This window comes from Chanodichthys erythropterus, chromosome 21 (genome assembly GCF_024489055.1).
Source record: "Chanodichthys erythropterus isolate Z2021 chromosome 21, ASM2448905v1, whole genome shotgun sequence".
In the NCBI taxonomy this organism is placed as follows: Eukaryota; Metazoa; Chordata; class Actinopteri; order Cypriniformes; family Xenocyprididae; genus Chanodichthys; species Chanodichthys erythropterus.
Genome location: NC_090241.1, coordinates 26,515,930 through 26,655,498, shown reverse-complemented (window position 1 = coordinate 26,655,498; position 139,569 = coordinate 26,515,930). Strand labels below are relative to the sequence as shown.

Sequence of the window (139,569 nt, the reverse complement as noted above, 5' to 3'; positions counted from 1 at the left end):
ACCAGTAGGTGGCGACAAGTGACTTATAAAATGTTTGTCATTGAATCATTCAAGAGATTCATTCAAAAATGCTGATTCATCCAGTAATGAAACAAGTGAAGTCTGTGTGATTGAGTCATTGAATCATGCATTCAAACTGATTTTTTACAAAAAAAATGTGTTCAAATTGATTAAATATTTTTAAATAGACTTCAAGGGTTAATTCACCAAAAAATTAAAATTCTGTCATTTATTACTCACCCTCATGTCGTTCCACACCCGTAAGACCTTTGTTCATCTTCAGAACACAAATTAAGATATTTTTGATGAAATCGGATGGCTCTGTGAGGCCTGCATCGCCAGCAATAACACTCCCTTTTTCAATGCTCAGAAAGCTACTAAAAACATATTTAAAACAGTTCATGTGACTACAGGGGTTCAACTTTAATATTATAAAGCCAAAACACTGCTTCATGAAGCTTCAAAGCTTAATAAATCATTTGTTTCAAATCAGTGGTTCAGAGCGTGTATCAAACTGCCAAAGTCACATAAATTATTGAAGTTTCAAAACACTTATGAGGTAACAAAGTGATTTTGGCGCTCTGAACCACTGAATCGAAACAAATGATTCGTAAAGCTTCAAAGCTTCATGAAGCAGTGTTTTGAAATCACCCATCACTAGATATTGTGGAATAAAGTAGCTATTTTGTCATTTTTGGTGCACAAAAAGTATTCTCGTCCCTTTATAATATTACAGTTGAACCACTGTAGTCACATGAGCTGTTTTAAATATGTTTTTAGTAGAGAGTAAAATTGATTTCATCAAAAATATCTTAATTTGTGTTCTGAAGATGAACGAAGGTCTTACGGGTGTGGAATGACATGAGGGTGAGGGTAATTAATGACAGAATTTTCTTTTTTGGGTGAACTAACCCTTTCAGCAAATAAAATTTTGTCAGAACCTCTAGTAAATTACATGTTATTTAGTTCAGTTGTCTATTTAGAATTGTGGGAGAATCGTGATCTCTATTTATCCAGAATCGTGCAGCTCTAATATGAAGTCAATTTTGCTTGCTCATTTCAGTAGTCTGAGGTTCCGCAACATATTTAAAACCATTTACACTTGTCATTTGTCTGGGCTATAGGTGTGCATGAGAGATTACCAGAGCAGGAAGAGGAGAATGAGGAAGATGAAGCAGTGGATGTGGAGAAAACTGAAAATCTTACCAAAGAACTACTAGATATAAGACTGGAAATGCAACGATACCAGCAAGATAGAAAACAGCTACAGTATGTAAATCTGGATTTCAACAGGATGAATATACAGTGTTTAGAAATATTATTCTAATTATAACAGTTACTGTAATTCATTTCTTGTTAGATTTATAAACAAATTCATATATTACTTCTGTCAAATCGATTAATTACGAAGGGATCCTGCCGTAAAAGTCACCAGTCTCCTGAAATTGAAACCACTACTTTGGACATGCATTTTAAGACTGGAGCTGTTTTTAGTGTTTGGAAAAAAAAATTAATAGACTCTGCAGCTGTAGTTTTACTGAATCAACATATTAAAGTGGGTTATTTATTCTAGCACACACAAGGAAACTTGGCTTTTGGAATGAATAGTTTCTGCTACATTTAAGAGACTAATAAGGTGAAAATATTTGGGTACTTTACATGTTAAATTGGAAAGAAAGGAATGTTTTGTATTTCCATTTTGTGATCGAACAAAAGGGGTACAACAAATATCATCACCTTCATAAAAAAAAAAAAACCTTGTGCCTAATGAGATGTCTTCACTAATATAGTGAAATCAGCATGCGTTTGTGTGTTTAGGACATGGCGTAAGCTCCAAAAAGTCTTGAGTAGCTGGCTTTCAACAACAGGCATTGAGGGAGAAACTGAGGAAAGAGAAAGCATCTTAAAGGAGTTAAATGAGGTATCCGTATAACTTTCTTTCTTTCTTGTGCACACTCATACACAAATTCACATCTTTAAATACATACAGTAAAGGATTAACAAATAACAAGATGAGGCAGCATTCTTGGTATCTCAGACTGCACTATCGCACAGAGGACGCTGGTGGTTTACATTTAACACGCATATTTTTGGAGAATTTACGTAAACATAAATCTAAAATGCTCAAAACCAGCTGTGAGAACTGTCACTAGATAAATGTTACAGATTGCATAAACCCTTGCTTTTTTGTATGATGTGCAATACTGGAAAGTTATAATATGGAATATATTAGACATTATTAAGATCTAACATTATTGATTATTAATAAATATAACTTTTATTATTTTTATGCTTGTTATTACATCCCTATAGCTCTAACGGATTTTGTGCATGGTGGTCTATATAAATCTCTTTGTAAATATTCTAGTTTTTGCTCTGACGAGACAGTAGATATTTGTTAATCTCTGGTTTTATTTATTTTAATTTTCAAAGTAATTTTAGTAATGTTTTATATGATGTTCCTTTGCAGCTTGAGAATCGCATTTCTTCTCTGTCTTTGAGATTAAACAAGCAGAAACCCACCATGATTTGCCATGCTGCCAGAGTTAACACCATCCAGAGCCAACTACTACCGCCCATGGTTAATACAAAAACCTTTGGAGTATAGACTAAGACTATTGTGAAACCCGTTATTCCAGAAATAATTCTAAACAATATTGTATTTTTGAACTCCTTAACCTGTTTTTTATTTCAGTTGTTATTTATTTATTCAAATACACTGTTGTAAATACTTTTAATAAAGCATTAAATCTCATATTTTGATGTTTTGGAATTGCTTATTTAACTTTAGATACTATGGACTATCTGAATTAAAATTTCGTTGGCTGTGTGTGACAGTGGAATACTTCCAGCTAACGGGGAACATTCTCAGAACTTTCTGGCAAGATTCTCTCAAAGTTAAAAACAAACATTCCTCCAGTAACACTAATTGAACATTCATTCAAAGTTATCTGGTCTGGTAATGTTCTCAACTTAGCACTAAAACATTATTGTTCTTTGAACTTTTTTCTGAAACGTTTTAGTTTGATGTTTGTCTGTTTTTTAAACGTTACTACATATTTCAGAACGTTCAGAGAACATTCAAGTAATGTTACCATAATGTTTGCAAAAAAAAGAATATAACCCCCCAAAAATATTTTTAAAACGTTTTTAAAAAGACATTTTGAACGTTTAGAGAACATTCAGAAATAATGTTTTGATCTTAAGAACGTTAGCAAAACGTTCTTGGAACATATTTTTGTTAGTTAGGTTGGATCCTAATCTTGGAATCTTCGTTTGGACGAAGGCTACACCTTTGCTGCTTCAATGGAGTAAGTCCAATAGCATTTAATACACAATTCCAAACAAAAGGCGCTTTCTGGAAATTCCATTAAACGCCAAGCAAGAAAATATGCCTGGACGAGAATAGTCCACGTGACATAAGAGTTCCAGTAATATTTTCCATATGCGCACATTTATTATAAGAACTATTCGCTTTGAAAACACCCGCTTGCACAATACATTTTTTTTCAGACTCGCACAAACCTACAATGAGATCTTCACTAAGCGACATGCCCGTTCCACTGAAGCTTCTGTACAGGACTCGATGTAGGCAGTTCCTGTGATTCATTTTTCCCAGAAGAGATTTCTGATACTATGATGACGCGAGTGAGAGTTATTGTTGTCATTCTACTGCTGTGCACCATCACCAGCTGGGGTAAGTGCGTGCTAGCTATTAAAATTAAGAAAAGCAGAGTTCAGAATGTATTTTAGGATTAGGGAGAAATGTCTGCTGCCCTGCCCTTTCAGTAGCAATGGTTGAAAAAATGTTGCACCCAAAAATTTTATATTTTTTAATACTGAACATTGCATAAAAAATTCTTGATTAATGCACACGCACTTAATCTACTCCGGGTGATATTACTACAAACTTATTAAAATGTGTTAGGCCTATGCATTTATTTATTTTTTTCTAGATATATTTTATAGATATTCTATTATTTTGTGAATGTTTAATTTCTTTGAATCTCTACATTCTATTTATTTGGAAATATAAAACATTTCCGAATGGAAAGTTGCTATGGTAATCTTCTCAATGAAAGCAACTTTGTGGTTACTGAACCTTTGACTAGAAATTGAAAACACTGTGAAAACTACTTTTTTCATAGCAGTATGCAAAAAAACAAAAAACTGGTGTCTCCAGCCACCAGAATATTGAATAATGCTGTTTTATGTTAGCGCTTATTTGGCTGCATTCCTTGGTCTTTGAAATCTTGATGATTCCCCACCATAAAAACATTGTGTGTGTGTGTGTGTGTGTGTAATAAACATATCACTTGAAATGTTCTGTAAGTATGCCTGTATACCTACATTCAGGTAAGAAGATGCGCTGGTGTACAGTATCAGAGCCGGAGCAGAGAAAGTGTGCAGAGCTGGCCAAAGCACTGGTCGCTGTCCTTCCACCTGCAGCTGTCACAGCCTTCGCCCGTCTCTCATGTGTGAAAGCGTATGGCACTGCCGACTGCATAAATAAGATACGCGTGGGTGACATGCAATACTGCATAAGTTCAAATCTATTTTAATTTATAAAAATCACCCCCCCAATACATAAAAGTAGGTTTACATTCTCCCATCTCTCTTGTCAGGATAATAAAGCTGACCTAGTGACTCTGGATGCTGGAGAGGTGTACTCTGCAGTAAAACAGTTCGGTCTCACAGTAGTCGCAAAGGAAATCTACAGAGATGGTATCATACAAAATCCTAATGTGGTTTCTAATGTAGCACACTTTGCAAGCACTAACATGTAAACATCTTCCTTTTCTATTTTGTCGTCTCCTCCATCTCTCAGGTGGCTGTATTCTTGCAGTCGCTGTGGTGAGGAACAATAGTTCTTTAGATATGCGCTCTTTGAAGGGCAGTAGGAGCTGTCATAGTGGAGCTCGCTGGACTGCAGGTTGGAGTCTCCCTTTGGGACATCTCCTTTCTCGAAACCTCCTTCCCTGGGCAGAGGATGAGCCCCTCAGTCAGGGTAAGACAACAAGCACAAATTATATATAGGCAGTGTTATTGTTGCCTAAAATTAAAACTATTAAAAATTTATATTTTTCGCTATTGTTAATTGAAATAAAGCTGAAATAAAATACACACTCACTGGCCTATTTATTAGGTACTCCTTGCTAGTACTGCTGGAAGGCAAAAGGTTGCCTTCAGAACTGTCTTAATTCTTCATGGCATAAAATCAACAAGGTGCTGGAAACATTCCTCAGAGATTTTGGTCCATATTGACATGACATCCCAAAAGTGCTCTGTTGGATTGAGATCTGGTGACTGTGGAGGTCATTTGAGTATAGTAAACTCAATGTCATGTTCAAGAAACCAATGAAATAATTTGAGCATTATGACATGGTGCATTGTCCTGGAAGTAGCCATCAGAAGATGGTTCACTGTGGTCATAAAGGAATGGACATAGTCTGCAACAATACTCAGGTTGGCTGTGGCATATAAACAACGCTCAGTTGGTACTAAGGGGCCCAAAGTTTGCCAAGAAAATATCCCCCACACCATTACAACACCACCAGCTGCCTGAACTGTTAATACAAGGCAGGATGCATCCATGATTTCATGTTGTTTATGCCAAATTCTGACCCTACCATCTGAATGTCGCAGCAGAAATCGAGACTCTCGGACCAGGCAAATTGTATCCTCAGTTTCCTGTTCTTAGCTGACAGGAGTGGCACCCGTTCTTGTCTTCTGCTGCTGTAGCCCATCTGCTTCAAGGTTCGATGGGTTTTGTGTTCAGAGATGCTCTTCTGCATACCTCGGTCATGATGAGTGGTTATTTGAGTTACTTTCTATCAGCTCAATCCAGTCTGGCCATTCTCCTCTGACCTCTGGCATCAACAAGACATTTTCGCCCGCAGAACTGCTGCTCACTGCATGTGTTTTTTTCGGACCATTCTCTGTAAACCCTAGTGATGGTTATGTGTGAAAATCCCAGTAGATCAGCAGTTTCTGAAATACTTAAACCAGCCTGTCTGGCATCAACAACCATGCCACATTCAAAGTCACTTAAATCGCTTTTCTTCCCCATTCTGATGCTCAGTTTCAACTTCAGTTGTCTTGACCATGTCTGTGTACGAAACCACCCTCTATACCCTAAAATAGGGCACTATTTAAGTGGACAGTTGAGCCATTTGTAGTGGTGTCCTAACCATAGTGGATGTTATCGAGTGCACAATGCACCACATGCATACACACCAGTGTATGACCGATGTACACTCAACTGCTAATACCCATAATGCATTTGCGTGTCTGACCAGAAGATGGCGTCTGCAGCTGAATCATTCATCCATTTTATTTTTTTTTAATTCTTATGTATTTCTTTCCTCTTTATGTAAAGCACTTTGAATTATCATATTGTATGAAATGTGCTATACAAATAAAATTGCCTTGCCTTGCAATCCATTTTCCGAACCGCTGTTACAATGTGGCTACAGTGTAATATCATACAGGTATAAATTCCTTTTTAATTTATTGTTTAAGTAAGGTTTATACATAGTTTCCATGACAGAGTTCAAGATAAAACTTTTTATCTTACTACTGGAGCTGCCAGTTTGGTACGTTTTAAATAATTGTTAAACAGCAAGCACAAACTTTGCAAAAGCGGCAGCCCTTCCAGCACACTTGGTGTCCGAATTCACTCACTTGTTTTCATGCACTCCCTCAAGTTAACGTAGGGAATGTTGAATGAGGGTATAGGGGGGCGATTTCAGACACAGCCCATGTCTACATGCCTAAATGCATTGAGTTGCTGCCATATGATTGATTGATCAGATATATGCGTTAACGAGGTGTACCTAATAAAGTGGCTAGTGAGTGTAAATATTGCATGAAAATCTTAAACATCAAAATTGAAAACTGAAAATAAAAGAATATATGCTAATTCCAAATATTAATAAATGCTATATTAGTATATGAATAACACTAAAACAACACTGTATATAACAATCTCTAAAGGATCAATCCAGATCATGATGATGAAATAGATTTCCCATATCATTGTTGTTGTTTATATATTTCTAGTTACTTGGTAATTTGGTTCATAACCTAGGGAGTATTCCATCATGTTCTCCCAAACCAAACAAACAAAGTTTTCAAAACTATGTATGATTGTGTTGAGTTCCCAGTGCTCATGTTTTGACTGTTTTGTCAGCGGTTAGTGCTTTCTTCAAAGCCAGCTGTGTGCCTGGAGCAACTACAATGGCAGCCAACCTTTGTTCCTTGTGCCAAGGTCAAAGGTCATACATTCGTCAGAAAAATTTCCATTGTGAGACATCTCACAGTGAACCATTCTACCACAACCAAGGAGCACTCAGGTTAAAATAATCCTATTTACGTCTGTATCAGGGAGTCCACTGCCAAGTTACCTTTAGGATCTTTGAGTATCTTTCTTTTTTTCTTTTAGATGTTTGCAGTCACGGGCAGGAGATGTTGCCTTTGTGGATCACACAGCTCTGGACAGCATAGATGGTTGATACAATGAACACTCACACAAATTTTTTTTTAACAAATTGTACATTCATTGTGTAACATTTATGCTTCTATCTTGATTAAATCCTATATCCTCTCTTTCTCATTTCTATTTGATCCCTTTACTCAACAGAAAGTGAGAAAGATGAGTTCAGACTGCTGTGTACAGATGGCACTCTTGCTCCCCTCAGCGGTTTTAGAAAGTGTAATCTTGGACGAGGCCCTGGAGGGGGTGTGGTCACACGAATGAACATCCGTAAAATTGCTCGAAAGTTCTTGGTCGCTGCCCAGGTATGTTTTGTGTTGAAGCCTAAAACTGGCATGTAAGAGTGTCTGATCCGAACAACCGGTAGTGTAAAGTTTTAATAACAGAAATGTCTCCATCTCTTTATTTATTTGCTGAGCAAAGAGTAGGGGTGTCCAAACTCAGACCTGGAGGGCCAATCTTCTGCAGAGTTTAGCTTCAACTTGCCTCTACACACCTCCCTGGAAGTTTCTAGTATGCCTAGTAAGACCTTGATTAGCTGGTTCAGGTGTGTTTAATTGGGGTTGGAGCTAAACTTTGGAGTAGGATTGGACACCACTGGCAAAGAGATGCAAAGTGTCATATATGCAGGACACATATCGGTAAAATTAAAACATAAATATTACTAATATATTTTTCATTAATTGCAAACTCAAACCTGACACAAACCCAGAATCTTATAATACATGGTAAAACTTATCTTAAAGGGGTATAAAATGAAAATTCTGTCATTTACTCATCCTCATTTGGTTCCAAATCTGTATGACCTTTTTTCTTCTATGCAACATAAAAGATCATTTGATTAAAGGGTTATTTCACCCAAAAATTATCCTATAATTTACTCACCCTCAAGCAGTCCTAGATGTATATGACTTTTTCCACAATTGGAGATATATTAAAAAATATCCCACACTTTAATGGGAGTGAATGGTACCCTAGATTTTGAAGCCCAAAAGAGCGCATCCATCCATCCATCATAAAAGTAATCCACACGGCTTCAAAGTGTTAATAAAGGCCTTCTGAAGTGAAGCGACACATTTTTGTAAGAAAAATATCCATATTTATAACTTTATAAACTATAATCACTGGCTTCCGGTAATGGCTGTACGCCAGTCTAGTTCGGGCGGAAGAGTGACCTCTGACCTGACGCATAACGTATTGACGAATGCGGAAGCACACAGGATAGAGCAAAACAAAACACCGGTCATGAATTAGAAGTCTAAAAGGATAATTTTTAAAGAGAAATTTCAGATTTGATAGAAGAGGAGCTTGAGTTTGTTGCCCAGCTCTATTTGTTTGAACTGCGAGAGGCGTCTACTCTAACATAAACTTGCGCAACTCCTGCATCCTACGTCATACGTGGGGTCAGAGGTCACTCTTCCGGCAGAACTCGACTTTCTTACGGCTGTTACCAGAAGCCAGTGATTATAGTTTTTAAAGTTATAAAAAAAAAATCTTACAAAAATGCATCACTTTGCTTCAGAATGCATTTAATAACCCACTGGAGCTGTATGGATTACTTTTGTGATGGATGGATGTGCTTTTTTTGGGCCTCAAAATCTTGGGTACCATTTACTCCCATTATAAAGCTTGGAAGAGGTATATTTTTTAATATAGCTCCGACTGGGTTTGGCTGAAAGAAGTCCTATACACCTAGGATATAATTATGGGATAATTTAAATTTTTGGGTGAACTAACCCTTTAATGTCCCAGTGAGTTCATTTTTGGGTGGTCTAAAGGATAGGGTGATTGGGTGAACTAACACTTTAACAGACAGATGGTGATGAGGTTCCTAACGATGTTCCTTAATAATGTTATTGGTATCTTGACAGGAAATACTGATATCAGTATCTTATGAGAAAAAGAAAAAAATCACACTTCTGCTTTTTTTCTGTGTTTTCTTTTTAAGATGTCATTTGGTTGGAGGGGAAGGGAGCGTCAGCGTTTCCAGCTGTTTGAATCAGCAACCTATGGTGGGACTGACCTTCTCTTCAAAGATGTGACAGAGAAATTATTAGTTCTGCTGGAAGACATGGATATGAGCCAAGTTCTTGGACTGGACTATGTGGCCTTGCTCAAGGGCCTTGGACATGAAGGTGAACGATTGCTTCCCCTCTGTACCTTTTAATCTTGGAAATGATAAGCTCAGACATTAATTTGTGTGTGTGTGTGTGTGTGTGTGTGTGTGTGTGTGTGTGTGTGTGTGTGTGTGTGTGTGTGTGTGTGTGTGTGTGTGTGTGTGTGTGTGTGTGTGTGTGTGGGGTTAGGTAGCTCGCTGGAGGACAGTGTGGTGAGGTGGTGCTGTATAAGTCATGCTGAACAGAAGAAATGTGAGGAGTGGGCTCTTAGCATAAAGTCAGATCCTCTGGTGTGTGTAAAAGCCTCATCTATGAGTGACTGCATTGAGAAGATCAAGGTCCAGTAAGACAAATTTTCAGCAGTTGTGATTTATGATTAAACAAACATCTATAACAAACATCATTTTATTTATTTATCATTTATGACTTGTACATTTTCTGAGTTTACCCCTGATTTGCAGATTTTCAGTGTTATTTTAGTATTATTATTATTATTATTATTATAGTATTTATTAATATTTTGAATTAGCATTTATTTTTATATTTTCAACATGCATTTTTTTATTTAATTTGTTTTATTAGTTGTTTTTTTAATATTCTATTTATTTTTTATTAATTTGTTTATTTCAGTTTTAGTTATTTTAGTACTTCTACTTAAACCTTTTTATTTCAGTTATTTGCCAAGGCAACATTTAAGTGTTTTGAAAAGAAAAAGTTTTCTTTCAATTATTTCAATTAACGAAAAAATATATATATATATCTTTTTAATAATTTTTGTTTTTGATATCTTTAACATTGGTGATTGTCTTGGTATCAGTGCCTAAAACAGAATCAATTGTTAATTTTCACAGAGGGATGAGGTGGATGCTGTTTCTCTGGATGCCACTCATGCTTTCATAGCTGGGAAATGTGGCCTTGTCCCTGTTGTGACTGAATATTATGGTATGTAAAACATCCAGACTCATACTTACTCATGTCTTCAAGTTCATCTCACCTGGATTTATTTTTCTCTTTGCTGGTTGATTTGAAATTTAGGAGAGAAATGTGAGATTCCTGAAGGAGCTGGTGGCCATTTTGAGAGTGATGGTAATAAGAAATAAAACAAGTTTAACATAAATGATGCATCCCTATTATTATGTCTTTACAAAATATAATTGTCTCTGCAGAATTACCATCAGTATACGGTGTGGCAGTTGTACGTCGGACAAGCCGGAGTTTATATTTTGGAAGCCTGGGCGGTAGACGCTCTTGCCATGGTCACATGTACAGCCCTGCTGGCTGGGTTTTACCTCTAAGACACATGCTTAGCACAGAGCACAACAGCAGCGCCCCATGTGAACCGAATAATGGTACTACATGTTCCTCTCTTTTTTGCATTGTATTTTTAACAGATAGTTGAAAATATTATATTTTAGTTACTTGCATTTAAAGAGGACCTATTATGCCTTTTACAAAGTCTTTAATTTTTGGGTCTTGTTCTTGAATGTACAAAAAAAAACCATTATTTTCCACACATTTTACATTGCATCTCTCTTTCCAGTCTGTCAGTAAAGCTCTGTTTAGTTCCGGTCTCAATGAAGCCCCTCTTTGTTGTGATTGGTCAACCTTTACGAGAATGTTTCTGAAATGTCACGCCCCTTACCATAACCATTTTGGACATGGCGACAAAACACTACTAACACTAACTCAACCAGGCCTCACCCCCTTTATTTTGTGTATGCCTTGAGCAGGAATTATTTAAATGGGGAATATTTTGATGTGTACTTTCTCATAAGAAAACTCAAGACTACAATCAAGGCTTTTCAGGGAGTTTAGACCTTTTTCATGCTCAAACATTACACACTAAAGAAAGTAAAAAAAAAGCATTATAGGTCCTCTTTAAAGTAACACTCCACTTTTTTTGAAAATAGGCTAATTTTCCAACTCCCCTAGGGTTAAACAATTGAGTTTTCGAATCCATTCAGCCGTTCTCCAGGTCTGGCGGTACCACTTTTAGCATAGCTTAGCATAGTTCACTGAATCTGATTAGACCGTTAGCATCTTGCTCAAAAATGACCAAAGAATTTCAATATTTTTCCTATTTAAAACTTGACTCTTCTGTAGTTACATTGTGTACTAAGACCAAAGGAAAATGAAAAGTTGCGATTTTCTAGGCCAATTTGGCTAGGAACTATACTCTCATTCTGGCGTAATAATCAAGGAACTTTGCTGCAGTACCATGGGTGCAGCAGGCGCAGTGATATTCACCGCCTGTGACCCCCTGCTTGCACAGGGAGGATGACTTGTAACCATGGAGACATTTGTGTGAGATGCTGCGGATGGTACGGCAGCAAAGTTTCTTGATTATTACGCCGGAATGAGAACATAGTTCCTAGCCATATCAGCCTAGAAAATCGCAACTTTTCATTTTCTGTCGGTCTTATTACCCGATGTAACTACAGAAGAGTCAAGTTTTATATAGGAAAAATATTGAAACTCTTTAGTCATTTTTGAGCGAGATGCTAACGGTCTAATCAGATTCAATGAACTATGCTAAGCTATGCTAAAAGTGGTACCGCCAGACCCGGAGATCGGCTGAATGGATTAGAAAACGGTAAAACTCAACTGTTTAACTCTAGGGGAGTTAGAAAATGAGCCTATTTTTTTTTTTAAAAATGGAGTGTTCCTTTAAAGTAACTCACTCTGTTTTCAGTATATGCTGAGGTGTTTTGGAAAGGTTGTTTACCTGGAGGTCAAGGCAATCTATGTAAGGTGTGTATGGGTGGGACTGAGGAAGCTGCCACCAAACGGTGTGCTGACAACCATAATGAGCGTTACTATGGCAATATGGGTGCATTAAGGTGAGGAATTGGTGTTTGGCCCTGTTCAAATAAAATGGTATACAGGAAATATGTCTGATCACCCATTGCTAATGTACTATAGTGCAATCATACAGCTTTGCATGCTTTAAAATGTCTTTTACTCCAGATGTTTAGTTGGAGACCCCAGTGGGAAGAGTTTTGGAGATGTGGCCTTTATGGAACACCACAATCTGGAGAGCAACATTGAACGTAAGATGTACGCACTGAGAAATGTCTTCGGTGTGAATCTCATTGGTAATATTTGTGATATATTTGATGTACAGGTCTACACAGCAGTGGCTGGGCAGAGGGTTGGCTCACTTGGGACTTTGAGTTGCTTTGCAGCAATGGCAGTCGGGCTCCTCTGACAGAATGGAAGACCTGTAACTTAGGGGCAGTCCCTCCGAACATTGTTATGACGCGTCCTGTTCTTACAGCTCGCATTTATGACCTCTTAATGAAGTCACAGGTCAGTACACTGAAATTATTGTCCTCTGACTGATTTGAGAGTCTTTTAGAATACGAATCCTGATGTGTTTTGCGTTATAGGAAACCATAGCTGCTCGTCCAGATACTGGGTTCCACCTGTTTGAGTCTCAGAAGTATGGAGAGAGTGACCTGCTCTTTAAAGATGCTACAAAGTGCCTCGTTCACACCAGTCACATGGACTATCGCACTATACTGGGAGACGAGTTCTATTCACAGGCTGAAAGCATCTTTAACTGCACTAACTCAAGTAAAAAAAAAAAAAAAACTAATTATATGCATTGCATTCCAATTGTTTGCATTTATAATATTAAAATCAATTAATTTTTAAAATAATTTGATTTTATAAAAATGCACATAGATGAGTAAAATGTCTCTTATTTCAATTATTATTCATGCATATTTTAATTGGGGCTTTATTATTCTTTCTCTTTTTTTGACAGAAATCTTACAGTTCTGCAATCAAGATGTGTGCAGCATATTCTGAACAACCTAGATGAAATGGCAGTTATGACAATGTTAAAAAGAATCATATGTATATGATTTCTAACATTCCTACAATAAAATACTCTTTGAATATATATTTTATATCTGTGAGTGCAATAGAGAGTTTATCATTTTCATCTAAGAACACATATGGAGGTGTTTCAGCGTGCCAAAAAAGCGACATTCACTAAACTACATTTACCATCATGCACTTGTGTAACAACACGGAAGTTCTTGTTTTGACCGCTACAGCTGTACTAATGTTTACGAAAAAGACAAGAGTTTTGGTGCTGAGGATTTGATTAATTCAGGTACGTTATTAAAGTAATTAGTTGTACATCTGAAATATGTGTTAAAATATACATTCGCGCGTGGCATAATGTCCATGGCATGTTTATTATTATCCTAGCTTGACATTTAAATCAAGTAAGCTTAATACAATGAGTCTCACATACATTTCACCTACTTTTTTTCAAGTTTTACTCAAAACAAACGTAACGAAACTGAATTAGCTGATATGACTATTTTATAATTACGTTTATAACGTAGTAATTGACTTAATGGGCGAACACCATTGAATGTATTGGACAAGATTTATGTTCAGTAATGTTACACTGATGCCATACACTTCTGAAGCCTTGCACTTTGTTTCATATGATGTCATACACTATTACTGTTCATTTAAAGACCAATCTTTGTGCTCCAGTAATGGAAGCATGTATATTATTTTGAAATTATTTTTCATTTGATTTTTAAAAAAATTACAATTAAACGTCTCAGGAAAATGTCAGTATATTTTAAAGAGAGTATATATATATATATATATATATATATATATATATATATATATATATATATAATATGTATATATGTGTGTGTGTGTGTGTGTGTGTGTATATGTGTGTGTGTGTGTGTGTGTGTGTGTGTCATTGAAGTGTTTGATGCAAAAACAAAATATATAGAATATGTACTAATTAAGTTGTATATAATAAATAAAACTGAAATATATATATATATATATATATATATATATATATATATATATATATATATATATAATTAGTTTTATTTATTATATACAACTTAATTAGTACATATTCTATATTTCAGACCATAACATGTAAAATGTATTGAATAGTTGACAAACCATTATGCAAAACACATTGTTGTTGATGAACAAGAGTTGTTGTTTGTTGTTATCTGCTGTTGTATGAACAGGTCTATAGATGCTGTTGCCATGGAGATCCCTGCCTCCACGTGTGGCAGTGGGAAGATGTGCTTCTACAATACAAGCTAGTGTGCAACGATTTGTTCCTGCAAGTAGCTCAATTGACTCCAGTGCTTTGGAACAACTCCAGGCCTTTGTGTCACAGGCTTCACGGCTGTTTGTGATAAGCGGTGCTGGACTCTCCACTGAATCTGGAATTCCAGACTATAGATCAGAGGGTGTGGGACTGTATGCACGGACTAACAGGCGGCCTATGCAACACTCAGAGTTTGTGTGCAGTGCGAAATCAAGGCAGCGATACTGGGCACGGAACTACGTGGGGTGGCCGCAGTTCTCTTCACACCAGCCTAATTCAGCACATTTAGCATTAAGGGACTGGGAGGAAAAGGGAAAATTGCACTGGCTTGTCACTCAGAATGTAGATGCCTTACACTTAAAAGCTGGACAACAGAGACTTACTGAACTTCATGGATCTACACACAGGTAACTACTACATCTACGCACAGGTCTGCACACAAACAGTCAAGTCACCTCTATACAATGCAGATTGTTTCAAAGCAGCTTCACAATAATAAAAAAAGAAAATAACAGAATCAATGATGCAAACTTCATCAAATATGAGACAAATTCACATCCTGCTGTAAAGCAGCTATAAAAAGACAATATTGTCATTATTTAGTTCAGTAGTAATAATGTTAATATTTTATTAATAAATCATCTTTCCCAGGCTCAAGGTTGTACAGGCATAATGTGACCGAGGGGTAGCTATATGTTGTATATGTTGAATAGTAGTGGACTAAGAACACCTAGACTGAGAGGGGACATGGAAGATTTAAAGTTGTGAATAGAAATGAATAATTGTCAATTAGTGAGATATGATGTGAACCATGAAAGAGCTCAAGTCAGTTCAGTGTTGGTTCAGTTCAGTTCAATAAAATTCATCAATTATGAAACAAATTAAATTTTAGCTGTAAAGCAGCTCTACAGAAAACAAAAGTGCCATAATCTAGCTCAGTGTGTTGTTTGCTATTGCTGCAATCTCATGTGAGTGACAGTTTGATCCCCTTTGATGATCATTTATTATAGAGTAAAAAGGGATGTAGATTCTAAGAGGAAAAAAAGCTATGTGTGCTTATCCTTTCATGCAAATTTATGTTTTGTCTGCTCTTAGGGTTGTGTGTTTAGACTGCGGCCAACTGACTCCACGTGCCGAGCTTCAGAAGCGTTTTGCAGCTTTGAACCCTGGCTGGGAAGCGAGTGCATGTGCTGTGGCCCCAGATGGAGATGTGTTTCTGGAGGATGAGCAGGTGTTGAACTTCAGAGTACCTGCATGTGATGCCTGTGGCGGTGTACTCAAACCTGAGGTGACCTTCTTTGGTGATGTAGTGAACCGAACTACAGTACACTTTGTTCATAACAAGCTGGCTGAGTCTGATGCAGTGCTTGTGGCTGGATCTTCTCTTCAGGTGAGTAATGTTTCATCAATATCACTTACTATTTACTAAAACATTTACTATGCGCCTAGAACAGGGTTACTCGTTCCTGCTCGCTGGCTGCCATCTAATGATGTAACATACATATAGGTGTCAGAACATAATTATTGCTCACTCAGAATTTTTTAGGTGTATGGATTTAAAAGATGAAACTCCCAGGATTATAATAGTTAAAATGTATGTTACTTGAAATAAAATAAATGTCAACTCAAATAAAATAAAATATTAAAAAACTTTTTTTTTTTTTTCAGATTGTTGCAAAGGTATCTCATAATTTTGTTTAACTTGATTTGCTAAAATAAAAATAAAACTGAAATAAAAATTAATAAACCGGCATAATAATATATAGACATTTATTACAAATATGGGGTCACTGAACCACCCCACACTCTTAAAGGTGCCCTAGAATTAAAAATTGAATTTATCTTGGCACAGTTGAATAACAAGAGTTCAGTACATGGAAATGATATACAGTGAGTCTCAAACACCATTGTTTCCTCCTTCTTATATAAATCTCATTTGTTTAAAAGACCTCCTGAAGAACAGGCAAATCTCAACATAACACCGACTGTTACACAACAGTCGGGATCATTAATATGTACGCCCCCAATATTTGCATATGCCAGCCCATGTTCAAGGCATTAGACAAGGGCAGCCAGTATTAAAGTCTGGATCTGTGCACAGCTGAATCATCAGACTAGGTAAGCAAGCAAGAACAATAGCAAAAAATGGCAGATGGAGCAATAATAACTGACATGATCCATGATAACATTATATTTTTAGTGATATTTGTAAATTGCCTTTCTAAATGTTTTGTTATTATGTTGCTAATGTACTGTTAAATGTGGTTAAAGTTGCCTTGTTTATTACTATATTCATGGAAACAAGACTGTTGTTATTTTCATTTTTTAAACACTTGCAGTCTGTATAATTCATAAACACAACTTCATTCTTTATAAATCTCTCCAACAGTGTGTACTGTTAGCTTTAGCCACGGAGCACTATCAAACTCATTCAGAATCAAATATAAACATCCAAATAAATACCATACTTACGCGATTAGACATGCTGCATGACGAACACTTTGTAAAGATCCATTTTGAGGGTTATATTAGCTGTGTGAACTTTGTTTATGCTGGTTAAGGCAAGCGCAAGCTCCGTGGGAGGGGAACATAAGATTTAAAGGGGCAGCAGCCTGAATCGGTGCATATTTAATGATGTCCCAAAATAGGCAATTAAAAAAATTTAAATGGGGTATTTTGAGCTGAAACTTCACAGACACATTCAGGGGACACCTTAGACTTATATTACATCTTTTAAAAAGATGTTCTACAGAACCTTTAAATAAATGCAATTAGTCAAACTAAAAAAGTTTTTTTCTTTTTCTTTTTTTTTTGCATTTCACCTTTTCTCTAGTTTGCTTCCTAATCTAGTTGTCTAGCAAACTTGGCATTGTATATTATAAATATTGTTGGCTAAATTGCTTGAGAAGTTGATTTTGTTCCTCTTTTGTGAATCCCTTTGGATCTGCTAAATGCATAAATGACAAAAACGCACAACAAAATTACTAAAACTTTAAAATAAAAATAAAATTAAAATGGAAACTATATAAATAAAAACATATTTATTTAAAATATTAAATAAAAAATATAATAGTATCTCAATGATACTTCAATAACAATGATCCCCGCTACAAGATCCAACCCTACTCCAATGAACCAATTAAAAAGTACTTGAGTAGTTGGTTCAGGTGTGTTTGACTAGAATTTGAAGATAAGGCAAATCATTTTCTCTTCTTTGACTTCTGGAAAAGTGAAGGCATCTGGTTTCCTTTCTCAGGTTTTTTCTGGGTACCGCTTTCTACTCGCTGCTAGTGAAAGAAAACTTCCAATAGCCATCTTGAATATAGGACCTACAAGAGCTGATCATCTCACTGACATCAGGGTGAGTGCTCGTTGTGGAGAAGTGCTGCCTGCCATTCAACTCAGCTGAGAAACGGACTCTTTTCCTTGAAGCTATTCTGAACCTCAACACTCGATCCACAGCTCATCACAAGATTACTGGAACATAGTTTTGGTTTGGTCCTAGGCTGCTTGCATAATACAACAGATCTCTACCTCAAGTGACAAAATTTAACATTCACACATTCTTGGTTTGTAAGCTAGAGTTTAAAGTGCAATACAGAATAAAGCATCGGCACAAATGAGTTGTTTAAAAAAATATATTTAAAATTATAAAGTGGGTTCATAGGGACATCTGGGACAGCTTCTCAAGAGTCAATATGGGAAACATTCATGGTAATGATGACATTCTAAATGAGCTGTATAGATTATAACTTCTTGTTTTTATTTAATAATGGTAGTTTTGTTAAATATTAATCACTATTATTTATATATTTTGATTATGAATATAAGTGAATGTATCAGGATGTTTTTAAAATGTTACTCATTTGTTCTGCCTGACAATAAAAGTCAAGTCAAACCAATTGTATTTGTATAGCATTTTTCACAATACACATTTCAAATAATGGTAAGGTTTATAATATCTTCATGCCTATAGTCACATTTTGCAGATTAGAGCTGTGCGATAATATAGTTTATATTTTGTGATATGAACAATCAAGCAGTTGAGATTTGGTATAGTAATGTATACTGTGTGTATGCAGATAAAGTTAGAATTTGAAAAGAACATTTTTTACTTTAATATATATTACTGTTTATTAGCACTGATTTTTTTTTTTTTTTTGTACCAGTATCCTAGGTAATCTTAAGTCATTTGTACTCAACCAAAGGGTCTGGAAACAGAAATACACAGCAGCTTCATAGAAATAAATATATATTGCTTTAAACAAAGGGGGATTTGGAGTCAAAAAGGTTGAGATCCACTGCCTTGTTTTATTGTTTTCAACACTATGCACACATTATTATATGTTGTTTGGTACAAAATCAATGAAACACATAAATGATACTGAAAATATGTGGTGCGTGGAAAAAGAAATTAAACAAATAAACCATTGATGTAATGTGTTTCTGAGAAAATACATATTTACAAATGTAACACTGACAAAATAACAATATTAAAAAGAAACGTAAATCAGGTTTATTCAAAGGGCCACAGAGGGCAAAGTGACCACATCCCTAGAAAAGCAGAGATCAGTCAGAACTGTCTGTTTGTTAAATCTCTTTCTCAAATGCTCCTTCCACCGTTGCATATGACTTTGTACTTCTGACCACAGCTCCTCAGGAACACTAAATGAATAAAGACAACAGCGATGATTTATGTCATGAATTTGCCATGTGACCCAAACAGTGCACACCACCAGTGGTGTCATACACAAACAGTTCCCAAATCCCTTCGTTTGGTCAAACCAGTAGGAGGCTGGATAACCTAACAAGATTCCAAAGAGAGTACACAAGTTCCAGTCATTATGCAACTCCTCTCCCAACACAATCACTGAGGAGCCTTCATCCAGCTCATTCATGAATCCTGAAAGACTTCTGATCATATCCTCAGTTCTCTTTTCCAAGCCAACCAAAACAGGTTGTTTTCTTGAGGGACATACATCAATCAGAAGGAGACTTTTGCTTTGGAGCAGTTCATCCAGGTGGGACTGAACAGTGGCAGGGTTAAAAATGAATGTGTTGTCATCAATGGACAGTATCCGTAGTGGACTGGTTACAACTCCAGACTCCTGTAGTGAACTGAGGTACAGGTGAAGCTGTTCTGGAGATGCTGCATTGCTGTCGTACAACAGCGCTGGTTTGACGCCCAGATCCACAGCTATTATTTGAACAGTCACATCAAGACATGTAGACGGAGATAAACGTTTTTTTCGAGGGCACAATAACTTCTGTGCGGCCGAAATGAGCATTTCTAAGGCAACCATGGTGCCCCTTTCCATGGACACATATAATTCAAAATAAGACTTTGTTAACAGCAGGACACACAATATAAATTGTTCACCAGTTATTTAAAGAAGGCTCACATTTTAGCACTTGTCGGGTCCACAGTAGTGGTGTTGTTGAAAGACATTTTTATCTACTCGGTGTTTTAATGAATCGAGTAAATGATTCATTGAATTGTTCATAACACAAAATGAGCATTGAAAGAATCTTTTTGTTGAATATGATTCAAAAGATTCGAGTCACTGGGGTGAATCAAAATCCCTTCCTTTAACATCCTGTTAAAAGTTCAAACAAGTTAAAAGTGTTTCAAAAAACAATTATGAAACAAATTTAACTTGAACATATATTTAGCCTCAGTGCAAAGTTTTATGAACATTTTGTATATAAAATAACGCGAGTCGCCCATTTCCAAACAAAGCCTTAGTTAGAAACGTCACTCAGATACTTTTATTTTGAAATTTCCGTGAAACGGAAGTATATTCTATTTGACAACTTGTACAGTTGTTAAATACTAAATGGCAAATACAATAGGAAACTACTGTAGTGCAGTATCATAATAATATATCTGTACAATGAATCGAATGTAGCGCTTATTTTTCACCGGTGAATTTCGGTGATTTTGTTGTTAGTTATTTTAAATAGTTGAGTTAAAAAAGTAAAAAGTAAAGTTCACCATGGGCTCAGAGGATGTGCTCAAGAGTGCTTCAAAACTGGCTTCTTATAATGTCCTGCTTCAGGTACTATTAACTGTACACACATACAGACTTTAAATACACCTTTATTACAGACATATAAAAAAGAAGTAACGTATTCCTCTTGATATGCTTTATATTTCAGGTGATGTTTCGAGTGTTGACATTTCTCTTGAACGCATTTACTTTGCGTTTTGTGTCCAAGGAGCTGATGGGTGTTGTAAATGTCAGGTGGGTTTACAGTTACACAACATAAACTCGAACATTAGTTTGAATGGGCCACAAACTGCAACGTTTGCTTTTGTTACAGGTTGATGCTGCTCTATTCTACACTGGTGTTTCTGTCTAGGGAGGCGTTCCGGAGGGCGTGTCTAAGCGGTGAAGGGGCGGGGCGTAACTGGAGACAGGTCATCAACTTGTTATGGCTCACGTAAGTACTAGAAATGTCTGTAAGTTTATTAACCAAAAATTGTTTTAGCATTTCTCAGTGTTATTTAAGAATGTGTTGATTGCTTTTTATAACATAAACAAAACAAAAAAATAATTTAATACTTTATTATTAATATTTTATTGCACCCTGCCAAATCTCACATCCATCATGGTTTATTAAGGCCCCATTCTCTTTATTTTCATGCTTTTGTTGAAACCATCTGCTTGCATTATTTTAAGTCACAGACAGCGAATTGTGTGTGTGTGTGTGTGTGTATATATATATATATATAATATGTATATATATATATATATATATATATATATATAATATGGAGTATTTTAGGAATATTTCACCTAAAAATTAAAATGTTGTTTTTATTCTCTTTCTTTTTCTTTTTTCTCAAACTGGCAGATTTCCTCTGGGGTGTGTGTGGGGTGTGTTATTGGTGTGTGTGTGGTGGTGGGTGCTCCAGGCACCTGATCCAGAATCCATCCCGCATTATGTTCCTGCTGTTGGATTGTTCTGCCTGTCTGCACTCACAGAGCTGCTGGCTGAACCTCTCTGGGTTCTTGCACACGCGCACATGTTCGTCCGTTTGAAGGTGTCTGAATCTGCCTTTCATTCTTTAAATTGCACTTAATAGAATCATTGTAGACTGAACAATATGAAACCATCTGATCAAATTATGCATATTCACAGGTGATTGCCGAAAGCTTAGCCATGATTGCTAAATGTCTTGTTACTGTAGTGTTGGTGGTCTCAGCGCCTCAATGGGGGCTCTATATCTTCTCTGCAGCCCAGGTACATATATAGTATGTTTGCATACTGAACGTATACAACATCTATAGTTTTCGGTTGCAATGCCTTTCTGTTTGTAAATCTTAAATGTGTTTTTCATTTGACAGTGTGTATATGCAGGGTTTTTGCTCCTTTGTTATGTGTTATACTTCATGCATTTCCTCGGCTCAGAGGAAGCAGAGAAGAAATCGTTCCCTGTTCATCACATAACAGACCTTCTGCCATCTAGAGTGGATCACGAGGTGTGACTTATTTTACAACACAACGCCACATCGGTCTCTTGTAGACTTTTTCTTTCAGTGTTACAACTAAGCTGTATGTTTGTTTTTGTTTATAGCCACTGCTGAACTGGAAGTTGACCACACTAACTTGGAGCTTTTTCAAACAGTCGTTTCTCAAACAGATACTTACAGAAGGCAAGTGCCTATCATGCTCAATTACTTTGTACTTTTTGTCTAAATGTTTAAATGCTGTTAATAAATATTTCATTTTGATTTAAAAGGCGAGCGTTACGTGATGACTTTTTTGAATGTGCTCAACTTTGGAGACCAGGGTGAGTTTGTACATTCATACACACAAGCTATTATATTTTATTACATATTATACACATCATATTACCCTTTACTTATTTTTTTTTTTTACAGGGGTTTATGATATAATAAACAATCTGGGCTCAATGGTGGCAAGATTTCTTTTCTTGCCCATTGAGGAGAGTTTTTATGTGTTCTTTGCAAAAGTCCTAGAGCGTGGACGAGATGTACGACATCAAAAACAAGTCAGTATCTGTTTATGGTCATAACTTTATTTAGTGCAGCCAGCCAGATGTGGCTTGGATAATTGTAAAATGCTGATTGGTCCACAGGAGGAAGTTTCCATGGCAGCTGAGGTACTGGAATGTCTTTTGAAGCTGGTGCTTTTGATTGGTCTGATCATCACAGTTTTTGGTTATGCATATTCTCATCTAGCACTTGACATCTATGGTGGGGAGCTTCTGAGCAGCGGAGCCGGTAAATCACAAATATGCAATACTGAATGTACTGTAGTACCTGATTTGATTATCTTTTCAGTTCAAATAAATAAATTTTCATTTGTGTGTGTGTGCCATAAAAGTTTAAATGGTTTGTTTGTGTATTTTGCAGGGCCAGATCTCCTTCGGTGTTATAGTTGTTATGTTCTGCTGTTAGCTATTAATGGAGTAACAGAGTGTTTTGTTTTTGCTGCCATGAGCAAAGAGGAGGTTGACAGGTGAACAGCACATCATTACCATACACTACTGTTCAAAAGTTTGGGGTTGGTAAGTTTTTGTTTTACTGTTGTAAGAAGTCTCTTATGCTCACCAAGGCTGCATTTATTTGACTAAAAATACTGTAAAAGCAGTAATATTGTGAAATATTATTACAATTTAAAATATCTTTTTTCTATTTTTAATATATTTTAAGATTTTATTCCTGTGATGGCAAAATTGGATTATCAGCCATCATTACTTATTTTTTCAGGATTCTTTGATGAATACATTTATTTGAAGAACAGATTTTATTTTTTATTTTCTAAGAACAGCATTTATATTTATTTAAAAAAATTGTTGTAACATCTTCATGTTCATTTTTGATCAATTTAATGCATCCTTCCATAATAAAAGGCGTCACCTTTATTTTTTATAGCGCTTTATACAAGATACAGATATACAGATCATTTCCAAGCAGCTTCACCGTGATAGAAAAAATAATGATTAATGATACAAAAAGAATTCAGTTTAAAAAAAATACTTTTTTGGTTTGTTTTTGAACGCACTGACCCCAAACTTTTGAACTTGAGTGTAAAATATTTTATTGTTTGAAACATATTAATATATTTAAAAATGTAATTTTATAAGAAATTATTTAAACAACATTTTTTCTCTCTCTCTAGATATAATCTAGTGATGCTGGGCCTGTCGGCCTCTTTTCTGCTGCTTTCTTATTGGCTAACCTGGATGTTAGGGGGCATTGGCTTCATTTTGGCAAATTGCTGTAACATGGCTTTACGAATCACTCACAGTATTGTTTACATACATCGTTATTTCCTGCAAAGTGAATATGCACCGCTGTGGGGGCTCCGCCCACATTCTGCTGTCATAATTGCTCTTGGAGTGAGCTCCATCCTTACAACCTTCTCAGAGGTATTGTAGCCTCATTGTTTACATTTTAATGTAGATAAAGTTGTGATAAACAAATTCAAATCTGATTTGAAACCATTTTGTCTTTCAGAGCATGTTCTGCTGTGATGGTGGTTGGTTGCTAAGGCTGGTTCATGTTGCCGTGGGGGCAGTTTGTCTCCTGGGTGTGGTCATCACAGTATTTCTAACAGAAACAAGACTTGTGGAGTTTGTCAAAACTCAGCTTCTACCCAAATACAGCAAGAAACTTACATGAGCGTTTACTTAGAAAACACCTTAACCTCCCCGAGGTGAGGTTGACACTAACATATCATGGACCAGATTTTGCCTTGTCAAACATTAGGCAGATTTGAAAAAAACATATTTTGTTTTCTTAAAAAAAATGGGAATGTTTACTCCAGAAGATGCAGTACTTCTATGTTCAGTTTTTGCTTATGACATCAAAAGAAGTTCACTTAGATGCTGACAGTTTGAAGGTTCTTGTCTATACCTTGTAGAATATTTTATTGAATGATAACAGAACAAATGCAAAGATATCAAGGGGTCCTTCAGTATTTAACTACGGTCATTCCTGCTTCATCACCATGAAGAAATGCATTACGATTCTTCGTCTTTTGAACATTAATTCTTGTTTAATGCTTGAGCATACCAAAGGTGTACATTGACAAAATATTTTGTTACATTGTACATTTTACATAACATTACTACTAGATATACTATAGCTGTGTAAACCAGTGGTGAACTTTGTATAAATGGTGTGTATGTATAAAATGGTTATATAATAAAATTAAACGGTGCTGGTTACCATTGTCTTTGAAAATGTTTTAAAAGAAACTGGAAAATATTGTCTACTCTTTTAATATCTGGGTACAAATTAAACCCTTTCCTGAATGTACTGTTTTGCCACTTTGATTTATATACAATATCTATAAAATGTTTGGATCACTAAAGTGAGGTAAGCTTTTTCTTCTTATTATTCTTTTTTTTTAAAGATATGAATAATTGTATTCAGCAAGGATGCATATAATAACACTTTATTATCCCATTTGTTAACATTAAATGAGGAATAAGGCTCTTATTTAGCAAAATGATCTTTTTTTTTTTAAATTATATACTTTTTAACCAAAAATGCTCGTCTTACAATAGCTCTGCGATGCGCCATGTATAGCACTTTGAAGCTGCATTGAAACTGCAATTTGGACCTTCAACCCTTTGGTCCCCATTGAAGTCCACTATAAGGAGAAAAATCCTGGAATGTTTTCTTCAAAAACCTTAATGAAGAAAGAAAGACATAAACATCTTGGATGACATGGGGGTGAGTAAATTATAAGGAAATTTTCATTCTGAAGTAAACTAATCCTTTATTCTACTTTTATTCACAGTGTATTAATTGTTAATAAATACAACTTGATTTTAAAAATGTATTAATAAATGTTGAAATTACCATCTACTAATGTTAATAAATGCTGTAAATGTATTGCTCATTGTTAGTTTATGTTAACTAATGTAGATAACTGTTAATGTTAATAAATGAAACCTTATTGCAGTGTTTAATTAAATTAGATGTGACAGTAAAGACTTTTGCATTATAAGAAACACTGAAGACTGGAGGAATGATGCTGAAAATTCAGCTTTGCCATTACTGGTATAAATAAAATTTTAAAAATAGAAAACAGATATTTTAAATTGTAAAAATATTTCACAATATTACTGTTTTTAATGGATGATCATATAAATACAGCATTGGTGAGCACAAGAGACTTTTGCCTACCACAAACTTTTAAAGAGTAGTGTACATGTAGAGAAACAAGATATTGACAAGCTGTTTAAAATGTTTCTTGAGTTTACAAACCAGTAAAACATTAGGACAGCTGTAGGTAAAGACTTAACAATGGCAGGGCATTCAGCAATTCCCAATTACCTCTTCTTAAAAAGTATGTAATTCCAATGAAATACACAAGAGAGACAAATTAACATTCACAAACAAGCACTTAGCAACCCCCCAAAACAACAAACACAACAGAGTACAAATAAACTCTTGCACTCATTTAGAAGCGCATGAGCAATAAAGCAGATTCAAGACACAAACCATAAACTGTTTTCATTTCTGAGCTGCTGGAACTAATTGAAGTACTGAAGATGTCATCCTTAAATAACCATGTGTTTATCCTACAAGAACAGTGACTGAGATTAAATGGGAGGAGGAACAGTGTGACTCATGCTTTGGCCAAAGGAATTACGGTCCATTTGGGATTGGACTCGGCAAGGGAAGGGTGTGTGGGTATAAATGCACATGCAACAAGTATAAAACAGAGAAACTTAAACAAGACTTTAGGACTTCACAACTCATTTTGAGAGTTCACCATGTCTCAAGTAAGAGAAAGAAGAAACACTGAGAGAAGAAATAAAGATTGTTTTGCTTGTCATTCATTTTCTGTTTCTCTTCAGCAGCGTGAGGAAGAGGAAGTTAAGAGGCCTGAGGTGAAAGCGGAGGATTTGATTGGAGCCAGGGATAAACTAGCATTTGGAACAGAGGTGAAGAGCAAGACGTTTGAGGTGATGCAGGAATGCGGTGAGTCGAGCAGCAACTGTTAGATCTGCAGAAACTGCAATAATTCAGATGGAAGGTTGTGTGAAATGCCACTGAATCCTAGTGTCTCTGTTTTTTGATTCTGAGCCAAGAGGAAAAAGAAGAAATGTGTTTGTGTGTGTGTTTGGGTTTTATAGTGTTTCCACTCCATATATAGCAGGAAATCAGAGCACACACACAAACACAAAGAAAGGACTCTCCCCTAGTCACTCTTGTTATGAAATGTTTATTGCATTTTTATTAGCCTTTTATAACTTTTTCCAGTTGTATATCATTTTACAATGTACTAATTAATCTCTATTATAGAAACAATTTCTCAATATGTTGCCAGTAAGTTATGACATTAAAGACTTGATTGAGTAACACTTTACAATGCATTAGTTAATGCATTAACAATAAGCAATACATTTGTTACAATTTTTTGTTAACATTAGTTTTAACATTAGTCATGCTAGCTCAGGTTTATTAAATAGTATTATCAACTTTGATTTTAAAGGGTTAGTTTACCCAAAAATGAAATTTCTGTAATTAATTACTCACCCATGTCATTCCACACCCCTAAGACCTTCGCTGATCTTTGGAACACAAATTAAAGGATTAGTTCACTTTTAAATAAAATTTTCCTGATAATTTACTCTCCCCCATGTCATCCAAGATGTTCATGTCTTTCTTTCTTCGGTTGAAAATAAATTAAGTTTTTTGATGAAAACATTCCAGGATTATTCTCTTTATAGTGGACTTCAATGGACTCCAGATGGTTGAAGGTCAAAATTGCAGTTTCAATGCAGCTTCAAAGTGCTATATACGATCGCAGACAAGGAATAAGGGTCTTATTTAGCAAAACCCTTATTCCTCGTCTGGTATCATTTAAAGCCCTTTGAAGCTGCACTGAAACTGCAATTTTGACCTTCAACCATCTGGAGTCCATTGAAGTCCACTATAAAGAGAATAATCCTGGAATGTTTTCATCAAAAAACTTAATTTATTTTCGACTGAAGAAAGAAAGACATGAACATCTTGGATGACATGGGGGTGAGTAAATTATCAGGAAAATTTTATTTGAAAGTGAACTAATCCTTTAGGATATTTTTTGATAAAATCCTATTGCTCAGTAAGGCCTGCATCGGCAACAATAACATTCCCTTTTTCAATGTCCATAAAGCTACTAAAAACATATTTAAATGTGTGAGTACAGTGGTTCAACCTTAATATTATAAAGCAACTAGAATACTTTTTGTGCGCCAAAAATATCAAAATAGCGATTTTATTCAACAATATATAGTGATGGGCATTGGGCAATTTCAAAACACTGATTCATGAAGCTTCGAAGCTTTATGAATCATTTGTTTCGATTCAGTGGTTCAGAGTGCAAATCAAACTGCCAAAGTTACATGAACTATTGAAGTTTCAAAACTCTCATGACGTAGCAAAGCCTCGTTTACTGAAATCATGGGATTTTGGCGCTCTGAACCACTGATTTGAAACAAATGATTCGTAAAGCTTCGAAGCTTCATGAAGCAGTGTTTTGAAATCACCCATCACTACATATTGTTGAATAAAGTCGCTATTTTGTTATTTTTGGCACACAAATAGTATTCTCGTCACTCCATAATATTAAAGTTGAACCACTGTAGTCACATGAACGGTTTTAAATACGTTTTTAGTAGCTTTATTGAAAAAGGGAGCGTTATTGCTGGCGATTCAGACTTCACTGAGCCATCGGATTTCATCAAAATATTAATTTCTGTTCCGAAGATGGACGAAGGTCTTGTGGTAGTGGAACAACATGAGGGTGAGTAATTAATGACAGAATTTTCATTTTTGGGTGAACTAACCCTTTAATAATGTATTATTAAATGTTGAAATGAACATGAACTATAATAAATGCTTTAAAAGTATTGTTTATTCATATTAACTTGTGTTAATGAACATTATTATAAAGAATTACCAAAGATTGTGTATACTATTAAACACTTTGATTCTTTACATGTAAAATGTGTATTTTACAGTTGGCTATACATTTAGCTGTTTTATTAACTTCTTAGCTATTAGTTCAAATTTGGTTTGTGCTTTCTCAGTTCGAATGTGTATATTTTTAATAAATTGAGCGCTTTGTATTGAGGTAACGGAAATTAAAATGTGTATGATGTTGTATTATTGTGTATTCTGAATATCTTTGTTTCTGCCGTTAGAACGAGCCGGGAAGGTCGCGCCATCTGTCTTCAGCAAAGTTCGCTCCGGATCTGAGACCGCCTTTAACAAACCCAGCAGGGGAAAATAACACTGTGGAACCATACACTCAACTTTGTTTCACTGAATCTTACAGCCAAAAACATGTTAGGTGCATTTCTAAATGTATCTAAAGCATTAACATTGAAAATAACGCAGTAGTTTTTATTTGAACACAGTACAAGAATCACCGAGTAACACGTGGTTAGTTGCGTCACAACTGCTAAACAATATTAATAGTTTTTGAGGCTGAATGCAAAGCCTTATCTTAAGAACACTATAAAATGTATTTTTCACTGTTTTTCTCCAATCATTTCCCCCCCCAAATAATAAAAAAAGGCTTTAAACAAATAAAACAGAATAGTACTTTTTGACAAATATCCTTGAATGCTACATTTATCCATATGGATTCAGACACCAGAATACTCCCCTTTTTTTTGGTTAAAAATTGTTTAGTTTTGTATTGAAAAGAAGTGAAATGAAATATTTCTCAAAATAAAAGAGTTCAATCCCATTTATATTTCACATTACTATCAAAAAAAGATTTATTTTCAAAACAAAAAAACAAAGGACAGCAGACAAGGACAATGGAGAACTTATCCTACAGGAGTGGGGGATAAAACCAAAGAAATCAGGTTGAAAGCATGTTATTAACAAAGAGACTTGTTTTCTTTCCTGTTCTTATTTAACATTTGTGAGTAACAGCAACTGACTCAATAAGATAAAACAATGCAGTAGCCATGAATTGCTGTTGGGTTGGCTCGGTACTGCTGTCATACTGTTATAATGTCATGACAAATGTGAACTAATCAACCAGTAAACCAAACTATATCAGGGCATACAGAGAAAGCAAAAGAGAGTTATTTCATAAACTTTGTGTGCTGATCTTGTAGGATCTTTGCAGAGGACTTAGCATCATAGAAGAGTTCATTAATTTCTTCCACATGTTCTTTATCGACTACTTCTCTTCCATGAACTCGAGCCAACAGATTGGCAGGTGTCAGCAGCTGAATAGCATATCTGCATTTACACAAAGACACACGTTAGCCAACATTACATAAGCAAATTGCATTAATTATATGAGTGAGAATGCAGGTAGCAAGACAGAAATACATATGACAGTTCAGTCTAATCATCTAAATCAGTAGCATATGTTGGGATGTTATAAGTAGTAACAAGTATTACCTGAGTGTAGTCTTGGTACCGATCTCTCCGAGGTGAGATAAAGCCTCCTCGCTGATGTTGAGGCCCTCTGTCTGAGCTCGGATCTTTATGATCTTTAGAAACATGCAAGTTAAAGTTTAGTTAGAGTGAATTTTTAAGGAGCTTGTTTTGACAAAAAATAATTATGCACACCTGTTTCATTTCTTGAGGAGTGTACAGCATAGTTCTGATAATCATGACTCGATCCAGCAGATCCAGCGGAATTCCGTGAGGAGAGCTGATGTCCTCTGTCCCCCTAAAACATAATTATGCATCTCTGTAAATTAACTCCTCGACCAATCAAATGGATCATTCATACAGTTGGTCACAGCAAACTGCAAATCAAATTCATTCCAATACTATTAGGTTTATTCAAATATATTTTAGATATGCACAAGATCGTTAACATTAGTTAATGCATTCGATATGAATATGATAAACTAACAATGAACAATATTCATTAATCTCTATTTATATCTACATAAAGTAATATATTTTTAATGAGTTGTATAAGTTAACATTGATTTTTCGTGAATGAAGATTAACAATGAACAATAATTTAACAATAAGTTTCCATTTGTTGACAAAGTAAAAAAATACTACTAAAGCATTTTAGTTTGTTAATTTCAACACTGACTAATATTTTATTCAAATCTGTTCTGTATTTAACAGACCTGAGCTAACATGAACAGTATTTTTTTTATTAACTAGCATTTATAAAGATGAATACATATACTGTATGTAACCAATGTATTGTTTATTGATAGTTAACATTAGTTTATGCATTAACTAAAGTTAACTAAAGCGTTAGAAAATATACATTAACCTAAAACTAAATAATTCATAATTGCTGTGTTTATTAAATTAAAGTATTTTATGTTAAAATGCCCATATTATGCTATTTTACATTGTACATCACCTCATTTCTCAAAGAGTCTGAAAAAAAGTTATTTGGAAGATTCAGTCTCTCTAAACACCTCCATTCTGCAAGCCTACTCTGCCCTAATTGGTCAGATGGCTCAGTATGTTGTGATTGGTCTACCGTTACAGAATGTCAGAAACGAAGCGCCTATTACCATATTTGAATTTTAGCTCTTCCTAAGCATTTTATACAAACAGTGGCATCATTTTTGTATTTGAAAAAGCATAATTGGGTACTTTAACTAAAGCCGGGGACACACCTAATGATTAGCTGAAACATTCTAAGACTGAACTGAACACACATACCGATTGTTTACTTCGACTGGAGCCGATTTATATACTCACACATGGAATTTGAACACAGACTGTAATTGCATACTGAACGCAACTGGCTCTGACTGGACGTGTTTGAGCGTGATCAGTCATAAGTATCAATTTACATTCATAATCGGCCTTACAATCGTTAAGTGTGTGCGCGGCTTAAGTGAGCTTTGTAAACAAGTTACATAAGAATCCTACAATTGTACAAAATTGTGACGAAGCTAATTTACTTTAAATATAACCCATGTTTCCCATCAAAAACACACCTGATAAGGCAGTTTCCTCGATTGGATGCAAACACTACGATGGGAGCGATGGAGCTCTCCAATGCTCGGTGCAGGTAGGTAAAACACTCGATGTCCAGCATGTGAACTTCATCAATAAACAAAACACCAGGAACCAGCTCTGCCACACCCTGTTCAATGTATTTGTTCACAACCTTATTGATCTCCGCTCGCAGTTTATCTGTATACAGAATACACAAACACCAAGAAACGGTTAAACATGGCCTTAATAAAAATTCTGGTTAATATATAAAATATTAACCATGTTACCTGTGATTTCCGTCTTTTTGGGTTTCATCAGTTGACCCATCATAGAGAGTATGTCCTGGCCACCCTAGAAAACACAGTACACTCATATAATTAGTGTCATGGAGATCCACTTGAAAAGCATGATGTTTGTGTACACATACCTGAGGTCTTGCATTAGCAACATCAAGGTCATGAAGTGTAACATCCTGAATAATTTCCTTCTTCTTGTGAACGTCGCCTTTCGGTAGCGGTACATACTCTTCCGCCTCCAAATCGAACTCTGTTGCAAATGTATCACATCGTCCCTGCCTCTGCAAACAAAAAACAGAAAGACTGATTATGGATGAACTCGATAAGAGTCTTGAGAGATGTTTGGACCATTAAAATAGGTCAATGTATTTACAAGGGAAGTTTATTGCACTTCATGTGATGTGGGATTTCATTTAAAAACTATAAATGTGTACAATACCATTTAAGTAGTGTTTGAGGTCAGTAAGATTCTGATGTTTTTGAAAGAAATCTCTTATGCTCACCAGGTCACACTTTAGTTTAACATCGAATTCTCACTATTAACTACAATTTTGCCTCAAACTCCTAATTACTCTTTATTAATCATTAGTAAGGTAGTTGTTTAGGTATGAGTTAGAATTAAGGAATATAGAATAAAGCATTAATATGTGCTTTATAAGTACTAATAAACAGACAATAGCCTAGTAATATGCATGCTAATAAGCAACTAGTTAATAGTGAGAATTTGTGCCTAACCTAAAGTATTATTGCTCACCAATGCTGCAATTATTTGATCAAAATACTGAAAATTTGCGAAATATTATTATAAAATAAAATAGCTTTTCTATTTTAATACATTTTATAATGTATTTATTCTTGTGATGGCAAAGCTGAATTTTCAGCATCATTACTCCAGTCTTCATTGTCACATGATCCTTCAGAAATCATTGTACTATGCTGATTTGGTGCTCAAGAAACATTTCTGATTATTATTTGCAAATGGTTGTGCTGTTATTTATTTATTTTTTTTAGGAATCTTTGGTTAATAGATAGTTTACCAGAACAGCATTTATATGTAAAGGATTTTTTGTATCATTATAAATATCCTTTCTGTCACTTTTTTTTGATCAATTTAATGCATCCTTCCTTGCTGAATAAAAGTATTAGTTTCTTTCAAAAATATGAAAGACAATCTTGTCCTTTATACCGCTGCCAGACTACCTGCCCACCTGCACTGACAAAAGATTACTTCAACATGCCAACCTCAAATATAGGCAGGAGAGAGAATGGTTAAGCAAATCCGTCCATACCTTGACTGCCCCGCTGTTAGCCTCGATGTAGATAACATCACCGACCTCCACTCTCTCCTTCTGCAGACTTTCATAGATACTGGGATCCAGCTGCATGAGCATATCAAATGCTATGAGATATGACTTATAACTTTAAACAGACATAAAATCGGTTTCCAAATATGCTAAAAAGCAGCACGCTTTCACTTCCTTACCTTCAACTGTTTGGTGCCCTTTGCCGTCTTCAAACCGATAATGACATGACTGATAGTTTTGCCATAGCCCCCCATTGGGTTCTCCGTCTCACAGGGAGTCAGTTCAGTGACCTCTCCCTCATACACCTCTTTAGTCTCCTTGATACGCAGACCTGCATGCACAAACAAAACAAGAATTTTAGAAATAAAAACTACAGAAATATTATATATATATATATATATATATATATATATATATATATATATATATATATATATATATATATATATATATATATATATATACAGCTATGGAAAAAATTGAGACCACTTAACATTGATTTCTGAACTTGGAGTGGTCTCTTAATTTTTTCCATAGCTGTATATATATATATAAAAAAAATACCTGTGAGTCTATTCACTTGTGTGTCTTCAACTCCCCATGCCAGTATATTTCTGTCAACATTGTAATAATGTGTGCATGCATGCATGCATATCTCGCTTGATTACACAGACCACATTGTTCCAGATATTGGCAGTCTAATATCAGACTACAGTAATCATTGTTTCAATCCATCTATTTTTATGCGAATTTTGGGATATCGCATTAAAAAGACAAAAAAGACAAACAAACACTGGATGGAAATGCCAAGACGCGCATAATACATTATAAAAATGTGCATAAAAACGTATAAGAGCAATTGAGTTGGATAATTTTATTTGATAAGAAGACATGCGCGTAAACTACGATAGAAACACATTTACCGAATAAATCCCTCGATAAGCAACAACAACAAAAAAACTCATGTGACTTTGCCTCAGCAGAGGATGTGATCGGATAACTGGACTAACCTGCGGATCAGTCTGAGACGCAAGTCATTTATGATGTAGGATAAAAAAGCCACAGGGGCTTCAACTTCCATTTTTTTTTTACAGATATTTTGTGCCAATTTCCCAGAAAGGGAACACATGGGATGTACAAGTTAAATTTGCAACTTTGCATGGAAACGTAGCTAGCGTTTGTGAGGAGTTACTAACTAGTACAAGAACACGTTAAAAAGTATTTGAATGTGTTTTCATGTTTTTATTTAAATCACATTTTACCTTTATTACTAAAAGTGCCTCTTAAAATAAATGTATTATATTCATAATAAAATATTACATAAATAATAAATAAATTAATAAACATATTATGTGTTTTTAGAGGTTACACAAACATATTGTCCACAACTGAAGCAGACAAATATGAGTTCTTCACATGAGAGCTCACCTATGGCTCTTCTGAAGTTCTCCATCAGCACTTCAGTCTTCTTGATTTCGGATGAATACACTTCACTGCCCACCATAGGACAGAAGGGAACTTTATTTCCCAGTTCCTGTGCCATGGCCAATGCTAGAGCAGTCTGTGGGGTACAGAAATAAAATTAACAAACCATCTCACATGCAACAGCTGTGAAACTATTTAGAAAAAGCTCTCTGTCCTTACCTTGCCTGTTCCAGGGGGTCCAGCCAGTAAAATAGCTCTGCCAGCCATCTTTTTGCAACGAATCAGCTCTACGATGATGCCACAAGCCTAATAAAAAGATAAGAATTTACATTTTTTTTTAAATAAGAAACACACTTTACAGCTACACAGGTTGTTCTTTATTAATGATTAATGCCAAGTGGCTGAATGGCAGGAAATTGGCCAGAAATTGTTGTAAATATTAAATAATCTCCAGGATCTGTTATGATCACAACAGCACACTCTTAGTGAATGTGAAATATGCATATGCACTTTTATATTGCTCCTGACGCATACAATTAATTAGATAATCGTTCTTTACAAATAATCAGTTAAATACAAATTATTAAATTCATTATTCAGCGTAATCAAATTTACTGATTCCCCAAATACAAAGCTGATCTCTACCTCTCTAGCTGTCTCCTGTCCCACTAGTCCGGACGCGGACTGTTTAGCATTACCGGCCTCATCCAGCCCGAGACCCTTCACGTGGCTGTGAGATGCGATGCGCTGCGTCTTGGTTGTGCTTTTCACCTCTTCGATCTTCATGTTTCTTATTAGTTAATTAAACGCTCTAAAACGTGAGTAAAACAATCTCAAGCCTATCTCATGAAAGGCCGTTGAAATCAAACACAAGAGACCCGCGTTTCCATGTGGGTAACCAAGGCGATTTGAGGAAGTACCGCCCTTTAAGTCGTTCTTTGTATCGATTGGTCAATGTGTAGAATCTCTGTTTAATCATTGGATGCCGCTATTGTCTGTATAATCACTGCGAATACGCCCCTATTTTCCATTTGTGCTCTATTTGAAATGTCGTACTAGAACAAAGATAACTTCCGTAGATTCCACAAATCTCTTTTTCTGTATGAAGTGTAAATAAACTCCTAATTATGTATTAAACATGATGTAAAAATTGAAATGTTTTTATTAGTTTATAAATGATTTGATCCATGAGGTTTATTTTCTAAAATCTAATGCTGTGAAGTGGAACACATGAGTTGAGCAGTTTTGTCAGGGATTGTTTTTTGGTAGCACAGGAACTGTCAAATTTCAGAAAAGTTTGCTGAATGCAGTAAGAGTAGAGACATTTAGCATGTAATTTAATCTCTCATATCAGAACTAATTAGTGAATATTATTAAATTCCACCAAATTAGATACATTTGGTTAATTGACAGTTTAATATTGAGCTGGTTAGGTTGAATCAACAGCGCTGCTGTCAGCAGTTCAAAGTCTGCGCACTGAGTCTGTAACCCAACTATTCCAGTGATGGCAGATTCTAGTCTTCCTAAAACGCTGAACTTTAACGTCGGTGTCCTCGGCCATGTGGACAGTGGAAAAACGTCTCTCGCCCGGGCGCTGAGCAGCACCGCATCCACCGCAGCCTTTGACAAGAACCCGCAGTCCAAAGAGCGGGGCATCACGCTGGATCTTGGCTTTAGTGCGTTTACGGTGCCCTTACCGGAGCACCTGAGAGAGTCCTGCGGGGATAGACAGTACGACAGTCTGCAGTTCACACTGGTGGACTGCCCGGGACATGCCTCCCTCATATGCACTATCATCGGGGGTAAGTGCATAAAAAATACTTGGTTTATATTAGTTGGGTAATGGTTACACCAATTAAATCCACAATACAAGACTGCATGTTTTACAAGTTTGCCTGGATCAATATGTAATTCATGGAGTATGTAAAACAAAGCAATGCACCATTAAATGTCTTTTAATTTCTAGTATGACTATAAGTAGTAGAAGGGAAGTAACCTGTCTGGGCATTTTGGTCCAGCACTACAACTTTTGATCAGTAGGTGGTGTGTGTGTATTTGAGATCATATTAACATAGTCATACTTGACCAGGATGAGGCCCAAACTGAGCAAAAATATGTAAATTTGTGCAATGTTCTTATATATATGTAAAGTAAGAAGAAATTCTGTTAGCTTGTAGTGTAAATAAATAGGATTGAATCCTCAAATCCTTAGTCAGATGATATTTAATACTTAGTTTTATGATCAAAGCTCTTTGGTTTTAATTGTGGGGAGCAAACATATAATGCAATCCAGTACAATGATGATTAAGAGATAAATAAATGCTCCTTAACAACCTGTTGTTTTATATTTGATTCTTACATTTTAACAGGATTTTTTTTTTAAATATATATGTATGAATAATCAAGTAAAACTAAGTTGCTTTAGTTCAGTAAATGTCTGTCTTGAAATATTAATAACAATCTGAAAGTTATTCTTACATTTACTATGTAAAAATTAAAAATCGTTAAAGAATTCACACCAAAAAGACATGTACCATGACATGGACATTTTTAGAATTATACTAAAATGCCTTTTACTTGATTAAAAATTATGAACTATCAATCAGAGTGCAGAAAGCATGTAGTAGATTGTGTACCATCTGCCATTGTATGGTACCATATTATAGGATTAAAACATATCAAAAGACAAATCTACTTTTAATGACAGACTTGTGATGTTACTATAAGATAAGATATATCTGCATAGATTAAATAAAATGCATTTACCATGAAATTTAGAATAATCATGATCAGATTCTGTCATTTAATGCATTTCCAATTATACAACAGAATTAAGTGCCTTTAATACAATCGCATCTATTTGCTAACATAGGTAGTTATGGTTATAACACATGCTTTCGATATTCCTCTATACAGAAAAAAATGTAGCTCACATGATTTTCTTGCATACGCAATCTCATAGGTTTTATAAAAGAGGGATTTATGAAGAAATATATTATATGAAAAAACAATGTCTAGAGGGTTTTTGTTAACCTGTGGGACCAAACAAACTGAAGTGTAGTGGGAATGTCAAGTGTAATTGCATTGTTGGCATTGGTGTGTGTGTGTGTATGTGTGTGCATTTATGGCACATGTGGTTGATTAAGGCGGAAGGGGGCTGTTCGGGGCTCCAGCTTGACTTCCTCTCTCCCCCAGAGGGGATCTCTCAGGAAAGAATGAGTGCCAGAGAGAGGGAGAGAAAAAGGAGGAAAGGAAAGGCAATAGCCTGGTCTCCTACTTCTCTTATTTTTTTCTCTTTTTTCTGTTTTGCAGTGATGATTTTACTCTTTTGTTTGTCATTGTTGAACTTATATGTTTCTCATCTGTGTGCTTGCATTTAGGTGCTCAGATCATTGATCTGATGATGTTGGTGGTTGACGTTGTGAAAGGTATGCAGACACAAACAGCAGAGTGCCTTTTGATTGGTCAGCTCACCTGCTCCCGCATGATCGTCATACTCAACAAAACAGACCTGTTGCCTAGTGACAAAAAACAGGGAGCTATTGACAAAATGACTAAGAGGATGCACAAAACTCTTGAGAACACAAGGTAGACATTGTCAAGCACACGTTTCACTATATATTCTAAAAATAATATGTTTTGCCAGCTTTATACTGCTAAATGCAACTATAAGGCATGGAGATATTAAGAAATTATAAACATTAGCATCATGATTTTCTGAAAAGCTGCTTTTGAAAATGATTTGTATTGTAAAAAGTGCTATATACAAATAAAATTGAATTGGCTTGATTTATTTTTTGCTTGTCAGATTTAAAGGATGCCCTATTATTGCTGTGGCAGCAAAGCCAGGTGGTCCTGAGGCCCCGGATACAGACGAGCCACAAGGGATAACTGAACTCATAGATGTGAGTTAGTGGGTGTGCTGCAGTCGGAGACTACTTTAAAAAATTTTTAGTGCTGTCAATCTGTAAAAACAAAACAAAACAACAACAACTAATTAACATTTTTCCTGTGATTAATGCGATTAAAAACATTGAAGTTTTTAATATATATTTTTATAATGTAATAATTTCAGAGTTAATCTCCAAAATAACTTAGAAATAATATAAAGACCGTATATTTAAAAAAAAAATGAATGGCATATTTTTATGAATAAAGGCCAGTATTACTGATACTAATACTGCTGATGATGTCTCAATTATACTGATTTTCTTTTTAAATTTTAAACATTAATTATAACAATTCAGCATTACAGTATCATTAAAAACTAACATTTATTAGGCTTTTAAAAATATAGCAACTTTTAATTTAAGTGAACTTAAAATAATCTTCACATAAATTCATTATAATAAATATCAGTTAACCTGTGCCCTAAATATACAGAAATTGAATAAAATCTGCTCTGCATTAATTAAATATAGTTTAATCCTTAGTAAAGCTACATAAGTTTTTGTCAACATTACAACATTAACAGACAGCGTGTTCTCTTTTTTCTCGTGCATGAATGGTTTAAAAGCATTTGCATGAATAAGAGCGTGATCATATAAGGTAATACTAGCCAAAGGATTAAGGAAAAAACTGATGCTGCATTAAATATTTTTAACGCGTAAAACTGAAAAAAATTATTCGCATGTGTTAATTTTGACAGCCCTCATTTTTATATGTATAAATTAAAATACCTAAATAAAGAATAGTTATGATGTAAAAGAAGTTAAAAACCCTTTAAGATATATATAGGACACTAAATCAAATGTATGCAAATTTGTAACACTGACTGTGTTAACTACCTACAAAAGATCCGATTTCCTTTTTTCCCTTTATGCATGCTAGACTGTAACATTGTCAAATCATGCTGGATAACAGAGATCAGGTTTAGCACAAACTAGTTTATACTAGCTTGGATGTTGTCATACTGTAGCTAAAGGGGGATTTTAAGTCTTAAGCTTTTTGTTATTACTGTATTTCGAAAGTTATGGACCATATTTCTGAGGTTTTCTCTTACTATGTGCTCAGTTATTGAAGGCGCAGGCCTTCCTTCCTCATAGAGATCCGTCAGGTTCTCTTCTCATGGCTGTAGATCACTGCTTCTCCATCCGTGGCCAGGGAACAGTCATTACCGGCACCATCCTACAAGGTTCGCTCAGTGTCAATGATACTGTGGAGATACCGGCGTTAAAGGTACTGATCAATACATACGCTGCATAGTTTTTATAAGCACAACCATTTTCAATATTGATAATAATAAGAAATGCTGCTTAAGCACCAAATCAGCAAATTAGAATGATTTCTGAAGGATCATGTGACACTGAAGACAGGACTAATGATGCTGAAAATTCACAGGAATAAACGACATTTTTAAAATCTATTACAATAGAAAACACATTTCATAATGTGTTACTGTTTTTACTTTATTTTTGATGAAATAAGTCAGGCTTTTGCAACATTATGTGTTGACATGATCAGCTTCTTACTTATTTTTATTTTTTTATTATTCCTTAGGTAACTCGCAAGGTCAAATCTGTGCAGATGTTTCGTAAGCCAGTTCCTAGTGCTATGCAAGGGGATCGGGTTGGCGTGTGTGTGACACAGTTTGACCCAAAACTGTTAGAACGGGGTGTGGTTTGCACACCAGGTTCACTGCAGACTCTTTACGCTGCTATTATATCTGTCCAAAAGATTGAATACTATCGTGGAGCACTTAGCAGCCGTGCAAAGTTTCACATCACAGTTGGACATGAAACCGTTATGTCCCGTATCTCATTCTTCAATCGAGTGCTTCCTGGCAAAGCAAATGGAGACTGTAGCCCCACCTCTCAAGAGCAAAGTGCAAGTTCTTTCTCATTTGATTGGGAGTTTCACCACCTGGATGAGTATTTGACTATTCAGGCAGAAGGCGGGATAGGGGAACCACAGCAATGGGCTTTACTTGAGTTTGAACGACCGGTCACATGTCCACCACTTTGCTTAGTGATTGGGTCACGACTGGACTCCGATATCCATGGTAATGCATGCAGGCTTGCCTTTCATGGGAAGCTTCTGGAAGGGTTTGAGGACAAAAACTACACAGAGACAACACTTCCTCGACTCAAAATCAGCAAAGACAAGCAGAAAGAAGGAGCAGTGGAGCGGGTAACTGCAAATATTTATATATTGATAATGAATAAATAAAAAAAATACACATACTACTGTTCAAAGGCTTGGGGCCATGATTTACCAACCCCAGACTTTTAAATGGTAATGTACATGATATATATGATTTAAGTGTATCATTTATTTCAATATATCCAGTGTCATATTTTGTTTATTTTTTTCCCTACACAATTCTTACTAATTTGATTAATTTATTTGACAGTTTTACTGTCTTTTGAACACCTCATGTACTCTGTCTGTAGCTAATCAGTTTTGTCCAATTTTTTTAATCTTTGGTCAGGTGACAGATGACTACACTGTGATTGGTCGAAACCTGTTTAAGAAGGAGACAAACCTTCAGCTGTTTGTGGGTTTAAAAGTTACACTGTCGACGGGAGAAACAGGGTCCATTGAAGGTGGCTTCGGCCAGAGCGGCAAGATCAAAATCAGAATACCAGGTAAGCAAAGACAAATACTTACTCATTTACTCTTTTTTGACTTATTTTTACATCCATGTGCTCATTCATTCAGCATATACATAAAAGCTGCTCTCATATAAAGTTACACACAGCAAAAATGCACGCTGTATCTTAAGTATACGTGCAAAAAAAACTCACATCCTTTTCCTGACCCTCAAGGCTCTCTTGTGTAGGTAGACTTCAGCCACACAAATATATATATATATATATACACACACATATACACACACACACACACACACACACACACACACACACACACACACACACACACACACACACATTACAGCACACACCTCTCTTCAGGCCCATTGAAATTAAGTGGAATGAATGTATTCATAACCACACTGGAAAGGACACTTCCTTTTTGTATGTTACCTCACATTTTTTAGTCTAGTTTGAAAAAAAAAAAAGTATACAAGTCAGTTGAAATGAAGCTGAAATAACATAAAGTATAAATATTAATTGAAAAACTTAAGCTAAACGAAATTATAATTTATACTGGAAATAAATAAAAAATAATAAATTAAACCTAAATAGCAATAATTATATAAAAAATATAATGACAAAAACACAATATTATTCATTTTTATTAATAAAACTAAAATAAAAACTAAAATAACACTGACATAATTAAGTTAATCTAGAAGTATTTTTTTCCATTAAATTTTGATTAATGCAGCAGTTAAAACATAAATGATCATATGATCAATGTATCTAACAAAAACAAGAGGGATATATTCTGTCTAGTGTCTTTGTATGCCCCTTGTCCATGAATGCCTGTGCTTTCTTTCTCTTCTGTTAGAGGGGCTGAAAGAAGAAACCAAGCAGCTTCTGTCCTCTTCCTCTAAGAAGAAGGGGAAGGGTGGGGCCAAAAATGAATCCTCCAAATCTGAGGAAACCAAGCCCGACGCTCAGCCAGTTACCATACACTTGAACTTCAAACGTTATATATATGATCCCCACAAAAAGATGGTGCAGTCCTGACCCTCAGTCTGATCATTCCTGATAAGAGCTGAAAGGCGGACAGGAATAACAGACACTACTAAAGTCTGGGATATGGAGCAGGAAACTTCTTGTGTGCAGAGTTTCTATTCTGTTACTTTGCATTTGTATTATTCCTTTAAATATGGAATAATAAAAATGAATAAAATGAAAACATTGAATATTCCTTCAAGACACATCATTCCCTTACTAATAAGTGCTGTTATATGACTGCTAATAAAACCAATATTAGCTAAACTGCGCTAGTTGCAGTGTACTTTTTTTGTGTGATTTTACATTTTGTTTGCAAATATTTGTGCGTCTTTGAGTTTTGTGTAGTAAGAGTTTTTGGGACATTGCTTTAGGGCAGTGAGCATTGTGAATATAGGCAAATATATCTATTGGCAAATGGGCAAAATATGTTTCCACAGACCCCATCTTTAGTTACTCTAGAAGTATAAATATCCACTTTTCATTTCCACTGTTTATGTTTGTTTATGCATGTTGTCTTGCTTGTGTAAAAAAAAGAAACATAAATTTAAAAAACAACTATGACCTTTTATAGACCACAATAAGTCTTTTCATTGTTTACTGATTTGCATATATTCCAGTAACGTTGTGGCAACTTGGGGGAATCTGTAGTCAAATTCATTCTTAATTTGCGAGTATACAAAAAGCAGCTGTACTAAAATATTAAATGCCATCTGTGTTGATATACTTCCCTGTTTGTACCTGACATTCCAGATAAGCACAGAGCCTTTATTTGTTATTCATTATAATTGCCAATAACTGGACTTTTGTACATTTGTGTATGTATAGGTATAAACTGCCTATCACTCCATCACTTTCATTCTCTTACGCACACTTTCTTTGACTAGCAAATGTGCTGTCATGGATTGATTTACAATAATCGCATTTATTCCAATAGGAAGATGTGTTGTTCTAACTGACGTTAAAGTAGTCCATGCAATTTACGATAGCTTTGACTGAATTTTAAGTTATTATTCCCTGAAAATGTTCCCCTTCATTTTGGCTTTCAAATCACATTCATATTTAAACCTGCCACAAACATCACAAACAACACGACGGAGAGTAAATGAGAGAATTTTTCATTTTCATTTTTAGGTTAATTCTTTATTGCCCAACTATTCATTTTATGTTTCATTCCATATGATGAAAGTATACATTTAGCATTTTAAATGACAAACAATTATGTCATATCTTCCTCTATTTTATTTGTCTTTCAGCTCTGAAATTGGTCTGTCACTTTATAATATTCTTAGAAGTATTTTGTGGTTGTAAACTACTCGACCATTCAAAAGTTTGAGGTCAGTAAGATTTTTTTTTAAAGACGTGTATTCTTTTATTCGGCAAGGATGGATTCAATTTATCAAAAGTGACAGAAAAGACATTTAAATTATTTTTATTTTTTTCATTAATACAGATTATTCACTAAAAAAATGTTAATAACAAGATCTCAGAGTGTCAGAAAAAAAATAATCTTAATTATGTCAGATAACACTTAAGCAAAACATGGTCAGGTCAAAGTGTCTGAATAATGTTTGGTTCCAAATTTTTATCAGTTTTACTGGTAGTCCACTGTATGAATAAATTTTGGGTATAATATGTCACAGTTTACTTTATTTTGCTATCCTCACTTACATAAATGAACTATTGTGTCCTGCACCCACTAGTAAAAATATATATATAAAAAAATATTGGTTTGACTATATATATATATATATATATATATATATATATATATATATATATATATACATCTATATATCTATATATATCTATATATATCTATATATATATATATATATATATATATATATATATATATATATATATATATATATATACTGTTTTAACAATAATAATAATAAATGTTTCTTGAACAGCAAATTAGAATGATTTCTGAAGGATCATGTGACACTGAAGACTGGAGTAATAGCTGCTGAAAATCAGCTTTGCATCACAGCAATAAATTACTTTAAAAAAAAAACTTATAAATTGTAATAATATTTAAGAATATTACTGTATTCACTGTATTTCACTGTTTTGTCAAATAAATGTAGCCTAAAAGAAGCGTAAAAGTCTTCTTTTGTAAAAAACATTCTCACCAATCTCAAACTTTTGAATGGTATGCCACAACCAATTGCCCGATGCGGTCTGTGGACTGATTGACGCTCATTTCTCGTTTGTAAGGATCAGAAGTTCATTGTATGTGTGTGCTTTACTGTGCATTAATATTAATGAAGCAAAGTTCAATTTCTCTGATTAATTACAGCAGGAATGAGAGAACACTCAGTTAAACGCTGCAGGCATTAGATCTCTCTGTGAGTCTAACACAACATGGCTTTCATGCCATGTTCAGCCTGCTCAGTGTTTGTGACATTGACTCAAGATATCTTTAAACACACACACATACACACACACACACACACACCGTCTTTTACTGTCTTTTCCCCTACAGTCACTCAGATAGGAATCTCAGTCTTTTATTTTTGTGTGTGAGTGTATGCATGTACAAGCCTTTGATATGACAGCTTGAGTCTGTTAACCTCTCTAATCAGGGTCCTTCATCAGAAAGGTCTTTCAGAGTGCCTGTTTAAAATTCATAAATTGAAAGAGAAGGGAGAAGAGGGACTGAAAAAAGGGAATAGAGAAAAAAGGAAATAAAAACAAAAGATTTCCCATGAGGTAGAAGCTGCAGATTGTCTCCTTCCTGACCCCTGGACCTGCACTGATCTTGAGATGAGCCCAAAGAGGGTTAAAGTCACGCTCGGTGTTTGAGTTACCACTGCTATTAACATTATCGGCTACATCAGCACGGGCAGTTGGCATTTGTGTTTGTACGTTTTTAATTATATTCTTTGATCTCGTGGATTGTTTCCTTACAGAGTATTTTCTCTCCCTCCTAAAGCGCGCTAGTCTATGTGGACACTGCAATACCACTTGTTCACACGTAGAGGGCACTAGTATCGTGTCAGACGTAGTCATCATTCATTTAATCACGGTTTCTCATATTTAAAAAATAAATTAAAAAATACCCCCAACTCCGGTACCTAACTCGTTCCACAGTTGGCATTTGTGCCACGGACATGAATTCATACCTGTATACCGTAAATGTTGCAGCGTATTGAACAGAGGTGAGCTATTACTTTTCTACGTGACCAAACTAGTGATAAATACATCGGGGAGAACTCTTTTGACATAAGACAAGTAACGTTAACCAACTAGCTACCACCTAGTAACGCCCTTGAAACCACACAGAGCATCATAGCAACAGCATAGCAAACAAGAGATTTGAGCTGACTGGTAAGCAGTTTTGTTCTGAAAATATAAACGCATGGGTACAAATGTGTAAAACAAGCTCAAGTGTGGTCTTCATATTGCCCAGCTTTTAACTGACCAATCATTATATTACTTTATATACTTTTACATTTTTATATTGTGATATAGCCTAGTGTGTGTGTGACATTTTTGGTTCCCTTTGAGGAAAACAGCTTATAAATCATACTAAGTGGTGTTTTATGAAAATGTAAAAGGTTTCTGTTTTGGGTAGGGTTAGGGTTAGAGTTAGGGGATAGAATTGACTTTGTACAGTATAAAACTCATATTGTCTATGGAATGTGAATGGAGTGTGTGTTTACCTACTTAACCATATTTTGGGGACAAATTTGTGCCCAAAAGTGAGCCAAACCTGACAAAACCACCTTTTGAGGACATTCTCATTCTCAGTATAGAAATAACGTAAATTATGTGAAAAAAATGTAGAAAGTTTTCTGTTATCGATAGGGTGTGGTTTAGATTATAATATTTATAACTATATATACAGTGGCATGAAAAAGTATGTGAACCCCTTGCAGAATCTGTGAAAATGAGAATTATTTTAATAAAATAAGAGGGATAATAAAAAATGCATGTTATTTTTTGTTTAGTACTGTCCTGAGTAAGATATTTTACATAAAAGATGTTTGCATTTAGTTCACAAGACAAAACAATAGCTGAATTTATTAAAATTACCCCATTCATAAGTATGTGAACCATTGATTCTCAATACTGTGTGTGGTTACCTGATGATCATCTATGACTGTTTTTGTGATGGTTGTTCATGAGTCTCTTGTTTGTCCTGAGCAGTTAAACTGAGCTCTGTTCTTCAGAAAAATCCTCCAGCTCCTGCAGATTCATCAGTTTTCAAGCATTTTTTGCATATTTGAACCCTTTCCAGCAGTGACTGAATGATTTTGAGATTCATCTTTTCATACTGAGGACAACTGAGGGACTCAAACTCAACTATTAAAAAAGGTTCAAACATTCACTGATACTCCAGAAGGAAACACGATGCATTAAGAGCCGGGGGGTGAAAACTTTTGAATTCAAATATCAAGGTAAATTGTACTTAATTTTTCTGCCGGGAAACATGCAAGTATCTTCTGTTGCTTCTGAAGGGCAGTACTAAATGAAAAACAATGATATTTAAACAAAATTGTGACATCCTGTTCAAAAGTTTTCACACCCCAACTCTTAATGCATCATGTTTCCTTCTGGAGCATCAGTGAATGTTTGAACCTTTTTTAACAGTTGTGTTTGAGTCCCTCAGTTGTCCTCAGTGTGAAAACACAGATCTCAAAATCATACAGCCAATATACACACAGTATTGAGAATCAGTGGTTCACATACTTATGAATGGGGTTATTTTAATAAATTCAGCTATTGTTTTGTTTTGTGAACTAAATGCAAACATCTTTTATGTAAAATATCTTACTCAGGACAGTTCTAAACAAAAAATAACATGCATTTTTTATTATCCCTCTTATTTTATTAAAATAATTCTCATTTTCACGGATTCTGCAAGGGGTTCACATACTTTTTCATTTTCATATATATATATTGGTCAATTATGGCAATTAATCTTACAAGCCATGAAATTAATCAGTTTAGTCTTAATTTGTAATGGCACAAAGTTGTCCAAATGCATCAGTTGTTTTCTACAAAGAGGTTTCTCAATAAATCAATCAGCTGTACAATTGAGCAAAAAAAAATCTATCCATCTATAAATCAATGGACTACTGCTAGAGACCTCTGTACTAATCACATCATTTACTTTAACTGGGCTTTTAGCTGGATCTAGAATAGTGTCCTTGCATTGTATAGATTTATTTAAGTCTCTCTGTGATACAAAAGTTTAGTGCATTTTACAGAACTGTAAAATTTCATACACACTCAAAGAGCTACATGAAAATACCATGTATATAAGGAATTACATTTTTTTTTTTTTTAATATTACAGACATGTGAAAGGACATCTGAGGTTCCCTTTTGCAGGAATTATTAAAGCCTGCAATGGAAGTGATTTGAGGCTGAGATATCGTAAGCTGCTCACTTACTCACACATACATATATCATGTTTCCCTCTGTGCTGAAGTCTGTTGTCTTCACAGAGTCATAAAGTAACACACTCTTATAATATAAGGGTCCACGTCCACAAAAAACAGTCATGTAACACATTCATTCAAGAGGTGCTTTGTTCCAGTACATTATCCCACTTTCCATCCTTTCTTCTAATGCACTTTATCTCGACGCCCCTTTGTTCTATCGCACCTATTCTGTTTAGGCCTTTATGTCCATACAACCATTAGTCCACACCCCCCTTTCTCTTTTGTTCTGCACTTTTCTTCCAGGTCAGCAGCATTGTCACTATCTACTGAAGAATTTAACTTTGTCACACAGGTATTTTATGCATCATTTGCATGTCTAAAATAGATCATTCAATGCTTATGAGTCTGAACAGAAATTTAAAAGAATATGAGTAGATGCAAAAGTCATTTTATAGACATGTGCCGCCAATAAGTGTTAAAGGCTAAAGATTGTGACCTTTGCCCTTTGAGGTTTGCATGCAATTGTTTAGGAGTGCATCAAACTGTCATTTTATGTTTTGTGATCAATTTGTCGACACAAGTGACAGACACTTCAATATGAATCGCTAGACTGTAAGAAAGGAAGTAACAGGGGTCATTCTGTTTTGAACAGTTCAGGTTACGCTCATTCACTGTCCAACTCATTGGACCAATTAGAAGGGCGGTAAAAGCCTCCCACATCCCTTACTGAAGAGACTAATAAAATTAGCAGGCCCTCCATCTTATCTTTGAACGATAAACAGCCAACTATTAGATTACAGCTATTAAATTAGATACAGACTCTAAACAAACAATTACCTGAATGTAAGCGTGGGATGGGTAAAAGGAGGAGGTAAACTAGTGTGTGTGTACAGAGGTGGATGCATGAGCGTGATGGTTTCATTTACGTATCTGAAAAAACGTATGTTTAATCACTTGAATATGTTTGATAACATCATACTTTACAATAATGGCGAACCTCTTTGCCACCCTGTTTCACTTTACACATTTTTCACATTTAGTGTACACTAAAAACCTAAATCAAAATCTATATATTATTACGGCACACGTGGACGTCATTTTTTTGTATGATAAAGGTAGCTTGTATATGTGTAGGGTTAGTTTGAATAGTGAGGGTTTCAATATGTTTACTAATTACAGTTGATGTTCTAATGACCCAGCTGTCACTCAATACATCTCTCGGATTACTGTAGCAATGTGAGTGCTATTCTACCCATAGGCCTCTGGGCTTTTTCAATCACAACAATAAAAACACAATAGCAACTAACTAAAAGAGACGGCTTTGTCTAGTCCAAAAAGTGCGCCCAGGTTTAGCTTGTGCGTGATTGTGTTTCTCAAAAGTTTCAGATTCTATAAATCTGTATCTTCTTTCTTTCTTTCTTTCTTTCTTTCTTTCTTTCTTTCTTTCTTTCTTTCTTTCTTTCTTTCTTTCTTTCTTTCTTTCTTTCTTTCTTTCTTTCTTTCTTGAATCTGTTTCATTCTGTCTCTGCACATTTTACAAATATTTGTCAGTCAGCCAACTTATCTTAAATCTATAGTCGGCCTACTCTTTGCTTGCTCTTTTTTTCCCCTCTTTTTTGCCATTTTTCTTTCCCTTCACAGCTCTATCCATGATTTTTTGTGTACTTGTTTCATCTTATCTTTCTGATTGGCTTCCTCTTTTAGAAAATTGTTGGTAACACTTTACAATAAGGTTCATTAGTTAACTACATTAGTTAACATGAACTAATAATGAAATGCACTTTATACAGCATTTATTAATCATTGTTAATGTTAATTTCAACATTTACCAATACATTATTAAAATCTTGTTAACATTAGTTAATGCACTGTGAACTAAAATGAACAAACAATGAACAACTGTATTTTTTTAATAACTAATGTTAAAGAAGATTAGTAAATACTGTAACAAATGTATTGCTCATGGTTAGTTCATATTAGTTAATACATTAACTAATATTTAACTAATGAACCTTATTGTAAAGTGTTACCAAATTATTTGTCTTTAGCATCACAGTAAGTATAGGGAATGGGGGAAATGCACTTTATTCATCATGGGAGTGATGAAATATTTCTTCACAAACCTTCCATAGAAGTTTGCTAATATTTGAGTTTGATATTGTGAATTATGTTCATGAATTTAGTCATTGACTGAATTTTGCATCAAATTATATATATATATATATATATATATATATATATATATGTGTGTGTGTGTGTGTGTTTGTGTGTGTTTGTGTGTTTTTTGTTTAAAATGTATTTCATTAGACGTAAACATTTACAGCAATAGCTTAGTTTATTGAAACAGAATTCTATATATTAATTTCAGTTTTATAATTCCTCCATAATATGTGGCATAATTTAATAACAGGCTCTTGATTTAACGAGTATGTCTGCATTTACTGCTATTTAGTCTGATAACTTTGAACAGTGTATTTAGACTCAATCCCCTCCTGCCTCCGGCCTACTTTCCTGCCTCTAAGGTTTCTCTCAGGACAAAACCAATAGGACAGGGAAAATAAAAGAGTGGAGAAAGAGAGGAGGGAGAGAGAAGTAAGCAGATCTGTTACTCTGTTCCAGGAGGATGACAGTAAAACACACACACACACTCACACCACACAAGCTGTCCCTGGAGAGGGGAACTGAGCGCTCACAGTTGGTTTGTCATTTAAAATAAGTGATTGTTCTGAGACAGAGGATGAATTAATTTACCTGCTAAACAGGAAGATAAGGAGGAGAAAAGAAAAGACAGACTGAAAGGGGTTGGATACTGCTTGGCCTGTGTTATATGGGAGGGTTCTGCTGTGTCCCAGTTTCAGACAGAATGTTTGCAAACAACTACATCTGTTAGGTCAGATTGAAGATTGAACAAACATACTATGTTAATGTTGTTAATATATATTAACATAATATGTTAATTAATGTAAATATAAATGTGGAAACCGTGATACATTTTTTCAGGATTCTTTGATGAACAGAAAGTTTCAAAAGAAACAATTATTGAAAATATAATTTGTTCTGTAACAATGTAAGGATTTAGTGTCACTTTTGATTATTTTAATACATCCTTGCTGCAATGTAGTATTCATTTCTTTCAAACAACAACCAAAATCTTACTCTTACAAATATTTAAACGGTAGTAAATATATCGGAGAGTGAGGTCTCATGAGTCCTTTAGCCTGGCAAAAGTAAGGATAAGTTAGAAAAACATGAGAGACATGTTGTGGTAAGGTGAGATGAGATGAGAGAAGACATACAAAAGTTAAATAATTTTTTTTAAGTGCTTTAAGATACTGAACTTAAAAATCAGTATTCAGGTTGATTCAGTTAATATTAAAGGGATAGTTCACCCAAAAATGAAAATTTTGTCATCATTTACTCACCCTCAAGTTGTTCTAAACTTGTATGAGTTTCTTTGTTCTGCTGAACACAAAAGAAGATATTTTAAAGAATGTTGGCAACCAAACAGTTTCTGGTCCCCATTGTCTTCCATAGTAATTTTTTTCTCATACTATGGAAGTCAATGGGGACTAGCAACTCTTTGGTTTCCAACATTCTTCAAAATATCTTTTGTGTTCAGCAGAACAAAGAAACTGGTTTAGAACAACCAGAAGGTGGTTATATAATATTTCATATATATAATAACTAGTTAATTTAGAATTTACCACATCAAACACATTTTAGGTTACCCAAGAATTTTTTATTTTTTATTTTTTTTATTTTTTTTTTTACAGTTCATTAGAACTGTTGTGTATATGTTAAAGACAACCAGTGATTGATTATTATAATACATTTGTCATGTTTTTATAATAATAGTTACATTTTTATATTAATAAATAAATCATATAAATCAATACTTTTGATATAATATATATGCTTTATAATATATTTGATATAATATATTCCATTTACTCCATAATTATTTCTACTTGCAACCTTTTATAAAAATGATGTAGGAGTCCTATATGTGCTCCACTGTCTTGGTATGTTTAATATTATTCATAGTGTGATAAGTTTTGTAACATTTTGGATATAATACATAATGTACATTTGTTAAAGTAAGCAGGGATTAAAGACAAGGCTGGTCTTGACCACGCCTCAAAAACCCTGAAGACTTTCTCTTCTCTTTCATCTTTATCTCATCTCTCCATTTTCTCTTGTCTCTCTAGAGTACTGCTGCTCATTCACTGCTTTTAGTCCAGTCCGCATGCTGATAAGCTCTTTTCTTATGTTTGCGCAGAGGTGTGTAAGGCCACACGTGTCTCTTGGGTTGTTTATATATGTTTGTACAATAGCGTCTTCACAACAGTGTTTAATAAATAAGGCAAAGACTCGCATACAAAAAAACATTGTGTTTAAATCATTTATTAACAAAAATTTTAAAATAAGTACACATTAAAAAAGTGTGTGTTCTGACTGTTACTGTTAATGCATGTGTACAAAAAAAGTGTAATTTTTGCTATTGATGTTGAGACTAGTTCATATATAAAGCTTGAAAATAAGGACAAAGAAAAAATAAATTAAAGAAATAATTATATAATTAGAAATGTTTAGAACATGTATTTATATTATGATCTTTAAAACACAGGGCTTCTTCTTCCTTCACAGTCACATAAGATACAGTGCAGTGGTATAGATGACATAATCGGGCATAAAAGTTGATGTACTTGTGATTATATTTGAATAAATAGGGGATATTTATTATTAATGAGAACTGGCTAATTAATTAAACTTTTGGTGTACTACAATCAGATTCTATGTTGGCTTAAAATACATTTCAAAAATCCACAAAATAAAGTGCAACTTTTTAAATCAAGCCCAAATAGAATTTAATGATTTGCATAAAGAACATTTGAACTTAAGCCTGAAACATTAATGAAATTTCCTTCACCTGAACATTTAAACTGAAGAATGCATTTAATGTGTTCATTAAGTATGGTATGTTCTACAGGTGTCTCTCAGCCTATTGCAGTGACTAAGCTGCTGTGACTGAATGCAGGATGTAACTGTATGGGTGGAGTCATATTGAAGGGGTGGGGCATGTTGGCCATGTGGCTGAAGGTGGATTGTTTGTCATGTACACAACTGTCAAATTGCTGAAAGTGCTCTCCTCTCCTCTTCTTAGGTTTGCCTGACATTTTCCTGTTGCGTGTCTGAATCCCCTCTTTCTTCATAGTAAGTGGACGGTTCACCTGAATGTACAAACACAGATAAACACACTAAAATAGAGTGGTGCAGCAATGACGTCAAAACCCAGAAGACTAATTCACTGCTGGTTCCCTCAAGATTCTCCTATGAGATTTTATAATGGGGTTTTTCAATTTATGAGTAAAATAAGGTCTGTAATAAACATAACTTGATGATACTTGAACGTTTTGCTGTACAAAGTAAATTACACACACCCATAGGGGTTATAAAACCCCATTGGAAAATCTTGAGGGAACCAGTGACAAATTAGTCTTCCAGGTTTTGACATCATCCATACACATTACAACATTTATGCAATAATTATACTATTTAATGTTTTAAATAGTAAGGTGATGGACTGCCAGCATATTTAACATTAAAAAGAGTCCATTTTAGGTGAAAACTCTATCATTTTTAATGCAAACAATGGATGTTAACCTCTTACAAGTAGAAATTCAACATATGTAAGTTTTTTGGGGGTTTTCCATCTATACAAAGTGCTAGAGTAAAGCTAGACAGATACACATTTACTCACATTGTGTAGTTTGTAGTATAGACCGCAGGCATTACAGACAGGTTCTCCATTGGCATTACGTCTCCAAAGTGTGGTGGTCCCTGTCTGGCAGTTGGCACAACAGGTGCCTGCTCGTCTAGATGCTGACTGGAACATAAAAAAACACATAAAATGAAATAAATTGATTAATGACAAAACAAAGCTTGTGAATGAAAATATAATACGGTCGAACAGGAAGGACAAAAAACCTGATTCAGATCTAATAAGGGAAGCCTGAAGTTATGTATAATTTGTTCTCTCTGGTATTAAAGGTGTAATCTTTTCTCTGATGCAGTAAATTTTTATATTCAGGATGTGCTTGTTTGTCTCATTAATGAAACGTTAAATTTCGAAAAGGATATTCTGACTGTACATAGCTTTCCCTTGAGAAACTTTTCAAAAGTTTTTGCAAGGAAACACAAAGGTTTTGTGAGTGAACGCAAAAGCATTTAAATATTTTTTCCATCACCATCTTTGGCTCCGTATTACTGTGAAATTATATGTATTACAATATTATAAAATTATATTTAAGCTTTACAAAAAAAATAAATAATAATATATAATAATTAAATTTAAAAAAGTATAATAATACATAAAAAATCAATAGTTTAATTTAAATTATTTAATAAGTTCATATTCTTTTCCTTTGCAGAGTATCTTATATCACATTATAAGCATTAAAAACATACTGAAAGACTGGTGAATGGAGCCGTAGTTAGACCCTATAGCAATAATACGAAGATTGCTGGTCCAAATCCTGTGTGGAATGTCCGAAAATTCAGACCTGCTAGCAGAATGCTGTTCTGTCCTGTTCCTTTTGGACATAGGCTGGCCCACAGATACATAGAAAACGTTCTCTTAAGAGCTTAATGTGACAGCTTTGTTACTGGCACAAGTGACAAACCATAACACGTATTGATCAATCTTTACAGTATTCTTTTCTCAGGACTCTATGAGCTATTTTAACAAACTGAATGCAGCTTTGTGTTATACATTAAGAGAACAGAAATCTGCATTGCTTAATTTTTTTTTTTTTTGAGTAATTGTCAAGAAATACTTTAAATACTACAAAAAAATTTTTAATAAATATTTATAAATATCAAAAATAAGTTTTGTAAAAGAAGAATTAAGAAACATCATGATGCTGGCTTAGTAAGAATCATTACTTTAACTCTCAAACTCACATGTTAAACAGAAGCACGCCCTCAAATACCATAAATTCACAAAACTATACAGGTATAGTAGATTCTCAACATGCCAAAAGAAAATACAGCAAGACAACAACCACAAAAGGAAGCGTTTTTGGGTCTCACAAAGTTATCGGTACCGGGCAGACATCCTGCCAAGGAAACAAATGGACCGAGCTGTCTCTGCAGGCGCTGTTCAAATATACGACCTGTAGCTGATGCAGAAGCACTCATCACACACTGACTCAAGAAAGAGACCTGAAGCAAGTCAGCCTAATTTACAGCTAATACGCTTTGAATAGAGGGTCACACAAAATACGTAGGCGCAGTCACTTTCAAGCTGATTTATTACATTTCCCTTTATTGCCAGTGATGGCAGTTCTGCAGCTGCTTTGTGCTTAACCATTACACTGAGCTTTCATGAATAGGAAATTGTAAACAGTTTTCACTTATTTATTCACTATATAAATATATTTGGTGGACAGGAATTTAAAATATAATCATAGAATACAATGAATTAAGGTAAGATGATAGACCAGCCAGGAATACAAGAACTATCTGATTTCTGGTCAAGTTTACACTTGTTAATGAATTCTAATTCATTACTTGCTATTTAAACCTGTGGGTATAGGGCCATGGAATCTCAATGGTCCATTACACACTCTCACACACACAGGCCTTTTGCTTGTTTTCTCTCTTCATTGTCTGTGCACATTTTCTAACTGGCATCATACATTACATGGCCATTACATATTATAGAAAGTGAAACACTACGCAGAAACATATGACAGTTTTTCCCTGTAGTGCTCTACATACATGAACAATTTTCATTAACATTTAGACAATAACTGATTTTTTCATTATATGTACACATCTGCATTAGTAAAATATAAAGAGGTTTGTCAGAACAATCCTATAGTTTAAACTATAGAGCAATACACAAAGCCAAAGTCATGGGTTTGATTCCTAGCTAATCAAAAACTGATCAAATGCACAGCTTGTACTCAAGTTGTATTTGGAAAGGAATCAGTTTTCTATTGTCTAACATGTTTGAATGTGTTTTTGAAAAGGTGTGTATATGTTTGTTTTTAGCACTAACCAGTCGGCGTTTGGGTCTGATGAGTGGTCGGTTCTGGCCGTTCATCTTGTGATAGAGTCCACATGCATTACACAGATAATGACCTGTTCCATCTCTCCGCCACAGAGGAGTTGATGTAGCTCCACAATTCACACATTCACGACCTTCCGGCACACATTATAGCACAGAGATGGAAAAAAAAATGTAAACAACTTATTCATGCTGAAATTATTTATTACACATAGAGAGAGACTGATAATCAGTTTGATATTTGTTTTACAGATATTCACACTTTTTCTACTTTTGAGTTATCGGTTCTCCCGATAAGGTCTACCGATAAGTGCCGCCATTTGGTGAGGATCTAAAGAATAGCACCCACAAGGAAGCAACAGCTTTCACAGGTAAAACAACTTACGTATTTAATGCATTACTTGCATAAATTAAAAGTTAATTATAATTTTTTACATTACAGTTATTTATTGTTGAATTAGAAGTGTGTAGCATGTTAAGCTTAACCATTTGACGTGGCCCAAAACAGATAAATACAGTGCACTTGTGACCATACAACTTACAAATCAATTTTTATGCCATTATAAATACTAAAAAATACTAATAGTGCAAATTATGTTTTTCGTCTAATTAATGGTTATCTGTATAATAATAAGTAGGGTTAAAAGTAATGTGTGTGTGTCAACAAAGTTATCAAAATGGCAAGCGTCCAAGGTATGTATAATTTATTGCAATGCCAATTGGTATTTACCTGTTCCATAAAATGATTATACAATAGAGCATTATTTTGTATAGGCTTATACTGTTACATGAACACAATAAGTTTGGTTCCTTTACCGGCAGCAGATGTTTAAAGCTAGACAATTAAACTGTTATAGGTTCCACTGTTAATATGAACTATGAACTTACCTGAGAAAGCGCGGCTTTTGCTTTTGCATTTTGACGTCATGTTGCTCGCGCTGCTGCCGAGAAAACTTCTGGAATGAAACACACTGCCGGGGTACTCGTGCGCTCCAGCTAAAGCGTAATCGGAATATGAAGGGATATGAGTTGTAGTTTGCGCGAGATTGCTGCGGATTGGACTGGAGCACTCCATCTTCATCCCGTCGACAAGATGGAGATGGTACTTCCCAGCGTCCCTCACAACAGGGTCAGGGGACGCATCTTTGGGTGGAGTAGGGGGTAGGCAGTAGAGCTGAGGACTGCAGTGTTGCGTCATTGACAGGCACTGCATCGAACCTGGGGCAGGTGTACCGGTGCTCGTGTATAGGCCGTTTGAGTTTTCGGCGCCTGCTGAATGCAGAACCGCTTTGCCCAGGTGGTTGACTGTCCATGCGCTGTGGTGCTGGGCCGCCGAAAAAGTCGATTTGCTGTTGTCCAGTAGGGAAAGCCCTTGGGTGTGGATAAGGTGAGGTCGACACATTGAGCCACCCGTAAGCCGTGCTGCCAAAAGAAAAAAAAAAAAATAGGCTATCCTTAAAGAAACAATTGTGTATACACAATGCGTTGCTAAAAGTCAGTTCAATTATAATTTTACTCCGCATTTAACCACACTTAAAAACTTTTTTTTTTAAAGTGTTGTATTACAATCCAAATGAGGAAACACCAAAATATTTTAAATCGTACCTATCAAAAGTGATTGACAAATTATGCTATTGTGGGAGGTCAGATTTCTCAGTGGAGAAGCAAAAATATTACTGTATCAATTTAAGTTAGAATTAATATATCAGAATATTTGGAAACTTAAGAATCATTGCCCTCGATGTTGCATGTTTAAACTTACGCGAAACTAAATTTTGTCATGATTCAAAACGCATTAGCTTTGTTCAAATTGTATACATTCGATAAAAACATAGCCTAAATGGCTAATTGTAAATATAACATAGATTAAATAATAATCTTTGTAAATGTTGTATTTGTATGCCTACAATTTGTAAATAGCCTACACTTAATTAGAGTCAATACTACCTCAATAAATTCCAACCCGACTGTTTTTAAGAGTCGTCAGTCTAACATAAGCTGATTCGAACTTCTGTTCAGTAAAATTAATAGTCATCACATGGCAGAATTATTACACAACCATAACATTATTTAATAATAATAGCATTAGCCTAATTATGTACTATTACAATACTGTATGACAAATCCCTCACAGATGAATCTTCGAGAGACTGATAATGGTGGAAATTGTTTGGCAACAGTAGCCTATGTGACCCAATAAATGTTTTACAAAAAAAAAAAAAAAAACATATTTCATAGAGTGAAAATATTTCGTTCAAATTTAAAATTTTGCAAGAAGCTACATAAGAAAAAAGACAAAATTGAAGGAAAATGGACAGAGGCTCCAGGCCTACTCACCATGTGTTTGACTGTAAGACATTCGTGCACGAGTGTGAGAGTGGGACCCGTGTGTGTGGTGATAATAGGGGTTTCCTTGAGAGTCTAAATGGCTGAGAAATACATCTACCTCGTCTGGTGGTAATAATGGGGCACCTTGCTCCATATATCCTGAACTGTGATGTCCTAAACCAGAGTGCGGAGACACCGAATCTGAGGTACCCATTAAGGCGGAATGATGAGCATGCATCATCCACCGGGGCTCCGCAGGGAGCTCCATCATCTTATGATGCTTTCCCGTAGGACAGGGATGCAAATGTTTCTGTGCGGTTAAAAAAGTTATTCCAAGTTTATCCAGCGTGTTTTCCCCAAGTGATGTTTTCTTGAATATCTTAAATAGCCTATAGCCTAAATAATTTATGACAGCGTAAACGTAAATGACTATATAATATTAGCCTAAGTCAGGAGTTCGCGTGTCTGACGCGTGTGACTTCAGCGGTTTGAGAGTCACTGGCAGCGGTGTGACACCTCCTCGCTTTCAAGGGGATGCGCGCGAGCGGTGCCCTTAAAGATAAAAATCTCGCGCGTGCAGATACCACACAAATGCCACAGCTGATTTCCTCATCTATATGTGTTGGTATGAACTGATGTAGCTCTTTAGAAAATGTCTGAAACAAATCCTGTAAGTTTGGAGAAAAGCAGAGGCTGAAAAACTAGTCCAAGAAGAGTATCCGTCCTTCTTATCTCGTCACTCCATTACACGCGCCTACAGTTCAAAAGGTAGGCTACTCGTGTCTACGATGATAAGCTTCGGGATGATCGCCACAGGTATAGTCACACTAGCAACTAGGAGTAAACCAGAGTGCAAAAGAGTTGTATATGAGGCAGAGGCCGACGGAGGACTCCTCCCGCCAGCATAAATGATTTTCTAGCCAATTAGAGTTTGCCCTTTTTCCAGCTTGACACCTGAAACTCCAATTTACAACACGCCTCTCCATCCATTCGTTTCACTGCAGGTCAAATCCACATTTCACCCATTAGCGTATGCGAATGGACAAGTCATTTATTCTTAACACCTTCAGAAAAAATACGAAAACAAACAATTATAAGTAATTTATACAAATGCATATTATTTATAAGATTTGTAAAAAAAAAAAGAAAAAAAGAAAAGGTAATTCTATATCAGATAATACAGATTGTATTGTAGCCTATTTCTTTTTGAATTGAGTTCATTAAGAAAAGAAAATAAGAGTTTGTGAAACTGAAGATAAAGTAGAACCTGAAAAAAACCCTGCACGCTCAATAAATATCTCTAGTTGAGGTGAGTATTATTTTTTCCCCTCTACGAAGCAATGCAACGTCCTCCGTCGACTTCTCCCGAGCTTTAATTATTCAGGGAATAAGTTTCTGGCCAGCGCGCGCGTATTGTCTGTCTCGGCAGATACGTCTCGTGCGCGGTCAATGACAACACGAAACCGCTGACCACCTACCCCTGACTCTCATAAGATCTTTCCATCACTTTGATGAGGGAGAGAGAGAAAGTGAGAGGGAGTCAGGCAGGGTGAAAGAGAGAGAGAGATGACATTTCTTTACGTCGCTTGCCGCTGCCATTCAATATCAGACCATTGTCATTTTACATGTTTTACGTAAAACGATCTGTGAATCAGTCAGTTATACTAGCCTATATATTATGTAAGTTACATTTGATTAAACATATTAAACAAGAAAACATGATTTATCTATGATTTATCAATATCAAACATAAAATTTAAAAGCAGACAATGATAATTTCATTCTTATGTACATTTACACCGTGATGAAAAAGTGACTAAAAGAACTAAACTTTTCACATAAATTCCATTTTACAACCTTGTTTGTTGTGATCTGTAAAACAATCCTTTCTCCCCTGCGTGCTTCAGTTTTAAAGTAATCAAATGCAAAAAAAGCAGCATTTAATAAAACTGGTTAGCATTTCAATACATTTATACATGTAGTCAACTCAGTAGGATGACCAAGTGCACCACTGTGCAATCTTTTGTTGTGTTCCTTTGAAGAAATGACCGCATCTAATAGAGTATATGCTTAGGTTGAAACAAAACTTTCTGTACATTCTCAGAAATAAAAGATACAAAAGCCGTCACCGGGGCGGTACCCTTTCAAAAGCTACACCTTTGTACTTAAAGAGTGCATATTACTACCTCAAAAGTACATATTGGTACCAAAAGTGTACATATTAGAACCATTTTAAAGAGTACCACCCCAGTGATAGCCTTTGTATGTTTTTTTCTGAGAGTGTATGATAAACATTTGAACCTCAAACTCTCTCTCTTATTCTCTCTGTTTCACTCTCTCTCTCTCTCTCTCTCTCTCTCTGCTTGACAGAGTGAGCTCAACAATGTAGCCCATGATCCCTTAATTGCCTTTTCATTTCCTCCGCAAAAGAGAATAAGGAAGGCAGTATTAACAGCCTGCTGCAGTAACAACATGTCAATCATATTTTCCTTTTCTCAGGCCTAGGATCAGAAGGGAATATTAAACTACCCACAATATATACCAGTTATTTCCAATCATAATTTTACTTTCAATGAGATTATGAGTGCCAGGTATTTTTTGACCTTTCCTTGTTTTTGTTTTACAAATCACACCTGTATTGTTAATACTTTTTTTTGTTCTGTAGAGAAATATTATTGATATTAGAATTGGAAATCTGTTAGATTAGATTTTGATTGATTACATAACACCAAATACTGTATGCTGTCAGTTTTTTTATGAAACCACAGTTAAGCATATGTAATCAAAGGGACTTTAATTATGAAATCAATACATTTTTATTATAATGATTTACTTCAGACATGATTTTGAATTAATGATATCTGAAAGCATACTGTTGTCCTGATTTAAACCTCCTGTGGAAATCATAAACACTTTCAATGTGTATGTGTGTGTACATTTTGTGCACCTGTTTGTGTATGTCAGTGAATGTGTGTGAAGATGTTTGTAGTGTGAATAACCCTCTCCCCCTCCCATACCCAGAATGCCTTGCAGGCCTGGTTTTCACCACATCAGGATACAGGGCTGCTGGCTTAATTCCGGTATGAAACGGAGCGCTGGTGCACCGCAATGTGTGTGTCATACATATGCACATCCCTCTTCAGACAGATGGACAGGTGCTGTAACGGACACTTGCATTTGCTCACATGTTACATTCGTTAAGTGCAGCCACTCCCAGTGCAACCAATTACTTTCATGTCACACACACAAACTTTATACACACTGATTCACTCTGTGCAGGTAATTACCAGAGCAACATCTCACATAATAGAGAGATGCTTTAGAGTGTAAAATTGTTAAAAAAGTTGTATATCTTGGGATGCCAGTAGCAGTTCTTCGTAAAGGCCCATTAAAGGTGAATTAGCCAAAGCTAGAGTCCAGCATCTTTTTTTAATGGTTAGGAAGTGCTAGCATGGAGCATTGTTCATGAGCATTGTATTCTAAGATATTTCAAAAGCAATGTCACTTTGCAGCTTTATTCTGACTTTAATTGAATGTGTATACCTTTAAGTTAGAGAATATGTCTCACTTATTTCTAACAATTAAAAAGTGACAATTTGCAAGATCATGAGCAAATTTACTGCTATCTATTAACTTAGTGCCATAATAAACAATTGTATCAGTGTTTTGATTGTGTAAGTGCAAGGCAGTTGGACATAAGAAACATAATATGAAAGTAAGCTTAAAAAAATTGTGTTTTAGTGAGCAAAGGGGACAAGAGTGACTCAAATCTTGAGGTATATTTTTATATACAATGGAATTGGGTGATACTCAATGGTTGTTTCCCAATCTTTATTATGTTAAGCCATAATGGACTTCTATTAAGAATCTGCTGAGATGGCACTGAGCACCTTTAGTATGCTTCAATCAAATAAACGTGTTGGAGGTCAGATTTTGGTCATTTTTAACTCAAAGCTGCCATCTTCTGGCCATTCTGCGCTTTCAGAATCATGGCGCTTCTCTTGGACCAAGAGAACATGCTTAGCACGCAACCTGACGACTACTTCAGGCCCTATTTTTCAATTTACTTGCCTGATTAGCATGAATAATGACACATATAGATATTTATCATCTTATTTTGATGATACAAATTCAATATAGCAAAGATTACGTCACATTAAGTAGCTTTTAAACTTTAGCAAGGTCTGCTTCTGAAACAAATATCTACATGTTAAAAGTTCCTTGGGGACAAATACACACAAGCTTTTCTCCACTATGTGCAGTATGCGCAAATGTGTGGTAAGAGATTAAGTGTATGCGTGCATGAGTGTTTTCAGCTTTAAGGGGATGTGCTGGGTAACTGTTGCCCGCTTTGGGTTTCCGGACTGGGTGCCTGCAGACTGTCAGTTCCCCCTCTCCCTCTCCCTTTATCTCTCTCTCCATCACTCCTTTTATCTCCTTATCATACCGTACAGGCACTCAGCCAGGATACTGTGGTAACAGCCGAGCTGGCTTCTGCTTCACCATAGTGATCTTGATGGTGAAAATGAGAAAGGCAGAGAAGCTTTTATTGACAGTAATTATGTTTATTTGATCTAAATGGTTCATTTGCCAGCCAAACAAACAAGGTGACAAATGATGGGCTGAATATCCAGAAATAAGAGGCCTGTACCAATGGCATTCACTTGTCTGCATTTGCAGGTGAACGTCAAATCCTCATTGTCCTTGCACACTTAAAATATGTAAATATAAAGCTGTATTTATACTTTGTAAGGTAAAGACAGACTGTTGAGAGTGAAAACATCCCCAACCCCCTGTGCAAAAATTATTCTTGTTCCCTGTCTTCTAGTAAACACAGGCCTGAAAAATCATGCCACTTAAAGGGGTCATATAATGCCATTTTTACTAGATGTAAAATAAGTCTCTGATGTTCCCAGAGTATGTATGTGAAGTTTTAGCTCACAGATACATTTTTATAGCATGTTAAATTTGTCACTTTTTGAGGGTGAGCAAAAACGTAGTTTTTGTGTGTCCCTTTAAATGCAAATGAGCTGCTGCTCCCAAGAAGAGGGCGGAGTTTCAAGAACTAGTGTTAGCAGCTCCGATTACCTCACACAGACTCACTGAAAATGTCAGAAACTGTTCAGACAATGATGGAGAGACTCGAGAAGAAGTTGAATGCAACAGGATGTTTCTGAATGGTTAGTTGATGAATTTATGTAGCTGATGTGGAGTTAAGTATCGTAAAGTCATTGATTAGCATATTCTGTCATGATAATCTTATAAATCACTCATGTGGGAACTGTTGTAAGATGCCTACAGAGCCAGAGAATATATGCTGCATGAAGATAGAACAGGTATTGTTTACTTTAATTATGGTTATAACTTGTTATAGACTGTCATCTTGCTTTTATGACATGCTATTGCATTTGTGTTACCTGTATTGCAATAACATGGTCTCACCCATTTCCGCCACGTAAGAAAAAAAAAAATCATGCTTTGGCAAATCATAACTATGACATTAAAAGCTGAATTTATGACATGCTAAGTCATATTTATGAGATGAAAATTCTGAGTTAAAAAGTCATAATTATGACAAATAGTTGAAATTATCACTTAAAAAGTCATAATTATGACAGTGATTCATAATTTTGACTGTATGTCAATCATGACATGTTTTATGGCATAAAAACATTATGACATAACCTACTAAGTCAGAATTATGATATAAAAAGGCATAATTAGGAGATTAAAAAGTCAAAAATTAGGACACGTCTTAAAAAAACAACAAAGTTATGACATACAAAGTCACAATTATGTTGAAATTATGATTTTTCTGGCTCGGTTTCACAGACAGGGCTTAGACTAAGATAGGATTAGGCATTAGTTCAATAAGGGTATTTATGTCACTTTTATAAACATACCCTAGAAAAAAACATTACTGGTGTGCATCTTGAGACAAGCAATGGCACTGATATATTTTAAGATGTCAGTACAAGCTGCTGTCAGTTAAAACAGCTCAAACATGCATTTTAGTCTAGGACTAGCTTAAGCCCTGTCTGTGAAACTGGGGGTCTTAATTGTCATAATTTTGACTTTTTATCTCATAATTATGATTTACAAAAGCATGATTATTTTCTTATGTGGCTAATGGGCTTCCATAGAACCAGTCTTTAATCTGCAATGTACTACAGCATGACATTGTGTGTTTGAATGTGTATGTTAGTGAGTGTATGTGAAATATCATATCTGGTTGATAGTCAGCAGATCATAGGCAAAAGGCTATTAATAGATGCTGAGAGCTTGTTGAACAGACTGGCATCTATTTGTGAATATGGCTAAAAGAGGCAGATTCAAGAGATTCCCATTCCCCCTGTTCTGCCTCTGTAACACACACACTTTCTGTTATTGTGATTGCCATGTGCATGTGAGTTTATTTGTGTACATTTTGTAGCCTATGATGCCATCGCACTGAAATCTTAACACTCTGACCGCAGTTGCTTACAAGAAACCCTTTACATTTTTTTTTTTTTTTTGCCCCCAAACCCAATGCGTCCACAGTTTACTGTTATCCCTTTTAGTCAAAGATGTGATAAGGATTTATGGCTTAGAATGAACAAAGAATGTGTACAGGTAGAAATGAGCTGAGCATATAAAACAAGGCCTTTGATCAGCCATCTGATACCCGTTTATTCTGGTTCAGCTTGCATTATTTCAGCTGATAAGTGGGAACAATGCTGTGCATAATTTTAGATTTAATTTAATTGTAATTGCAGCACAATCACAAGGGTCCCCTTAGACCCTTTGAACTTTGACCTCTCTTCACAATAAATGATTTTAGCTATAAAGATAATATACAGTCAGCCGATCATTATCACAAAATAAACTGATAGGTGCAGGCGTGAAACTTGAGCAGTAGGAAATCAGTTGACTAAGACATTGGATAATAGGCTACACTTTATTTTGATAGTCCACTTTAGACATTCTAGTAGTAACTATAACTTTGTAACTACATGTCAACTAACTCTCATTAGAGTATTAGTAGGCTGGGTTAGGATTAGGGTTATGGTTAGTAGATGAAGTTGACATGTAGTTGCAAAGTTACTTATAGTTATTAGAATGTCTAAAGTGGACCATCAAAATAAAGTGTTAGTGAAAATTATATGGTATTTGATAAAGGAAAAAATTGGGGGCAAGTATTCCAGAGAGCTGGAGAGTCACAATAAAAGGGAAGTAGCAACAGATATTTTTTCCGTGACATACACTGCCCTCCAAAAGTTTGGAAACACCCCTGGCAAAGTGTGGTTTTGGATGATATCAGCATATTTTTTAGTGCAAATACATTATAGTATGACATTATCATTAAAGACCAGCAATAATAATTTTAATTTTGATTACATAATAATAGCAATATATACATGCCAAAGTCAGACATGCCCCTTTGCCAGCTGTGATGCCTGGTTACTGCTTAAACTTGGCCCAGGTTTGAAAAAGATTTTTGGGTCAGCACACCTTAAAGGTGCCCTAGAATTAAAAATGTAATTTACCTTGGCATAGTTAAATAACGAGTTCAGTACATGGCAATGACATATAGTGAGTCTCAAACACCATTGTTTCCTCCTTCTTATATAAATCTCATTTGTTTAAAAGACCTCCGAAGAACAGGCAAATCTCAACATAACACCGACTGTTACGTAACAGTCGGGCTCATTAATATGTACACCCCCAATATTTGCATATGCCAGCTCATGTTCAAGGCATTACACAAGGGCAGCCAGTATTAACGTCTGGATGTGCACAGCTGATTCATCAGACTAGGTAAGCAAGCAAGGACAATAGCGAAAAATGGCAGATGGAGCAATAATAACTGACATGATCCATGATTACATGATATTTTTTGTGATATTTGTAAATTGTTTTTCTAAATGTTTCGTTAGCATGTTGCTAATGTACTGTTAAATGTGGTTAAAGGTACCATCGTTTCTTACTGTATTCACAGAGACAAGACTGTCGTTATTTTCATTTTTTAAAATACTTGCAGTCTGTATAATTCATAAATACAACTTCATTCTTTATAAATCTCTCCAACAGTGTGTAATGTTAGCTTTAGCCACGGATCACCATCAAACTCATTCCGAATCAAATGTAAACATCCAAATAAATACCATACTTACGCGATTAGACATGTTGCATGACGAACACTTTGTAAAGATCCATTTTGAGGGTTTTATTAGCTGTGTGAATTTTGTTTATGCTGTTTAAGGCAAGCGTGAGCTCGGGGGCGGGGAGCACGAGAATTTAAAGGGGCTGCGCGCTGAATCGCCGCATATTTAATGATGCCCCAAAAAAGGCGGTTAAAAAAATTAATAAAAAAAATATATGGGTTATTTTGAGCTGAAACTTCACAGACACATTCAGGGGACATCTTAGACTTATATTACATCTTTTTAAGAAGACGTTCTATGGCACCTTTAATAACTTCAACAATTGATTGCCAATTAAGTTTAGAATACAATTAACCAATTAGAACCCAGTTTAGGTCAGATAACTGCTAATGGTGGATATTTTGATTAATCGAAAATGTAAGTTTTTTTCTATGTATAAACTGTTTATATAATAAAATTTTATTTTAAAATGTTTTCGTAGTTTGTGTTGTCCCTTATCAGTACAAAATGATCACAAATTAAAAAGGATTCAAAATTTTGGAGGGCAGTGTATATCCGAGAAAACAGACTATCAAAATGGGAAAAAATGTAGGGTCCATCAGTTGTTGATTGGATGAAGGCAAATCAGCTGAACGCAAGCATGAAGTGGATTGTAGGAAAGGGGGTGGGTTTTAAGCAGACTAAATTATTGGAGAAATCTGGTATATGTTAAAAGAGAGATGTCTGTCATTTTACTTGAAGATTGAGGTATGACATTTTTATTAAGAAATACAAGGTAAAAAAATTAAACATGCACAATACGTACACAATAAGATCAATAACATCCAACTAGAAAATAGATTTTCATTTCATGCCGACCTTAAACTAAGACCACGTTTTAATTCAAATTAAAATAAATTCCTGTATTTGCAGCATGAATAGCATGCAATAGTTTATTTTTGTCCCATAGTGCAACAGTAACTGAAAATTGAGAATATACACAGTCACAGACAAAATGAGACTGCTTAAAATTTGGCATCTGATATTTATTTTAAAATAAATGTTTATAAATGTGTTCTCATATCATACAATTATCTAAATATCTCAAGTTCAATATAATGGCAGGTTCAGGTTATAAAATTACAAGCCATTCTTGAAAGGAAATACACAGTGCAAGAGTATGATTACATGTCAACATCTACAACAAGGATTTGTCATTTTAAAAATTAAAAATTCTTAGCTCCGCCTTGGTCTCATTTTCATTTCAATGCTCTTAAATGAGTATCTTTCCCCTGTGCGATAGTCAGTCAGGATGTACCAGGTGCCCCAGTAGATGCCATCCGTGATGCCGCTGTAACGCCCGTGGTAGTAGCGTCCATTGAGGTTAGCGGCCAAACAGGAATCAAACCACCAGCCAGCACCATAGTAACGGGCACAGTTACCAGCAGCGTAGCGGTCATGATCTCGGTCATATGTACTGAAAGCTCTGCCATCATGATTGTACTGTTTGCTATAACTGAATGCATTGCCAGCATCGCCATGGTAATCTCGAGCAGTTAGGCGGAACCTTATGGAGAGAATATCACATATGCATCATAATAAGAAATTTAATTGATTTCCATCTATTTGATACAAATGTTTTGTCAGCAGCTTTTGACACTGGATTTTAGAAATCATTGGGCCAGATTTACTAACAGCTTGCGCCAATGCAAACCCTCTTTTGGCATTAAAAAACTACTGTCGGAATTTACTAAAGACGCACAGTGCACAATTAGCGCTGAAAAGGCGTGGCCTGAGTTTGTGTAGCTGAGCTTATTGCATATGCATTTTTTTAGGAGTTTCCCTTTCAGACACAAAATTTATGGGAGGAGAATATTTAAAAGAATCACACAACGCGATTTACTAATGTTTGCGCTATTCAATTTACTGGGATTTGCGCCATTATTTAACGCCCAAAAAAGCATGTCTTAACCCATTTCGCGATATAGCTGCAGTTGTTGCTGCTAGGAGAAGACACCGCAGAAAACAGAGAGCACGTGAAAGAAGGGAGAAAATATTTTCCACTCATATTAATATCTTGAGAATGCCAGAGGAAGATGTTATCTGTATAGCCTATTACATGTAACAAGTTGCACCTATGTCGACCTGCACCTGATGAGCATCAGCTCTGCTTATTTGCGACCAAACGCTAAATTGCACTGCTCTTGGTAGATTGAGTTGTTCAAATGATTTGACTGCGTTTGTGTTCTTTAATTTGTGCGTCAGCGGTAGATAATGTGCAAAACTTGACACTCCCATCTGTGCATTTTGGAATTGCGCTCTCATGCTAATTTGCCCCGTTTAGTAAATCTGGCCCTATGTCTGTGTGTGCATATACCTCTGGTTTTCTCCTGCCACTTTAAAAGTGTTATAGTTTGCATGGCGTGTTTGTTCGTGCCAGTCTTGGAGAGTGATGCGGAGCGTATGATGTCCACTTGCAGTTAACGCGGATAGGACTACGTTCCCTAACCAGTGCTCTGTCTGCGGGGATCCAAATCCATCACGGTACTCCTGCCAGGTTCGGTTAAAGTCAATTTGTCCATCAAACCTGCGCTGGAATACTGTCCATCCCCCACCAGCTGAAACCATGTCACAGACAGCCTGGAAAAGACAAATAAAAAAGAAATCACACATGTAGTGCTGCCCCTCAAAAGTATTTGAACACTTAAAGGTGATAAAGAGGATCTTTTCGTCGACTGAGTTTTTGAAATGAGCGCATGCATAAGAACAACCCCCCTCCTTCAACATTTCGAGAGAACGCCTCCCAAAACTCGTGCACGAGTATTGGAACACGAGTGTTTACCATCAGCATTCACTGTGTCGTGTTAGTGGATTCATTATGTTGGACTCACCGCAGGTAACTCATAATCTGCAGTTGTTACTCCTGTCTCCTGACAAAAACATTGAATGCGGTGCCTGTGTAGTGTGGAAAGTTACTGGAGCGCGCAGCCGCACACGTCTCCCACAAGGAACGTCATGGCAGTGATTGACAAGCCAGAGGGCCAATCGCGTAAACGATTGGCTGATGTTTTTAAGGCCCTACCTCGTGCACAGATGATGTATATTAATATTATTCCTTTCAGTGCACCTAATAAATAGTCTTTTATCAGTTAGTGAAGACAGTTTCAAGTAATATTGTAAAAATGTATAAAACAAAACATCCTCTTTAGCACCTTTAAAGGGTGATCATTTACTCCAAATATGCATGCTTCTTTTTTTTTGTCCATACAATAAAAATCAATGGGGTCCAATGTTTTTCAGACCCCAGTGATCTTCAAAATATCTTCTTTTGTGTTCCGCAAAAAGATACAGGTTTGTAAACAATGACAAAATTTTTCATTTTGAATTTTCAACTATCCCTTTAAATCACACTGGACTTGGATTAGACATCAAAATATAAATGGAATAAGTAAAATAGATGTAATGTGATATAAATGTATTTTAGTTTCTGCAGACTTTCTGTGCCTTTAATGTTTGTACCTCTAATGCTGGGCGCTTTGGATCTGGCTGTATGGTGTAGATCCCGTTCTCTTTGATTCCCATTTTGTAGATCTCATGACAGTCTTGAGGGTAAAGCCCTGCAGAGGGAGGCACTGCCATACAGACCAAAACAAAACATCTGTTAACATCTGTGCAATAAATGTCCTAGTACTACAATAGGGTATTTGTTGTATGTCTATCTATCTATGTATCTATCTATGTATCTATGTATCTATCTATGTATCTATCTATGTATCTATGTATCTATCTATGTATCTATGTATCTATCTATCTATCTATCTATCTATCTATCTATCTATGTCTTTAAGTCTACAGTTTGTCTGTCTGTCTGTGTGTTTATAGCTCACCTGTAGGAGTCCTTGGTTTGAGGCCATTAGGTTTAGAATGCGTGATACTTTTCAGCAACAGCAGCAAGTCTTTCTCCCCATTTTTTCCCACTACGCTTTCTAAGATCGAGAGAGAGAGAGTCCCTTAGTCAAAAAAAGTCCATTAAAGGTGCCCTAGATTCAAAAATTGAATTTACCTCTGCATAGTTGAATAACAAGAGTTCAGTACATGGAAAAGACATACAGTGAGTTTCAAACTGCATTGTTTTCTCCTTCTTAAATAAATCACATTTGTTTAAAAGACCTCCGAAGAACAGGCGAATCTCAACATAACACCGACTGTTATGTAACAGTCGGGATCATTAATATGTACGCCCCCAATATTTGCATATGCCAGCCCATGATCGAGGCATTAGACAAGGGCAGCCAGTAACGTCTGGATCTGTGCACAGCTGAATCATCAGACTAGGTAAGCAAGCAAGGACAATAGCAAAAAATAGCAGATGAAGCAATAATAACTGATATGATCCATGATAGCATGATATTTTTAGTGATATTTGTAAATTGTCTTTCTAAATGTTTCGTTAGCATGTTGCTAATGTACTGTTAAATGTGGTTAAAGTTACCATCGTTTCTTACTGTATTCACGGAGACAAGAGCCGTCGCTATTTTCATTTTTAAACACGTGCAGTCTGTATAATTCATAAACACAACTTCATTCTTTATAAATCTCTCCAAGGGTGTAGCATTAGCCGTTAGCCACGGAGCACAGCCTCAAATTAATTCAGAATCAATGTAAACATCAAAATAAACACTGTACTTACGCGATTAGACATGCTGCATGACGAACACTTTGTAAAGATCCATTTTGAGGGTTATATTAGCTGTTTGAACTTTTTTTTTATGCTGTTTAAGGCAAGCGCGAGCTCTTGGGGCATGGAGCACGAGAATTAAAGAGCCACACACCCTGAATCGGCTCATTTCTAATGATGCCCCAAAATAGGCAGTTAAAAAAATTAATTAAAAAAAATCTATGGGGTATTTTAAGCTGAAACTTCACAGACACATTCAGGGGGCACCTTAGACTTATATTACATCTTTTAAAAAAAAGTTCTAGGGCATCTTTAAGACATTTCTACAGTATTCTTATTAGATTTTCTATCATGATTACATTTTCTTATAGAATTCTAGCATAAAACTCCATACAGAAACACAGTTAGAACAAACGATTCTAATGATTATTCCTAATATTCCTGAAAATTATGTTTCCAATTAGATAAAATGCCCCTGTATGACATTCACTGTCATAAAAAGAAATTTAAGATTAAAAACTCCCTTTGTAATTCCCATTTAATGACCAAATGCAAAACAATATGATTCAAATAATCAAATAAGATCATAAACTGTTCCGGGGGGGAAAAAAGGATTCCTCAGATTCAGTCCTTGAGGGCCACTGCCCTGCAGAGTTTAGTTGCAATCATAATCAAACACACCTGAACAAGCAAGTCAAGCTCTTCAAATTTATTAGAAAATTTCAGGTAGGTGAAGTTGATCATGGTTTGAGCTAAACTTTGCAGGACAGTGACCCTCCAGGGATGGATTTGAGGAACCGTTTTAAAGTATTTGAAGAATATATTATTATTTAATTGATTATTTGCTAGTTGACTATTTCAGGATGGTTAGAGTTTGTTGTGGGGTTATACAAAGGTTAGAAAAAGGTTGTCAGAGGGTCAAATAGAGGCTGTCAAGGGTCAGTTTTCTTGCATTCCTAAGAACACCTCTGTTTGCTGAGTGTAAATTGGGTGTTAACTTAATTGAGAGAACAGCAGGAATCAATAAATGATGAAAAGACAGAGTAGTTAGTCTCTTAAATATATTGGAAACACACATTAATGTGCTTTATTTAAACTAGTCCTATCATTTAAGAAGGAGCTGTAAGTGTTTAGGGAGATGTGAGTGGCATATGTTGTGGAATATAATAACCAAGTCTGGTGGCCATCTCTTTGAGTCTCTGACTATGGCAGTGGAGGTCACATTCTGTCAGCACTGCTGCCATAAGAGCCAGAAAGGCTACTAGTGAATCAGACCCATCTCCCTGACTCACAGCCACTGATTCATGTTGCAGCATACAGCGCTGCAGCTGGATGAGACGTTCAGATGTATCAGACACCTGCAGGGCATAAAAACACAAAGTCATTGTATCTTTATTCTCAATCTTAACATTGTATGCAAAGTCTCCATATTCTATAGTGTCAATATTAACATATATAATAGTTTAGAGTAGTTAATGCTATTTTTTTCTAATTCATAAAATATTTTCTGACTTTGACCAAAATGACACATGCATTTTTTTTCTTCTTTTAGGTAAATAAACAAGGTGACTATTAAATGTTTAGTAGTCTGGGACTCTAAGACTGTTAACACTTCCATGGGCACAAAAATGACTAACAGAAACTATTGAAATGATTATTTTTTACTTTATGGTGTATTATTATTTACCATAATTTATCAACTTATTTAAAAAGCTATCTTAAATGCAAAGTATTTAGGGATTTGTATTGTGTTATTCAACAGCCAATTACTGAAAACAGGAATGGAATACATATCCTAATGTATATTTTACACCACAACACACTGACAAAACCCATATTTTTTATAATAAAATATGCATACATAAAAACATCAATATTAATGAATATCACAAAAAAACTATTTAAATGCAAAATAAATTAAATATAGGAAACATTTTACAATAAGGTTTCATTTTCATTAGTTAACAATGAATAATACTTCTACAGCATTTATTAATATTTAATATTAATTTCAACATTTACTAATTCATTTTTAAAATCAAAATTTGTATGTTTAAATTAGTAAATGCTCTGTGAACTAACATAAAAAAACTGCATTTTTATTAACTAACAATAACAAAAATAAATAAATGCTGTAAAAAAAAAAAATATATATATATATATATATTGCTCATTGCTGGTTATCGAATGCATTAACCAATGCTACAAAATGAGACCTTGTAAAGTGTTACCAAAAATATTTGTGCCCAATATGCTCTCAAATCTCTCACCAAAGATCATGTTTACATATAGGTAATGCTTACCTGTGCGTTTTTGTGGTTCTCTGGAGTCTTTCTGAGTCGTGAGTCCTTAGGGTGATGTATTTTAAGGGGTGATGCTGTTGCACTGCAGCTTCCCTCACATTTGCTGTTTGGGGGCCCGGCCACCAGGATCTCCCTCTGACACAGCACACATACACACATCATGTACGCTCCCAGCAAAAACAAGGGCACAACACGCACACACATGCTGCTCAGGAGTCCAAAGAGATAGTATGCACCTGTTCCCTCTCTTTTTCTCTCTCTTTTCTACTCTTTCTACTACTTAATTTCAGTGGGATTTTCTCTAGCAACACTCCTGTGTCACTGACTTTTCTTCTCTCTCCAGATCTGATGTTATACGCAGTATCATCTGCAGTCTATCAAGTCCTGCACATTGTCTTTCTTTCTATGTGCTCCTCAGAGTCTCCTTTCCTGTTTTTCTCTTTTATTTGATCTTCTCTCCTCTATCCCTCCCTCTCGCTCTCCTGCTCGCTCCCTTCTGTTTGTGAAGCTCTTTTGGCTCAGATTCCTAGATAACTGCGGCTCTTTGCTGTCTGACATGCACCGGTAAACCCACCCCCTAAAACACACACAAACTCACACTCGTTCCTATACGTTTACACACACATGCAAACACTCACTGTCTACCTGATTGCATGAATTTTGTTTCCCATCAAATCCATCTAGAATCAACAAATAATCACATACTCTCATACGATCACATTCAAATAGAAAGATAAACATCCTCATCAAACTCTTCACTGCGTGTATGTCCTGTTTTGGAGTGTGTGTACAGTTTACAGAGTTTGTTAAGGGTCATACAAACTTGGAATTCCTCTTTTAACACTCTTATTAAAAGACAGACAGTCGTGCACACTAATATATATATATATATATATATATATATATATATATATACACACACTCGGGAAGGACACAACTCTTGAATAGGATGACCTCTGCTACACTTTGGCCTTTAACCTTTCTCTGTCTGCAAGGGGAAGGTGCTAGACCTATTTTATTGAGAGGTGGTTGCTCTTTGTGTGCGCAACAGGAAGTGGCTATAACAACTGTGTAATTGTAAATGTGCAAACATGCATATTACAGTCAACGCATGACTCACCTGTTCAACTCTTCGGGGTAATGAAGAGATGAAAAATCACTATGAGGGGGGATTTCTCTTCAAAGTGTAATTCAGTGAGATGCAGCAAAGTAAGGCATGAGTTAACCATTTGTAATGAAGTTCAGAAGTCATGTGTATCTGTGGTACACATACGAAAGTTCCTAAGATGTGAACATCTTGGATAAGTGTGCGCAATCACAACAAAAACCATTATCAGTAGATAGACTGCCATCTAGTGCTGAATGTATGGGATGACGGCCTTTAGAGGAGCAAGTAAATGATTTTGAAAATATTGAAAGTATTTCCTTTTGTTTTGTTTTTAGCAAACTGTGGTGTAACAGAATAATGATGCATATTTAGTTAGCAATTAATATACAATAACTAATTTTAGTTATTAGTTAAAAGTGCTAAAGAGGATCTTTTCGTCGACTGAGAAATCAAAGACTGTTAGTGAGTTTTTGAAATGAGCGCATGCGTGAGAACAACCCCCTTCCTTCACAGCTCATTTTGAGGGAACTCCTCCCAAAACTCGTGCACGAGTATTGGAACACGAGTGTTTACCACCGGCATTCACTGTGTCGTGTTTTTTGGATTCATTATGTCGGACTCACCGCAGGTAACTCATAATCCGCAGTTGTTACTCCTGTCTCCTGACAAAAACATTGCATGCGGCGCCTGTGGAGTGTGGAAAGTTACTGGAGCGCGCATCCGCGCATGTCTCTCACAAGGAACGTCACGGCAGTGATTGACAAGCCAGAGGGCCAATCGTTTACGCGATGATCGCGTTAACGATTGGCTGATGTTTTTAACTACCTCGTGCAAAGATGATGTATATTAATATTATTCCTTTCAGTGCACCTAATAAATAGTCTTTTATCAGTTAGTGAAGACAGTTTCAAGTAATATTGCAAAAATTTTAAAACAAAACATCCTCTTTAGCACCTTTAATTTGCATCTGGAAAAACATTATGAAGCTTATTGCCATTTATGTGATGGGCAGAGTCACATAAAGGAATAGATTCTCATTTTCTGACATCTACAACAAAAATCACACACAATAAAAAATGCTGGGTTAAAAACAACCCAGCAGTTGGGTTAAATGTTTGCTCAACATGCTGGGCAGTTTTATCTAACCCAACTATTGTTTAAAAATGACTATATTGCTGGCTTAAAATGAATATAGAATATAAAAATAGGTTGGAAATGAAAAATAAGACATAATTACTAGAGGCAACAATAATAATAGCTAATCAAAAGGTGAACATTTATTAATAAGCAATTTAATAAATGTTTATAGTTTATTAAACATATTTATAAATGTTAATTTCCAGTACAACAATTTTTAAGCAATAGTTGAGTTAAATAAAACTACTCAGCAGGTTGGACAAACATAACCCAATCGCTGGATTTGTCCATTTTCAACCCAACTTGGGTTGTTTTTAACTCAGCGTTTAGAGCACACCTTTTTTAAACAACCAAGTGATTGAACACCAGTGAATTTAGGATTTGAGAACATAGGTTTATCTTTTTATATAACATATCTAAAGACAGTTGAACAGTTTCAAATTTAAGTGGTTTAAACAAAGAATAGGCCTATATATTAGAGCACACTGATTTAGGTTTACCAGGATTATTAATATTGCTTACCTATTTTTGCTTACATAGGTTTGGAAATAACAATTGTCATATCCATATTTATTTATAATTTCCCAGATAAACTTTACATTACAAAACGTACCAAGCTTTGTCCAGATTTTCAAAATGCCTAAAATGTTTTACAGTTTATCTCTAATCAGCCATTTTTACCACTCATATTACACCTATGTGCAGATGCTCTAGTAATGAGTTGTCAGACACATTAAAATGATAGCAATTGGTGAACAACACCTTTGATATAATAGGCTAAACAAATAAAACCTCTATTTTAATGTGGCGTCAAACGGCATGTCAGATACACTACATTACATGTCTTTATTTGCAAAAAATTCAAGATTCACAAATAGGCACAGAAGTGAAGTCACCAGGAACACAACAGAAAAGCAAAGAAAAAGTTTGCCAATACACAGCCACGCGAGGGCGTTTAATGTGTTAGTTGAGAGAATTTAAACTGCCTGTATCTCGAAGGCATTTGGTAAACGTGGACTGTGTAATATAATAACAGAATCTTTACTTTCTAAATTTTCATAGCCAGCTCGATGCACGAACTGACTGCATACCAATAAAAAGATTTTCGTTCGCAAAGTACGTACCCCTACCCAAAATCGCAAGGCATTATGTGGGCAAGTTCTTTCTTTTGCTTTCTCGCGCCATGCTTTTGCAATTATTTCATCAGTTTAGCACACTCGTGGAAAGAGGAGCTTCTGCACTTCCCTCATGAATCATTTAAAATCGTAATGTATGTCAAACTAACAAGATAATAGCTCCCAAAGTCGTGGAAGAAAACACAACTTCACAAGCGCCTCTGTCGGCTGTGTTGTTGTTTTCAATCACGTCCGCGTATCGCAGTTAAATCTGATGATTCAAAACTCTCAGATGATGCTCGCGTCTCTGAGCTGATATTCTCGGAAAAAACACGCATTAAGTTTGATAATGTCTGCTGAGGTAGAAGAGTCAGCACCCGCCCCAGCCCCTGCTCCAGCAGCAACCAAAGCGAAGAAGGCATCGGGGAATAAGGCAAAGCCTGCCGTAAGTGCTTCTCCAGCTAAAAAGAAGAAAAAGAAGAGTAAAGGGCCCGGCAAGTATAGCCAGCTCGTCATTGATGCGATCCGAACCCTGTGCGAGAAAAACGGCTCGTCGCTTTTCAGGATATACAATGAAGCGAAGAAAGTGAGCTGGTTTGATCAGCAGAACGGGCGCATGTATCTGCGCTATTCCATCCGCGCGCTCCTGCTCAACGACACGCTCGTGCAGGTGAAGGGACTGGGGGCCAACGGCTCATTCAAGCTCAATAAAAAGAAATTTGAGAAAAAGCCAAAGAAAAGTGCAGCCAAGGCGACCAAGACGGAAAAGCCTGGCAAATCGGCGTCTAAAAAAGCCGTGACCAAGAAAGTGAGTGCAAAGAAGAGTGCCAAAAAGAGTTCCGTTAAAAAGAAGACCACGAAGAAGACTAGTGTTAAGAAGGTGACTGCCAAACCGAAGAAAGCAGCTGCAAAAAAGCCAAACGTCGCGGTGAAGAAGGCAACCAAGGCAAAGAAATCAAAATAGACTCTTTGGAATTGAAGATTTTATTTTTGTATAGCCTATAGCTAGCTTCTTGGCAAGGTTTTTTTTTTTTTTTAATTCTTTGAAAAATATTGCTTTTGTTGATGTCATGCTGTAATTTGGGGTTTGATGTAGTTCTTTCTAGAAACGGCTCCATAGAGACACACCCACTTTAGTTTCTGTGCTGCAATACGTCATGCTTTTGTTTGATGTACTGAACAGGATGCTTTGTACAAACTAACTAGAAGACAAGAAACGCTTTGTAAATATAAGTTAGCATTAGAACATTGTTTTTTTTAATATTTGTATTGCATATGCATTGTTTCTGGACTGCAAAAGCAACAAATATGTCCAATAAACATCTGATTTTTAAATACAAATGACTGCGACCTTCTTGATGCATGCTTTTTAACTTGTTCATTTAAACAACAGACATAGGATGATTAGATTAAAGGGTATTTTTATAATTAAGATATTTTTGATGAAATCCGATGGCTCAGTGAGGCCTGCATAGCCAGCAATGACATTTCCTCTCAAGATCCATTAATGTACTACTAAAAACATATTTAAATCAGTTCATGTGAGTACAGTGGTCCAATATTAATATTATAAAGCGACGAGAATGTTTTTGGTGCACCGAAATAACGACTTATATAGTGATGGCCGATTTCAAAACACTGCTTCATGAAGCTTCGGAGCGTTATGATTCTTTTGTGTTGAATCATGATTCGGATCGCGTGTGAAACCACCAAACTGCTGAAATCACGTGACTTTGGCGCTCCGAACCGCTGAATTGACGACACGCTGATTCATTATGCTCCGAAGCTTCCTGAAGCAGTGTTTCGAAATCGGCCATCACTATATAAGTTGTATTTTTTTTTGGCGCACCAAAAATATTCTCGTCGCTTCATAATATTAATATTGAACCACTGTACTCACATAAACTGATATGTTTTTAGTACATTAATGGATCTTGAGAGAGGAAATGTCATTGCTGGCTATGCAGGCCTCACTGAGCCATTGGATTTCAACAAAAATATCTTAATTTGTGTTCCGAAGATTAACCAAGGTCTTACGGGTGTGGAACAACATGAGGGTGAGTAATAAATGACATCATTTTCATTTTTGGGTGAACTAACCCTTTAATGATTCACTTTAATCCGGTTACCATGAGCAGTTTTGGTGTTAACAAAAGCCTATAAAGAGTGGCAACACAAATATCAACTGAAATCATCAGGAAGGAAAAGGGAAAATACATTTAAAACCGATCTGGGATCTAATATCACAACTGCCTTCCAATGAAGTTCTAAATTGTCATTATATAATTTTTTACCTTCATGCAAAATGTCATTTTTAAAGCAATGAAGATAAAAGTACTGTATTTACAAATGTAAAAAAAAAAAAAAAAAGGTTTAAGTGCTTCCATCACTAACCCTCGGCAGAACTTCCTCTTCTACAACCTATGGCAAACATATAAGTCTATCAAATAATTCTACAAGTAAGCACGTGACTTAGTGTATGTGAGAAAATTGAGTTTCAACAACACTGATAGCATCTATTTCGCATCACTTCAGTGATTTTAAGGTCTGCATCTCGATGTCATACCAATAATGCATCATGAGTAATGCCAGCTAATGAAGCACATAAAGGCATGTCACACCATTTTAATATCGCAAGGATTAAAAACCGCAGGCCAAGAAAATACTGTTAGTATTACATAGTCTTCACCCCTATTTAGTAAAAAGTTGGTATCTTCCGATGAGTGGCGTTACTCGCGGAAGTCGCCCGGTGTTTGTAGCGCTTCCGTCTTCTGCTACAACGGGTGCACAGAAATGGTAGGATTTCCTTTCAGCACTTCGGAAAAAAAAAAATATATATTTTATATGTATATGTAATTTTGTATTAGATTAATGATAACATCGTTGTGTCGCAAATGTCTAATTGCTCGTGTTTGTTTCAGCATTTAAATGAAGTTGCTCAGAATCGGCACGTAGTGCTAAATCACTAGCTAACATCCCCACCCATATTCCCCAGTCGCTGGTTGACTGATAGTGATTTGACGTTTCACATTTAGTATGTAGTAACATTGCCAGCGTTTTGTAATGTAGGGTTTTGTATTATGGGCAAGCCAACTCAAATCGACCTCTTTTCATATCCATATAATTAAATAATTAATAGGTGTTTTCTTCTTCTGCTACACATTTTCATTCTACAGTATTGTTACACTTTTGTATAAACGGTTGACATTTGCTACATAATATTTACTTGCCTTAGAAATATTAATTATGTGTACAGACAAATGTGTGTTTCAGTGTCTAGTTCTATGCAGTGAACTCTTTCTAATTTCAAGGAAGCCTACAGGGTCAGTATTTTAAAAATGTATCATTTTTCATGCAGAAGGATTTGCACTTCCTCCATGACTTGCAGTTAAGTTCAGGAAGTGGCAGGCTTCAGACAGTCTATGAAGAGATTCATGGTCTTTGCAGGTTGACCGAGTCGTTTAGTAATGTGTTGAGCATAGTTTTTTTCCTCTCTGAAGTCTTGCAGAGGAGTGCAGTATCCCAAGAATTCCCCTGCAGGTTCAGACGTGTGTGTGGAACAAATAGAGTAGAAGTTGTGTGAGCCATTTGCGATGTTCTTGTTGTAGACACGGTTCATCATCCTGAGGACTGATTTAGTTTCATTTGTTTTGTCAGACGGCGACTTTGCGTCCGTACCTGAATGCGGTGCGTGCTACACTGCAGGCAGCTCTCTGTCTGGAAAACTTCTCCTCACAGGTGGTTGAAAGACACAACAAACCTGAGGTTGAAGTCCGGTAAGTGTATGTAACTATTGTTTGGATATGAGTTTTATTTGTGTGTAAAAGTTACATGGTTCATATAGGTTAGTGGCCCGCATAACCTCATCTGACTGGTGCAAAATGAGCCATTAGGTCATAGATAGTTTGAGAAAGCATACTAGTATAAGTTTGCAGTGTGTAACACATGGGTGTATGCTTTACCATCTTGTCTAATTGTCTCACCAGGAGCAGTAAAGAGCTTTTGCTTCAGCCTGTTGTGATCAGTAGGAATGAAAAAGAGAAGGTTCTAATAGAAGGTTCCATCAATTCTGTGCGAGTCAGCATTGCTGTCAAACAGGTAAGTACATTTACTGTTTTGCTCTAAACTCATTTTTGCTGTCCTTTCTGAGATGTTTTAGAGACTTAAAATGCTACTAACAATACAAAAAGAGAAGTATTGTGGTGGTGGTGGTGGTGGTGGTGATGAGACAAGCGATGGGGGTTGGTTTCATTCTGACTTGTTAATGAGAACACATTCAGTCCACTGAATGCTGTAAGCTAGTGGTTCTCAACCAGAGGGCCGAAGGATTTAATTAAATAAATTATTATTGATATATTAAAATAATCTAAGTCTAATCTAAATTAAAATACTACAAAAATCACAATATTGGTTGATTTTAATGTATCAATACCCCCAATTTGTGTTAATAAAAAAATACCAAAAATATCTTATCCTGTATCGGTTGTGTTGAAAACCACAGGACATTATATTAGCTATGCATACTATATATTTCAATAGAACAAGCTGAGAATCAAGTTTGATGAGCTGTTTATATCTATAATGGTCTGTGATTGGATAATGCATCTCAACTGGTCCATTAAAGGCTGATGAGATTGAAAAGATCCTGTGTCACAAGTTCATGCGCTTCATGATGATGAGAGCTGAGAACTTCTTCATCCTGCGGAGAAAAGCCGTGGAGGTGAGGGAGATTTCTTTGTTCTAAAAAGCCTGGTGTTTGCAACACATGTGTCATTTTGCTTCACTTTTTCACTGATTGTTTACACTGCTGTCCTTTTGCTAAATGTTTTGCTGTTATTTAAAATAGCAGCTTGTTAACAACCTTCTAAAGTTCTCTGTTGTTAAATGTTCACTTGTAATATAATATTTAACACCTTTTTTTGTCAGGGATATGACATCAGTTTCCTCATTACCAACTTCCACACAGAACAAATGTACAAGCATAAGTTAGTGGACTTTGTCATCCATTTTATGGAGGAGATCGATAAGGAAATCAGTGAGATGAAACTGTCAGTTAACGCCAGGGCTCGCATAGTTGCAGAGGAGTTCCTCAAAAATGTGAGTCTTTTTGGAATATGATTTAATAGAATGAGTATTTCACTGTCACTCCAATAACCTCTCTTACTCTATATTCTTCCGGTGCTCAACAGTTTTAGGAAACGATCAGTACACCCTCTGCTGGCTGCAATACCGATGTCACCTTGGTCACAGGAAAAACCGATGGAGAGTTTCAGGGCCAGTGAGGAAGTAGTTGAGGTGCGATTTGATTCCTGGACCACCAGCAAAGGTGGAACAGCTGGATCCTGAGGGTGCCGTCTGTCAGGAATAAATTCAGAGTATTGCAGTATTGTAACTCAAGAGCAGAGTAATGGATTTCACAGACAGGCACGGTACTTCTTTTGTTTTATTTTACCCCTTTGACTTTTTTTTTTTTTTTTTTGTCCCTCTTTTTTAACTTCTGCTAATGGCCTAATTTTGTTTTAAGAGTATTCTGTTCTTCACAATTTGCAGTTCCATTTGTATATTGTTTCTTTTCATCTTATCCCAGATCCCTTTGTTATTATTTAGTAGTAGTAGTAGTAATGCGCTCACAATGTTGCAATATTCTGAAAATGCCTCAGCTTTTCTTTGTGCTCATGAATATTAATGAGTATGTACTGTACATATTTAAAAAGGATAGACTCATTTTACCTCTGCCTTTCTAATAAACCTTAAAATCAGGGCGGGTCTATATAGATGAAATCTCATCGATGGTCATGAGCACAAAAGAAAAATGTTGTTCCAATAATTTAAACAGTTTGTTTTGTCAGTGTTTTTTATAATATGTATACTGTGTTTGAATGACCATTTTTCATGTTGTTTTGATAAAAAAAAAAAAAAAAAAACTCATGCTGGTGCACATGGATCTTACAAACCATATCATAATAATGACTGCTAAATAAATCCCTTTATTGCTTGTATTGTGTTGTGTACTGTGGGGAATGACAGCTCTTGGTTCATTGTTTTTGCGGTAAGTTTAGTTGGAGTCTATTTTCTGTACATTTGGATATTACAGTATGTGTGCAATGATGGGCCATATTTGAAGAGCCTGAGAAGATCAGTAACTATTTGATATGCAGCACCCTATATTTACTTTTTCCCTGATATATTTTTTAAAAAATTCCGACCATCACAAGATTCAAGATAAACTTTAGTTAACCACAAGATAAACTTTAAGGTTCTAAAAAAAAATTGATTTAAACTTTTTTTTAAAAATAGAGATCTGCCATTTAAAGAGAAAAATAAAACTCTATAATGCATATAATACAGATTATCAAGCAGAATGTTCAGTATTATGTTATATTTTTAACTAGCACGACATTGATGGCAATGAATCTTTTTCCTTTTTTATAGTAAAATTAAAAACAAAGTACTTCCCTATCTGTTCTCCCTTCAGGCTATAAAATAAGCTCTCTTTATACAAGTTGTGTTTTGTGTAATTTTACCTATAAACAGCAGTGATTTGATGACTTTAGGCTATTTCATTTTCGTGAATGAAACTCAATCTTTAAGTCATTTCCTTCATTTGAGCAGAGGTAAAATGTCATTTTTCAATAGCTAATTTCTCCGAACATATCCACATACACAATCTTTGATCATATTCTGAATTAGGAAGTCATTATAATGCAGTCAAAGATAAATTATTCACAAGCAACCCATCACTATCACAGAGAGTGTTTCACATCTTCAGCATATCACAGAGATTTCGGAGAAAAGATACAGGAAATAAAAAATATTTAATTTCAGTCATGTTCACGTATAGTTATAACTTTAATTGTACTTATGGATAAAAAAAAAGACGTTCCTCAAAATATCTTATTTTACGTTCAACAGAAGAAAGTCATAATTGGAATGACATGAGGGTGAGTAAATGATGACAGAATTTTCATTTTATACCTTTAACATAAATGTTAAAGCGTGACCCCTAGTAGCACAAATGCCCCCTAATAGCACAAGTGACCCAAGACAGTTAACCGCTACTGCTTATATTTTGTTGTTTTCAAAGGGCAGCTGCATGAGGGTGTCTATATTTGTACTTAATCCTTATAAGATGATAATGTGAAATCTAAAATATCATATATCCCTTTGAGGAGATGAGCTCATCCTCGTGGGTAAACTCCTTAGAATTTTTGCAGCACTTTCCCCTTTTACAGAACCCCTATCTTGTTTCCCATCTCAAGGACACTTTGAGTTCTATTGGTATTAATCATTTGATCCCTTGTTGAATGGACAAAGTACTATGAAAACAACAAGAGATGAGTCAAGATGGAAAACTGGCAGAGATGATGTTGCCCTCTTTACACCGTAAAAATACAAACTGTAAAAACTATTGTGTTTAAACATTAAATAGCAAACTGGAAATGCTCATTTGTCTTGCATAGCTGTCTTCTATCTGAGATAAAGATGAAGAATTGAAATACTTACAAATGACAAGGAATGTAAGCTGAAATAAATATGAAAATGGATTAAGAGTCAGCAGTGGTGTCTTTTCAAGAACATCACAACAAAAAATCATAAATGCAAAAATGAATCAGTTAGCATTTTACGGGCAGTTTGACATCTCGTCTGTGTGCTAATGCATCTAATTTCAAAATTGATAATTTCATGTCTTTTACCAAATGTGTTTGGAAGGAATTTGCAATAGTATACAAGTGACATTTGAAGGCTCACCTCAACTAAAGAGAGAAGCCCAACAGTGCCAACAAAACATCATGAAGACTGATTTGAAACAATTACACCATTGCAGTGCTATATATTTTAATACAGTGTATACATTATGTTACAGAGCATGTGTTCTCACATGACTAATGATTTTGTTCAGTGTTTTATATCATTTTGATCACGCAAATCAGAATATGCACATTTACTATAGCCTTCAGTACGTCTTTGATATAAGCAATATTAATAAACATAAATTAAAAATAAGCATATTGGAACAGACCTACAATACTCTATTCAAAATCACTTTTGATTTATCATCAGATAAAAATAATATTCCAGAGAGAGATGTGGAATTGAGGGCAGTCCAAGAACCAAATAGCACCAAATAGAGAGAGACTGTTTTGCTGACTGAGCACATCGTGCTTTATAAAACGAGACGTCGAGTGTGAATCCATTTACTGGGGCTGACTTCAAGTAGGTGAGTTGAACTTAAAACTCTGATAAAATTCAAGATAGCCTGCATGCAAAAATACTTCAAGTTTGTTAAAGTAAATTACATCCGTTCTTTGTGCATAAATGCAAGCTGATTGTCTTTTTTTATTTTTAGATTGCTCATATAATTTGGCCAGCTTTTACTCACTGGAAAGGAGGTAAAATCTACTATTTGACCCATAAAGCAAAATTCCTTTACATTATTATAATATTACACATTTTTTGTAGAACCACTTACTATTTCTGTTACTGGCTTAATGTAAGTCTTTAATGTTTGGTCTTTCTGTCCAGTAAAGTGCCACCATGAGTGGGAACACAGAACTGGAGTGCTTTGGCCCGGCTGCCATTTTCCTCCGTAAGCCAGAGAGAGAAAGAATTGAGGCTCAGAACACACCATTTGATGCAAAGACAGCTTATTTTGTGACTGAACCTAAGGAGATGTACCTCAAAGGGGTGCTAATGAGCAAAGAGGGTGGCAAAGCTACTGTCAAAACTCTGTGTGGCAAAGTAAGTTGAGAGTTTTCCGGCTAAAAGCAATATAATAGTCTGAATTTAGTACTTTTTCTGGCTTTCATATTAAGCTCAGAAGGTTGTCTGCTGAAAAACTGTTATTGCTATTTTCCCCTCTAAAAGACTATCACAGTGAAGGAGGATGAAATTCACCCAATGAATCCCCCCAAGTTTGATAAGATCGAGGACATGGCCATGATGACCCACCTCAGTGAACCCACTGTGCTGTACAACCTCAAAGAGCGTTATGCAGCATGGATGATCTACGTAAGTAAAATGAACAGTTCCTCAAATTTCAAACTTGTTATACTGTTTTATTTAAACTAAAATGTCTGTGAAACTCAAAGTTGCAACTGAGTTTTACTAACCTCTTTTGCAGACTTACTCTGGGTTGTTCTGTGTCACTGTGAACCCCTATAAGTGGCTCCCAGTGTACGATTCTGTTGTTGTGTCAGGCTACAGGGGCAAAAAAAGAATTGAAGCTCCACCTCACATCTTCTCCATCTCTGACAACGCCTATCAGTTCATGCTCACTGGTAAGAGCTTGTGGAAGAAAATAGTTTAAGATTTTTTATCCATTCATACTTTGTTGGGTAAAATGGAATGTTTCTCTACTCTCTGTAGATCGTGACAATCAATCGATCTTGATCACGTGAATATTTTTCAGATTTTTCAGTTTGAAGGAGTATTTTATCTTGTAATTAAATATAGTATCAGAGAAACTGGAGTCATTTTATGTTGCATTATTTTATTTTCAGTGGAGAATCTGGTGCAGGAAAGACTGTGAACACCAAACGCGTCATCCAGTACTTTGCAACAATTGCTGTATCTGGTCAGAAGAAGGTAGAGCCTGGAAAAATGCAGGTATATATAGTATTTGTTTACCAATACGATAATGTGGATGGAGCAAATCAGTAAAACACTTATTTGACTTGTATGTCTACCCAATCTTTACACATCAGGGGTCACTGGAGGATCAAATCATTGCAGCCAACCCCTTGCTGGAAGCCTATGGAAATGCCAAGACTGTGAGGAATGACAACTCTTCCCGCTTTGTGAGTACTGAGCCAACTGCATCTCTACACTGTGTGCTTTGATTCTGTAATGGAAAATTATAACCTCTGGTTAAATCTCCAGGGTAAATTTATCCGAATTCATTTTGCCACCACTGGAAAACTGGCCTCAGCTGATATTGAAACTTGTAAGTTCTTTATTCTTTCACAGCTCAGTTGATTAATATAGACATTCTCTGTTTTATTATTTTGATAATCATGTTACTGATCCGTAGATCTGCTGGAAAAGTCCAGGGTAACTTACCAGCTGTCTGCTGAGAGAAGCTACCACATCTTCTACCAGCTCTGCACTGGCCATAAGCCAGAACTGCTGGGTAAAAAACTGTATTAGAAAAAGATTGCATTAGAATCATATTTTTCAATATAAAATTTGATTTTATTACAGTTTTTCCAAAGATTGCAAGTGCAGATACTGTGATATTTTTGAGTATAAAGTCTTTTTTTAATCATAATTCTCTTGCAGAGGCTCTTCTGATCACCACTAACCCATACGACTATTCCATGATCAGTCATGGTGAGATCACAGTCAAGAGCATTAATGATGTGGAAGAGTTCATTGCAACTGATGTAAGTGGAAGTCAAATCTTTGAGCACTTTTATGCATAATAATATGAATGTATACTCTGTGTATCTCTGATGCACTTTATCAAATATGTTATATACAAAACTCATTTGATTGTTATTTATTTGCAGACAGCCATTGATATTCTGGGCTTCACTGCTGAGGAGAAAATGGGCATCTACAAGCTGACAGGAGCTGTGATGCATCATGGGAACATGAAGTTTAAGCAGAAGCAGAGGGAGGAGCAGGCCGAGCCTGATGGAAATGAGGGTGTGTTTTCAATCTAAGTTCATCTATCGAAACATCTTTCCACAATATGGACACATATAAGTCATTTACTTGAAATATTTCTTCCAGTGGCGGATAAAATCGCTTACCTCATGGGGCTGAACTCTGCTGACATGCTGAAAGCTTTGTGTTTTCCCAGAGTGAAGGTCGGGAATGAATATGTGACCAAAGGTCAAACTGTTCCTCAGGTATGTGTGTTTAAAAATGCATAATTTCTGTATGCTGCATCACTGAATTTTTATGGATATTCATTTTTATTAATAAAAATGAAATTGTATAAAACAGCATTATTTTTTTCTAAATAAGGTGTATAATGCAGCCATGGCTCTGTGCAAGTCAGTCTATGAGAAAATGTTCTTGTGGATGGTTGTCAGAATCAATGAGATGCTGGACACCAGGCAAGCAAGACAGTTCTTCATCGGAGTGCTTGACATTGCTGGGTTCGAAATCTTTGATGTAAGTTAACAAGATAAAAAAAAAAATGAATCTGATGCTTTAGCTGTTCCTTCTTGATTCAGATGCTGTTTATGTTATGTTAACTACAGTTCAACAGCCTGGAGCAGCTGTGCATTAATTTCACCAATGAGAAACTGCAACAGTTTTTCAACCACCACATGTTTGTGCTGGAACAAGAGGAATACAAGAAAGAAGGTATTGAGTGGGAGTTCATTGACTTCGGTATGGACTTGGCTGCCTGCATTGAGCTTATTGAGAAGGTAACAATTTTCACCTTCAGGACATATAGTGCTTTGTGGTTTTTTTACATAACTGCTTTGCTTTGATCCCTTGTCTTTTCTCTTGCAGCCAATGGGTATTTTCTCCATCCTTGAGGAGGAGTGTATGTTCCCCAAAGCAACAGACATGACCTTCAAGAACAAGCTGCATGACCAGCATCTTGGTAAAACTCCATCCTTCCAGAAGCCCAAACCGGCCAAAGGCAAAGCTGAGGCCCACTTCTCCTTGGTGCACTATGCTGGAACTGTGGATTACAACATCACAGGCTGGCTGGATAAGAACAAGGACCCTCTAAATGACTCTGTGGTTCAGTTGTACCAGAAGTCTTCATTGAAACTTCTGGCTCATCTGTATGCTGCTCATGCTTCTACTGAAGGTCTGAAAAACATTACTGCATATATCTAAGTGTATTTATTTTGCATTTTATTTTAAATTAATGTAATATTTATTATATTTGTACTGTACAGAGGCAGCAGGCAAAAAGGCTGCCAAGAAAAAGGGTGGTTCCTTTCAGACAGTGTCTGCTGTGTTTAGAGTAAGTTTTTATTATGTTAACTATGTGTTCATGTTATATGCGTTTTAAAAATGCTTATATTAGTTAGATACACTCACCGGCCACTTTATTAGGTACTCTTAGCTATTACCCCCTTTTGCCCAAAAACTGCCTTAATTCTTCATGGCATATATTCAACAAGGGACTGGAAACATTCCTCAGAGATTTTGGCCCATATTGATATGATAGCATCACACAGTTGCTGCAGATTTGTCAGCTGCACATCCATGATGAGAATCTTCTAATACCTAATAATGTGGTGAGTGTATGTACTTGTATAATGGTCAAATATTTCAACATATTTTGGACACAATTCTACAGGAGAACTTGGGCAAGCTGATGACCAATTTGAGGAGCACACATCCCCATTTTGTGCGCTGCCTTATTCCAAATGAATCAAAAACACCTGGTAAGTGTTATTTATTCCAATAATAAATAGTGCTTAGTATAACATTATCACCTTAGCTGTAATAAAAAAAAGACTCTGAATCCTGTTTAAGAATATAAATGTTTTTAGATTTAAGATTAATTCTCTCCCATTGTATAATGTTCCAGGTCTTATGGAGAACTTTCTGGTCATCCACCAGTTGCGCTGTAACGGTGTACTGGAAGGAATCAGAATTTGCAGAAAGGGTTTCCCAAGCAGAATCCTCTATGGTGACTTTAAGCAGAGGTATTTTACATACATGCCATATGTGGATGTCATGCACTTGTTTGTTTTTTTACTATGGCACTTGTATTTGTGGTATTAAGGTACTTCAGATGGAAATTCAGCTGAAATCTAATGAAATCACTTCTGTTTCAGATACAAAGTACTGAATGCTAGTGTCATCCCTGAGGGTCAGTTCATTGACAATAAGAAGGCTTCAGAGAAGCTTCTTGGCTCTATTGATGTGGACCATACCCAGTACAAGTTTGGACACACCAAGGTACACACTATCAAAGCCCCTTCTTATTATGTAAATGACAATATTAGATTATAGTGCATAATTGCTCAATTATTTGTGATAGGTGTTCTTCAAAGCTGGTCTGCTGGGTACCCTTGAGGAGATGCGAGATGAAAAATTAGCTGCGCTGGTTACCATGACACAGGCTCTTTGTCGCGGATTTGTTATGAGGAAAGAGTTTGTCAAAATGATGGAGAGAAGGTATGTTTTTGCTTGAAAAATATTCGGTTGGAGGGTAAACCTTCATATTCACACACAGGATCTGACCATTTCTTCTGATTCTATGACACAGAGAGGCCATCTACAGCATCCAGTACAACATCCGCTCATTCATGAATGTCAAACACTGGCCATGGATGAAGCTGTATTTTAAGATCAAGCCTCTGCTGAAGAGTGCAGAGACTGAGAAGGAAATGGCAGTCATGAAAGAGAATTTTGAAAAAATGAAGGAGGATCTAGCAAAGGCACTTGCCAAGAAGAAGGAGCTGGAGGAGAAAATGGTTTCTCTGCTGCAGGAGAAAAATGACCTGCAGTTACAAGTGGCATCTGTGAGTTTTTCAGCAGCTTCCTGAAAAGAACACAAATAGGCAATTCATCATTATAAGATAACAAACACACAATTTAAAATAAAAATAACAACAAATGATGTTCTAATCAACAGGAATCAGAAAACCTTTCTGATGCTGAGGAGAGATGTGAAGGACTCATCAAAAGCAAGATCCAGTTTGAGGCAAAACTTAAAGAGACAACTGAAAGATTAGAGGATGAGGAAGAAATCAATGCTGAACTGACAGCCAAGAAGAGAAAACTAGAGGACGAGTGCTCTGAGCTGAAGAAAGACATTGATGATTTAGAGCTTACCTTGGCCAAAGTGGAGAAGGAGAAACATGCCACTGAAAACAAGGTTCACTTTCTCAACTCATATTTCCCATCAAGTATCTAAACCTGATGTGGCTCTAATCATTTCACTAAATTTCTTTATTAGGTGAAAAATCTTACAGAGGAGATGACTTCACTGGATGAAAGCATTGCAAAGTTAACCAAAGAGAAGAAAGCCCTACAAGAGGCGCATCAGCAAACTTTGGATGATCTGCAGGCAGAAGAGGACAAAGTTAATAGTCTGACGAAAGCTAAAGCCAAACTTGAACAACAAGTGGATGATGTAAGTAACAATGTTTACTGCAATATTATGGTTTCTTAGTTTAATTTTAGATGTGGATGACTTCTAGACAAAGCAATATTGCAATCTTACTTAATAGCTGGAAGGTTCTCTGGAGCAAGAAAGGAAACTCCGTATGGACCTTGAGAGAGCCAAGAGAAAGCTTGAGGGTGACCTGAAACTAGCCCAAGAGTCCATTATGGATCTGGAAAATGACAAGCAACAATCAGATGAGAAGATGAAGAAGTAAGACTTTAACTTAAATTTTAAAGACAATGGTATGCAAATCATATACATCTGTTACAATTATTTCCTATAGGAAGGACTTTGAGATAAGCCAATTTCTAAGCAAGATTGAGGATGAACAGTCTATTAGTGTTCAACATCAAAAGAAGATCAAGGAACTCCAGGTCACTTCTTAATATATAACATTTGGGTTAATGACTGATCACATAATCTGGCTCAAGTAAATATGATCATCATCATAACCACTGTTCATTTCAGGCCCGCATTGAGGAGCTGGAGGAAGAAATCGAGGCAGAACGAGCCGCTCGTGCTAAGGTTGAGAAGCAGCGATCTGATCTCTCCAGGGAACTTGAGGAGATCAGTGAGAGGCTTGAAGAAGCAGGTGGTGCCACTTCTGTCCAGATTGAGATGAGCAAGAAACGTGAGGCTGAGTTCCAGAAACTACGCCGTGATCTGGAGGAGTCCACCCTTCAGCATGAAGCAACTGCTGCGGCACTCCGCAAGAAGCAGGCTGACACTGTGGCAGAGCTGGGAGAGCAGATCGACAACCTCCAGCGTGTGAAACAGAAGCTAGAAAAAGAGAAAAGCGAATACAAAATGGAGATTGATGATCTGTCAACCAATATGGAATCTGTTGCCAAATCAAAGGCATGACAATTGATTTTTTCCTGAATACTGCATTTTTAATGCAAGAGTAATACTCACAGAAATTTTTCCTTTCAGTGTAACTTGGAGAAGATGTGCCGTACTCTTGAAGATCAACTGAGTGAACTTAAGTCCAAAAATGATGAAGCAATCCGTCAACTAAATGATTTAAGTACACAAAGAGCAAGACTAGCAACTGAGAATGGTATGTTTGAACACAAAGCCATAATTCGACCTCCAAACTGAAGGATTTGCCTACACTTTCAAGGATTCATGGAATTGTTCTGTCTTTTTAAAAGGTGAATTCAGTCGTCTGCTAGAGGAAAAAGAGGCTCTTGTTTCTCAGTTGACTCGAGGCAAGCAAGCTTTCACTCAGCAAATTGAAGAGTTTAAGAGGCACATTGAGGAAGAAGTCAAGGTAATTGTTTACTATTTTGGAAACGTCTAGTAGCAAGTAGGGGAACATTAGCAAATAATGCTTTGTTTGTTGCTTTTCAGGCAAAGAATGCCCTGGCACATGCTGTGCAGTCAGCACGGCATGACTGTGATCTGCTCCGAGAGCAGTACGAGGAAGAACAGGAGGCCAAATCTGAGCTTCAGCGCGGCATGTCAAAGGCCAACAGTGAGGTAGCTCAGTGGAGAGCCAAATATGAGACTGATGCTATTCAGCGTACTGAAGAGCTTGAAGAAGCAAAGTAAATGAAATCACCTGTTTAAATGTTCTCACAATTGGAAATAAAGTAGTGGCAATGACTAATATTTCATTGTTGCTCTTAGGAAAAAGCTTGCTCAGCGTTTGCAGGATGCTGAGGAGTCCTTTGAGGCTGTGAACTCAAAGTGTGCATCTCTGGAAAAAACCAAACAGCGACTGCAGGCTGAAGTTGAAGATCTCATGACTGATGTAGAGAGAGCTAATGCTGTTGCTGCCAATCTTGACAAGAAACAACGGAACTTCGACAAGGTACAGAATGTTTTAATAGCTGCAGCTTCTTTGTACAACAACATCATGTACTTGCTCACAAATTCAATTTACTTTTTCCAAGGTTCTGGCCGAGTGGAAGCAAAAGTATGAGGAAAGCCAAGCAGAACTGGAAGGATCTCTGAAAGAGACCCGTTCTCTTAGTACAGAGCTTTTTAAGATGAAGAACTCCTATGAAGAAACCCTGGATCATCTGGAAACCCTCAAGAGGGAGAACAAAAACCTTCAGCGTAAGATATTTCCCAAATACAAAGTGCAGATGGTAGAGAGACAAATTTTCCATGCTTACATGTAGATACTCTGTTTTTTAAATTGTTTGTAGATGAAATCTCTGACTTGACTGAACAAATTGGTGAAAGTGGTAAGACCATTCATGAGCTGGACAAAGCCAAGAAGACAGTTGAAACAGAGAAAATGGAAATCCAGACTGCTCTTGAGGAAGCTGAGGTAACTCTTTTGTGTTTTTGAACAACTTCCATAATATTTTTTTCTAACTGTTGTTAACTATTGCTGTCCTTCTGGTCTACAGGGAACCCTGGAACATGAGGAATCTAAGATTATTCGTATCCAGCTTGAGCTAAGCCAAGTGAAAGGGGAGATTGATCGTAAGTTGGCTGAGAAAGATGAGGAGATTGAACAGATAAAAAGGAATAGCCAAAGAGTGATTGAATCCATACAGAGTACTCTAGACTCTGAGATCAGGAGCAGAAATGAAGCCCTAAGAGTCAAGAAGAAGATGGAAGGAGACCTCAATGAGATGGAGATTCAGCTGAGCCATGCAAATCGCCAGGCTGCTGAAGCTCAGAAACAGCTCAGGAACATTCAGGGACAATTCAAGGTAAAGTCATGGAGCTCTCTGTACATTGTTGTTTAAAATTTGCACTTGTCCTCAGATGGAAGCCGAACCTCAAACTCTTCAATCCCTATTTCTATTGTAACAAGTTATTCATCTTTTATTAGGATGCCCAACTGCACCTTGATGATGCTCTGAGGGTTCAAGAGGACATGAGAGAACAGGTTGCTATGGTAGAGCGCAGGAACAACCTGATGCAGGCTGAGATTGAGGAGCTGAGAGTTGCTCTGGAGCAGACCGAGAGAGGCCGCAAAGTGGCCGAGCAGGAACTGGTGGATTCCAGTGAGCGTGTAGTACTTTTGCACACCCAGGTTTGTTTTCAAATGTTTCTGATTTATTTCCTCTGCCTCTTAGACAAAATCCCCAATTGGTAAACCACGTGTTGCTCTCTAATATACAGAACACCAGTCTCATCAACACCAAGAAGAAGCTTGAGGCAGATTTCATTCAAGTCCAAGGTGAAGTGGATGATGCTATTCAGGAGTCAAGAAATGCAGAGGAGAAGGCTAAGAAAGCTATCACTGATGTGAGTGCCTATTTATACACTTTGATATGTTCTAAATGTCCGTATGTACACACAATTACAAACATTTTTATCTACTTAAACCCAATTAATCACATCTAGTGAACATTGAGAAGAGCTGTGGTCAATGTCATGTGTGATTGCAGGCCGCCATGATGGCAGAGGAGCTGAAGAAAGAGCAGGACACGAGTGCTCATCTTGAGAGAATGAAGAAGAACCTGGAGGTTACAGTCAAAGACATGCAACACCGTTTGGATGAGGCTGAGACTCTGGCCTTGAAGGGTGGAAAGAAGCAGATCCAGAAACTGGAAGCTAGGGTACTCTTTTGTGCAATATGTAAGAAGGTTAAGAAATCCTGGAATTTTTGTAATCTAATTTTTCTATCTAATTCCCAGGTTCGTGAGCTGGAAAGCGAGGTTGAGGCTGAGCAAAGAAGAGGTGCCGAAGCCATTAAAGGAGTTCGGAAGTATGAGAGAAGAGTTAAGGAATTCACCTACCAGGTAGGTTATTTTACTTGACCTCTGAAAAGAAATGGTTTGTAAACAGAGCAACATTAGCTACAATGGCGAGTCTTTTTAACAGTCTGAAGAAGATAAGAAGAATATTATCAGACTGCAGGATCTGGTGGACAAACTGCAGATGAAAGTGAAGTCGTATAAGAGACAAGCTGAGGAAGCTGTAAGCACAGTATTCTACAGTAATATGTTATCATAATCAAGACATTATTTTGTTGATGATTTCATAAAATACTGATGCATGGGTAAATCCACCACAGGAGGAACAGGCCAGCACTCACCTGTCCAGGTACAGGAAGGTGCAGAATGAGATGGAGGAAGCTCAGGAGAGGGCTGACATCGCTGAGTCCCAGGTCAACAAGCTCCGGGCAAAGAGTCGTGAGGCTGGAAAGGTATTTCCGAAACTTATTTATCCACAACTTGTTGATTCCTGAATATACACAAAAACTAAACTCAAAAATCCAGAATATTTGACTCTAGCATTATTTTTCCCCCACAGGGAAAAGAGGTTGCAGAGTGAATATCACCCTTCAAGAAGAGACAGCAATAAACAAGCATATAATATGAGTTTGTGCTGTGTCTGAATCATACGGTCAATAAAGTTGCCCAATAAACAATAATGGCTGCAGTTTTTTCTTTTATTTAAAATGTTGACTCCATTTCATAGGTGTCAAAAATCTTATAACACCTGTTTAGTCCAATATTAAAATACAGCTCTGGAAAAACTTAAGAGACCATTGCAAAATTAGCAGTTTCTCTGGATTTACTATTTATATGTATATGTATAAATAATATTATTAATATTCATATTTATGTTTTATTCTATAAACTACTGACAACATTTCCTCCAAATTACAAATAAAAATATTTGTAATTTAGAGCATTTATTTCCAGAAAATGACAACTGGTCAAAATAACAAAAAAGATGCCATGTTTTCAAACCTCATATAATGCAAAGAAAACAAGTTAATATTCATTTTAAACAACCCTTAGGATGAGTTCAGAAATCAATATTTGGTGGAATAACCCTGAGTTTCAATCAAAGCTTTCATGCATCTTGGAATGCTCTCTACCAGTTGGTCACATTGCTGTTGGGTGACTTTTGCCACTACTGGCACAAGCAGGTCGGCTTTGTTTGATGGCCATTTTCCCAATGGGATCAAAAATACAAAAATAGTGTGCACATCCCAAACCTTAATTGGGCTCAGGTGCAGGACAAAAAGATGACAACACTGTTGAAAAAAAAACAGCATATGGTGGTTAGGTATGTTTTGAAGTATGGCAGCTGGTTTGAGCTGGTTTATGCTGCTTAGGACCAGCTCATGACCAGCTAAGGACCAGCTTAAAAACATACCTAACCAGCGTATGCTGTTTTTTTCAATAGAGAACCACAGAAGTAAGAAGAGTAACACTGAGTTTACAGCTCAAAAATTAATAAAAAAAAAAAAAAAAACACCATGCAGGAGGTGTAAACTCAGTGTGAGGATGTTACTCTTCTTACTTCTATGGTTGTCATCTTACTCTTGATCACATTCCGGAGGTTTTCAGTAGGGTTCAGGTCTGGTCATGACAGGGTCTTGATCTGGTGGTCCTCCATCCACACCCTGATTGGCCTGGCTGTGTGGCATGGAGCATTGTCCTGTGGGAAAACCAATCCTTTGAGTTGGGGAACATTGTCAGAGCACTTGTATGTGGCTTGAGTCATGTGTCCTGATCTTCTCTGATGAGTCCAATTTTCAGCTCTGCCCAAAACCTGGTTCTCTAATGGTTAGACAGAGACCTGGAGAGGCCTACAACCCACAGTGAAAAATTTGATAGAGGAATGGTGACGATCTGGGGATTCTTCAGTAAGGATTGAATCGGGCAGATCAGTCTTTGAGAAGGACACATGACTCAAGCCACGTACAAGGTTATCCTCTATATAGTAGTATGTAATTTCTGAGAAACTATCAGCATAAAACATGACAGTCTGCATTCCAATTTGCATACTATTTTCATAACCCCATGTGGTAAGGAAGTTAAGGAGTTTCTACAGCTGATTTTAAATGTATGAATCTAAAGTTTAAAATAATAAAGATTGCAAACTGACAGTAAAGATTGCAAACTGCGCTACAAGATGTTATATGGTATTATATATATACATATATATATATATATATATATATATATATATATATATATATATATATATATATATATATATATATATACATATATACACACACACACACTATATTATATATTATACTATATATACAATATATATTATATTTATAGTTAAGGATTTTTATCCAAAACTTGAATAACAAACAATTTATCATACACAGGGCCATCATTTGGGTGGTGCATGCAATACACTGTAAAACCAAACAGTCAAATTTACTAAAATTCACTTAATTATTAGTGAAAGTTAATAGAAAAAGTCAACTGATCAAGAGAGTAAATGATGAACTGAAGTGTTCTTTTATGATTTTGGGCAGATGATATAGAAGAGATCTGTTAATGTTTAATGTTCTGTTGGGATTTAAAGTGTTTGTGTTGTCTATTTTGTGGGTTAGAGTTGTGCTGAAGAGTACAGCCTGCGTTTCAGCCGAGAATAAGCCGAGAAACATTGATGTTATGCTGCATGTTGCTATAACTTTATAACAGCAGTAACTGTGTAGTTAATGCAGTAATTATCTCTTTTGATTATATTAGCACATGCATGTGTGCTATTGTTAGTTAATGATGAACTGCATGATATTTGAGTTAAAGTCATGTTTGAATTATTTCACTATTACACATCAAGTGTTTGCAGTTTGATTTTATAATATGAAATATTCCTTTATGAGAAACATTCCTTTATAAATTGTATGTTATTCAAATTTTAGATAAAAATGTCAGCTAAATTATTAACTGTAAATATATTATACCACATAACATCTTGTAGCTCACTCTTTGCGATCTTAAAACTGATTATATTGAACCTTTAGATTCATACAATTGAAATCAGCTGTAGAAGATTCAAACTCACTTTTTTTTAAATGAGAACTATTACAAACTCCTCAACTTAGTTTCCACAAGGGATTATGGACTGTCAAATTGGACTGTCATGTTTTGTGTGCATTTAAATAATTGAACACAAAAAAAATATTTATACATACATCTTCATTTACAGATCTATAGAAGACTAATTTCATAACCATTCCATGTTTGAGATATTGTATATTAGGGAAGCTATAAGTTTGTTTTTTTCTTACAATTATGTTTTTAGCTCACTATGCCATGGTTTGAACAAATATGAAGGCATTGAAATGCAACAGCAATATATGTTATATTAATTTCTTCTATGCTCAACATTAGTTAATTATTGTGTGCAAAGCAATGAAACAGTTAGTTCTTGAATTCATTGCAATGCAACTGCATATTTGATTTGTTTTCTCTTCAGTGTCCCGCACACTGTGATTTGCAGAATGACACAAAAGTGAAAGCCAAGTCCCAAACCAAGTCTGTGCGATATTGTGACGTTTCATCATATTAATGAAAATATAATAAAGATTCATACTCATCTGTGATGGTATTCAAAGAAACCCAACAGCATCCACCAAGAGATAGAAAGGCTTCGTTAGCAGCAGATCTATGCTCAGTGAAAGTGTGGCATCATACTTGCACATCGAACAATAAAGCAATGCCAGTACAAACTCATCTTTTACCACGAGAAGCAAAGATGCTGCTTTGTATTTCAAAGTCCTAAAATAAGAAGCCGCATCATAACGATTTGAAATGATACGACTGTCTAATCCAAGAACCGTTATACCAACCCACATTCTTTAATGCTGCACACTTGCAGGCTCTTGACAGACGCTAAAACACTTGGATTCTAATGCAGGAACTTCAAGACACAATAAATCCCCTGAGCTTGCTGCCATTTGTTGGGTTAAGACTACACTGGTGGCTATATTTGTATTTTGTCCAAATAAGAATGTAGTGTAATGGGTGGGTGATCAAGTTTCAGATTTTTATTCAATGGAGCCCATTATATCTCAACAGTAACTGCTTCACAATTTTTAAAGCTTTCTACTCTTTGCCAGTATGGGATCACCTTTCCAGTGGAAAGACTGACCTTAAGGCCCATAAAGCCTACTTTAAATCAAATCTCATGTTACATTTAGCCAAACAGTGGAGGAAAGTCACTAAAGAGGTCCTGATCCACTGATCCGGATGCCTCTCAATAAAGTGTCATTCTGTTTGAAGTACATTAATGCACAATGACTTATACATAATACACAAGTCAAGTTATTTTAAATCTTGAAAGTGAATAAAAGGCCATGCACACATTCTCCCAGCACTCTTAGAGTGGAAAGGAACAGCTATTAGCACACAATGACTCAAGTTGGCTTGTTGACATCAAGGATTTTGTCACCACCTTGGACTTTGTTTCATCCCCAAGAGAGGGCTGGGGAGCTTCAGCTGTTCTAAGAAAGGAAAGGCATGATCTTTTGGCATCCCTGCTGGTTTCTTGAAGGGATAGAAGGATACCAATCTGATTTCTTTATAATGTTAAAAGTGTAAGGCCCCTGCAACTTTATACCAGTGACATTTGATGTCTTCTCCACAACAAGTTGGATGACTTATTATTGCCAGATATTAGCCTGCATTTATTTCCAGATAGGGATTTAGGGACATGGCCTTGCACAATGTGGTTATTTATTTGCACTCCTTATTTGTATCTTCTGAATTCTTTAAGTTGAAAAAGAACAATTTATTATCATTATAGTGCCATCATTTCATATTCTTGGAACCCAGTTTTATGACTTAATCAATTTTTATGTATAACAGTGCAAATTCTGACACGTAATGTCACGTAATTCATAACAGTTACCATCTCATAAGAATCTAAACTCTGGAAATGGGCTAAAAAGCTCCCCTCAGTGTTGAACTAAGCAATAACAATTTTGGAACTTCTCCTCATTTCAAGAGATAAAAATAATACAGTGATGCTGCTGAAGGTGACAAATGGAAGTGGGCAAACAGGACTCATGACCAAAAATGAGATGCTGAAATGTGCTGACAGGACAGTTCCACCCAAGTATAAAAGAGGGCTTTCCCGACTCCTCCTAGGGCTCACAACTACACAGCTAAGGTGAGTGTCTGAACACGTCACAAAGCAGTTCTGCTTTTCCTTTTTAGGGATATTTTAGGCTTTTTGTTACATATTATAACATTGTGCTACTATGCTAATTTTAAGACTAGACTACTTATTGTATTTTTTGGGCAAGCTATGAAGTTTCAACCAACAACAAATGCCTTGTTTTTATTGACAATACAGAGGTGGTGAATTACAACATCAAGATAAAGTCCTAAGAGTTGGTGCAAGACAAAGGTAAACACGACACCATCTTTTAAAAGAACTGTAACTACTAAACATTGTGACAAATTGATATTTCTAATGTTGCTTGTGAAAATTCATGCATAACTTAAACTTCTTTTTGTAACTAAAAGATTTTGTTATTCTCAACCACCATCACCCAAATATGAAGTATATGATTCTATACTATAGAAATTTTGACATTGGATGACAAGATAATCAACCAAATAATTAGTTATTTTACACTACAGTCTAATGTTCAAGGGTGATGTATCATGTGTATACATGTAAATGTTCTTTCCCCTTGCTAACTTGCATGACAAATAATTGGTTGTTTTTTTCTGTAAGAGTGCCACCATGAGTGGAGACCCAGAAATGGAGTGTTTCGGCCCTGCGGCCATTTACCTCCGCAAGCCAGAGAAGGAACGACTGGAAGCTCAAAATACGCCATTTGATGCCAAAACTGCTTATTTTGTGGCTGAACCCAAGGAGATGTACCTCAAAGGGGTCCTCAAGAGTCGGGAGGGTGGCAAAGCAACGGTGCAAACTCTCTGTGGCAAAGTGGGTATAAGAGATATTCAAATAAAATTTGCTAAATTAAGTTTTAAGGCATCTGCATTATAACATTTCATACCTGTAATATGACATTCCCTCCAGACCATCACAGTGAAGGAGGATGACATTTTTCCAATGAATCCCCCCAAGTTTGACAAGATCGAGGACATGGCCATGATGACCCACCTCAACGAACCCACCGTGCTGTACAACCTCAAAGAGCGTTATGCAGCATGGATGATCTACGTAAGTAAACAAAAATGTATAGTGCTAATCTGTTTCAAACATTTTACATGTAATTCAATGCAATGTTTACATCTAATGAGTAAAAGAACATTACTTTCTTGCAGACTTACTCTGGGTTGTTCTGTGTCACTGTGAACCCCTATAAGTGGCTCCCAGTGTACGATTCTGTTGTCGTGACAGCCTACAGGGGCAAAAAAAGAATTGAAGCTCCACCTCACATCTTCTCCATCTCTGACAACGCCTATCAGTTCATGCTCACTGGTATGAAAAATAATTTTGAATGCAGCTGAAGTACATTGGCTAAGATTGTAAAAAGACATTAACTATGCTAGTATTTTGACTGTAATAAATGACTTTCTACATTTTTGTAGATCGTGAGAATCAGTCTATCCTGATTACGTAAGTATTTTTATGACAAACAAAACTGTGTGCTAAAAATGCAGAAACATATTTTGTTTATTAAATATATTTCATTATATATTCACATTGAATATTATGTTATAATATATTGTACCATATTTTCAGTGGAGAATCTGGTGCAGGAAAGACTGTGAACACCAAACGCGTCATCCAGTACTTTGCGACAATCGCTGTATCTGGTCAGAAGAAGGTAGAGCCTGTTGCTGGAAAAATGCAGGTAAGCGATATGCAGAATTTGTTTACCAATATGATAATGAGGATGCAGCAAATCAGTAAAACATTTTTTATCTGCACATTCTGTACACATCAGGGGTCACTGGAGGATCAAATCATTGCAGCCAACCCCTTGCTGGAAGCCTATGGAAATGCCAAGACTGTGAGGAATGACAACTCTTCCCGCTTTGTGAGTACTGAGCCAACTTTGCAGTAAATAGTACAGGGGCCCCGCAAGGGTGTGTAAGCTCACCATTTCTGTTTACTCTTTACACAAATGACTGCATTAGTCAGCAGTCAAATCAATTCATAATTAAATTTTCAGATGGCACTGATTGCAGTATTGATGACTACAAAGCTGCTGTAGAAGGGTTTCTCTTATCCAAAACAAATATCTCCTAAGGGAGACAGTAAATACTACCTTGACCTGCATCTCTCCGCTGTGTGCTTTGATTCTGTAATGGAATGTTGTTATCTAATTAATCTTACCTCTGGTTAAATCTCCAGGGTAAATTCATCCGAATTCATTTTGGCACCACTGGAAAACTGGCCTCAGCTGATATTGAAACTTGTGAGTCCTTTATTCTTTCACAGCTCAGCTGATTAATATAGACATTCTCTGTTTTATTCTTTTAATAATCATGTTACTGATCCGTAGATCTGCTGGAAAAGTCCAGGGTAACTTTCCAGCTGTCTGCTGAGAGAAGCTACCACATCTTCTACCAGCTCTGCACTGGCCATAAGCCAGAACTGCTGGGTAAAAAACTGCACTTGATTGCATTAGAATCATATTTTCAATTTTTCCAAAGATTGCAAGTGCAGATACTGTGATATTTTTGAGTATAAAGTCTTTTTTTAATCATAATTCTCTTGCAGAGGCTCTTCTGATCACCACTAACCCATACGACTATCCCATGATCAGTCATGGTGAGATCACAGTCAAGAGCATTAATGATGTGGAAGAGTTCATTGCAACTGATGTAAGTGGAAGTCAACTTGTCAGTTAATTTACATATAAAGCCTATTTCATCATTTAGAAGCATCATCACAACAAAGACTTTAAGATTAATATATAATGCTAATATATAATATGTCAGACATGCTATTGAACAAATTTTAGGTAGTCTTTTAGGGACAACTGATAGATTGATAATTATATAAGTAAGTATACTAAATAGCAAGACACATTTGATTGTTTTTTATTTGCAGACAGCCATTGATATTCTGGGCTTCACTGCTGAGGAGAAAATGGGCATCTACAAGCTGACAGGAGCTGTGATGCATCATGGGAACATGAAGTTTAAGCAGAAGCAGAGGGAGGAGCAGGCCGAGCCTGATGGAACTGAGGGTGTGTTTTCAATCTAAGTTCATCTATCGAAACATCTTTCCACAATATGGACACTTATAAGTCATTTACTTGAAATATTTCTTCCAGTGGCGGATAAAATCGCTTACCTCATGGGGCTGAACTCTGCTGACATGCTGAAAGCTTTGTGTTTTCCCAGAGTGAAGGTCGGGAATGAATATGTGACCAAAGGTCAAACTGTTCCTCAGGTATGTGCGTTTAAAAACTGTCAATCGATTAAAAATTTTCATCTAATTAATTACATACTCTGTGATTAATTAATCTAAATGAATCACATACATAATTTTTGCTATGAAAGTATTAAATATTTCAATTCAAATGAATCAATGAAGGGTTTTTCGTGGGTCAAAAATGGTCTTCGGTGGTGACAGACATGGTCATCCACACAAACAGTAAAAAGTGCCCTACCCACATAATCTGCGAGCCCGATACTGACAATAAAGTACCCGTCACTTTCACTGTAATTCTTTCTTGCCCTCTTTGCAAAAAAAAAAAAAAAAAAGTGATTTTATAGCTTTTTTGCTAAACCTGAAAAGTATTAAAAGTACCATTTAGAAGTTATATTAACTAAGAATATAATTTTCTACCATATACAATTGAATGCACCTAGCTAACAACAACTTGCTTTGTTGTGGTTTCACCTCACTCCAGTCTAAACTAACTGATTTTATAGGTAGGCCTAATTTACTACACATTGTCATTTAAATAACCTGAAAATATTGTGGATTATTAAGGCTAATTTTACTAACCACTCTTGCTAAATGGGGTTAGGACACTTATGTTCTCATTTCAGAGTTGTTTGAGTAAATGATTCATTATAGACCGTGTAGAGTAGACAGATCTGTTGTTGTCATGATTCATTACAATGAATCTGTTCAAATGAGTCATTAGGTCGCGAATCGGACATTAGCGGACGTTGACGCGTTGTGCGCGAATCGCGACTGTTCTTAGGACATCGCAAAAGATTTGTCAACACAGAAAACACTTCACCACTGGATAGGATTTTCTTTTTGTTTACTGAAAGTGTGGTTTATGTTAGCTGCACGTGCAGGGCGCCTGTCAGAGAAGATGAGGTGACGTTCTTTTGAGCACTATTCACACCCAGCTGTTATTCAGGAAAAAACATTCTCCGAATGCGCCTCATGAAACATGGATTCGGTCTTACGAACTTTTAGCATTGCTTACTTTGAAGAAGAAGAGAGCTCGCGCGCACGAGGGAGGAGCTCTGCTCGTTCTGTCCGTCAGCGCAGCAGTCATCTCCCTCCTTCATTTTACAGTCGAATGGTGGCTAGAACGGCTCCAGGTTCAAAGGTCAATACGGAATGGATTAATCTGCGTTATTTTTTTAACGCGTTATTTTTTCTCAGATTAATTAATCGAAATTAACGCGTTATTTTGACAGTCCTATTAAAAATGCATAATTTCTGTATGCTGCATCACTGATTTTTTATGAATATATACATTTTCATGAATTAAAATGAACTGGTATAAAATAGCACCCCCTCCCTCCCTAAATTAGGTGAATAATGCAGCCATGGCTCTGTGCAAGTCAGTCTATGAGAAAATGTTCTTGTGGATGGTTGTCAGAATCAATGAGATGCTGGACACCAAACAGCCAAGACAGTTCTTCATCGGAGTGCTTGACATTGCTGGGTTCGAAATCTTTGATGTAAGTCAACAAGATAAAAAAAAAATGAATCTGATGCTTTAGCTGTTCCTTCTTGATTCAGATGCTGTTTATGTTATGTTAACTACAGTACAACAGCCTGGAGCAGCTGTGCATTAATTTCACCAATGAGAAACTGCAACAGTTTTTCAACCACCACATGTTTGTGCTGGAACAAGAGGAATACAAGAAAGAAGGTATTGAGTGGGAGTTCATTGACTTCGGTATGGACTTGGCTGCCTGCATTGAGCTTATTGAGAAGGTAACAATTTTCACCTTCAGGACATATAGTGCTTTGTGGGTTTTTTTACATAACTGCTTTGCTTTGATCCCTTGTCTTTTCTCTTGCAGCCAATGGGTATTTTCTCCATCCTTGAGGAGGAGTGTATGTTCCCCAAAGCAACAGACATGACCTTCAAGAACAAGCTGCATGACCAGCATCTTGGTAAAACTCCATCCTTCCAGAAGCCCAAACCGGCCAAAGGCAAAGCTGAGGCCCACTTCTCCTTGGTGCACTATGCTGGAACTGTGGATTACAACATCACAGGCTGGCTGGATAAGAACAAGGACCCTCTAAATGACTCTGTGGTTCAGTTGTACCAGAAGTCTTCAATGAAACTTTTGGCTCATCTGTATGCTGCTCATGCTTCTGCTGAAGGTCTGCAAAACAAATTCACACATTTATGATTGAAACTTTAGGGTGAAAATAGAAAAACTGTGTTTTGTTAAGAAATAAACTTTCTATTTGATTTCTGTACATGGTATTGTTTATGAGATTACTGAACTATATTGCTTTATCAACAGCTGAATCTGGTGGCAAAAAGGGTGGGAAAAAGAAGGGTGGCTCCTTCCAGACCGTGTCTGCTTTGTTCCGGGTAATTCCATTTTACTCCTCAAATATTTTATTTGCACAAAAGCTGTACTGGGTGATGGATTGTCTTTTTATTCTTTAACTAACAGGAGAACTTGGGCAAACTGATGACCAACTTGAGAAGTACTCATCCTCATTTTGTGCGTTGCTTGATTCCAAATGAGTCAAAGACTCCAGGTCAATATATTTTGCACATCTATGGTAGAATACTGAAAAACATGTGATATATTTAAAGATGTGACCCTTTGTTAAACATGAGCAGCTTCTCTTAAAACAATATATGTTTTTAACTGTTTTTAATTTTAGGTCTTATGGAGAACTTTCTGGTCATCCACCAGTTGCGCTGTAACGGTGTACTGGAAGGAATCAGAATTTGCAGAAAGGGTTTCCCAAGCAGAATCCTCTATGGTGACTTTAAGCAGAGGTATTTAATTTACATGTGTTTTAAATAATATATCAATAGTCTTAGTCTAGAAACATGCTAATGAATATTAGGGCTCATTTTATATTTAAATAATATTTAAAATAATTTAATATTATTTGTGAATTTATGTGCACAGAAAGTGTTCTCATGCAAAATTGCACAACACTTTGTTCTTGGCCCCATTTTAATGTTTATGAATCTGGATTTTTCTAAATATGAAGCATATACCCACAGCTAGTAATTTGCACAAAACAAGTCAGCTTTCTTTCTGCTCCTCTCTTGCATGGGCAACAAGATCTTATCAATTATCAATTTTATGATCATACATTTTGAATAAATAGAAATGGACATATGCAGAATCACATATATTATGTACAAATGTGTGTGTACACAAGATTAGTTAATGAGACTGGTGTCCTCTCTTTGTACTTCATGTAATGTACCATCCAGGTGCAAATTTCAATTCAACATGATTTTGAAACCAGAAACCAGAAAAAAAGTGACATCTTGAATGTCTTTCTTTAGATACAAAGTACTGAATGCTAGTGTCATCCCTGAGGGTCAGTTCATTGACAATAAGAAGGCTTCAGAGAAGCTTCTTGGCTCTATTGATGTGGACCATACCCAGTACAAGTTTGGACACACCAAGGTACACACTATCAAAGCACCTGACTTGTTATGTATAATATTAGATAACATTGCATAATGCTTCATCAATTATTTGTGATAGGTGTTCTTCAAAGCTGGTCTGCTGGGTACCCTTGAGGAGATGCGAGATGAAAAACTTGTTATCCTTGTGACTATGACTCAAGCACTTTGCAGAGGATATGTTATGAGGAAAGAGTTTGTCAAAATGATGGAGAGAAGGTATGTTTTTGCTTGAAAAATATTCGGTTGGAGGGTAAACCTTCATATTCACACACAGGATCTGACCATTTCTTCTGATTCTATGACACAGAGAGGCCATCTACAGCATCCAGTACAACATCCGCTCATTCATGAATGTCAAACACTGGCCATGGATGAAGCTGTATTTTAAGATCAAGCCTCTGCTGAAGAGTGCAGAGACTGAGAAGGAAATGGCGGCCATGAAAGAGAATTTTGAAAAAATGAAGGAGGATCTAGCAAAGGCACTTGCCAAGAAGAAGGAGCTGGAGGAGAAAATGGTTTCTCTGCTGCAGGAAAAAAATGACCTGCAGTTACAAGTGGCAGCTGTGAGTTTTTCAGCAGCTTCCTGAAAAGAACACAAATAAGCAATTCATCTTTTTAGGATAATACACAATTTAAAGTAAAAATAACAACAAATGATGTTCTAATAAACAGGAAACAGAAAACCTTTCTGATGCTGAGGAGAGATGTGAAGGACTCATCAAAAGCAAGATCCAGCTTGAGGCGAAACTTAAAGAGACAACTGAAAGATTAGAGGATGAGGAAGAAATCAATGCTGAACTGACAGCCAAGAAGAGAAAACTAGAGGACGAGTGCTCTGAGCTGAAGAAAGACATTGATGATTTAGAGCTTACCTTGGCCAAAGTGGAGAAGGAGAAACATGCCACTGAAAACAAGGTTAATATCTTGAGAAAAAGGTTCTGGTAATCTTGATCTTTTACTCAGGTTGCAGTCATTCAAATAAATTTGTTTCTAGGTTAAAAACCTTACTGAAGAAATGACATCTCAAGATGAGGTTATTGTCAAGCTGACTAAGGAGAAGAAAGCCCTCCAAGAGGCACATCAACAGACCCTAGATGATCTCCAGGCAGAGGAAGACAAAGTCAATACTCTGACCAAAGCCAAAGCAAAACTTGAGCAACAAGTCGATGACGTGAGTTTGAAATAAGTTTCAAATTAGTGCAAGCTAGTACTCACATGTATAATTACTGTTACAAAAGAAGCAGAAATCATGAATCATGAAAGTAATATTTTGGTGAAAGTACTAACCTTTCACAACTGTGAACAGCTGGAAGGCTCTCTGGAGCAGGAGAAGAAACTCCGTATGGACCTTGAGAGAGCCAAGAGAAAGCTTGAGGGCGATTTCAAACTTTCCCAGGAATCCATAATGGATCTGGAAAATGACAAGCAACAAATAGAAGAAAAGCTGAAAAAGTGAAGCACTAATAACAATTTGTTATCCTATCCAATTTACCATTTATAATTCAGATCCCTTGTTCACTTTCAGAACAACTATATCTCATAAAACATTTCTGTTTTTTTTTTTCAAAACAGGAAGGACTTTGAGTCAAGTCAACTTCTGAGCAGGATTGAAGATGAGCAATCTCTTGGTATTCAGCTCCAGAAGAAGATTAAAGAACTTCAGGTCACTCAAAAAAAGTGCTATTGATTTTTTTTTTCTTTATTCCTAGTAATTAACTGTAACTCATCAAAGTTTTGTAACTACAGGCCCGCATTGAGGAGCTGGAGGAAGAAATCGAGGCAGAGCGAGCCGCTCGTGCTAAGGTTGAGAAGCAGCGATCTGATCTCGCCAGGGAACTTGAGGAGATCAGTGAGAGGCTTGAAGAAGCAGGTGGTGCCACTTCTGCCCAGATTGAGATGAACAAGAAACGTGAGGCTGAGTTTCAGAAACTACGCCGTGATCTGGAGGAGTCCACCCTTCAGCATGAAGCAACTGCTGCGGCACTCCGCAAGAAGCAGGCTGACACTGTGGCAGAGCTGGGAGAGCAGATTGACAACCTCCAGCGTGTGAAACAGAAGCTAGAAAAAGAGAAAAGTGAGCTTAAAATGGAGATTGATGACTTGTCAAGCAGTATGGAGTCTGTTGCCAAATCAAAGGCAAGTATTGATGAAGTATTGTACATAAAACACAGCACTGTGTGTAAAAAAATCATCAACATTTTTTTTGTGTGTTTGGCAGACAAATCTTGAAAAGATGTGTCGTACACTGGAAGATCAGTTGAGCGAGTTTAAGACAAAGCATGACGAACATGTACGCCACATCAATGATCTAAGTGCTCAAAAGGCAAGATTTCAGACTGAAAATGGTAAGTATAGTTTAGTTTACAAAAGGGATAATATTACATACTCTATAAACACCTATTCAACAATGCAGTTATTGACCATCATCATGAAATCCTTTCTAGGTGAAATGGGACGTCAATTAGAGGAGAAAGAGGCTTTAGTTTCTCAGCTGACTCGAAGCAAACAGGCTTACACTCAGCAGATTGAAGAGCTGAAGAGGCACATTGAGGAAGAAGTGAAGGTGAGGAATTAGCATTTTCTTAATGAATAAACTTATGTACTGAACCTACTGAATAACTCTAGACATGTTTTTATTGTTTCAAAGGCCAAAAATGCCTTAGCACATGCTGTCCAATCTTCCCGTCATGACTGTGATCTGCTCAGAGAGCAGTATGAGGAGGAACAGGAGGCCAAATCTGAGCTTCAGCGCAGCATGTCAAAGGCCAACAGTGAGGTAGCTCAATGGAGAACCAAATATGAGACTGATGCCATTCAGCGTACCGAAGAGCTTGAGGAAGCAAAGTAAATGAAATCACCTGTTTGAAATGTTCTCACAATTGGAAATAAAGTAGTGTCAATGACTAATATTTCACTGATGCTCCTAGGAAAAAACTTGCTCAGCGTTTGCAGGATGCTGAAGAGTCCATTGAAGCTGTGAATGCCAAATGTGCCTCTTTGGAAAAGACCAAGCAACGATTGCAAAATGAAGTTGAGGATCTCATGATTGATGTGGAGAGAGCTAATGCTTTGGCTGCCAACCTTGACAAGAAACAAAGGAACTTTGATAAGGTAAAGCAACATTATTTTAAGTACATATAATATTTTTGTGATGCACCTCACTATAGGTATTTAATGTTCAATTTTGATGTCATAAAGGTCCTGGCAGAATGGAAGCAGAAGTACGAGGAGAGTCAGGCAGAGCTGGAAGGATCCCTGAAGGAGGCTCGTTCTCTTAGCACAGAACTTTTCAAAATGAAGAATTCTTATGAGGAGGCTTTGGACCAGCTGGAGACCCTGAAGAGGGAAAACAAGAACCTTCAGCGTACGCACAATAGTTTACTGCTGAATTCTCTGCTTGTTTCAACCCATTGTTAATCACGTGTCCCTTTCTGTATACAGAGGAGATTTCAGATTTAACTGAGCAGCTCGGCGAGACTGGAAAAACTATTCACGAGTTGGAAAAAGGAAAGAAAACAGCCGAAATTGAAAAATCTGAAATCCAGGCCGCTCTTGAAGAAGCTGAGGTACCACATGAGGCTTGAAGTTTTTTACATTTCCATTATCTCCACTGTTCTAGCAAACAATACCCTACAAACCTTCTTCATTTTCAGGCAACCCTAGAGCATGAAGAATCCAAGATTCTTCGTGTTCAGCTTGAGCTGAACCAAGTGAAAGGGGAAATCGATCGGAAATTGGCTGAGAAGGATGAGGAGATTGAACAGATTAAGCGAAACAGCCAGAGAATCATTGATTCCATGCAGAGCACTCTGGATGCTGAAGTCAGAAGCAGAAATGATGCTCTGAGAATCAAGAAGAAGATGGAAGGAGACCTCAATGAGATGGAGATCCAGCTGAGCCATGCAAATCGCCAGGCTGCTGAAGCTCAGAAACAGCTCAGGAACGTCCAAGGACAACTCAAGGTTTGCTCCATTACAGAAGTGTTGCATTTTTATCTAACTAATTAGATCAAAAGATCTAATTGACTCTTGTTTGCTTCAGGATGCTCAACTCCATCTTGATGAGGCTTTACGAGCACAAGAAGACATGAAAGAGCAGGTTGCCATGGTAGAGCGCAGGAACAACCTGATGCAGGCTGAGATTGAGGAGCTCAGAGTTGCTCTGGAGCAGACCGAGAGAGGCCGCAAAGTGGCCGAGCAGGAACTGGTGGATGCCAGCGAACGAGTGACTCTCTTACACTCCCAAGTAAGAAGAATGATGAATATTTTAAGGAATAAATCATAAACAACATTATTTTTAACCATCTCTCATTTTCTTCAGAATACCAGTCTTATCAACACCAAGAAGAAGCTGGAAGCAGATCTTGTTCAGATTCAAGGTGAGATGGAAGATGTGGTCCAGGAAGCACGAAATGCTGACGAGAAGGCAAAGAAAGCAATAACTGATGTAAGTGAAAAATGTTCATTGATGAGTTAGCAATGTTTGTTATTATTTGCAGGCTAAGTATCTACTAAATTGTATATATTCTGACATTCTATAACCTGCCATTGACTACTAATTTACAGATTCTTATTAACCCAAGTAACTGAGTAAACTAAGTACAAAATGATTCCAGGCTGCCATGATGGCAGAAGAGCTGAAGAAAGAGCAGGACACAAGTGCTCACCTTGAAAGGATGAAGAAGAACCTGGACATTACAGTCAAAGACCTGCAGCACCGTCTGGATGAGGCTGAGAGTCTGGCCTTGAAGGGTGGAAAGAAGCAGCTCCAGAAACTGGAGGCCAGAGTATGTGGCTATAAATTACACACAGTACATTCACTTACTTTAGCACAAGCATAAAGTCAGGATTGTAATAACATCACTTATAATCTGTTTCAGGTTCGTGAGCTGGAGAGCGAAGTTGAAGCGGAACAGAGACGCAGTGCCGATGCTGTTAAGGGAGTCCGCAAATACGAAAGAAGAGTGAAGGAACTTACTTATCAGGTACTCAATCAAACAACAATACGTATACAGGTATGGTAAACTATCAAATTGAGACACTTTCTAATATTTTTTTCCTCACACAGACTGAAGAAGATAAGAAGAATATTATCAGACTGCAAGACCTTGTGGACAAACTTCAACTCAAAGTCAAGGCCTACAAGAGACAGAGTGAAGATGCTGTGAGTGATTTTAGACTTTTGATGAGTGATATGCTATTTTACATGCAACAAAATATTCTGGATATGATGAACCTAAACAAGTGTTTAATTAATTGACAGGAGGAACAGGCCAACACTCACCTGACCAGATTCAGGAAGGTACAGCATGAGCTGGAGGAGGCTCAGGAGAGAGCTGACATTGCTGAGTCTCAGGTCAACAAGCTGAGAGCTAAAAGCCGTGAATTAGGGAAGGTAAATATCACACTTTCGTTTGTTAAATTATTTGTGCACAAATGCTTTTTGCTTTTCATAAACTTTATTATTTGTGCATAAGCATTGTATACGAAATCTTTGTTGTATATGTTTACAGGGAAAGGAGGCTGAGGAATGAACCCTCTGTCAAAGAGAGCTGGCAGAGAAACAAGAACTCATATAATATGAATACTTGTAAAATGCCAGTAACTAATAAATTTTTTTTTTTAAATCATATGATCTGATATGTCTTTGTGTTGGATATTTGGTGACATTTGTGACTAATATGTTGTTTTAAACATTTTCATCCGATTTTAAACCACAAGAACATTCTGTGAGGCAGTGTTAGCAGACTACTAACATAAAAGTTGCTGGTTCTGCATGATTTCAATAAAATGAGCTTTTGAGGAAGTGCAGATCAATCGATACCTGGGAATGTAAATGTCACAGCACATACCAACTTTATGCTAAATTGAAAGACATACAGTATAGTCTTAATATAGAAATATATATAGAAAATACCTAGTGAGAAAAACTGGTTTGAATCTGCTGCTGCTAAATAAAACTGCACAGCTACGCTCTTATACCAGACCTAGAAAATTACTTACCTGAAAGCCACAGTAGGATCCAGCAAATGAATCACATACTCTTAAGAGGAACTACTCAAAATTATTAGAAAAGAAACACTACTTCTTATGAACCCAGAGCAGTAATTATTATTATTTTAATTTAATCTATTTTATTCAAGCTCTCCACTAAATACGAGATACTGTTTTTGACCACCAGGGGTTGCTATGCGCTACTACTCGCTCTAGTAAAACTGCTTCTGTCAGTTCTGTTTCTCCTCCTCAGACCCAGAAAAAAAAAAAAAAAAGTTTATTTTTTTCACGTCGTTAAATTGTTTAGAGCATAAGAAACATGAAAAAAATATTTTTTGAAAAATTATATTTTATTCGTTATGCTATGGCCTCAAAAAAAAAAAAAAAAAAAATTATATGAAATTACATGTATAGGCAAAAACAATGGTATTTTTATTTTTTATTCACCAATCAATTTTTTTTGTTTAAAGATGATTCTCAAATATGTTATGAATGATATAATTGATATATAATTTTACTTTATGCAATATGTGGGTATAATAGCCATACATGACTTTTCCCATTCAATACAATGCATCTATACACTGTATCTAATTTGCATATTAATGTATTCTTGGGACAACATGTAATGAAAAAAAAGTTTAATAATGGGAGTAATAATTGGCAACATTTTCATAATAATATCTAATAATTAATAGGAATATTGATATATAATTTATTTCACTAATCACTCGTGTCTCCTAAAATGCCTGATAAACATGATTTAAGTCCTGGTGTCCTCTACAGTGGACATGTATAAAATCGATGTCCTATCATATGTAAATGATAATAACAAAATATTATCATATTTCCATAAGGGTGTTAAATTTGATCACTGAATCAATGTCAGTCATTTTTAAAGACCAAGGAGTGGTCATGGTGAAACCTCCGAACTGATGGCAGAGAAAATCACTAAAATTTGAATAAGAAACAGTATCCAGTCAGAACCCCAAGAAGCACAAGCGTATAGGTGTGAAGACTCGTTTAAACAGCAGACACCTCTGACTGCACATCACATTTTTGACATTACTGGTACTGCTTGCAATCGTAATGCAACGCACCGGCGTACGGGACATAAATTAAGCCTTTAAATAAAAGGGTTATGAGCTGTTTACACTGTCATATTATATAATAAAAAGAGCCTGGCGACAGGAAATAAAAATGAACATAAAAACAATCCCTACTTGCGCTCACGAGTACAGCGGACAAGGCACACTACTTTTTTTTTTTTTTTTTTTTTTTTTTTTTACAACGCACACTACTATTTTTTTCTTCCCCCCCCCCTTTTTTTTTTATTTTTTTTTTTTTTTTATGAGAATAGAACAATTTACAAACAAAGCATAGCATAAGTGTGACATTAATGGGGATATGGAAATAATATCATAATATTTTAAACATGTTAATGACTTTTTGTTTTTTAACTTTTTTGGGGTTTTTTTTCAGAGAAGATGTAAAACAATCAAATTCCACTAAAATACCTTAAATATTGGGGATAAATTTAAGCATTTTGTTTAATTTTATGTATATAAAATTTTGCCAGCAATATGAATAAATTAACAATGTAGGCTATTCAAGACCTTTGTTAACATTGTTTTCATAGCAACGCACACTACTTTTTTTTTAAAATACTTGAAAGAAAGAAAAAGTAAAAAGTAACAACAATTGTCATATAACAATAAAACAATATGCCAGGGTCACAATATGACGTCATACTCTGCGCATAGCTATGTTTTAAAAAAAACATAAACATATAAATAACACTTTTTAATAGCCCACAAATTGTATTAAAAATTTATCACAAATATAAAAACTTAATTACAAATAAATTTTAAATAATAATAAATAATAAAATAAATGCTAAAAATTAATTAAAATTCAAATTTACGTTGCTAGGATAAACTGTGTCATTACATAGTCCGATATCCCAGCATGACGTATATGCTGAACATATCGCTGTTTCTTACGTTATTTATTACTTTCATTAAAAATACATTTCTCGTTTCAATGAGTAGTTGGTGACTCAATATCCTTGAACGATTGTCCAGATCAGTTTGTGAACCTGTTCAACCGATTCCTTCAAAAGATTCGATTCCAAAGAACGGCTCATTCCCGAATCGAACGTCGCTAGAGTAGATGAGCCGTGCATCGGTCGAGGATGCCGCAGTTGTCAGGGGAATGGCGTCCCTCGAAAGTCCAGTCATCTGCGCTTCCACTTCGAGATGTATAGCCAAGGAAGCTGGCAGATAAACTCAAATTATTATAAGCAGACACTAAAAGATCTTCCCAACACGGATTTTGAGGAGAACGAATTTCAAAATGGTGCTTCGGCGCAACGGTTCGCAGGATACTAGAAGCTGCGCAGTTGCTATATCACGCGTCTCAATGTAAACAAGAGAGTGAATGTTGACAACTGGAAGTGCTGAGTAAGCCAGAGAGTGTCATGCTACCACAAACCGGAGGTACGCTTATACTGACGAAAATCATTCATCCTAAAATCTCTTTATCCGTATTTTAAAGCAGCGGGTGTTATCGAGCATATTTTGCTATCTATTCGTGTAAGTTAGTTAACAAGCTTGTTATAAAGGTCGCGTTTTAGCAGGTTAGCCAGTCAGCTGCTGATCTCTTCTGAGAGACTTCTGTTTTAATGCTGGATTTGTCAAATAGCAGCTATGACTTGTATCATAATGCTCTAAATAGTGTATTTTAAACCGACCAATAAAAAGTGTTGTCTGCCAAAATGATGGAACCCCAGGACAATATTGAGGAGGATGACACCGCATCATCGGCAGCATCATCATCATCACCGCCACCGCGGTCTCTGCCCCGTCAGCGCGTCTCTCTGCAGAAGAGCAGCGTGTGTTCTCGCTCTTACTTCATGGTGGTGATGGTTTTCTTCCACGTTTACATCATCAATGTCATTGCACTTCTACTGTATGTGCATTATAACAACGGCTCTAACACAAGCACGGCAAACCGAGATTTTACAAGCAGAGACAACAGTCAGAAAGTTACCGGACCGTCAGATCCGCAGACCTCTGCAGACTCGGGCTTCCCTCGAAATATGTATCTTCCTCGCATTGAAGGAATACGGGTAAGCAGTATACTGTACATTAGATGATTTGGAGCTCTGTGCGTATTTATATCCTTTTATCCTCCAAAAACAACAAGGTCTTTTCTTTTTTTTCCTTTTTTTTTTTTTTTTTTTAGGTGGGCCATGTCCAAAAAGTGTCACTGGTGCCAGGGAAAGTCCACCAGATGAAGACACTCAGTCTAAAGCCCCTTCTGTTTGGTAAAAGACAAGTTGCTGCAAAGGAATAGTTCACTCCCTAAAAATCATAACCCATGTGATTTTCTTTTTATGCACACAAAAGAAGATATTTCACAGAGTGTCCATAGTGCTCTTTTTCCATACAGCAATTGTAGGGCTGTGGAGAGAACAAAAAAGTACCATAAAAGTAGTCATTGCTAGCATCCACTCACCTACTTTAAGCAAATCAGTCACAACTATTAAATGAACATTATGCCACCTAATTAATATTCAAGGCTCGTTCACATCGAGAACAATAACTATATTAGTGTCCAAACAAATGGACAATAATGTTCTGTTTATTATAAGCATGCACTGCAGTTATGTCACTTGCTGCTTTAAATGCTCAAGTTGGATGGATTCTGATTGGCTGTCAGTGTTTTTATCTTTCATTAGCTGTAAAAAAAAAAAAAAAAAAATGATTACGTGATTTCAATGTTATAGCTATAACTTCAGCATTCTCATAGAATTAGAAAAATTATTAAAGCTTTAAAGGTGCCCAAGAACTTTTTAAAAAAAGATGTAATATAAGTCAAAGGTGTCCCCTGAATGTGTCTGTGAAGTTTCAGCTCAAAATACACCATAGATTGTTTTTAATTCATTTTTTTAACTGCCTATTTTGGGGCATCATTATAAATGAGCCGATTCAGTGCTACTGGCCCTTTAATTCTCGTGCTCCACGCCCACGCAGCTCGCGCTTGCCTTGAACAGTGCATAAACAAAGTTTACACAGCTGATATAACCCTCAAATGGATCTTTACAAACTATTCGTCATTCATGCGGCATGCATGCATCGGATTATGTGAGTATTGTATACTGTTATATTGTTTACATTGATTCTGAATGAATTTGAGGCTATGCTCCGTGGCTAACGGCTAATGCTACACTGTTGGAGAGATTAAAGAATGAAGTTGTGTTTATGAATTATACAGACTGCAAGTGTTTAAAAATGAAAATAGCGACGGCTCTTGTCTCCGTCAATACAGTAAGAAACGATGGTAACTTTAACCACATTTAACAGTACATTAGCAACATGCTAACGAAACATTTAGAAAGACAATTTACAAATATCACTAAAAATATCATGATATCATGGATCATGTCAGTTATTATTGCTCCATCTGCCATTTTTCGCTATTGTTCTTGCTTGCTTACCTAGTCTGATGAATCAGCTGTGCAGATCCAGACCATCCAGATGTTACTGCCTGCCCTTGTCTAATGCCTTTCATAATGTTGGGATCATGGGCTGGCATATGCAAATATTGGGGCGTACACCCCGACTGTTACGTAACAGTCGGTGTTATGTTGAGATTCGCCTGTTCTTTGGAGGTCTTTTAAACAAATGAGATTTATATAAGAAGGAGGAAACAATGGAGTTTGAGACTCACTGTATGTCATTTCCATATACTGAACTCTTGTTATTTGACTATGCCAAGATAAATTAAATTTTTCATTCGAGGGCACCTTTAATACTCATTCTAATTGTATGGGAATAGTGAGGCCCACACTACAGTTATAATAATAAGTGAAGTTAATAAACGTAATTTCGGGAGGAGTACGCCCATCTAATCTTCCAATTATTACCAAGGTATAAAACCAGCATCTTACCTCTTCCTGTTGTTAGATCTTTCAGCATCCCTCCTCCTCCCCTTCTCCTCCTTTTTGTACTATTTTTGCCTGTTATAGGGGGGCAATCGGAGCTCGAGTAGGATAGCAAGCCAAATCTGTTTACCACTTACGCTAAGATTTTATGGGCACATGAACTCGTGAATGACAATATTGTTGGAATCTGTTTCATAATAAAAACATTGATAGCCAATCAGAAACCACCCAACTTTAAACAGCTTGAGCATTTAAAGTGTCAGATGACATAATTGCAGTGTGTGCATTTTTTATTAATTCCCAATATGTTTAAAATGAATGAAAAAAACAATAATGAAAGGTATCTGCTAGAATTTAGATTTTTCAGTTATCTTATGAAATGAAATATTCAGTCTCCTTGTTGAGGCATACATTGTTTGTTATTAGTGTTTTTGTGTTAATTCACTTATCTGTGTGAAGCATCATTGTGGCTCTGTTTGTGCGTGCGTTGCTGCAGAGATCCCTGGCTTTCTGTCAGACGAGGAGTGTGGTGTGGTTGTGCGTCTGGCTCAGCTGAAGGGTTTGATGGAGAGTCAGGTCATGGTCCCTGAAGGTCAAGAGGAACTTAATCAGCAGCTCAACCTCAGTCCGGAGGAAATCTTCAATTTCCTTGACCTCAACCAAGATGGCCAACTACAACCTCACGAGGTCTGCCGAGCCTTGGTTTTGCGATTTGTTAATGTAATGTGTGGATATGTCGCATGTGTATCTCTGTTTATGTTTGTTCATTTACGTTACGTGTAATCTGTAACTTTATTGCCGTATTTTCTGGTGTAGATATTGACACACTCTCGAGTGAGAGATGGAATCTGGTTAACTTCTGAGAACCTTAAGGAAATCTATGATGGCTTAAAGGTTGATCAGGATGGAAATGGTAAAGACCTAAGCGGGAGATCTTATTTGAACATTACAGCTTAACTGCAGATAACCCATAAACAGACATCCAAAATACACATAGATCTTGGTTTGCCAAATACATGTTACATTTTAGTGTCCGAATGTATGTTTTGGGTATATGTGTCTTTTAACACAGGACTCTTGAGTTTAGAGGAGTTTGGGCGTCTGAGAAGCGATGCCTTTCAGCGGTTTCTGCTACAGCGTGGGGTCGAAAGGAGCCAGCTGGTGAGGAACAGCAGACACACCTGGCTCTACCAGGGTCAGGGAGCCCATCAGGTTCTTCAAGACCTTCGCAAAAGGTTTACCTGCTCTCTGTTTGTCCATCTATCAAGTGTGCTGACACTACTTTTCAAAAGTTTTCATGTGTTTCTCAGTTTGTATTAATGCTCTATATCTCTTTCTGTCTTTCAAGAGTCACTCTTTTAACGCGACTGCCATCCTCTCTGGTGGAGTTAAGTGAACCTCTACAAGTGGTGCGCTATGAGCAGGGTGGCCATTACCACGCTCATCATGACAGTGGGCCAGTGTACCCTGAAACAGCCTGCACACACACTCGCCTCGCTGCCAATACCACCTCCCCATTCCAGACTTCCTGCAGGTAAACCGAAGAGATTAAGATTCATATTTCATATAATGTCATAGATAATATTTAAGCATTATCACACAAGCAAAAATGTATTTAGAACAACAGCATGATTATGAGTGTGATATTAAGTTAATTGAAGTGCCCCTGTTATGCTGTTTCTGATGTTACCTTTCATGTAGTATAGCTGTTTGTGAATGTAAATGGTCTGCAAAGTTTCAAAGATGTTATCTCTTTGAGCCACTTTGTGCCATCCTCAGACACTGTAGTTGTAGCTGAGGCCTGGAAGAGTTTGGTTTGTGTTGTCGACATGTCGAGAAAACGCTGCGAAAGCAAATCCACATTGCATGCCTCATTCCAAAGGATAGGGACTCAGCTAGAATTAATACGGTAAAACCAACCATTACTGTTACTGTTCACTGTCTATACAAGTACCTCCAGAGCCAAAATTCAGATATGATAATGGACGTTTCTTTTCCAACACACACTGTAAGCGGTAGTTAGTTTGACCAATCAGAGCACAGTATGCGTTTGAAAAGGAGGGGTTTAAAGACACCAGATCCTTGATCAATCCTTTTCAGACACTGTGAGAAAAGAGATGATGCTGCAATGTATATTATGAGAAAAATCTAATGTTTTTTGACCTTAGATGCATGTAAACCTATTATAGGAGACATTCGAAAGAAAATTACGAACCTTTAAAATAGTGTAATAGGGGCACTTTCATTAAATGAAGTTAATATTTTGTAACATACGTTCCCCGCCCCTTAAGTTCATAGTATTTGTGTTTTTTGCAGGTACATCACGGTTCTGTTTTACCTTAGTAATGTAGAAGAAGGAGGGGAGACTACCTTTCCAGTGGCAGATAATAGGACTTATGAAGAAGCGGTGTGTCCTGTTGAATAAAACGTCTTTGCAGTGTCAAAAGCTAGATTTTTGCACTAGTAACAGCCAATAATTATGTGCATGAATATGTGTGTTTTCCAGTCACTGATACAGAATGATGTGGATCTGTTGGACACCAGGAAACATTGTGATAAAGGCAACCTGAGAGTGAAGCCCATCAAGGGGACGGCAGTTTTCTGGTATAACTATCTCTCCGATGGCAGAGGTAATGAATATAACTTGTCTGCTGTTTTGTCATGTGTTGTTGTAACCTTTTGGAATACAGCTGAATAAAACATAATGGTAATAATAATTATCCATAAACTTTATTTTATGTTGAATCATTGTTTGATACACAAACCCAAATTGTTTTATCAGCATAACAATTAAAGTAGTAGAAAGTCTAACTGAAATCTTAAAATCAATTTCAGAGTGTCTTTTAGACCTCACTGTCCAGGGCTGGGTTTCCCAATAACGATGTATCTTAGCTCTTAAGAGCGCTTTCTAAGTGCGAGGTTACGAACGCTCGCTGCAATTCCACGTGCGTTTCCCAAAAATGCCCTTAACATGAACGCGCGAGAACGCGCTCTACGTGCTACTTAAGAGTCGCTGTCCGTTTCTCAAGTGCTGAATATTACCTTATAAAATCGTATCCTTTAACGTTTAACCTAATAATCGTCACCTGATGTGGTTTAAAATAAATAAATAAATAAAGATACCTTTCAAAAAGATTAAATTAATGTTCTTCTGGAGGAGGTAGAGCTAAACAAAGATGTAATTTTCAGACGATTTCTTTAAGCTATATATATATATATATATATATATATGTGAAGACTTCAGATGCAAAAGCCTATAAGTGCCGTCTGAAATGTTCTTCTAAAATTATCATTTTTATCAAGCTTGTATGTTTAGGTTCAGTAATTTCACTTTAATGGCAATTAATAGGTCATTTTCTTTTCCATTAATGTGAAATAACTGAACATAAACATAGGCCTACAAGCTTGATAAAACTGTTCATTTTATAAGAAAATTTCAGATGGCACTTAGAGGCTTTTGCATCTGAAGTCTTCATATATATACACACACACAGTCAAACCACAATTTATTCAGACACCTTGAACATTTCATTCATTATTACAGATTATTCACTATAGTTTTTTTTTTTTAATGGTAGTAAAATATGACAAGATCTCAAATAACACTTTAGCAAAACATGGTCAGGTCAAAGTGTCTGAATAATTTTTGGTTCCAAATTTGTATCAATTTTACTGGTAGTCCACTGTATGAAGAATTTTTGGGCATAATATGTCACAGTTTAATTTATTTTGTCATTCTCACTTACATAAATTAACTATAGTGTCTATATTTTACTTAAATTAATTATAGTTTACATATATATATATATATATATATATATATATATATATATATGTATATATATGTGTATATGTGTGTGTGTGTGTGTGTGTGTGTGTGAAATCAATCAAACTGTGATTCAGTGTTTTTGAAGTTAATATCTAAACTTGTTTATGTTTTAAAATTTAGTTTATAGTTGAAAAAAGTCAGTCACTTCAGAAACATTTGGAAGAACTCCTATAGTATTTCATAGAGCTTTAGGCCATGGGTGGTAGGCCTATATAAAGCCTATATAAAGGGTATATAGGGTGACAGTAGTACAAATTATGTACTTCATCTAGCCAATTTCTACAGGTGTACAGACAATTTTTTTATTGCAGACATGTTTTATCAGCACTATTTATGACATCATGTGTATTTTTATTTTTTTATTTTCTTCCGTTTTCTTTTCATATTAAACAACAAAGAGGATTTAAGAGGAATACAGTCAAAACCTTAGCTATGTTATACACATTGCACTTGAATAAAGGTGTATTCTGCCGGTTGTCCTGTAGGTGACCTCATAACTCTGTCTTCTTACGATGCACTTAGGGCTTAACGATTACTCCTGAGCACTCGTAGATCTACGATCATTTTCAAGTGCAACTTAAGTTACGATGCTTTTGGGAAACAGACCTTAATATTAAGATCACTCGTACGATCGTTTTTACGATCAACTTAGGCTTACGATGCTTTTGGGAAACGCAGCCCAGATAAATTGTCTGTAAAGTGTTTATAAGCTGTAATGTGTTCTGTGCTGCCCTCTGTAGGTTGGGTGGGCGAACAGGATGAGTACTCTCTTCATGGTGGCTGTGTGGTGACACGAGGGACTAAGTGGGTTGCCAATAATTGGATCAATGTCGATCCAGACTACCAGCGCCAGGTGCGCTACCAGCATTTAGTTTCTCAACAAGAGACACAAGAGCAAGAAGAACTCGTTTCAGAACTGAACACAGACCAACACACTGAAACACACCAAGACCTGTAAACACATACACAAATCCATGTACAACAATGCACAAATATACACATTGACTTCTGTGTATAGTTACCCACTTTCTCTTTCACACACACAGCAGAACATCACTATACACACACATATGCCTCTGCATCACTCCAACACCCTGAAGCACTGACCTCATACACTTGTCCTTTGTATGTTTCGCTCTTCCACACAAATGCACACTATAGAAATGTAGCCCTACCAACATTTCCTCATATTCAGAATTGAATGAGCTTTACCCAGCCTTCAGCGGTCTCAGTGTTTGAGCTGGAACCTGTGTTGGGTTGGATTCAGGGATAAGCAGCCTGAGCTTTATGCAATTGTGAAAGACAATGCTACTGTTCCTAATGTAGATATCGAAGGCATTAATATTATTATTCCCATTACATGGGAATGCAGCCATATTTGACAACTTTGTTTACATACAGATTGACACTCTACTGTACCTTCCAAAGGTTGTACACCGCAGCTAATCGTTAAATGCAGTGATAGTAAATAGAAGTGCATCCGAGATGTGTATCTCTTCCCTGGTGGGATGATAGTTATTATGACTAAAGATTTTGGCAACCTCCAGCAAATAAAGCACAGTGTCAGTGCTAAAGCAACTTCACAATTGCTGGAGGATGTAGAGTGTACGTGGCCAAAGAATGTGTAAATATAAATTGTTGCTTTCTACTGAAGTGACATTTTAACTGACATCAAAATCACCAAACACTTGAGAAACGTTATCTGCAGGTGCACTCAGCATTAACTAGTTGTAGTTCTTGTCAATGGACTACAGGTTAGTTTATTATCATAACTAGTAACTAAAAATAGTTGAGTTGTAACCTATGTACCATCTAGTCAGCCTCCATCTCTGTCAGGATGTTTCTTACACTTATTCCCATTCAGATATACCTGGAAAAAAAGCATGTAAAACTTGCACAATCTTGTATGATTTGTTTGGATTTTAATAATTTATTTTGTAATGTTTTTTCTTTGTTAATTGCAATGCATCCAAAGACTGACTGAGGTTAACTTATTTTATTTATTTGTTGGAGTTTGAATCACATTGTTGCTGTTAAAATGCACACAATCACTTTGTTGAATAAATTATTAAAATGACCAATCAGAGACTAGGCTGTTTTCTTTAAAAACAAATTGCATTTTTCTACTTTTCTACTTGTCTGTTGTTTTTTAAGTTAAAAATAAAATACAATTACATTGCATTTAAAATTAAGTGTTCATCTTACTAATCAATCAGTATAATTTACAATAATCCTTTACTAGTGAAATAAACCAAAAAAATACAAACACAAAAATATTACATTTAAATGCCTGTTTCATAACCAAATCAGAAAAAAGTAACAGACTTGCTTCATTACTGTCAAATTCTGAGCCAAATGCTTATTTGAGCATTAATTTCATAGATATAACTTGACGGAGAGGTTTACTTTTTTGTGTATAGCTTGTATGAGCATGGAGAACAAGATGAATCATCAATCAAGAAATCAGAAATCTTCTCTTATAGTCGGGTACCACTTATATCCTGAAATGAGAAGTTTGAAATCACATATATGATATTATCACGTATATGATATATATGATATTGGTGAGCAAATATACTGTAGATATAGAACCTACCAGAGCATTCTCATAGCTGTGGATGGTCACAGCTCCCCGATGCTTGAGACAGTACAGAACAGCATCATGCACAGTAGCAAAGACACGCCCTTCAGTGATGACATCAGAGAAGAAGCCGCCACGCTCAAGCTGTTCCACCACCAGTGCTTGAGTGAAAACAATGCACAGGCCACATATTTTAATCACTGACTGAATCAAACATCCGACAGGAAGGCTGATCTTACAAGTAATGATGATAGACCCATTACCTTGACAGCCTGCCAAGTAAATATCCACATCGATCTCTCCAAAATCATGGAATATCTACAATAAGAGATGGTGATGAGAACTTGGTTGCAATGCAAAGTCACTTTTTCTCTGTTGAACTTTTGGATCACTTACATTCCTTAATGTCTTAATGGCCACTGTATCAGTAAAGTTAGCAGTGGAGAAATCCAATATGATGGAGTGGATATCCCAGGTCCACTTCCCCAGGGATCCCAGAGAAATCCTCTCCAGGTCCCTGCTTAAAGTGTCCTCACTGCTGGAGTCCAGCGTGGTGATGTCCCCGTCGTGTAGATCTGACACTGACCCCAGGGTGGCGGTGTCAGGGTCAGTGCCCTTAAGGTACACCCAGGTGTGATGGCCATCAGATGTCCGTGCTGTCTCAGGTATTACAAACACTGTATTGTTTTCCCGCTCTCTGCAGCTAAGCTCTCTGTGTATGTCTCCATTCATTCCATCCTTCAACTGCCCTGTTTCATCTTCCACTCTAAATACAGCATTTTTGGATCGCTGAGAGGCTTCCCTGAAAGCTTTTTTCTGTAAAGGAGAATGAAAGTGACAGTTCCCAGATTGGAGCAGATAAATTCACTAGGTTTTTGACCATAGACGTGCTGCCTTCCTGGATACATAGCAACTTAGTCATTATGGAATTGTGACTGTTTAGAAATTGCCACATAAATAGCACTCTGCACAGGAAACAACTGCTTTCAATAGAGTTTGACATTATCATGTGGTTGAGCTAATATGCATGAATATACACAGCACACACAAATATGTAAAATTATCAATTTGAAATATTTTTATTGATGCTTTTCAGTATTGAATGACTTTATTTTTTTAAATATGTTTTCACTGAGCTCATCAAAATGCATTCTCTACAAAAATTACATGCGATTCTGCCTTTGCCTTATAATATGGACAAAATTAGGTATCTTGGAAGGCAGCATAAGTACCGATATCGTTTATAACAGCCTTTGCAGGCAGCATTTAAAGGCTGCCTCTGTAAGATCACTGGGTTTTGGAACAGAGCACATATGATTGTACAGGATTAGGACTAGTTCATGTTAATGGTGCAGTTTATCATATCTTTACCAGTAACCATGGAAACAGCAGAAATCTTCTACCTGTCTTTTAGCCTCTCTTCGGGCTCTCCGCTCTGCTCTCCTCTCTCTGCGTCTCTGCTTGGCCTCCTGTCTGCGCTTATAGGTGAGCATTTTCCCGATGTCCAGGCCACTCTTTGAGTAAACATCAGCAATTAATATGCATTAGTGAAAATAATATAGGTACATCTTAAAAGACAGTGGTTCCCAACCTTTTTGACTCCAATGGCCCCCGCTAACTATAACAATATTCAAGGGCCCCATCCAGAAATCCAGTTGTTTTATTCTTTACTCACAATTTGCACGTAAAACATTTTAGAGTGTGGCATAGTTGTTTTAGTTTATGTTAAAGGGATAGTTCACCCAAAAATGAAAATGTTCATCATTTACTCCCCCTCAAGTTGTTCCAAACTTGTATAAATTTCTTTGTTCTGCTGAACACAAAGGAAGATATTTTGGAAGAATGTTTGTAACCAAGCAGATCTCGCCCCCTATTGACTACCATAGTAGAAAAAAAAAATACAATGGTAGTCAATGGGGGGTGAGATCTGCTTGGTTACAAACATTCTTCCAAATATCTTCCTTTGTGTACAGCAGAACAAAGAAATTTATACAAGTTTGGAAAAACTTGAGGGGGAGTAAATAATGACAGAATATTAATTTTGGGGTGAACTATCCCTTTAATGCTTGTTTTGTCTTATTATAAATGATTTTATGCCATCTTGGATGGAAGGCACCCTGTACGTTTGCTGAGGCCTCCTAGTGGGCCCCAGGCCCCTGGTTGAGAGCCACTGTGACATTACAAAGTATTGAAAAAGACATACTCTATTATATACCAAGTTCCAAACAAAAAAATGTTACCTTTTTTTTAAGGGCCTCAAGATAAAGTTCAGCATTAGCAAAGTACATGGTGGCGGAAGAGTGAAATATGGTGATACCGGGTACCTCCCTCACCTGCAAAACACAAAGCATGATTGTGACAGGTCTGCTTAGGTTGATACATTTAAAATATTAAAGCTATTATAATGCTATTCAAATTATCCTGATATTTCTGGTGTAATAGTGGGAATGTGACTGACATTTCTTCATTTAGCAAAAACTGCACAGGAATGTTGAACTGTGGGCCATTTTGTGTGTTATTTGTCTATTTATTGAAGTTAAAAATTAGTTTTTTGATCTTAATGTAAACCTCACCTCTTTGTGTGTCTCCATATCTAGATACAGCTCAGTACCAGGGAGGTGTCCCAGTAGTGAATAACTGGGCCTGAGACAGAAAAAAGTGATGTGATAAGGTCAGATATGATGCATTAAGAGAATAAAGCAGATGACAAGAGTGAGAAACACTGCTGGAAGATAAGAAGAAGGGAAAGACTCCAACCGTTGAGTTCTGAAGATAACAGAGAGCAGTGCAAAACCCATGGAGGCCCCCAGACCCATATCCAAATTAAAGAGCACAGTAGACACATATGTCACCAACCATATCAACTACAAACACAAAAATAGATCACAGAGATTAATAAGTACAGACAAACCAGCAAACAGGGAAATTATTGACAGAATTAAATATTAATATTAAACTAGATTTTGAAATATACAGTATAGTCCAAAAGTTTGGAACCACTAAGATTTTTAATGTTTTTAAAAGAAGTTGCGTCTGCTCACCAAGGCTACATTTATTTAATTAAAAATACAGTAAAAAACAGTAATATTGTGAAATATTATTACAATTTAAAATAACTGTTTACTATTTAAATATATTTGACAAAGTAATTTATTCCTGTGATGCAAAGCTGAATTTTCAGCATCGTTACTCCAGTCTTCAGTGTCACATGATCCTTCAGAAATCATTCTAATATGCTGATTTGCTGCTCAATACAGTTGTGTACTTTTTTTTTTTCAGGATTCCTTGATGAATAGAAAGTTCAAAAGAACAGCATTTATCTGAAATACAAAGCTTCTGTAGCATTATACACTACCGTTCAAAAGTTTGGGGTCAGTAAGAATTTTTATTTTTATTTTTTTGAAAAGAAATTAAAGAAATGAATACTTTTATTCAGCAAGGATGCATTAAATCAATCAAAAGTGGCAGTAAAGACATTTATAATGTTACAAAAGATTAGATTTCAGATAAACACTGTTCTTTTGAACTTTCTATTCATCAAATAATCCTGAAAAAAAATATTGTACACAAAAATTTTGTACAATTGTACACATTAAATGTTTCTTGAGCAGCAGATCAGCATATTAGAATGATTTCTGAAGGATCATGTGACACTGAAGACTGGAGTAATGATGCTGAAAATTCAGCTTTGCCATCACAGGAATAAATTACTTTGTGAAATATATTCAAATAGAAAACAGTTATTTTAAATTGTAATAATATTTCACAATATTACTGTTTTTACTGTATTTTTAATTAAATAAATGTAGCCTTGGTGAGCAGACGAAACTTCTTTTAAAAACATTAAAAATCTTAGTGGTTCTAAACTTTTGGTGTCACAGATCCCTTGTTTCCCTGGACTCCATATCCCACGATCCTCCTGTTCTCCACACCTGCACTCACTTCCCTCGTCATCTCCCCATCATCACTCATCACCTGCACCTGGACTTGATTATCCTCACTGCCTTTATATTGCACTCACTCCATTCACTCCTCGTCGGTTCTTTGTTGTGTTAAGTGTATGTTTGGTTTCTCCTCGCCTGAGTTTATTAAAGTGTTGTCTTTGTTGTGGAAATCCGTATCTGCTTCGTCTCTCTACCAGCTACACGTAACATTTGGACTGTACTGTATATATATTTTTATCACATTGCTACGCAAAAGTATTATTTTTATCATAATTGGATTTTTTTTCTGCAATTTTTTGATCCTCACTTAGAAAATAAAAACATCCCCTCTATAAGCCACATAATCTAGTATTCAAGTCTGTAACAGTGCAGGACAAGTTATAGTATATATAGTGTATATGTATATTCAATACATTGCGTAAGCGGTTCAGATTAATTTAAGTAAGCAGAAGCACCACTAAATGCTTGTAGATTTTTGATGGAGACTGTAGCATAACTTACCAGATCAATCCTACTACTACGCCACAGTGTGACTACGTCATAGTACTGCTTGAACATTCCCTTCAGATTCACAAATACAATGGCGGCAAGAACTGCCTAGAGAGACACACAAAGAATGGAAATTCTAGTCATAATTTATTCATAGCTCATAGCAGTATAATGAATCTATATCAAGTAAAAATAGCTTGGTAATCTGACTCATAGTCCGCACAGAGGATTGTTTATACATACCTTGGGCAGCTCCTGAAAAAGTGAGCCTAACTTTAGTACTGTCACCAGTACTATTACACCAGACACTACTCCTGCCATCTAAACAAACACAATGTGATGAACAAACATAGATATATAAATGCATGCATACGCAGATATGTACAGATGCATTTGTCTTGCCTGTGTCTTGCCTCCTGTGCTTTCCTGTATGAGACTGCGAGACATAGAAGAACAAACTGAAAAACACTGGAAAAAACCTCCAAATGTATTACTGAGACCCAAAGCCACCAGCTCCTACAAATGAGTGAGGAAAAAGACAGAGATCAGCTGTGTAGTGTAGTTATTTGATGTCCATATGTGTTATGGTGATTAACCCACCTGGTTGCTTTCTACTTTGTAACCATGTTTGAGAGCAAAGGTTTTGCCCAAAGAGATAGAAATTGCATAACCCACAATGGCTATTGCAAAAGCATCCAACACCACCTCAGAAAAGACACTGGTGTTTGGAACCCCGGGAAGCTGAAGTCTGAGAAAACACATCAGAAAGACCACAATCATGCCTGCACTTGAAATATCAGTCATATAGCTATTTTTCCTATATTTTATGATATATAACTTGATTATTACATTTTCTGAAGTAAATGTGAATGAGCCAAAACAATGCTAGTTGTGGTTATCATGGCATTGCTATGCAGTTGCTAAGGTGTCTGAATAGTTTTAACATGTGGTTTCTAGGTGGTTTGTTAGAGTGTTGTAGCTAAGATACTTTTAATGTAATCCAAGAGGTTTTTTATCTCCCGTAGAAAGCAAAGAAATTACCACATTCAAGGTCCAGAGAAGTAGTAAAGACATGGTTAAAATAGTCAAAATGACTACAATGGTTCAACCTCAGTGTTATGAAGTGACAACAATACATTTTGTGCGCAAAAACAAAACAAAAATAACAATTTAAAAATAACAAATTCAAAAAATGTTCCTCTTCCCTTTATGTCCGTCAACTGCGTAACAGACTGAAATAAAGTTTTTGCACACAAAAAGTATTCTCATCATTTCATAACATTAAGGTTGAACCACTGTAGTCACGTTGACTATTTTAACCATTTCTTTACCATGTCTCTGGATCTTGAATGTGGTAATTCCGTTGCTTTCTATGAGAGATAAAAAAACCTCTTGGATTTCATCAAAAATATACTAATTTGTGTTCTGAAGATGAATGAAGATCTTACGGGTTTGGAACAACATGAGGGTGAGTAATTAATGACAGAAATTTAATTTTTGGGTGAACTAACCCTTTAAAAACAAAATATTTTTGATGTGAAAACTCACCCACTTGGGATCTCGCCAACGACTGATATCTTATAGCTCTCATTCAGACGAGTGTAGAATGATATAACCGTTGCCATTACAATCTAGCATAAAAGCATATACAAGCTTTCATGAATTACATGACCTAAGGGTAAAATGATGTTAATGATTCTTTTGTAGTAAATAAGAAGCCAGACTAGGTGCAATTAGTTATTACTAGGGGATATGATGCAAACACTCTAATGCAGAGAGTTGAAATGCTGACTACACAGATTAATAGCACAGAGAGGGCATCAAGGACAGCCACTACTGACAGATACAACAGAGATACTGATACAGAGATTTAATAAACCATATTAAATAAAAATTTATAATTACTAAGTACAACTTGGTATTTAAAAATGGACATTTGTCACTGATTACGTACAGTGCAGAGTTCCACCGGAATAGGCACCAGCAGTTTTTGCCTGAGCGCATTGTTAAGCTCTTTGGCAGTGATGAGAACCACTATGGACACAACACTGGCCAGCAGAGTTGGAAGATGAGTCTCTGGCAACAGCATAACCAAGTCTGCTAGAGTCTGCACAGAGAAATGACAGAGTAGTGCTTAAAATACTTAAGTCTGCATGCACTGAGGCATGCACATCCAATGCATTTTTCTGTTTGTTAGCTTGTACTTACGTAGACAATAGACAGAGGTCCACTGAAGCGCTTGGGTGAGACTCCAACGATGTACTTTAACTGGGCTACTACAGCATGAAGAGAAGCAGCTGTGGTATAACCTCTGACCAATGGCTCTGAAAGATACGTACCAACAAACCCAAACTGCACCAAACCTAATACAACCTAAAAGTGAGAATGCAAAATTGTATTTAATTCCAATGTGAAACTGATACATTATAATTCATGTGAAATAGTGAATATATGTACAGTATATACACTACCATTCAAAAGTTTGAGGTCTCTTAGTCTCTTATGCTTACCAAAGTTGCACTTATTTGAACAAAATTACAGTAAATACAGTAATATTGTGAAATATTATTACACTCTAAAAAATGTTGGGTTAAAAACAACCCAAATTGGGTTGAAAATTGACAAACCCAGCGATTGGGTTCTTTTAACCCAGCAGTTGGGTTAAATGTTTGCCCAACCTGCTGGGTAGTTTTATTTAAACCAACTATTATTTAAAAATTGTTGTATGGCTAGCTTAAAATGAACCCAAAATAGTTGGGAAATTAAAAACCAGATGCAATTAGAGACAACAATAATAGACAAAAGGGGAATGTTTATTAATAAGCTTTAATATTTTATTAATATAAATTTAATAGTTTAATAGTTTATTAATATAAATTTATTAATAAGCAATTTAATAAATGTTTATTGTTTAATAATTATTCATTGAACATTAATAAATGTTCATTTCCAACATACTTTGGGTTAATTTTAATTAAGCAATACAGTCATTTTTAAACAATAGTTGAGTTAAATAAAACTACCCAGCAGGTTGGGCAAACACTTAACCCAACCGCTGGGTTAAAACAACCCAATCGCTTGGTTTGTCCATTTTCAACCCAACTTGGGTTGTTTTTAACCCAGCATTTTTTTAGAGTTAAAATAACTGTTTTCTATTTTAAAAGATTTGTTATATATTTTTAAAAAAAGCATCATTACTCCAGCCTATAGTGTCGCAAGATCCTTTTGAAATCATTCGAAGATGCTGATTTGGTGCTCAAAAATAAATTCTGTTTTTTTATATAAATGAATATACTTGATGAATAGAAGAAAAGAACAACATTTATTCGAAACAGAAAACATTGTAAATGTCTTTACTTTCACTTTTGATCAATTTAATGCATCCCTGCTGAATAAGTATTATTTCTTAAAAAAAAAAAAAAAAAAAACCTACTGACCCCAAACTTTTGAACGGTAGCATATATATTTACTCTGTGTATATTTATAAATGACATGGCTTTAGGTATATACATTTTTATGTGTTTGCATCAGTCCGTATGCGTTTTTATTTATTACCTGAATAAGTCCTCCCAGTACAGTGGTGGCAGCAGCAACCTGTACTCTGTACAAGTCTCTAGATATGATATCCACCTCTTCAGTTACATTAGTGCCATTGTAAATCAGAAAATATGCATCTGGGGCCAGTCTCTCTGTCACACTACCAATCATAATACTGAGGATAGTAAATGTGCCTACACACACACACACACACACACACACACACACACACACACACACACACACACACACACACACACACACACATATTTAAAGTCAGAACATTTTGAAGTTCATTTTCATTAGTGTTCAAATACAAATTAGGCTCTCACCTATGGAGATGTGTCTGGAGGTCCCAAAAATAAAATAAATTAATGGAGGATAGAGGGATGTGTAGAGTCCAAATACCGGAGGCAATGAAGCCAGCAAAGCATATGCCATTCCTAAAACACACAAATACAAGGTCTCAAACAAAGATTATACTGTGTTTCAGTCATTAAAAAGTCAAGAAACATGCGTTTACCCTGTGGAAGGTGCATAATGCCCACACTGATTCCAGAGATGAGATCGGGCATGCCATAATCCCAGATGGAGTAACGGGGCAACCAGGACAGAACAGGCAAGAAACCAACTATGCTATGTTTCAGTTTGGGTACAGAACAGCTGAAAAAAAACAACAAAAACAAAGAAAACACTTAAAACAATGCTGATTCCATTCACACAAACAGTTGCTTTCATGGCTGTATCTTACCTGAGTGATTTCTTCAGCCGATGTGAGATGGAAAGGTTGGTCTGGGAACGGTCCATTCTCTGGGATCGCTCTTTCAGCCTCTGTTCATCTATAACCTCTCTCTGTATATGATAGTCTGCATTTCCTGAGTCCATTTTCTATATTTTGTGCTGTATAGCTACTATAAATGGTCTGTGTCAAGACTTAAAAATAAATTACAAAGCACAAAATTTCACTGAACTCTGTAACAATAAAACTTCATAAGCTTTCTGTGTGACAGTAATCTCTGATATCCCTCTTAAGCTGTGTGGGATATTTAAAAGGGGAGATAATAGGGTTGGTTGAAGCTGTGCTTTCTACCAATGATTAACTCAAGAACAAGTAATAGCATGTAATAATTTTATTGAATGCATACAATTTCAGAAGTGTTAAATGAGCAAAACAAGCTTACAAAAATATTGCCACTGTACATGTTATTATATAAAAATGTAATTATATAAATATAAAAAAAAACTGATAGTTCTATCTCTCAACTCTAGTGTTATTTTAGTGCAAATGCTGACTCAGACTTTCCTCCTGTGTTCATTAGTAGCTACTTTGTGCACTCTAAGGTGAACTGCAATGGAAACTTTTTTCTGTTCCAGTAGAAAATTCCATTGTGATGTGCAGCATATTATGAATTAATGACTTCCAAAAAAAGGACAGGAAGAGATGTTTTGACATCCTTCATCCTGTAACGTCTCTCCTCTGTGGTTAATATATTAATAATTGAGTACTGTATGCCTCTGACTTGTACCGATTACACCTATGGTCCTGTATATATATTACACAGGGGGCATAGGGGGGCTATTTTAACTATATTGCCAAAAGTATTGGGACACCCCTCCAAATCATTGAATTCAGGTGTTCCACTCACTTCCATGGCCACAGGTGTATAAAATCAAACACCTAGGCATGCAGACTGCTTCTGCAAACATTTGTGAAAGAATGGGTCACTCTCAGGAGCTCAGTTAATTCAAGCATGGTACCGTGATAAGATGCCACCCGTGCAATAAGTCCATTTGTGAAATTTCCTCACTACTAAATATTCCACGGTCAACTGTAAGTGGTATCATAACAAATGAAGAAATTGGGAACAACAGTAACTCAGCCACGAAGTGGTAGGCCACGTAAAATCACAGAGCGGGGTCAGCACATGCTGAAGCACACAGTGTGAAGAAAATCGCCAACTTTCTCCAGAATCAATAGCTACAGACCTCAAAACTTTGTGTGGCCTTCAGATTAGCTCAAGAACAGTGCATAGAGAGCTTCATGGAATGGGTTTCCATGGCCAAGCAGCTGCATCCAAGCCTTACATCACCAAGTGCAATGCAAAGCGTCGGATGCAGTGGTGTAAAGCACGCTGCCACTGGACTCTAGAGCAGTGGAGACATGTTCTCTGGAGTGACGAATCATGCTTCTCTGTCTGGCAATCTGATGGACGAGGCTGGGTTTGGCGGTTGCCAGGAGAACGGTACTAGACTGACTGCATTGGGCCAAGTGTAAAGTTTGGTGGAGGGGGGATTATGGTGTGGGGTTGTTTTTCAGGGGTTGGGCTTGGCCCCTTAGTTCCAGTGAAAGGAACTCTTCAGCTTCAGCATACCTTGACATTTTGGACAATTTCAGTTCCCAACTTTGTGGAAACAGTTTGGGGATGGCCCCTTCCTGTTCCAACATAACTGCGCACCAGTGCACAAAGCAAGGTCCATAAAGACGTGGATGAGCGAGTTTGGTGTGGAGGAACTTGACTGGTCTGCACAGAGTCCTGACCTCAACCCGACAGAACACCTTTGGGATGTCCAACATCACTGCCTGACCTCACAAATGCGCTTCTAGAAGAATGGTCAAAAATTCTCATAAACACACTCCTAAACTTTGTGGAAAGCCTTCCCAGAAGAGTTGAAGCTGTTACAGCTAAAAAGGGTGGGCCAACTCCATATTAAACCCTACGGATTAAGAATGGGATGTCATTAAAGTTCATGTGCACGTAAAGGCAGGCGTCCCAGAAAATTTGGCAATATAGTGTATCTGTTTGTGTGAAGTTTTTACATCCCCACAAAAAGAGTTACATATTGTAAAAAAGCATGGCACACTGCAGTTATAATATAGAATATATAAGTTTAATATTGTTTAATATTAAAGGTGCAATAGAAGATCTGGGAAATGCTAACGTTAGCCTGCTAGCGAAATGCATTGAAAGCATACGATCCCACCCTCCCTGCAAATCGCCATCAAAGTCACACACGCACACACACACACAACTGCTCTAGCCACTTAAACTACCTCATGTCTCAAAGCACATAACATTACAAAAATAATGAATGTAAACAACTTTTAGAGAGCTTGTACCTGACTTCTGCAGATTTATCTCGGTTTTGATTCTGTTGACATGGAAACGCATAATTCGAGTCTGAGGACATGAACAGCTCCGGTCAGAACGTCACGGGTTAGGTATGGTGTGAACGCAGCACAAGCTCAATGTTTTAGTTCGGTATTAAAGTAAAAAGGTGGCTGCTGTTTGTTTGCAGTACTCCATGATGACTGAGGTCTTGTATAAACTCTGCGTAGCATGAAACGCGCTGTGCGCTAGGGCATGTAAAAACATACGCTGACAGGCAGGTAGGACATCGTATTATTATACGATACGATACAACCGACTATAAAGGTTCGATAAATATTTTAGGGTCCCACGCCTTCCACAGATGACACACACACACAATATATATATATTTTCAACCAGTATAACAAGAAATGTTTCTGTAGAGAATCACCAATTGCACCTTTAGGCTGTTTAATTGAATAAAATACTAGTACTGGATTTGCTTCATCTTGATAATACAAGTAAATATCTGTGATCAATGTATAAATACACATAATTGCACCAAAAGTAACTGTTAAGAAGCTGCATTAAAGAACAAATGCGTACACATAGATTGTGTAGTCTCTTTAAGAGCATGACAGGGTGAAATTTGACCTCAGCTCTCATGTACTGAGGGCCTTTCCCCAGATTCCATTAGAGAAAAACTAACACATAAGCATTGGAAAGTCACTAAGTAAATTGGTAATAAAAATTTTTTTCACAAGCTCTAATATTAAGTAATGTACAGTGATCAAGAAAACTTGTTGAACATTTTTTCCTTCAGTAGTTTGACAAATCATGGTCTATATATAGCGCTGTTGCTTAGTGGGAATGGCCATGGAAGGTTGAGCAATAAGAGCATGCTCCCTCTCCCAGTGTTTACTGTCAGACGCAAGGCAGCAAGCGTGTTTGTGTCGAATGTGGGTAATGGACGATTTGTTGCCCGAAGGCAGACACCACAGGAAGCCAGAGATCTGGTACGATTCACTGATGCATGTGCTAATATAATTCAATAGACTTTGCTTATTGCCTATACTGTGACTGATACAACAATAACTGTCTTTCTGTTGACATGTCAGAGCATTGACCTGTTTAGCACTGACCCTTAGAGCAAGATAAAATTATTGGTGCATCAAAATGAACTTTCTTTAAAGTTCTGTGGATTACTGAGTGTGCACTACATGTTGCAGAAAGTTGGCATTTAGCTGCATTTGCTAAAAAAAAAATGTTTTTCTTTTCAGTGCATATTCCTTGACATAATTTTAAGGACCTCCAGGATGTATTTACGCTAAGGCTAACGCTTCTCTAAGTTTTAAGCTATCAAGACATAAAAAACCCAACTAAATGGATCTGAGAGCCAAGCACGGTTTGGCGCTGTTGGAACAGCTAAACCGAATGCGGGATGCTGAGCAGCTAACAGATGTGGTTCTGATCGCTGAGGGTGTTAGCTTCCCATGCCACCGTGCGGTGCTTTCTGCCTTCAGTCCCTACTTCCGCGTAATGTTCACCTGTGGCCTACGAGAGTGTACCAACCGTCAAGTGGTGTTAAGAGACATGCCAGCCCAAAGCCTGGCCCTTCTGCTAGAATACATGTACAGCTCCAAACTTCCACTCACTGCAGCCAATGTGCAGGGCATCTCTGTTGCTGCTTTTCTTCTACAGATGGATGATGTTTTCAGTCGTTGTCAGATCTACATGACTGACAACATGGATGCTTCCAATTGCCTGGGAATCTATTATTATGCCCGGGATCTAGGGGCAGAGGAGTTGGCCGACCAGGCTCAGCGCTATCTGCGGCAGCACTTCACTGAAGTGTGCCTTGGGGAAGAGTTGCTGGAGTTGGAGGCACACCAGTTAGGGGTGTTACTGGGCTCTGATGACCTTAATATTTCACGGGAAGAGAGCATATTGGATGTGGTGATGCGCTGGGTGAAGTACAGTCCAGGAGGTGTAGGGTCAACGGAAGAGAACCGGGCCAGGCACCTCCCAGAGCTCTTAAAGAAAGTACGTCTTCCACTGGTGGGTGTGGATTACTTGAAGGGGACAATGAAACGGAACACAGCACTTCTAGCTGATGCTGAATGTCTTCAGATAATGGAAGAGGCAATTGAAACTGCAAGCTTGGATTCAGATGCTCCACCCCGCCGACTGAAGTTGCGCTATGGTATGGAGACCACGGACCTCCTGCTCTGCATTGGTAATGATGGTGGAGGGATACGCTCACGTTATGGAAGCTACACCGAGCGCAGCTTTTGTTATGCTCCCAATACTGGCCGGACTCTTTTTATCACCTCCCCACGATACGGTGATGCGCTTGGATATGTCTATGCTGGGGTGGTAACTGAGAGGAATGAAATTGTTGTGGCAGGAGAGCTGGGAGCCAGAAGGATGGCGAGACAGAAAGACAGAAACGTCGAGATTTTCATGTGAGGCTTCTGCAGGAGAAAATGACAGTAATAATCCATGTTTTCAACATCAAATATATAAAGGAAAAACCTACAAATCTTCATTAGACCACCTATAATTAAAATGAGAGAAAATGCATCACATTAGTACAGACAGTAAAACATACAGTTCAAAAATCTAATATTTGCTGTTTTTTTTCAGGTACAACAAGGAAGCCCAAGGATCATGGAAACACTTGAGCTCGGCAGAGTATCGTGACTCTTATGCATTGAGCTCTTTGGGAGACAACCTGTATCTGATTGGGGGTCAGATGAAGCTGAAGAACCAGTTCCTCATCACCAACAGTGTTGAGCGCTGGTCTCTACAGGGTGGGCCATGGCGAAGTGCTGCCCCTCTGCCCATGCCCCTCGCCTATCACAGTGTAGTTCGGATGAAGGGCCGCCTATATGTGCTTGGGGGACGAACACCACAGGTAATATACCAAAATAATGGAAATTTGTCATCTTTATATTGCACAAGAAAAGTCATGAAAATGGAGACTGGATGGAGCAAACACAATAAATCACTATGATTTGGAAATTAAAACCAAGTGGGGGAACACAGTAACTGTGTTTATTGCCTTCCCTCTTTCCCTCTAATGCACCTGTTCTGCCATGTCTCATGGATGGCAGTCATACCGCACAGATGACGAGCCTGACCGTATGAGTAATCGCCTGCTTGAATATGACCCAGAGACCAACAAGTGGAGTGAACTTGGCCCTATGAAGTATTCAAAATACCGTTGCAGTGCAGTCGCACTCAATGGGGAAATCTATGTATTAGGTGAGATTAACATTTCCAGAATGAGACCTGTGGATTAACTTATTAACACAAGCATATGACAGAAGTCATGATTACATAATCACAAAAGCTTAAGGTAGCATATGTGTAACTTAATGTTATTCTCTTAGAATAATGGTTACACTTTATTTTAAGGTGTCCTTGTTACAGTTTTGATATTTATATTAATAACAACAACAATAATAATAATAATAATTAACAACATGTACTTACTATAGGGTTAGGATTAAGTTTGTTGTAGGGTTAGTTGCATGTAATTATGCATAATTTGTAACATGTAACATGTAACAAGGACACTGTAAAATAAAGTGTTACCAAATAATGTTTGTTTAAATTTTAAATGTGGTTTACACTAGTGAATGGTACACCCCAAAGAAAAAAGGAATTTCAAAACCTAGGCATCACCCATGCAATTACAAAGATTTTACTGTACTGTAAAATGAGCTTCAACGTCTCCTCCTGCAGGTGGCATTGGGTGTGAAGGTGTGGATCGCGGACAGTCACGTCACTGTCTTAATGTAGTAGAGATCTACAACCCCGATGGTGATTTCTGGAGGGATGGTCCTCCTTTACCATGGTCTCTCCTGTCACTTCGCAGCAATGCATCAAATGCTGGTGTTGTTGATGGAAAACTTTATGTCTGTGGATACTACAAAGGAGCAGGTAAATATGTAATACTCTAATATCAGTCCAATTAGTTTTGCCTTCAAAATAAAATTCATACATACCTCTATGACCATTCAAAATAGACAACATTGTAAGTACTCCATTCTTTCCCAAGATCGTCATGATATCATTACTAAAGACATTCTGCAGTTGGATCCCTGGGAAAATGTATGGACAGTGGTGGCAAAGCAGGCTCTGATGCACGACAGTTACGATGTATGTTTGGTGGCAAATCTGAACCCTCGTGGACTCATGCCCCCTCCTGCTGACTTGGTAGAGGAATGACAACAATCTCTCCAAAAAAATGATTTCTCATGAAAAATTATGCAATTTGCATTATTCACATGACAGAAGAGGAATTGCCAGAAATATGTAGATATAGGGAGTATGGCTTTCATAAATAGATATGTATTCTTACTTCAAACAATTTTGATTTCTAATCCTTTAAGTGCTTTAGTGATTTTTTTTGTGACGTTTTTGGATTTCAGATATTACCAATAGTTGACGTATTAAGATTAAGTATGTATAAAGTAAGTATTAAGTATGTATTAAGATATGTGTCAAAAGAAATGAGAAATGCACATAATTTAGAGCTCAAAATAAAGTAACACTCCGAGAAACTTAGTTAAAATATGATTTTACTTCACTAACATAGTAAAATTGTATAGCATGGAGTCGCACAATACAGTTTGTACTGTAACTTTAAGCAGTCAATGCAATTTATTAGACATATAATTATCTGTCCAACTTACCACACTAAATCTGTATCATGTTCCAAATGCAAACAAAATTTAATATATCTGTAAATGATTATGTACCTTTTGATGTTACAATGAGGTTGTCTAAAATATTTGCAAGGCCAAAACAAATTATTCATAAACTTCTGGAATATGATTTGTGAAAAAGAACATGACATGTCTGAATTACAGAATGTGCTTGAATGTTATTGCTTTAGAGTCATATGGTACAAGTAAACTAGAACAATGCTTTTAGAGGCAGTAAAGTCTGCCAAACTGTCTTTGAGTTTTTATACCATCCATATGTACCAATGTTCAAAAAAGAATCAACAAAGAACAGCAACAGAAAAGGAACAGACAA

The 139,569-nt window shown here is 36.4% G+C and overlaps 17 protein-coding genes across 20 annotated transcripts in view; 12 read left to right on the top strand and 5 right to left on the bottom strand.

Moving 5' to 3' along the window:
- The window catches only part of sfi1 (SFI1 centrin binding protein), a 13,562-nt gene extending 10,824 nt beyond the window's left edge, over positions 1-2,738 (top strand). For all 3 annotated transcript variants that reach the window (XM_067373591.1, XM_067373592.1, XM_067373593.1), the window contains exons 29-31: positions 1,125-1,269; positions 1,819-1,921; positions 2,471-2,738. In XM_067373591.1, the coding sequence (XP_067229692.1) occupies positions 1,125-1,269; positions 1,819-1,921; positions 2,471-2,608 (386 nt within the window). In that variant the 3' untranslated portion in view covers positions 2,609-2,738. The remainder of the gene's footprint in view (positions 1-1,124; positions 1,270-1,818; positions 1,922-2,470) is intronic.
- A 637-nt stretch (positions 2,739-3,375) lies between these two features.
- sxph (saxiphilin) lies at positions 3,376-13,516 on the top strand. The gene is made up of 17 exons (XM_067373797.1): positions 3,376-3,697; positions 4,357-4,520; positions 4,626-4,725; positions 4,829-5,008; positions 7,193-7,355; positions 7,445-7,509; positions 7,643-7,800; positions 9,444-9,630; positions 9,802-9,950; positions 10,464-10,554; positions 10,648-10,698; positions 10,779-10,961; positions 12,305-12,452; positions 12,580-12,662; positions 12,737-12,921; positions 13,002-13,188; positions 13,382-13,516. Exons 1-17 carry the CDS (start codon positions 3,637-3,639, stop codon positions 13,423-13,425), a joined length of 2,199 nt encoding a protein of 732 aa, XP_067229898.1. The 5' UTR covers positions 3,376-3,636; the 3' UTR covers positions 13,426-13,516.
- Positions 13,517-13,660: 144 nt separating this feature from the next.
- Positions 13,661-18,621, top strand: sirt4 (sirtuin 4). Its single transcript, XM_067373997.1, has 4 exons — positions 13,661-13,735; positions 14,643-15,135; positions 15,824-16,118; positions 17,985-18,621. The coding sequence occupies exons 2-4, from the start codon at positions 14,651-14,653 to the stop codon at positions 18,135-18,137; spliced, it is 933 nt and encodes a 310-aa protein (XP_067230098.1). The 5' UTR covers positions 13,661-13,735; positions 14,643-14,650; the 3' UTR covers positions 18,138-18,621.
- Positions 18,622-19,033: 412 nt separating this feature from the next.
- Positions 19,034-20,190, bottom strand: c21h1orf74 (chromosome 21 C1orf74 homolog). Its single transcript, XM_067374373.1, has 2 exons — positions 20,131-20,190; positions 19,034-20,038 (listed from the first exon to the last, which is right to left on the bottom strand). Exons 1-2 carry the CDS (start codon positions 20,175-20,177, stop codon positions 19,249-19,251), a joined length of 837 nt encoding a protein of 278 aa, XP_067230474.1. The 5' UTR covers positions 20,178-20,190; the 3' UTR covers positions 19,034-19,248.
- A 357-nt stretch (positions 20,191-20,547) lies between these two features.
- On the top strand, positions 20,548-25,009 carry rft1 (RFT1 homolog). Its single transcript, XM_067373762.1, has 13 exons — positions 20,548-20,787; positions 20,888-20,973; positions 21,053-21,172; positions 21,587-21,776; positions 21,875-21,976; positions 22,081-22,215; positions 22,311-22,389; positions 22,476-22,526; positions 22,618-22,748; positions 22,836-22,980; positions 23,113-23,218; positions 23,882-24,131; positions 24,220-25,009. Exons 1-13 carry the CDS (start codon positions 20,725-20,727, stop codon positions 24,382-24,384), a joined length of 1,623 nt encoding a protein of 540 aa, XP_067229863.1. The 5' UTR covers positions 20,548-20,724; the 3' UTR covers positions 24,385-25,009.
- Positions 25,010-26,077: 1,068 nt separating this feature from the next.
- mustn1a (musculoskeletal, embryonic nuclear protein 1a) lies at positions 26,078-29,050 on the top strand. 2 transcript variants are annotated; one of them, XM_067373019.1, is made up of 3 exons: positions 26,078-26,501; positions 26,580-26,700; positions 28,911-29,050. In XM_067373019.1, exons 1-3 carry the CDS (start codon positions 26,493-26,495, stop codon positions 28,997-28,999), a joined length of 219 nt encoding a protein of 72 aa, XP_067229120.1. In that variant the 5' UTR covers positions 26,078-26,492; the 3' UTR covers positions 29,000-29,050. The 2 variants fall into 2 exon arrangements, with proteins under 2 accessions (XP_067229120.1, XP_067229119.1); XM_067373018.1 differs by having other exon boundaries at positions 26,087-26,501; positions 26,577-26,700.
- Positions 29,051-29,794: 744 nt separating this feature from the next.
- Positions 29,795-35,592, bottom strand: ruvbl1 (RuvB-like AAA ATPase 1). Its single transcript, XM_067373017.1, has 11 exons — positions 35,330-35,592; positions 34,904-34,990; positions 34,688-34,820; positions 33,439-33,590; positions 33,245-33,334; positions 32,087-32,236; positions 31,947-32,010; positions 31,659-31,857; positions 30,304-30,406; positions 30,133-30,224; positions 29,795-29,967 (listed from the first exon to the last, which is right to left on the bottom strand). Exons 1-11 carry the CDS (start codon positions 35,468-35,470, stop codon positions 29,808-29,810), a joined length of 1,371 nt encoding a protein of 456 aa, XP_067229118.1. The 5' UTR covers positions 35,471-35,592; the 3' UTR covers positions 29,795-29,807.
- Positions 35,593-35,961: 369 nt separating this feature from the next.
- Positions 35,962-43,407, top strand: eefsec (eukaryotic elongation factor, selenocysteine-tRNA-specific). Its single transcript, XM_067373766.1, has 7 exons — positions 35,962-36,486; positions 38,065-38,272; positions 38,493-38,589; positions 39,698-39,862; positions 40,184-40,813; positions 41,115-41,271; positions 42,098-43,407. Exons 1-7 carry the CDS (start codon positions 36,189-36,191, stop codon positions 42,277-42,279), a joined length of 1,737 nt encoding a protein of 578 aa, XP_067229867.1. The 5' UTR covers positions 35,962-36,188; the 3' UTR covers positions 42,280-43,407.
- Positions 43,408-52,662: 9,255 nt separating this feature from the next.
- Positions 52,663-58,338, bottom strand: gata2b (GATA binding protein 2b). Its single transcript, XM_067374228.1, has 5 exons — positions 58,077-58,338; positions 56,628-57,161; positions 55,731-55,873; positions 53,427-53,552; positions 52,663-52,896 (listed from the first exon to the last, which is right to left on the bottom strand). Exons 1-5 carry the CDS (start codon positions 58,336-58,338, stop codon positions 52,663-52,665), a joined length of 1,299 nt encoding a protein of 432 aa, XP_067230329.1.
- A 9,088-nt stretch (positions 58,339-67,426) lies between these two features.
- si:ch211-157b11.8 (fibroleukin) lies at positions 67,427-73,330 on the bottom strand. Its single transcript, XM_067372622.1, has 6 exons — positions 73,172-73,330; positions 72,040-72,226; positions 70,078-70,176; positions 69,710-69,822; positions 68,568-68,830; positions 67,427-67,757 (listed from the first exon to the last, which is right to left on the bottom strand). Exons 1-6 carry the CDS (start codon positions 73,328-73,330, stop codon positions 67,427-67,429), a joined length of 1,152 nt encoding a protein of 383 aa, XP_067228723.1.
- A 3,489-nt stretch (positions 73,331-76,819) lies between these two features.
- On the top strand, positions 76,820-77,879 carry h1-10 (H1.10 linker histone). The gene has a single exon (XM_067373790.1). It carries the CDS (start codon positions 76,881-76,883, stop codon positions 77,493-77,495), a length of 615 nt encoding a protein of 204 aa, XP_067229891.1. The 5' UTR covers positions 76,820-76,880; the 3' UTR covers positions 77,496-77,879.
- A 1,399-nt stretch (positions 77,880-79,278) lies between these two features.
- arpc4 (actin related protein 2/3 complex, subunit 4) lies at positions 79,279-82,530 on the top strand. The gene is made up of 6 exons (XM_067373907.1): positions 79,279-79,327; positions 80,189-80,307; positions 80,518-80,629; positions 81,156-81,251; positions 81,458-81,628; positions 81,721-82,530. The coding sequence occupies exons 1-6, from the start codon at positions 79,325-79,327 to the stop codon at positions 81,724-81,726; spliced, it is 507 nt and encodes a 168-aa protein (XP_067230008.1). The 5' UTR covers positions 79,279-79,324; the 3' UTR covers positions 81,727-82,530.
- A 2,195-nt stretch (positions 82,531-84,725) lies between these two features.
- On the top strand, positions 84,726-94,971 carry LOC137010845 (myosin heavy chain, fast skeletal muscle-like). The gene is made up of 41 exons (XM_067373223.1): positions 84,726-84,749; positions 84,879-84,921; positions 85,055-85,270; positions 85,397-85,540; positions 85,653-85,809; positions 85,898-85,925; positions 86,032-86,137; positions 86,236-86,328; positions 86,411-86,474; positions 86,562-86,660; positions 86,810-86,913; positions 87,040-87,178; positions 87,266-87,384; positions 87,503-87,652; positions 87,742-87,912; positions 88,001-88,307; positions 88,399-88,466; positions 88,806-88,893; positions 89,040-89,157; positions 89,290-89,413; positions 89,496-89,632; positions 89,724-89,979; positions 90,093-90,335; positions 90,417-90,593; positions 90,691-90,836; positions 90,910-91,000; positions 91,095-91,484; positions 91,560-91,686; positions 91,781-91,899; positions 91,980-92,176; positions 92,259-92,442; positions 92,525-92,690; positions 92,783-92,907; positions 92,990-93,298; positions 93,421-93,624; positions 93,714-93,839; positions 93,983-94,153; positions 94,232-94,336; positions 94,419-94,514; positions 94,612-94,743; positions 94,851-94,971. Exons 3-41 carry the CDS (start codon positions 85,067-85,069, stop codon positions 94,869-94,871), a joined length of 5,805 nt encoding a protein of 1,934 aa, XP_067229324.1. The 5' UTR covers positions 84,726-84,749; positions 84,879-84,921; positions 85,055-85,066; the 3' UTR covers positions 94,872-94,971.
- Positions 94,972-99,657: 4,686 nt separating this feature from the next.
- Positions 99,658-111,643, top strand: LOC137010551 (myosin heavy chain, fast skeletal muscle-like). The gene is made up of 40 exons (XM_067372621.1): positions 99,658-99,713; positions 100,047-100,259; positions 100,356-100,499; positions 100,604-100,760; positions 100,871-100,898; positions 101,025-101,136; positions 101,230-101,322; positions 101,640-101,703; positions 101,791-101,889; positions 102,009-102,112; positions 102,342-102,480; positions 102,568-102,686; positions 104,018-104,167; positions 104,256-104,426; positions 104,516-104,822; positions 104,969-105,039; positions 105,125-105,212; positions 105,342-105,459; positions 105,985-106,108; positions 106,190-106,326; positions 106,418-106,673; positions 106,783-107,025; positions 107,105-107,281; positions 107,417-107,562; positions 107,683-107,773; positions 107,857-108,246; positions 108,329-108,455; positions 108,555-108,673; positions 108,758-108,954; positions 109,038-109,221; positions 109,309-109,474; positions 109,552-109,676; positions 109,764-110,072; positions 110,152-110,355; positions 110,431-110,556; positions 110,726-110,896; positions 110,990-111,094; positions 111,178-111,273; positions 111,373-111,525; positions 111,623-111,643. Exons 2-40 carry the CDS (start codon positions 100,056-100,058, stop codon positions 111,641-111,643), a joined length of 5,835 nt encoding a protein of 1,944 aa, XP_067228722.1. The 5' UTR covers positions 99,658-99,713; positions 100,047-100,055.
- A 2,599-nt stretch (positions 111,644-114,242) lies between these two features.
- On the top strand, positions 114,243-122,966 carry p4htmb (prolyl 4-hydroxylase, transmembrane b). Its single transcript, XM_067373056.1, has 9 exons — positions 114,243-115,233; positions 115,350-115,431; positions 117,548-117,738; positions 117,868-117,964; positions 118,124-118,286; positions 118,400-118,585; positions 119,368-119,458; positions 119,558-119,681; positions 121,621-122,966. The coding sequence occupies exons 1-9, from the start codon at positions 114,880-114,882 to the stop codon at positions 121,836-121,838; spliced, it is 1,506 nt and encodes a 501-aa protein (XP_067229157.1). The 5' UTR covers positions 114,243-114,879; the 3' UTR covers positions 121,839-122,966.
- Positions 122,967-123,170: 204 nt separating this feature from the next.
- On the bottom strand, positions 123,171-132,412 carry slc26a6l1 (solute carrier family 26 member 6, like 1). The gene is made up of 19 exons (XM_067373055.1): positions 132,183-132,412; positions 131,955-132,094; positions 131,764-131,874; positions 131,450-131,625; positions 130,103-130,267; positions 129,849-130,001; positions 129,443-129,525; positions 128,495-128,642; positions 128,297-128,410; positions 128,138-128,215; positions 127,907-128,002; positions 126,219-126,325; positions 126,035-126,104; positions 125,702-125,794; positions 124,865-124,975; positions 123,858-124,277; positions 123,725-123,779; positions 123,477-123,622; positions 123,171-123,381 (listed from the first exon to the last, which is right to left on the bottom strand). The coding sequence occupies exons 1-19, from the start codon at positions 132,314-132,316 to the stop codon at positions 123,358-123,360; spliced, it is 2,424 nt and encodes an 807-aa protein (XP_067229156.1). The 5' UTR covers positions 132,317-132,412; the 3' UTR covers positions 123,171-123,357.
- Positions 132,413-135,431: 3,019 nt separating this feature from the next.
- Positions 135,432-138,756, top strand: kbtbd12 (kelch repeat and BTB (POZ) domain containing 12). Its single transcript, XM_067373834.1, has 6 exons — positions 135,432-135,536; positions 135,801-136,985; positions 137,167-137,437; positions 137,637-137,787; positions 138,271-138,468; positions 138,587-138,756. Exons 2-6 carry the CDS (start codon positions 135,904-135,906, stop codon positions 138,754-138,756), a joined length of 1,872 nt encoding a protein of 623 aa, XP_067229935.1. The 5' UTR covers positions 135,432-135,536; positions 135,801-135,903.
- Positions 138,757-139,569: the final 813 nt, after the last annotated feature.

Bases quoted from the DNA above. Each gene is read 5' to 3' on its own strand.
- sxph (XM_067373797.1), top strand. From the start codon at position 3,637: ATGATGACGCGAGTGAGAGTTATTGTTGTCATTCTACTGCTGTGCACC. The intron at 5,009-7,192 runs GTAAGACAACAA...CTGTTTTGTCAG, and splicing joins GGATGAGCCCCTCAGTCAGG to CGGTTAGTGCTTTCTTCAAA. The intron at 13,189-13,381 runs GTAAAAAAAAAA...TTTTTTTGACAG, and splicing joins CTTTAACTGCACTAACTCAA to AAATCTTACAGTTCTGCAAT.
- sirt4 (XM_067373997.1), top strand. From the start codon at position 14,651: ATGCTGTTGCCATGGAGATCCCTGCCTCCACGTGTGGCAGTGGGAAGA. The intron at 15,136-15,823 runs GTAACTACTACA...GTCTGCTCTTAG, and splicing joins CTTCATGGATCTACACACAG to GGTTGTGTGTTTAGACTGCG. The intron at 16,119-17,984 runs GTGAGTAATGTT...TTCCTTTCTCAG, and splicing joins TGGCTGGATCTTCTCTTCAG to GTTTTTTCTGGGTACCGCTT.
- c21h1orf74 (XM_067374373.1), bottom strand. From the start codon at position 20,177: ATGTCTTTCAACAACACCACTACTGTGGACCCGACAAGTGCTAAAAT. The intron at 20,039-20,130 runs GTGAGCCTTCTT...GTCCATGGAAAG, and splicing joins GACCCGACAAGTGCTAAAAT to GGGCACCATGGTTGCCTTAG.
- rft1 (XM_067373762.1), top strand. From the start codon at position 20,725: ATGGGCTCAGAGGATGTGCTCAAGAGTGCTTCAAAACTGGCTTCTTAT. The intron at 20,974-21,052 runs GTGGGTTTACAG...CTTTTGTTACAG, and splicing joins ATGGGTGTTGTAAATGTCAG to GTTGATGCTGCTCTATTCTA. The intron at 23,219-23,881 runs GTGAACAGCACA...CTCTCTCTCTAG, and splicing joins AGCAAAGAGGAGGTTGACAG to ATATAATCTAGTGATGCTGG.
- mustn1a (XM_067373018.1), top strand. The intron at 26,701-28,910 runs GTGAGTCGAGCA...TTCTGCCGTTAG, and splicing joins TGAGGTGATGCAGGAATGCG to AACGAGCCGGGAAGGTCGCG.
- ruvbl1 (XM_067373017.1), bottom strand. From the start codon at position 35,470: ATGAAGATCGAAGAGGTGAAAAGCACAACCAAGACGCAGCGCATCGCA. The intron at 34,991-35,329 runs GTAGAGATCAGC...TCTTTTTATTAG, and splicing joins GACAGGAGACAGCTAGAGAG to GCTTGTGGCATCATCGTAGA. The intron at 31,858-31,946 runs GTAACATGGTTA...TTCTGTATACAG, and splicing joins CAAAAAGACGGAAATCACAG to ATAAACTGCGAGCGGAGATC.
- eefsec (XM_067373766.1), top strand. From the start codon at position 36,189: ATGGCAGATTCTAGTCTTCCTAAAACGCTGAACTTTAACGTCGGTGTC. The intron at 36,487-38,064 runs GTAAGTGCATAA...GCTTGCATTTAG, and splicing joins CATATGCACTATCATCGGGG to GTGCTCAGATCATTGATCTG. The intron at 40,814-41,114 runs GTAACTGCAAAT...ATCTTTGGTCAG, and splicing joins AAGAAGGAGCAGTGGAGCGG to GTGACAGATGACTACACTGT.
- gata2b (XM_067374228.1), bottom strand. From the start codon at position 58,338: ATGATGGAGCTCCCTGCGGAGCCCCGGTGGATGATGCATGCTCATCAT. The intron at 55,874-56,627 runs GTAAGTTCATAG...GTGTGCCGGAAG, and splicing joins CAAAAGCCGCGCTTTCTCAG to GTCGTGAATGTGTGAATTGT. The intron at 52,897-53,426 runs GTGAGTAAATGT...TTGTACATTCAG, and splicing joins TATACTACAAACTACACAAT to GTGAACCGTCCACTTACTAT.
- si:ch211-157b11.8 (XM_067372622.1), bottom strand. From the start codon at position 73,330: ATGTGTGTATGTGTGCTGTGTCAGAGGGAGATCCTGGTGGCCGGGCCC. The intron at 68,831-69,709 runs GTACAAACATTA...TGTCTTTTCCAG, and splicing joins CAAAGCGCCCAGCATTAGAG to GCTGTCTGTGACATGGTTTC. The intron at 67,758-68,567 runs GTATATGCACAC...TCTCTCCATAAG, and splicing joins GTGGCAGGAGAAAACCAGAG to GTTCCGCCTAACTGCTCGAG.
- h1-10 (XM_067373790.1), top strand. From the start codon at position 76,881: ATGTCTGCTGAGGTAGAAGAGTCAGCACCCGCCCCAGCCCCTGCTCCA.
- arpc4 (XM_067373907.1), top strand. The intron at 80,630-81,155 runs GTAAGTACATTT...GGTCCATTAAAG, and splicing joins TCAGCATTGCTGTCAAACAG to GCTGATGAGATTGAAAAGAT. The intron at 81,252-81,457 runs GTGAGGGAGATT...TTTTTTTGTCAG, and splicing joins TGCGGAGAAAAGCCGTGGAG to GGATATGACATCAGTTTCCT.
- LOC137010845 (XM_067373223.1), top strand. From the start codon at position 85,067: ATGAGTGGGAACACAGAACTGGAGTGCTTTGGCCCGGCTGCCATTTTC. The intron at 92,443-92,524 runs GTACAGAATGTT...ACTTTTTCCAAG, and splicing joins AACAACGGAACTTCGACAAG to GTTCTGGCCGAGTGGAAGCA. The intron at 93,625-93,713 runs GTTTGTTTTCAA...TCTAATATACAG, and splicing joins TAGTACTTTTGCACACCCAG to AACACCAGTCTCATCAACAC.
- LOC137010551 (XM_067372621.1), top strand. From the start codon at position 100,056: ATGAGTGGAGACCCAGAAATGGAGTGTTTCGGCCCTGCGGCCATTTAC. The intron at 106,674-106,782 runs GTGAGTTTTTCA...TCTAATAAACAG, and splicing joins TGCAGTTACAAGTGGCAGCT to GAAACAGAAAACCTTTCTGA. The intron at 111,526-111,622 runs GTTAAATTATTT...ATATGTTTACAG, and splicing joins TAAATATCACACTTTCGTTT to GGAAAGGAGGCTGAGGAATG.
- p4htmb (XM_067373056.1), top strand. From the start codon at position 114,880: ATGATGGAACCCCAGGACAATATTGAGGAGGATGACACCGCATCATCG. The intron at 115,432-117,547 runs GTAAAAGACAAG...GCGTTGCTGCAG, and splicing joins TCTAAAGCCCCTTCTGTTTG to AGATCCCTGGCTTTCTGTCA. The intron at 117,965-118,123 runs GTAAAGACCTAA...CTTTTAACACAG, and splicing joins GGTTGATCAGGATGGAAATG to GACTCTTGAGTTTAGAGGAG.
- slc26a6l1 (XM_067373055.1), bottom strand. From the start codon at position 132,316: ATGGACTCAGGAAATGCAGACTATCATATACAGAGAGAGGTTATAGAT. The intron at 130,268-131,449 runs GTAATAAATAAA...TCTCACTTTTAG, and splicing joins TACTGGGAGGACTTATTCAG to GTTGTATTAGGTTTGGTGCA. The intron at 124,976-125,701 runs GTAACATTTTTT...GTTTACTCAAAG, and splicing joins TTGAGGCCCTTAAAAAAAAG to AGTGGCCTGGACATCGGGAA.
- kbtbd12 (XM_067373834.1), top strand. From the start codon at position 135,904: ATGGATCTGAGAGCCAAGCACGGTTTGGCGCTGTTGGAACAGCTAAAC. The intron at 137,438-137,636 runs GTAATATACCAA...CATGGATGGCAG, and splicing joins TTGGGGGACGAACACCACAG to TCATACCGCACAGATGACGA. The intron at 137,788-138,270 runs GTGAGATTAACA...CTCCTCCTGCAG, and splicing joins TGGGGAAATCTATGTATTAG to GTGGCATTGGGTGTGAAGGT.